Source organism: Lemur catta, chromosome 14, assembly GCF_020740605.2.
Source record: "Lemur catta isolate mLemCat1 chromosome 14, mLemCat1.pri, whole genome shotgun sequence".
Classification (NCBI taxonomy): domain Eukaryota; kingdom Metazoa; phylum Chordata; class Mammalia; order Primates; family Lemuridae; genus Lemur; species Lemur catta.
In genome coordinates this window covers 57,251,940-57,393,318 of record NC_059141.1, presented here as the reverse complement: position 1 = coordinate 57,393,318, position 141,379 = coordinate 57,251,940, and the positions used below count along the sequence as shown (strand labels likewise).

General features: G+C 51.0%; 2 protein-coding genes across 7 annotated transcripts; both read left to right on the top strand.

The window, feature by feature from the left end:
* The first annotated feature begins 63,894 nt into the window (after nucleotides 1–63,894).
* OPN4 (opsin 4) lies at nucleotides 63,895–74,511 on the top strand. 2 transcript variants are annotated; one of them, XM_045569045.1, is made up of 11 exons: nucleotides 63,951–64,094; nucleotides 65,295–65,443; nucleotides 66,012–66,041; nucleotides 66,821–66,954; nucleotides 67,275–67,478; nucleotides 68,151–68,322; nucleotides 68,730–68,894; nucleotides 69,812–69,919; nucleotides 70,732–70,912; nucleotides 72,144–72,275; nucleotides 74,069–74,107. In XM_045569045.1, the coding sequence occupies exons 1-11, from the start codon at nucleotides 63,951–63,953 to the stop codon at nucleotides 74,105–74,107; spliced, it is 1,458 nt and encodes a 485-aa protein (XP_045425001.1). The 2 variants fall into 2 exon arrangements, with proteins under 2 accessions (XP_045425002.1, XP_045425001.1); XM_045569046.1 differs by lacking the exon at nucleotides 66,012–66,041 and having other exon boundaries at nucleotides 63,895–64,094; nucleotides 65,295–65,440; nucleotides 74,069–74,511.
* Nucleotides 74,512–76,879: 2,368 nt separating this feature from the next.
* Nucleotides 76,880–138,099, top strand: LDB3 (LIM domain binding 3). Of its 5 annotated transcripts, XM_045569044.1 has the most exons (15): nucleotides 76,880–77,026; nucleotides 77,126–77,241; nucleotides 85,989–86,140; nucleotides 86,560–86,635; nucleotides 91,885–91,907; nucleotides 92,932–93,135; nucleotides 98,072–98,238; nucleotides 98,656–98,692; nucleotides 110,604–110,768; nucleotides 113,867–114,012; nucleotides 120,305–120,707; nucleotides 121,902–122,082; nucleotides 122,694–122,814; nucleotides 129,630–129,745; nucleotides 135,240–138,099. In XM_045569044.1, exons 2-15 carry the CDS (start codon nucleotides 77,149–77,151, stop codon nucleotides 135,327–135,329), a joined length of 1,974 nt encoding a protein of 657 aa, XP_045425000.1. In that variant the 5' UTR covers nucleotides 76,880–77,026; nucleotides 77,126–77,148; the 3' UTR covers nucleotides 135,330–138,099. The 5 variants fall into 5 exon arrangements, with proteins under 5 accessions (XP_045425000.1, XP_045424997.1, XP_045424996.1 ...); XM_045569041.1 differs by lacking the exon at nucleotides 110,604–110,768; XM_045569040.1 differs by lacking the exons at nucleotides 91,885–91,907; nucleotides 92,932–93,135; nucleotides 110,604–110,768 and adding an exon at nucleotides 87,734–88,083.
* The last annotated feature ends 3,280 nt before the right edge of the window (nucleotides 138,100–141,379 follow it).

The window sequence follows — 141,379 nt, the reverse complement described above, 5'->3', positions numbered from 1 at the left end:
AAAGGTTTCTCAAAATTGATAACATTGCCTTGCTGACTCAGCAGTGCTCCACAACACCTTTTGGTGACTTCATTACCAAAGTAATCCCCCAAAGGTTCTTTGGGGTTTTTGTTTGTTTATTTGTGTTTTGAGACAAAGTCTTGCACTGTTAGCCGGGCTAGAGTGCAGTGGTGTCATCATAGCTCACTGCAACTTGTCAAACTCCTGGGCTCAAGGAGTCCTCCTGCCTCAGCCTCCCAAGTCACTGGGAATACAGGCATGCCACTATGTCCTGCTAAGTTTTTTTTCCTATTTTTTGTAGACATGGGGGTCTTGCTCTTGCTCAAACTGGTCTTGAACTCCTGACCTCAAGAGATCCTCCTGCCTCAGCTTCCCAAAGTGCTAGGATTACAGTCTTGAGTCACCATGCCTGGCTCCGAATGTTCTGTTGAATGGTGATGCCATCAAGGATGATTCAGAAATCTCCAGGCCCTGGAAGGCACAAGTAATAAGTCCTAGGACTCAAAAAACTCACAGGATTCTTCCACATAAGACAAGCAGTAGGGCCAGAGAATTATTCTGGAGCTTCCAAATTGAGGGCTCTGCTAATATTCTGTGGGCTGCCCAGTGCAGTGGAGTGAGACTGTCGGCAGTGCTAATGGAGGCCTTCCATGTGTCAGGCAGCAAGCTGAGGGCTGGGGCTCCCCAGAGCAAGTTAGGGGTAGGGGTCTAAAACAAAGGTGACAGCCATAGTGTCTGCTTTCCAGGAGTACTTCCTGTTCTTCCTGAGCTGCTCCCAAGGCTGGAGCTCTCTTCCAGGTCCTCCCCACAGCATTAGTTTCTCCTTCTTTTGTGCATATGCACTTTCCTCTCTTTGAGCACTTGTCTCCTTAGTGCCTGGCTGAGCCAGCGCAGCAAGTGGCCACCTGAAAGAAGGCCACCAGCCAGGTGATAGTAAGATAGTCGCCAACCCTAACTACCAAAGCAAAGGCAGGAAAAGGATTTCGAGGTTGGGCATATGCCAATGTGGGGTGTCTGGCCCTGGTGCCTCTAACAATTTTTACATTTGGGTGATGTTTTATTTATTCATTTATTTATTTTAGTGTAGCAAAATATAAAAACTACCCCTGGCTCTCAGATCTTGGTTCTAATACCATTCTCCAATAAAAGGAACTACAGCCCCTAGGAAAAATACCTGATTCTAAGACTGGGACAGAAAATATACGAAATGAGCTTAGAGCATCTTGCAGTGCCAGAAAGTAAGGACATGCTAAAAAAAAAAAAAACCCAAAACCAAAAAAAGCCAACACTGGGAATATGCCAAAAGAAGACAAAAACCAACTGAAAAGCTGGGACAATTTGAGCAACAGAATAAATAAAATGGTATCGGATTATAACCCAAAGTATAAAATAAATATCTGTTAGTCAATACTGATATAAATAAATGATTGAATACATAGGGAATTGCAGACAAATCTCTCATACTGAAGAACTGCAAATAATTCATGTAGATACTCTGCCCTCAAGGAGGGAAACATAACTCCACACTAAGTGGCGTGACTTAGTGACTTCCTTCTAAAGACTGTAGATGGAAAGGGGGGGAAAGACTACAGTGGAGAAGCCTGACAAACTCTATCTCAGCCAAGCGATCAAGCAGTAAGTCATGTTGATAGTATGTACCCTTGATATGAGGTGATGGAAATGGGATTTTACACAGCTACTCAGGAGGCTGAGGTGGGAGGATCCCTTGAGGCCAGGAATTCCAGGCTGCAGTGAGCTAGGATTGTGCCACTGCACTTCAGCCTGGATGACAGAGCAAGACCCTGTCTCTTAAAAAAATAAATAAATAAAAACAACTAAGCTGAGCATGGTGGCTCATGCCTGTAATCCTAACACTTGGGAGGCTGAGGTGGAAGGATCACTTGAGACCAGGAGTTCAAGACCAGCATGAGCAACATAGGGAGACCCCATCTCTACAAAATATGTGTGTGTGTATATATATGTATATATATATATATATACATATATATATATAAATTAAAAACAAAGAAAAGAAAATGAGATTTTTACCTCTGTGATCCTACTCCTAAAAATCCATACCCCCAGTTAACCATGAGAAAAACACCAAAGAAATTCTCGTAGCAGGACATCCTCCTACAAAACACCTGACCTTAAAGTACTCATTAAAATTGTCATGATCATCAAAACAAGGAAAGTCAGAGAAACTGTGACAACCGAAAGAAGCCTAAGGAGACATGACAATTAAGTGTAATATGGTATCTTGAAGGGGCTCCTATAACAGGAAAACAATATTAGGTAAAAGTTAAGAAACCTGCACAAAATATGGACTTTAATTAATGACAATATATCAGTGTTGGTTCATTAATTGTAACAGATATACCGTACTAATCTATTAATAATAGGGAGAATTGGATGCAGGGTATATGAGAACTTTCTGTACTATCTTGTCAATTTTTCTATAAATCTAAAAATGTTCTAAAAAATAAAGCCTATTATTTTAAAAACTACATTTTTTTTTTTTTTTTTTTTTTTTGAGACAGAGTCTTACTCTGTTGCCCGGGCTAGAGTGAGTGCCATGGCGTCAGCCTAGCTCACAACAACCTCAAACTCCTGGGCTTAAGCGATCCTTCTGCCTCAGCCTCCCGAGTAGCTGGGACTACAGGCATGTGCCACCATGCCCGGCTAATTTTTTCTATATATATATTTTTAGTTGTCCATACAATTTCTTTCTATTTTAAGTAGAGACGGGGGTCTCGCTCAGGCTGGTCTCGAACTCCTGACCTCAAGCGATCCACCCACCTTGGCCTCCCAGAGGGCTAGGATTACAGGCGTGAGCCACCGTGCCCGGCCAAAAACTACATGTTTTAATATGGACTACCTAGCAAATGGCAAGAAGAAGGTGGGCTGAGGGGAGGTCCTGGTGGGCTGAAGGCCCAGAGAGCATCCATCTGCACTGGTGTAGCCAATATTCCTGCCATAGAGAGTTCATTTTGGAAAAGAGGGATACTATGTCTCCTTAAATGACTGGCAGTTAGGCTTGTTTCTTTTGTTTTCAGCAGCCATAAAAGGGCAAGGTCATGTGGCTTGGAAGGGCAAGAACTGGTCATGTGCTAACCTGTGCCTTCTCCCTCAGCGGTCGGGGGGTGGCTGGGCCTGCAGGGAGTTGGGTGAGCTCAGGCCCTGCTGAAAGATGCTCCCAGCTGGCTGCAGCCACCGGAGAGAGAGAACCCAAGACTGCTAGATCTTTCCATATTTCAAAAGAAACAATTAATCTAGATCTTAATGTGAACTCTGCTGATTTTTAGAATTAGTTGCCAACTAATTCCAATTTTGTTTAACTACTGCTCACTATACAAATACCATACCTCCAGCTCACTATACAAAACACGTGTAGGCCACATCCAGTCAAGATCAGTGCTAGTTTGAGTTACTCAAGAGCAAGACAATCTGGTTTAATTCTTTCTGTGCCTCCCATGCCCTAGCACAGCACCTGATATGTAATTGGTGCTCCAAAATATATATTGACTAAATGAACAAAATAATAGAATTAGGGAAATGAGATGTTCACATTTTGACAATTAATGGCCAAACAGAAGAATAGAAGGGGTTGTGATGGAAATCACCACCATGCATCTTTGTGATTCTTGAAATAATGTAGTACTGATTTTTTTTTTTTTTGAGACAGGGTCTTGCTCTATTGCCCAGGCTAGAGTACAGTGGCATCATCACAGCTCACTGCAGCCTCAAATTTCTGGGCTTAAGCCATCCTTCTGCTTCAGCCTTCTGAGTAGCTAGGACTACAGGCACATCCCATCACACTCAGCTAAGTTTTTTAAAAATTTTTTGTAGAGATAGAGTCTTGCTATTGCCCAAGCTGGTCTTGAACTCCTGGGCTTAAGTGACCCTTCTGACTTGGCCTCCCAAAGGGCTAGGATTATAGGCGTGAGCCACCACACCTGGCCCTATAGTATTAATTTGTATTTACCATTTTTTTGTTTTCTTTTTTGAGACAGAGTCTCCCTCTGTTGCCTGGGCTAGAGTGCCATGGCGTCAGCCTAGCTCACAGCAACCTCAAACTCCTGGGCTCAAGCAATCTTCCTGCCTCAGCCTCCCAAGGAGCTGGGACTACAGGCACAGGCCACCACACCTGGCTAATTTTTGTATTTTTGGTAGAGACAGGGTCTCACTCTCACTCAGGCTGGTCTCAAACTCCTAACCTCAAGCCGTCCTCCCGCCTTGGCCTCCCAGAGTGCTAAGATTATGGGCACAAGCCACTGGGCCTGGCCTGATTTACAATTTTGGAATGGAGGATTAATTCTAGTGGTTTCCACTTGGATGTCTTTACTCTGTGGATCAGGGAGCTATTGGGGGGATTCTTCCAATGGTTAAATATGGTTATTCAGGAGCAGAGGAATAACTAGGATAGGTTTGGAGAACGTATCAGTCAGCTTAGATGAAGTTATACTGAAGTAACAAATGACCCCAAATATCAGAGGCTTACAACAGTAAAGGTTTGGTTTTCTTCCTTTCTTCCTTCCTTTCTTCCTTCCTTCCTTTATTCCTTTCTTTTCTGTTTTTTCTTTTCTTTTCTTTCTTTTCTTTTCTTTTCTCATAGTGTATATCCACTTTAGGCTAGCTTCAGCTCTGCTCCGGGCCATCTTTGCTTCGGTATCCAGGCAGACAGAGCAGTTCCCAACTCAATGTTGCCAGAGGAAAGAGAGACATGCAAACCACACACTGGCTTAAAGCTTCTGCTCAGAAGTGACATGTGTCACTCATGTTCACATTGCATTGGCCCAAGTGTGTTCTCTGCAGAGGAGGGATGTGTGCTTTTTCCACAGGAAAGTGACACAATATATCACAGTTGGCCTTTCTGGCCTGTGATATTTGGCCTATCTTCAGGCCTGATGCCACTGGGATGAGGAAGGCCTGCAGTGGGGTCAGAATCGGGCTGAAACACCACTTACCGCCTGACCACTATAAGCTCAACTCCTACCAGTGACTCAAAGAGGTGTTCTGAGTTCCCAGAGAATAAAGTTGGAGCTCATTATGATGTTTAGTAATCTCAGAGAAAATTATTTCCTTTCTCCACTGCACAGTTAATCTGGAAAAGGCCTGGGGACCTGTGATAGCTAATTGTATGTGCTGACTTGACTGAGCTATGAGGTGCCTAGATATCTGATCAAACATTATTCTGGGTATGTCTGTAAAGGTGTTTTTGGATGAGATCAGCATTTGAATCAGTAGACTTAGTACATCAGATGGCCTTCCCCAACGTGGGTGGGCCTCTTCCATAAATAGAGAACTTCTTATCTCTGCTTGGCTGTCTTTGAGCTGGGACATCAGTCTTTCCTGCCTTTGGACTCAGATTTGGACTGGAATTTATGCCACCAGCCTCCTGGGTCTCTAGCTTGCCAGCTGAAAATCTTGGGACTTCTCCTCTATAACATGTGAGCAAATTCCTTATAATAAATCTCTTTATATATATGCATATATAACTATATATATTATATTTATATACAAACAACTATATATATAATTGTTTCTGTTTCTTTGGAAAACCCAAACTAACAGAGATTTTGTTACTGAGAAGTGGGGGTGCTTTGCTGCTGTAAAACATACCTAAGTATATGGAACTGGGTAATGGGTAAAGGCTGGAAGAGCTTTGAGTTACGTGCTAGAATGTATACTAAAAGCAATTCTGGTGAGATCTCAGATGGAATAAGGAACATGCTATTAGAAACTGGATGGAAGATGATCCTTGTTATAAAATGGCAAGGGGCTTAGCTGTTTATGTGCCAGTGTTTTCTGGAAGGTAGAACTTGTGAGCCATGAAGTGGGGTGTTTAGCTGAGGAGATTTCTAAGCAAAGTGTTGAAGGAGTGGCTTGGCTCCTCCTCACTGCTTATAATAAAATGTGAGGAGAGAGAGATGGATTGAAGAAGGAATTGTTAAGTGAAAAGGAACCAGAACTTGAAGATTTGGAAAATCCTCAGCCTGTCCATATTACACAAAATGAGAAAGTTTGTCCTGAGGGGAACACTAAGGCTATGGCTGGACTACCACTTTTTTTTTTTTTTTTTTTGAGACAGACTCTCACTCTGTTGCCTGGGCTAGAGTGCCATGTTGTCAGCCTAGCTCACAGCAATCTCAAACTCCTGGGCTCAAGCGATCCTCCTGCCTCAGCCTCCCGAGTAGCTGGGACTACAAGCATGTGCCACCATGCCAGGCTAATTTTTTCTATATATTTTTAGTTGTCCGGTTAATTTCTTTCTATTTTTTAGTAGAGACAGGGTCTCGCTCTTGCTCAGTCTGGTCTCAAACTCCTGACCTCGAGCAATCTTCCCGCCTTGGCCTCCCAGAGTGCCAGGATTACAGGCGTGAGCCACCACGCCCGGCCTGGACTACCGCTTTTTAAAGAACTTATGGTATTATATGAGCAGAAACACTGCCAGTTTGAACCAAAGTGTACAGAAAAGGGATGAAGTGAAGAAAGATTGTTGGACTTCTTAGATCCTACAAGACAGGAAATACAGCTATTTGGCTTAGAATGTTTGCCATTCTTCAAGAACAAAAAATGACTCCAATGACCCCAGTGGCAATTGAGAGATCTGCCTTAGTTTTTCAGCAGGCCAGATGGCCTCCACTCAAAGCCTTTGGGGTAGAACCTCCATGGAGAGCCTTCAGCCGGGCTGCTGAGAGGCTTGGAGGTAGTTCCCTGGCTGGCAGAGCTGCAGAGGCAGGACCACCGTCCCAGTGAGTCCCGAAGGTGCACCACCATGAGTTTACACTGATACCTCCAGCTTCCAATCCCACGCCACAGAATTTATGTTAGGTTTATCCCTTCCCATATTCTAACTCACACTTCTGAGAAGGAGAAACCTGGCTTTAGTTCTTCTTAATACATTTACTTATATGATCAATCCCCTGTATGTAACCTATCTCCTGTATGTAACTGCTACCATCCCCCATAGATGCAGATGCCTTCCGAAGACACACTTTGGCTTCAGCTCCTCAAGCCAGTCTGTCTCTCTCACGTGGATATCTTCTTTATCCTGCTTGGGCTCTGCACACCCACGCCAGGTTGCCCATCTGTGTATGTCCTCCTCACACTGCTCAGGCTCTGAGACCCCACCCCAGGCTGCCCTCCACATGAATGCCCTTTACATTGGTCTTAAAATATGCCTGCAAATTGTCTGGTACATCTCCCTACAAAAGCTACAGCTATCTCCCCTTCCCTTCACTGTGAGGTGGACTTAGCAACTCATATGAATAACATATGGTGGACATGGTGCTATATGATGACCTTCTAGGCTAGATTGTAAAAAGGATTGCTTCTTTCTGGCTTACTCTCTGGGATTTCTCACTCTGGGAGAAACCAGTTGCCATATTATGAGGACACTCAACAGTCCCATGGAGGGGCCATGTGTGGGCAGGCCTGCATGGAAGAAAGAAACCAACGTGCTAGTATTTGGAGTACTTAGAGTACTCATACTCCAGGTATGAGTGAGATGCGCCACCTTGGAAACAGCTCCTCCAGCCTCAGTCAAAACTTAAGATAATTTCAGCCCCCAGCCACCAAGGCTGCCAGCCAAGGCCCCAGACAGTGCTGAACAGAGACAAACCATTTCTGCTGTGCCCTGTCTGAATTTTTAACCCACGGGAACTGCAAGATAATAAAAGATTATTGTTGCTTTGACCTACTAAGTTTTGGGGTAATTTCTTATAAAGCAAGAGATAACTAATATACTTCCACTACCCTGCTCTGGCTCTACTATGGTCTGAATGTTTCCCCCAGGATTCATGTGTTAGAACTTAATCCCCAGTACAACAGTGTTGGGAGGTGGGGCTTTCTGGGAAGTGTTCAGGTCAGGGAAGCTCCGTACTCATGAATGGATTAAGGCCTCATAAAAAGGGATTGGGGATTGGGTTCCTTATTTCTTGCCCCTCCACCTTCCACCATGTGAGGATGCAGCAAGAAGGTCCTCACAAGATGCCAGCGCCTTGATCTTGGGCTTCTCAGCCTCCAGAACTGTAAGAAATCAATCTGTTTTTACAAATTACCCAGTCTCACATATTCTGTATAGCAGCACAAAACAGACTAAGACAGGCTCTCATATCCTCACTGAGCCCTTCTCATCCTTCTTAGGCCCACTAAACCTATGCTAGGTCACCCTCCTATGGAGATACCCTCCTCACCCAGCTGAGGTTCTGACCTGCCAGCCAGGCAGCCCTCCTACCCTAACGCCCTCCTCACCCCATTTGGCTCCAGTATTCCACTCTGTGGCTCCGTAGTCCCTCCCCTCCAGGCACAAATACCTTCCATGCTCCATCCCACCTAATGCCTTCGGGACTGAATTTTTCAGGAAGGGAAGGGAAGAAAAGGGAAGCGTAAAGTAAAAGGAAGTAGAAGAGAAACAAGAAGTTGTGACCCTGTGCTCATCAATCTCTTTCCTTAAATTATATCACAGAGTTCAAAGCAATGGTGACACCCACAGTCCTTGAATTGCTCATTTCCTATATGCTGTTTTTGGTGTCAGCCACTGGGTCCCCCAGAGCCTTGCCTCAGTGGACACTTCATTAAAGGCAATTCTAAGCAATAGTTAGATCACTTATTTTGTTACCACATGCTATAACTTGTAAGTTCCTACCCCTAAATGATCATTATATTAGTTATCTATTGGTGTACAACAAATTACCCTACAACTTAGGAACTTAAAACAACACACACTTGCTATCTCACAGGGTTGGTGGGTCAGGAGTCTGGGCACAGTTTATGTGTGTTTTCTATGCCAACATCTCTCACAAGATAGCAATCAAGGTATCGGTCAAGGCTGTGATCTCATCTGAAGTCTTGACTGTGGAAGGATCCATGTTCAAGCTCACTCACATGGTTGTTGACGATTCAGTTCTTTATGAACTATTGCTCAGAAATCACCTCAGTTGCTTGCCATTTGAAACTCTAAACCCTCCAACATGTCAGCTTGCTTCAAAGTGTGCAGATATAGAAGGCAATAGAGCAAGACTATAGTCACAGTTTTTTGTAACCTAATCATGGAAATGATATCCCATCAATTCCGCCATGTTCTATTCCTTATACACAAGTCACTGGGTCTGGATTACACGGTGGACTCTGCAGAGCCCAGAGCAGGGTACTACCAGGAGGCAGGGATCTTTGGGAGCTACCGTAAAAACAACCTCCCACGATTATCTTCAACCCTATCTGGGGAGGATGGCCAGTCTCAGATTTTCTCCATTTCTCTGAAAGTCTATTGCTTATATTTCATACCTCATAAAAATTGCTATTCTATGCAGAATTCTTAGTTGCAAAATTAAAAAAACTAACTCTGGTTAACTTAAGCAAAAATGGTCTCTACAAAATTAGGTTTGAGGCCAGGCGCGGTGGCTCACACCTGTAATCCTAGCACTCTGGGAGGCCAAGGTGGGAGGATGGCTCGAGGTCAGGAGTTCGAGACCAGCCTGAGCAAGAGTGAGACCCCGTCTCTACTAAAAATAGAAAGAACTTATTTGGCCAACTAAAAATATATATAGAAAAAATTAGCCAGGCATGGTGGCACATGGCTGTAGTCCCAGCTATTCGGGAGGCTGAGGCAGAAGGATTGCTTAAGCTCAGGAGTTTGAGGTTGCTGTGAGCTAGGCTGATGCCACAGCACTCTAGCCGGGGCAACACAGTAAGACTCTGTCTCAGAAAAAAATAAAAAATAAATAAAATTAGGCTTGAAATTCTACAAAATTCTTAATATTTTCAAGAATGACCACTAGGCATATAGTGAACAGTTCATGGTCTTTTGAATGAGTAAGTGAGAGAACGAATGTACAAATGAATGGATTAACAAATTCTCCAGGAGTAAGGCATGTTATTTGGTGACATATTCAGCTTGGGAAATCCCTTAAAAACTGGAGATCAATACTATGAAGCTGTTTTAAAAAACAGGGTGTCTATATTCACTCACTTGGAAAGTTGTCAACGATATATTACTAAGTGAAAAAATAAGTTCTAGAACATTTCTTAAAATTCACATACCTTTAATGCCAAGACGTTACCAACATTTCAAGTGTCTAAGAACAAAATCCAAGACAAGCTCATGATGAGGCTATCAGTTGGAGACTTGGAGATTTTTTAAAGAGAATTAGAGGAGAGTAGACTTCCAGGAGGCATTGAACACTCCAAAGAGAACCAACACTGGTAGTTCCACCAGTCGCATGAAGAGGAGTTTTTTAAATTTTTTCTTGCTGTACATATACTATCCCAAAACTTAGTGACTTAAAGCAACAGCAATCATTTTATTATCTCTGTCTGTTCCTGGAGTTGACTGGGCGCAGCTGGGCAGGTCTCACCAGGATTTCTCATGCAGCTGTAGCCAACCATGGCTGGACCTGAGGGCTTCCTCACGGCTGGGGCTCCAGCTGGATCACCTGTGCAAGCCGCGACATGCGGCCTAGGTTTCCTCACAGCACCGCGGCTGCATTCCATGAATAGTGTCCCAAAAAGAGAGAGCCCAGGTGGAAGCTGATCTGTTTTTATGACCCAGCCTCAAAAGTCATCGTACCTCATCACTTCCTCTGCATTTTATTTGTTAGAAGCAAATTACTAGAGGCAGCTCATATTCAAGAACGGGAAATTAGATTCCAGTGCTGATGTGAAGAATCTCCAGGAATGTGTGGATATGTTTTAAAGGCCACGACACAAGTCAGTAAGTTGGCTGCTCTGGGCTCTGCAAGCAGAGGCCTCCTGGGCAAGTGTACTGACAGCTGAATGAGGCAGAGGGTGCACACCAACTGTAGGAAAGGCAGCCGTGGGGATGGGCCCTGGGCATGCCGTGGTCTAGGGTGTGCAGCAGAAGAAGGGTTCAGTTCCTGAGCCCGGTGCTGGATCTCACCCCACGTGCCCCACTTACTTGCTCCTCAAGCAGACTCCTTGGCCAGAGCAATCTGATCTGGCAGAGGCAGCACAGTCGCGAATGCAGACAGACCTGTTTCCAAGCCTGCTTATTGCTACCTACTAACACTCAAACTTGGGTGAGCTGCTCCCTATCTCTTCAGGGATTGTGTCAGTCAGGGTCCTGGCAGAAAACAGATGACACACTCGATTGGGTAATTTGAGGAGAGTTTCATAAAGGGACTATTTACAAAGGCGAGGGTAAGGTGTAGAGTAACCACGAGGGACAGTATTCGGGACTGGGAACAATAAGGCTGTCACCTCCTGTGGGCCTGAAGGAGCCATGGAGGGGAGAGGTTTCCAGACCTGGAGACAGAGAGACTGCGTGCAGGGCCCACCCCTGCAGAAATGGGACCTTTGGCAGCGACCACAGCCAGTCAGTGGAGGCTCTGCCGAGGGAACTGGGGAACTACCACACACTCAACTCTGGCCTGTCACCTCCTGCTGGTGCCAGGAAAGCCAGAGGAGGAGAGAGACCACTGGGGCTGTCTCAGCTGCTCAGCCTCTGGGGTAGGCTGGAGAGCCAATCTGGAGGGGCCAACAGAAGACTCCCGGCACAGAGATTAAATGAAAAAAATGTATAAAAACTGCCCGGCCCAGAGAAGACACTCACAGACCTTAGTACCAACTCCCTGCTCAAATCTTTACTTAACAGAGAGAGCAAGGGAAGGGGAGAGGAGGCACTGGGCTTTACTTTGCATAAAAATGCATGCAAGTGTGTCTTAACACCAAATAGTTCAACTAACATTTGTCATTTGCCCACGCGGAGGAAAGGCAAACATAGCCTGTTTAGCAGGCACAACACAGCCTAGAGCAGCATCTAGTGGTTGTCTAATAGGAAAATGTGAGGATTTGGGTTTGATATTCCCATCAAACCAACTGTTACAAACCTAAGTAATGGTTTCCACGCATGTTTGACAGGTTTGTCTAGGCCTCCCAGAATTTGGATGCCATGTTTTTAATCACACCTTTCTTGGAACCCGTCTGAGGATGTAACCAGGCAAAAAGATTCAGAAGATTCAGGATAAATTTAAGAATCACAGTAAGACCCGTTGCCTGACAAAAACGAGAACTGATATCTGGTTTTCCCATCAGCCGACCTCAATGATGTGTTTGCTTCACTCTTTCTTTATTTTTTTTTATTTTTTATTTTTTTGAGACAGACTCTCACTCTGAGTGAGTGCCGTGGCGTCAGCCTAGCTCACAGCAACCGCAAACTCCTGGGCTCAAGGAATCCTTCCGCCTCAGCCTCCCAAGTAGCTGGGACTACAGGCATGCACCACCATATCCGGCTAATTTTTTCTATATATTTTTAGTTGCCCAGCTAATTTCTATTTTTAGTAGAGACGAGGTCTCGCTCTTGCTCAGGCTGGTCTCGAACTCCTAAGCTCAAACGATCCTCCCCCCTCGGCCTCCCAGAGTGCTAGGATTACAGGCGTGAGCCACCACGCCCGGCCTGTTTGCTTTACTTTTGTCCTTCCCTTTTCTTATTGGAAATACAATACAAGGACATGAATGGTGTTTTTAAAAAAGAAAACCACTTTATAATCCCACACCATAACACGCCACTTTTTTTGGGTGGGGGGATGTGTTTTCTGGTCTTTGTTTGTGTAACTTCATGTTATAAAGCTGCAGGCCGCTTTACATGCAGTTTTCAGTGGTTCAACAAAGACTTCATAATTATGAATCTTTAAACATTGCATAATATCCATTGAGAAGACAGTCATAATTTATCAAACATTAGCCTCTTATACAGTGATTCTATTTCAAAAACACTTTTTTTTGCTTTTATTTAAAAAATGTTCTCATGAACATTTTTATACCTCAAAGTTGGTCCTTCTTGAGGCTTATTTTCCCAAAGTGCCTGCGGTAGGGGTTGGGCCCCTGCTCTGGGGTTGGCCTCGCCCCCCCCATTCCCTGTCACAGGGAGAGCCCTCTATTCACACAGCCGCCCTGTCCAGCAGCTGCTGGGACGGCACCGGAGGGGAAAGCAGAGTGCCAAATTAGAACAAACGGCCTTAATCTGGGGACTCGAAACAAACACATTATTGGACTCTACAGAATCCTGAGCCTAAAACCTAAAAGTTTTAAAGCACAAGACCCTCCCTCCCCAAATCCCACGATTAATTGAAAAGCAAAATTGGAGCTTCGGGCCCCTCTCCGCAGCAGCCCAGCCCTGAACTGGAGTTTCCCTGGGTTCTGGTTTCTGATCTTTAGACTTGTTGCACACAGGTGACATTTCCCAGTGAGAAAGAATCCAGGCCTGGGGAGCCCTGAGTATTTTGTTTTCAACCTCATGGAAGAAAGCTGGACTGCATTTCTCTCCATCATAGGGTTCCTGCCACTGCCTGTGGTTAGTGCCCCAGAGAGGCTGGAATCCAGGGTCTGGGTGTGAGCCTCGGGCACCTCTGAGCCCCATACAGCGGCAGGGCTCCCTCCTGATCCAGACGAGAGTGGAAGTCTGCAGCATCTTCAGGGAGGCCTACGAGCAGGAAAATGGTGTCAGAAATCAGCCAGGCCCCCCTCAGGGCTGGGCTCCAGACACCCCTGAGAAGGGCTGAGGTGCTTGTCTGGTCATGAATACACCTAGTTGGTGCAGAAGTCAGCAGGCGCTCTCTGAGAGCTGCACTGGGGAACTGTGCCTGTGCCTGAACCTGCCCGGCCTTGGCTCAACTGTCCTGTGCTCAGAGCTGACTCCCGAGAAGACCCTGCACCCGGTGCAGTGTTTGGGTGCAGCTGGCCCAGGAGAGGCCCTTAGTCCTGAGGTTCTCCACATGGCTCTACAGAGGAATCCTCCAGAAGCCTCTAAGAAGATGGATGCTGGGGCCAGGATTGAAGTAAAGGCAGCTAGCGTGTTGCCTCTGGGGAATCCTGGCCCTGATCAGCCTGCTCTGCTCTGGATTTGTCTTGTTGACTGTGCATGTCCCACTTAAGGAGCTTTGGGTTGCCTCAGACAGAAAGAGGGGTTCTGTCTGCCCTACCACTTCCATGGCCCAGGGACCATTGATGCCAGGTTTGGGGAAACGCTGCTGGGTCAGGTCACACAGCCTCCTTCTAGCCAGGGGCTCCGTTCACACTACTGTCTGGGCGAAAGATGATTCAGGGGTGTTTTGCATTTCTGGAAGGAGAACATGCAATTAGGCCAATCCTGAAAACCAGTTACGTGGCATTCAACACTAAAGACTGAATATTTAAGCTAAATCCTACAATGCTGGATAAACATTCTGCTTTGTTAAAGCAGATGTGCTTGGGCCTCAGAAGGACCAGGATATGGAGAAAAGCTCAGTCAGACAGATGTGGGTGTGCATGCCTTGCTTTGTGAGGTTGTACATTGAGCGGTATTACACCACAATGAGATAGCTCTTCATACCCAGTAGGATAGCTATTATACAATTTAAAAATGTTGGCCAAGATGTGAAGGAATTGGAACACTCATAGTTTGCTGGTAGAAATATAAAAATATCAGCTGCTGTGGAAAACAGTATGGTGGTTTCTCTAAAACTTAAACATAGAATTACTGTATAATCCAGCAATCCCACTTCCAGGTATATGCCCAAAACAATTGGAAACAATGACTCAAAATAGATATCTGCACCCCAATGCTCATGGCAGCATTATTCACACCAGCCAAAAGATGGAAACAACCCACGTGTCCATTAACAGACGAATGGATAAACAAAATGTGATATATACCTATAATAAAATATTATTCAGCCTTAAAAAGGAATGAGATGTGTTTTGTTTGTTTTTTTTGAGATAGAGTCTTACTCTGTCACCCCAGACTAGAGTGCACTGGCATTATCATAGCTCACTGCAACCTCAAACTCCTGGGCTCAAGCGATCCTCCTGCCTCAGCCTCCTGATGAGCTGAGTCTAGAGGCGCACATGGTGTCCAGCTAAACTTTTTTTACTTTTGTAGAGATGGGGTCTCACTCTCGCTCAGGCTGGTCTTGAACTCCCGAGCTCAAGCGATCCTCCCACCCTGGCCTCCCAGAGTGCTAGGATTACAGACGTGAGCCACTGTACCCGGCCTGGAATGAGATGTTGACGAGTGCTGCAACATAGATGAACCTTGGAAACATTATGCTAGGTGAAATAAGTCAGCCACAGAAGGACAAATATATGATTTCACTTATATGAGGTACCTAGAATAGGCAAATTCATACAAACAAAAAGAGTATAGAAGTTACCATGGGTTGGAGGGAGGGAGGAATGTGGAGTTATTGTTTACTAGGTGTGGGGGTTTTGTTTGGAATGATGAAAAAGTTCTGCAAATCGATAGTAGTGAACATTGTGAATGTACTTAATGTCACTGAACTACACACTTAAAAATGGTTAAAATGATAAAAATGCATATTATGTATATTTTATCACAATGAAAAGATACATATCCAAAATTTTATTTTATTTTACTTTTTTTTTTTTTGGAGACAGAGTGTCGCTTTGTTGCCCTGGCTAGAGTGAGTGCCGTGGCGTCAGCCTAGCTCACAACAACCTCAAACTCCTGGGCTTAAGCGATCCTACTGCCTCAGCCTCCCGGGTAGCTGGGACTACAGGCATGCACCACCATGACCGGCTAATTTTTCTATATATATTTTAGTTGGCCAGATAATTTCTTTCTAATTTTAGTAGAGATGGGGTCTCGCTCTTGCTCAGGCTGGTCTCCAACTCCTGACCTCGAGCGATCCACCCGTCTCGGCCTCCCAGAGTGCTAGGGTTACAGGCGTGAGCCACCGCACCCGGCCCTATTTTACTTTATTTTTGAGACAGAGTCTTGCTCTGTTGCCTGGGCTAGAGTGCCGTGGCATCAGCCTAGCTCACAACAACCTCAAACTCCTGGGCTCAAGCGATTCTCCTGCCTCCGCCTCCCAAGTAGCTGGGATTACAGGTGTGCACCACCACACCTGGCTAATTTTTTCTATTTTTAGCTGCCCAGCTAATTTCTTTCTATTTTTAGTAGAGATGGGGTCTCGCTCTTGCTGAGGCTTGTCTTGAACTCCTGACCTCAAGCGATCCTCCTGCCTTGGCCTCCCAGAGTGCTAGGATCACAGGTGTGAGCCACTGTGCCAGGCCCATATCCAAAATTTTAAAAGTGATTATAAATCCTTTTATTGGCCCGGCGCGGTGGCTCACGCCTGTAATCCTAGCACTCTGGGAGCCTGAGGCGGGTGGATCGCTTGAGGTCAGGAGTTCGAGACCAACCTGAGCAAGAGCGAGACCCCGTCTCTACTAAAAATAGAAAGAAATTATCTGGCCAACTAAAATATATATAGAAAAAAATTAGCTGGGCATGGTGGCGCATGCCTGTAGTCCCAGCTACCTGGGAGGCTGAGGCAGTAGGATCGCTTAAGCCCAGGAGTTTGAGGTTGCTGTGAGCTAGGCTGATACCACGGCACTCACTCTAGCCAGGGCAACAAAGCGACACTCTGTCTCAAAAAAATAAATAAATAAATAAATAAATAAATAAAATAAATCCTTTTACTTTAGTTTTATTGAAGATTCTGGAGGGGTGAAGTTAGCTTCACATGTTAATTCACTTTTTTATCTGCTCAGTGGATATGTGGCAAGTGAATGAATCAGACCTAATAGAAGTCTTTTCGGATATATACACAGGGAGCAATCACACACATGTTCACCTCTGAAGTTTTTCTCCCTGTCTTTTGAATCTCTTTTAAATTTCAAAAGAAATACATAAATTCATGGTTGTCATTTAAAAAAAAGACTTCAAATTGTAACTATTTGAAAGAAAGTTCACATCAGCCACACATTCTGAATCCTACAACCACCCTTAAGTTTGACCTCCAATCACTAATTGGCTGAAACCATCACTTGCCTGTACCTGTCAAAGCTTCCCAGCTAACTTGGTTCTCAGCCTAAGTTAGGACCCAGGTCTAGCAGCCTCTTCTCAGGAAAGTCTCTTGTGTTCTCATGGCTGACTCCCTCACCCGGTGCTGCCCTGTCTCTCTCTCTCTCTCTCTCCCCCCCTCCCCCTCACACACACACACACACACACACACACACACACACAGAGAACACTCTAAGATTGGTGGTACTTCTGTACCCTTTTCTTCTCTCTTTCTTTTCCATCAAAGGTATATATACGTTTGGAGATCTCGGCTAGGTTGTGGATTCTTTCATGTGCTTGGATTTCCATGTAGAGAACCCCTAACAAAATCCAGACGCATGGACCAGAGTTAGTTGCACTCAAACAGAAGCAACACTGACAGGTTTAAGGAAATGGAATGTATGGAATGAATACAGAAAGGACTGGATACCCAGGCCTGGGAAATAGGCAAGTCCAAGGGAAGCTATGCAGCCAGAGCACAGCAAAAAGTATGCTGTAAAATGAGACCACTGATATAAAAATACGGCCACTGCTACTGTTCCTTGGTGTCAACATAGGACCTGGAACACTGCCACTAGACCCATTGTCAATGCTGGACTCCCTACTAACACTGGTTCCAAGACATCCCCACTGCTCCAGAGCATGGACAGTGCACTTTGCTGCTGTTGATGACACTGGAAAGGATTTGTTCAGATACTGGGGAGGAGGCAGCCAACTGGCCAAGCCTGTTTCATAGATGTCCATGTCCTATTTGCAAAGGCAGCGGGAACAGCAAGTGCCTCGTCTTCACGGCTTCTATGGTAGAAGATTATGGTCTCTGTCTCCCGCCATAAGTTATATTAGATTAGGTACACGTGGAAAAGTCAAAGCTCCATTCCACTCATTTTCACCTAGATTTTCCCCAGTTTCCTGAGTTTCTGTGCTAGTCACTGCCCAGATGACATCGCATTTCCTTATAGTACATACAGAGTTCCTGAAGATTTAAAGGAAAAATCAACTGAAGAATGATCTCTAATGCTGGCAATGAAAGATGCTTGCTAGGGTATGTATGTATATATGTATGTATGTATGTGTGTATGTGTGTATGTAATAATTTTATTGCATCTTCACTATTGATGATATTGTTGTTGGATTATTTTCTTTTTTTTGAGACAGAGTCTCACTCTGTTACCCAGACTAGAGTGCCATGGTGTCACCCTGGCTCACAGCAACCTCATACTCCTGGGCTCAAGTGATCCTCCTGCCTCAGCCTCCAGAGTACCTGGGGCTACAGGTGCTCGCCACCATGCTAAGCTCATTTTTTCTGTTGTTAGTAGAGCTGGCGTCACTTGCTCTTGCTCAGGCTGGTCTTGAACTCCTGAGTTCAAGCCACCCTCCCACCCCGGCTTCCCAGAGTGCTAGGATCACAGGTGTGAGCCACCACACCCGGCCCTATTGTTGGATTTTTTAAATTTATATTTTCCTATAGGTTATACCTGTATCTGGCTCAAATATCAAAACAGTATAAACAGATTCATGCTTAGAAGTTTCATTTAAACTCATGTCACCCTCCAGCCCAATCCTTCCCTACTTGCCTTCTGCAGAGAACCACTTTATTCATTTACTGTGAATCCTTCCAGTGTTTATTTATCCAAATAAAATAAAATATAAATACATATATAAGGCCAGGCAAGGTGGCTCACACCTATAATCCTAGCACTCTGGGAGGCTGAGGTGGGAGGATAGCTTGAGGTCAGGAGTTTGAGACCAGCCTGAACAAGAGTGAGACCCCATCTCTACTAAAAATAGAAAAAGTTAGCTGGCATGGTGGCATGCTCTTGTAGTCCCAGCTCCTCAGGAGGCTGAGGCAGGAGGATGGCTTAAGCCCAGGAATTTGAGGCTGCAGCGAGCTGGGGTGATGCCATGGCACTCTAGCCCGGGCAACAGAGTGAGACTCTGTCTCAAAAAAAACAAAAACAAAAAACAACCAAAAAACCCATAAATATTCTTATTTCCCTCTCTTAGAAAAAACAGGTAGCATGTTATCTTTACTGTTCTGTGTCATGTTATCTTTACCATTGTGTGTCCTGCCTTTTCATTTAACAGTATTTTCTAGAGAAATTTTCATATCAACATATAAAGAGCTTTCTTATTCTTTTTTTTTTTAATTTTTTTTTTTTTTTTGGTAGAAACAGAGTCTCACTATTGCCCAGGCTGGTCTCAAACTCCTGGTTTCAAGTGATCCTTCCACCTCAGCCTCCCAAAGTGGTAGGATTACAGGTGTGAGTCACTGAGAGCAGCTGTTTTATTCTTTTTAATACCTGCATCTACTGTATAGATGAACCATGGCTTATTCAACCAACAGATGGGTATGTGGGGAATTTCTAGTATTTTGCTGTTTAAAACAATCTCATAATAAATAAACTTTATCTTATAGTAAACAAACTATAGTGAATATAGTAATGCAGTAGATACTCTTATTGGTAAATGAAATTTTTAAGACCAAATCTTATAGTAAATACACATGATTTTGTCCATATGCAAGAATGTCTGTCAGATACATTCTCAGAAATTACATGTGCATTTGTAATTTTGGTGGATATTGCCAAATTCCCTTTTATGGGGGAGGTGCCACTTTGTTCCCAGACCAGCTGTGTAGGAGCATGCCTGTTTTCCCACAGTCTCAGAGAGTATGTTGTCAGCCTTTTGAATTTTTGCCAATCTGATAAGTGAGAAATGTGATTTCAGTGTTGTTTAGATTTGCATTTCTCCTATGAGTAAAGATGAACATTTTTTCATATGTTTAGGGATAAATTGTGTTACTTTTTCTGAAAACTATGTGCATGCCCTTTTTGTATTTTTCTATTAAATTATTGGTATTTGACATCTTGATTTCTAGAGGTTTTTTGTTATTAGAGAGATTGGCCTATGTATTGATAATAAGAGTTGCAAATATTTTCTAAACAAATTTGAAAATTCAAAAATCAGCTTAATTGAGGTAAAATTTACAAACAATGAAACATACCTATTTTAAGCTTAGAGAAATGTGTACACCTGTAACCAGCACCACAATTAAGATGTAGAACATTTTCATCGCCCCTAAATGTTCCTGTGTGCTTCTTCCCAGGCAATCTCCGTCTACTACTCTCAGATCCAGGAAATCACATAACTTCTTTCTCTGACTGTAGATTAGGTTTGTTTTTTTCTACATTTTTGTATAAATGGAATATACTGTATGAACTCTGTCCGTCTGCCTGCTTTCACTCAGCAGGATTCTGAAATTCAGCCATGCAGTTGTGTGCATCAATAGTTCATATTTTTTAAATTGCTGCATAATATACCATTGTATGGATATACAATCATTTGTTTATGCATTTACCTGTTGATGGATATTTACATTTTTGTTTCCAAATTTGGGCTGTTATGCATAAAGCAATTATGAAAATTCATGTTGTTGTTTAGCAATATATATTCTTTCTCTTAAGAGTGCAATTGCTGAATCTTATGACAAGAATGTTTCATTTTACATATATATGTATTTAAAAATATGCCAAACTGTTTTTCTCATTGGCTTTAGAATTTTACATTCTTACCAGAAATATATGAGAGTTCTGGTTTGTCTCCGTAATTACAAACGTTTGCCAGTCTTTTTCATTTTAGCTGATCTGGTGAGTGTGTAGTGGTATCTGATCATAGTTTTAATTTCCAACTCCTTGTGAGTAAAGATGGTGAGCGTCTTTTCCTGTGTTTGCTTACCATTAGTACGTCTTCTTTGGCGAGGTCCTTGGGCATATTTTATTAGGTTGTTCTCTTCCTGCTGAACCGTCAGAGTGCCATGTGTGCTGCGTCCAAGTCCTTTCTCAGCCTTGTGCATTGCAGGTACTTTCAGTCTGTGGCTGGCTCTTTTGTTTTCTTAACAGTGTCCATTAAACAGCAGCTTTAAATTTTTCTAAAATCCATTTTATCATATTTTTCTTTTATAATTTGTGCTTTTTGTGTCCTATGTGAAAAGTATTTTTCTACCCAAAGGTTTCAGGTTTCCTTCTATGTTTTATAATTGTAGCTTTTACATTTAGTTTATGTTCCATTTTTAAATAATGGATCAGCTTTATTGAGATATAATTCACATACCATGGATGTCACCAATTTAAAATGTACGATTCATTGGTTTAGTATGTTCACAGAGTACACTATCTAATAGCAAAACATTTTTATCATTCTAAAAATAAACCCGTACCTATTAGCAGGCACCCCGATCCCCTCCCCCAGCTCCTGCAATCACTGGTTTACTTTCTTTCTTGGTGGATTTGCCTGTTCCAGACAATTCATATAAATGGCATCATACAATGTGTAGCTGACTTTTTCTCTTACCATACTGCTTTTTGATGTTTTCCATGTTGTGGAATGCATCAATACTCCATCCTGGCCGGGAGCAGTGGCTCAAGCCTGTAATCCTAGCCCTCTGGGAGGCCAAGACGGAAGGATCACTTGAGACCAGGAGTTCGAGACCAGCCTGAGCAAGAGGGAGACCCCATCTCTACTAAAAATAGAAAAAAATAGCTGGGTGTGGTGGTGTGCACCTGTAATCCGAGCTACTTGGGAGGCTGAGGCAGGAGGATCACTTGAGCCCAGGAGTTGAGGTTGCTGTGAGCCAGGCTGATACCATGGCTCTCTAGCCTGGGTGACAGAGTGAGACTCTATCTCAAAAAAAAAAAAAAACAAACACTTCATTCCTTCATTCCCTTTTATTGCTGCATAGTATTCCATGTATGGATGTACCACATCTTGTTTATCTTTTCATCAGTTGATGGACATTTGAGTTGTTTCTACTTTTTGGCTGTTAGGAATAACGCTATGATCATTCATGTACAAATTTTCGTGTGACCATGTTTTCAATTCTCCTCATATATACTTAAGAGCAGAATTGCTGGGTCAAATGGTAACTCTATGTTTAGCTTTTTGACCAACCACCAAACTGTTTTTCACAGTGACTGTACCATTTTACATTCCCATGAGTAATATTGAGGGTTCAATTTCTTCACATCCTCACCAATACTTATTATTTACCATTTTTAAAAAATTTCAGCTATTGTAGCGAGTGTGAAGTGCTATCACACTGTGGGTTTGATTTGCATTCCCCTGATAACTAATGACGCTGAGCATCTTTTCATGTGTTTAGTGGCCATTTGTACATCTTTGGAGAAATGTCTATTCAAGTCTTTTGCCCATTTTTTTTTTTTTTTTTTTTTTTTTTTTTTTGAGACAGAGTCTCACTTTGTTGCCCGGGCTAGAGTGAGTGCCGTGGCATCAGCCTAGCTCACAGCAACCTCAGACTCCTGGGCTTAAGCGATCCTACTGCCTCAGCCTCCCGAGTAGCTGGGACTACAGGCATGAGCCACCATGCCCGGCTAATTTTTTTGTATATATATTTTTAGTTGGCCAGATAATTTCTTTCTATTTTTAGTAGAGACGGGGTCTCACTCTTGCTCAGGCTGGTCTCGAACTCCTGACCTCGAGCGATCCACCCACCTCGGCCTCCCAGAGCTAGGATTACAGGCGTGAGCCACCGCGTTTTGCCCATTTTTAAATTACATTTTTTTATTATTAGGTTGTAAGAATTCATATATATTCTGGAAATAATCAGTCTCTGTAAGACATATGATTTGCAATTATCTTCTCCCATTCTATGAATTGACTTTACACATTCTTTTTTTTTTTTTTTTGAGACAGAGTCTCGCTAGAGTGCCATGGCGTCAGCCTAGCTCACAGCAACCTCAAACTCCTGGGCTTAAGCAATCCTTCTGCCTCAGCCTCCCGAATAGCTGGTACTACAGGCATGTGTCATCATGCTCGGCTAATTTTTTTCTATATATATTTTTAGCTGTCCAGATCAATTCTTTCTATTTTTAGTAGAGACAGCGTCTCGCTCTTGCTCAGGCTGGTCTCAAACTCCTGACCTCGAGCCATCCTCCCGCCTCGGCCTCCCAGAGTGTTAGGATTACAAGCATGAGCCACTGCACCCAGCCAATTTTACACATTCTTGATGGTGTCTTTCGAATCCCAGAAGTTTTCGATTTTGATGATGTCCAATTTGTCCTTTTTTCTTCGTTTTCTTGTGCTTTTGGTGTTACTTTCTAAGTAACCATTTTCTAGCCCAAAGCCACAAATGTTTCATTCTATGTTTTTTTCTAAGAGTTTTATAGTTTTAGCTCTTATAGTTAAGACTATGACCCATTTTGGGTTGATGTTTCTATGTAGTATGAGATAGAGATTCAACTTCGTTCTTCTGCATGTGGATATCCAGTTGTCTCAGCAACCATTTGTTAAAAACACTATTCTTTTCCATTGAATTGTCTTGGCATCTGGCCAAAATCAACTGGACATAAATGTAAAAGTTCATTCTTGAACTCTCAATTCTACATTTGATTTCTGTGTCTAAACTTATGTCACATTCTCTTGATTCCTGTAGCGTCATAGTGAGTTTTGAATTTGGGAAGAGTAAGTCCTCTAACTTTGTTCATCCTTTTCAAGATTATCTTGGCTCTTCTGAGTCTCTCATTTTAGGATTAGCTTTTAAATTTAGGGAGAAAAGGGCACTTGGGACTTTGATAGGGGTTGTGTTGAATCTCTTGATAAATATGGAGAGTATCCTCACGATATGAAGTCTGCTAACCCATGAAAGTAGAATGTCTATTTAATAACTCAGATTCCTTGGCTCTCTGTGCCCATCTGAAGTCATTTCCTTCACCTGAGGCAGGATTAGGGGCAAGCCCTGGCTGACTCCGCTAGGGAGAGCCACAAGATACTAAGACATGAAAAGGGAAAAATGCGGCCGGGCTCGGTGGCTCACGCCTGTAATCCTAGCACTCTGGGAGGCCCAGGCGGGAGGATCGCTGCAGGTCATGAGTTCGAGACCAGCCTGAGCAAGAGCGAGACCTCATCTCTACTAAAAATAGGAAGAAATGATCTGGCAGCTAAAAATATATATATAGAAAAAATTAGCTGGGCATGGTGGCACATGCCTATAGTCCCAGCTGCTCGGGAGGCTGAGGCAGAAAGATTGCTTAAGCCCAGGAGTTTGAGGTTGCTGTGAGCTTGACGCCACGGCACTCTAGCCCGGACAACAAAGCGAGACTCTGTCTCAAAAAAAAAAAAAAAAGAAAAGAAAAGAAAAATGCATAGATTAATATTTCAAAATATGCTTCTGCCACTCCCTCTGTCTTTGCATCCCCTGACCTACCAGCTCAGTAGCAGCATTAAAGGAGAGAATCATATGAGTTTGATACTGCCTGCTCTTCATTTTGGGGCTCATTGCCTTCTTAGGTGAGCTCAACAACCCACCTCTCTGAAAAGTGGGCTTGGAACATGGCCTAGACTCTGCATGGAGCTCAGTATGGAGAATTCTTTTTGGAAATTGGAAAGAGTGACTCACTGCAGTTTTGTTAGCTTATTTGCAAGTTTTTGAGAATGTAATTAACCAGGTCAAGAGACCTGTGCCGTTTAGAAGAGTTGTCTCACTGAAGTCTCTACCTATCTTTGGATCAACTCCCTCTTGGTGAGCTTGGTCCTGTACTTTCCAATACCATAAGAAAAAGCTTTGTCGCAGTCATCTATCAATACTGTGCCTTCAAAGTACCACATGTACTCACCATCAAATTGGTATTAACTGATCAACACTTACGTGCACATATAGTAATAACATTCATTGGGGGTTGGGCAGATGGGAGGGGTGGAGGGGATGGGTATATACATACGTAATGGGTGTGGTGTGCACCATCTGGGAGATGGACATGCTTGAAGCTCTGACTCAGGTGGGGCAAGGGCAATATACGTGACCTAAACATTTGTACCCCCATAATATGCTGAAATAAAAAAAAATTAAAAAAATACTGTGCCTTCAGTTTTCAACAGAAGACTCCATTTATTGCTCCATAAATTATTTGTAATCAAGTTTTGTATCCTTTATCTTATTTGAAATCCTAGTTGAATTCACCATTTTATGTCTTTTAAAACATTAACTTGCTTTTCCTTCTGGGGGGCTTACATTTTTTTTCTTGTCAGGCAGTACTCTCCCCATTAAAATAAAGTGACCTATTAGCCTAATAAGTGAAATGGAAACCTTGTCATGAGCTTGGAAGCTGGGACATTCACTGAGTGCTCCACTGTCAACAGAGATGTAGGGAGTATTTCCTCACTTTGCTGCATAGCCACGGGACTCTCAGGTAGAGAGCGCTGCTCCTGCGCTAGAGGGTCTAAGGCAGCAACTGGCGCTGCCTCCCACCCAGCACCCCAGGCTAGGCAGATGCTGGCCCAGCCTCTCTTTATTATCCTGGAGCGGGGGTCAGTCAATGACAGCCTGTGGGCCAAATCCAGCCTGCTGCCTTTTGCAAATGAAGTATTATTGGAAGACAGCCACATCCATTCTTTTTTTTTTTTTTTTTTTGAGACAGAGTCTTACTCTGTTGCCTGGGCTAGAGTGCTGAGGTGTCAGCCTAGCTCACAGCAACCTCAAACTCCTGGGCTTAAGCAATCCTACTGCCTCAGCCTCCCAAGTAGCTGGGACTACAGGCATGCGCCACCATGCCCAGGTAATTTTTTATATATATATTTAGTTGTCCAGCTAATTTCTTTCTATTTTTAGTAGAGACAGGGTCTCAAACTCCTGAGGTCAAATGATCCTCCAACCTCAGCCTCCCAGAGTGCTAGGGTTGCAGGTGTGAGCCACCACACCCGGCCCACATCCATTGTTTTACATGTCATCTATGACTGCTCTTATGCCACACTGGCAGAGCTGGGCAAGTGCAACAGAGACCAAAAGGCCCACAAAGCCTAAAATATTTACTACCTGGCCCTTTACAGAAAAAGTTTGCTAAATCCTGTCCTAGAGAACTGGAACTGGGAAGGAAGCTTTGTATTCTCTTTCCAGGCCGATTCAGAGCCCTAATCTGGCATCGAGGAGCCACCTGGGGTGTAATTATTGCCCTTAGACCTTTTGGCTTCTCCATCCTGGCTGATCCTCATGCCCTACTTGCTAACAAAGCACAGTGCCTTGGTTTGAGTAACCCCAGAAGCAGACTCTGAGACAAGGATCTAGGTGAAATTAATTTTGGGGAAGAAGTCCCTGGGTCCCTTGGTAAGGGAGTGGGAAAGTGAGAGAGACAAGGAAGTCAATGCAGAGTTTCTTATCACTGAGTTATCATGTGGGCAACTGCAGCTCAGTTCCACTGTGGACCTCTGGAAGCCAGTGTAAAACACCTGCCTCGCTGTTACCCACCCGAGGAGTGAGGGAGCCGGGGTATTTACACACCAGCTCCTGTCAGTGATTAATAAAGGGCTCCTGCCAAGAGGCATTAACTCTCTGTCACTTGCCTGTTTTGGAAAACAGAGAATGCTCTCAGTCATTACACCCAAATGCTGGCATTCAGAAGTCAAGCCAACAAGGAAGGAAATGATGATGGTTAAGAGGGTACAATCGGGGTATAACAGTATCTGCTACAGGAAATTACAGAATACCAAGGTGGCTGTGCCCAAAGATCCTTAGGGCAGACAGGATGATTCCCAGAAAAAGCAAAACGAAATGGAATAAAAATTCCTTTGAAAACATTTAGTTGAAGAGGTGTGAGCATGAACTTCTCTCTGTGTGATCCTGGCCGTGCTCCCTGTACTCTTGGGGGTTCTTGGTGCCCATCTGAGAATGAAATGACACCTGGGCAAGGACCAATGACTCCTAAGACATTCAGAGATACAAGGATTAACAGTGTTGGAATGTTTATTTTCTCCCCATATGGGAATGATATCAATATTTTATTGATCATTATAATAAGGTATATTGTAAATTTTTTAAAATCCAGACTATAGAAAATATAAAATACTAAATTCATCCCAAAGCTAGACACTCTTAAAAGTTTAATATAACTTTCCAGATGTTCAATGTATATACAGATTTATATTTTTACATAGAAAAACTCAAAGATATTCTGCTTTTTATCCTGCCTTTTTTTTTTTTTACCTAACAATATACTAAAGACATACTGAAATACATCAAAGGGTATAGATGTACCTTATCCTTTTAAATAACTACATAGTATTCCACTGTATGGTTGGTTACACCATGGTTTACCCAGTCTACTGTTGCTGGACTTCCGTGTTTGCCTTGCACTTTTATGTACAAGGAATATCCCAGTACATCTGTATTTGCTTGGTTGTGTAGATGTTTCCACAGGATAAATTTCAAGATTTGGAATTGCTTGATCAAAGTGCATGCATGTTAGAAACTTTTGAAACTACTGTCAATTGAAAGATTGTATAAAATTACATGCCCCATCACAGAAGGTGAGGGCCAGTTTTATCTCACTAACACTGGGCATACTCGACCCTTATGAATTATATTTTTCATGCCTTTTGTTCATTTTCAAACCAGGATACTCATTTTAAAATTTTATTTATACAAGCTCTATTTAGTGTACTAAGGATAATATGCCACCATATATTGGCAAAGCCAATAGTAAGCTCTGATGGAAAGACAGCAAACAACATCCCTTGCTTGAATTTATGTATATAAAATATGTAAAAGGAACTCAGTGGTTCAAAGAGATTAGAAGGATTCTGCAGAACACATGGGAGATAGACAATTCCCAGGTCCCCAAAAAGTCTTTCCTGGGACATGGCTGCAGGTAATAAATCTGTGAGTGAGGGGCACATCACACCTTGTGCAAACTCCATTGCCTCCCTCCAAGCCCAGCTTTTGGTGCATAAAGTTGAAGTGTTTCTGCACGTAGTCTGGTCTGAGCCAACAGCTCCTTATCAATTTAGGGACTAAATTAGACACAATCTGACTCTAGAGTGTGGAAGCCAAAAGTTCGGGCCAGGTGCATTTCTTGATCTTATTTCTGTATGACTCTTTATTTCACACTTTTTAAAAATAATTATTTAGGAGCAAACAGAGGCAAAGAGGGGTGGGGCAGGGCCAGAAAGGACTTCATCTCCCTTAATCCCCATCAGCTCCCCTCCAGCCATTTTCCTTTCCTCATCATTATTCAAATAGATAATTGCTTAAGTTTTCTGTTGTTTTGCAGTAAAATGTGTAAATAAAAGAGTTTTTGGAAAACTGCAATTTGTATTGATCTGTAGTAGACTATGTACACGGAAAGGTTGTGCTTGCTATGTAAACACAGCTTGGAGCAAAGCCACTGATGCGTCTGCTGGAGCCGCCACTGGGTGGAGGGGAGCAACCCCTTTAACAGGTGACCTGGGCTCCCCAGCTGGGGTGGGCAAGCCTGGCTCTGGGGCTGGACATCGGTGGAGGGGAGTATGAGGGGAGTCCCCTTTTTGCCTAACCCTCCGATCCATGAGACCCTGGGTACCTCCAAGTGCTCCATCACCTCTGGCCAGTATCACTTGTAAGTGACAAAAGGAAATGTGGAGTATCTGCTTGAAATGCCATCCCCAGCCTTGGCCTGCAGCCTCACTGGTGAAGACTCATGGGAAAAAACAGGCACCCCTTCCAGTGATGGGTGCATGCGGGTGAGTGTCCAACCAACCCCTCACCAACTACCTGGGCGAGCTCAAAGCCTCTAGTTGCAAACTTCAGCCAGTCCATATCTAATCCTGTTTTGTTTTCTGGAAGATGACTATAGTTAGTTTGGGTGTGTGTTTCAACACCTTAATGGGCTAACTTCTGAAAAGAAAATTTGAAAACATAGAGGCTTTGTTCCATCTTCAAAAGTTTAATGAAAATGTATCTATTAGGCATTAAGCTACTTTCCCTGCTGCAAAGCTCAGTCCATCAGATTTTGCAGAAGTTGTAGAGAGGATGAATTGTTCTCCAAGGACAAAGATATCTTTTGGCTGTTCAATGGCCCCACCCCAGAATAGAAGGGAGCAGAGGAGAGTCTGCCTCCCCCAGCTGTCCCCACGCCCTGCAAGGAGACCAGGGTGTGCCTTCAGATCAGCGAGAAACTAGAGAATTTTCTTATTTGTTCTCGACCTGTGACTTTTGACTAAACTTTTTCATTTTTCAATACATTTTTGTATACAGAAGACCACTTTTCACATGCAATCACTCAGCTCTGAGAGCTGCAGTGTCCTGGCCAAGGTCATACAGCAAGCTGGGACCAGGGGTGGGACTCTTGCTGCACCTTCCTGGGAGGTCAAGTCCCAGAAAGGTACAGCAAGAGGACAAGATGCCAGTTGTCTTCCTTACCTGCTATTCCCAGAATTTTCTAGTTGTCCTAATACTCAAGGTCTCTCTTCCATGTCCCTTAGCAAAGTGCTTTAATGGAGACAAAGAGCACCTGGGATGGCCATGCTGAAGGGCCTGGGCACAGAGGCCCACCCTTCTGCCACTTGGGACACAGTCCCTGCAGGCAGCCCTCCTAGGGACTCTGCAAAACCTCCCTGGGCTCACCCCAACCCCCACCTCCCACCCCACCCCAGCAGCGCAGTGCCCTGGGAGCCCGCACCATCTGAGCCATCCTGAACTTCTACGTTAGGACTCAAATGCCGCCTTTCCCCTGGGCCCCTCGGTTAGAACCAGTTGTTCCTTGCACTTGGAGCAACTAATTACCTCTATTATCGGAGCAATTAATTTGTTATCCATGTGACTGTTCCACTGTGGGCTCCTGGAAGGCAGGAACTATTTCATGTACCTCTTTGTAACCCTAGCTCGAAAGCAACTTGCTCAGCACAGGGGCCCGTGACGCCCCCCACGCCATCCCTGCGAGTGGCATTTTCAGACGGGGTCCCCTTCCCGAGGCGCCGCAGCGCCACCCAGTGGCAGGATGGCTGTACTAAGGCTGCCCGCGGAGGGCCCTTCGCCCCGCGCTCCGCGGGTGGGGACCCCTTATTGCAGAGGTCGAAGGTGACTAATGCGACCCCTCCTGGAGGGGCCCTCCAGTACTCCACAGCTAAGACCAAAATGGGGGTGAAATGCGGCAGAAGCACGCCCCGTGCCTTTGGGAGTTTGGGACACAGGGAGTTGGCCCAGTGTTTTGTGACATCTGCCTGGTGCTCATGAAGTTTCCCTCCCTCTCTTCTGACCTCTCTCCCTTCCCAGTCTATCCAAACCCGCTTCCCAGGCTCAGCTCGGACACCACCTTCTCCCCTTGCACACCCACGAACATCTAGCTTTTGCAGCCCGGAGTCAAAACCCAGCGGTGCCCATTATGTGGAGTGAGACCCTGGGCATGTTACTTAACTTCACTGTGCTCATCTATGACATAAGGGATAACAGTAGTAAGTGTCCCAGTGGGTTTCCAGGAATAAACGAGTCCCCACAGGTCACGCATGTGGAGGAGAGGTGCCACTTTAGCTTGTATACTGTTCCTTAGTCAGTTACACCGCCTGGCGCAGGGCCACGTTCCACTGTACCCTCGCAGCGCCGGCATAAGGCAGAACTCAAAAGGCACCGCACCCGCCAAATGCCTGAGGACAGGCAGCCCTTGACTTGGGTCTCAGTGGGCCGTGGGGGGCAGGGCAGAGCACAAAGCATCTGGCATGAGAAGACCCTCATCCGAGTCCTGGCTGTGACACTTTCTCAGTGTATGGCCTTGGACATGTCCCAGCCTCTTCTGGCCTCAAACGAAGTCGAGGGAGTTGGGCTAGACTGTTACAAGGCTGTTCTGGTCCTCCTGGGGCCCCTTGGCGCCTGACCTCAGAAGATGACCTAGTTTTTCCTCCCTGAACCGTCCCTATCCTCAAGCCATTTCCTCAGCGTGGCGAGACTTTTAGTTACAGGATCAAGCTTCCCTGTTCAGGGAGACAGACAAGAGCTGTGTACCGGTGTTCCAGGGGCCGGAGGAGCCACCGTGGGATGAGGGGCGGAGAGAGGAGAACGTGCGGTGTGTATCTACCACAGAGTGAAGCCAGGGAGCAGGGACATCTCAGGCCTGGCTCAGATGGAGAGCAGAAAGGGGACCCCAGCTGTGCAAAGAGGAAGTAGGGCCACCACCGCACACCAGAGGAGACTGATGGCTGGAGGAGGGGTGGGGGGCGGCAGCGACACAAAGTCAGATTCCTGCTTTTGCCTCCTGAGTCCAGGCAACAAAACATGTAGCGTTGTTCCCAACAGTGAGGGATGTGACTTTAACGACAAGCAATCCAAAAAATCAAGTGATTCTTCACCTGGGGAGAAGGGTGGTCCTCTCTCTGGGAAGAAATGCCAGAGTGTCAAATGGGCATGGAGAGGCTTTCAAAGTCAATAAATCTAGAATTTTAATAAAATTAACAACCAAATACAAAGCTCAGCCAGTTCCCTCAGAGATGCACAAAAGCTGGAGTGAGGCCGGGTGGGCGCTGTGGCTCACGCCTGTAATCCTAGCCCTCTGGGAGGCCGAGGCGTGTGGATTGTTTGAGCTCGGGAGTTCGAGACCACCCTGAGCAAGAGTGAGACCCTGTCTCTACTAAAAAATAGAAAGAAATTAAGCGGACAACTAAAAATACATAGAAAAAATTAGCCGGACACGGTGGCACATGCCTGTAGTCCCAGCTACTCGGGAGGCTGAGGCAGTAGGATCGCTTAAGCCCCGGAGTTTGAGGTTGCTGTGAGCTTGGCTGACACCACGGCTCTCACTCTAGCCCGGGCAACAGAGCTGAGACTCTGTCTCAAAAAAAAAAAAAAAAGAAGAGCTTGGGTACATCTGAGACCAGGAGGACACCAAGAAAGTGTAAGCATATTCCCCATAGAGGGCAGTTTCCAAGGCGTCCTGGGCAGGTTTGCTCCGGTGCACTAGATGTGGCACCAATAGCTGTCCATCCAGGTGTGTTGTTTTTGCACATTTGAACGTCAAGAAAGTATTTATTTTCCTAGCTCAAACGCAACATGATCTGTCACTGTCTGTCCTCTTTTCTGCCTGTTCCTTCTTCCATCACAGGCTACATTTATGTATCCAAACGGGAGGTCCGCTTGATGCTAAAGAATATAAATGTTAAAAACTTCTTTTGATATGTTGGAAAGTTACAGGTGGAGGGAGAGGCTTGACTTGGATAAGGTAGAAGGAGACAGATGACTCTACAGCTAACAATGGAATGACTAACCCTTGGGAACCATCTTAAACTTCATTCCCTAGACAGTCTTTAGACTTCAATAAAGCTAAGTAAGTGAGAGAAGACATCAAGAATATTGGCTTGAGTGAGAGGCAGAGAGCAGAGAGCCCTGCAAAATGAAAACTGGTGGGACTCCTTCCTGGCAAATTCCCAGGAACTGCAAGGGTTGAGGAGAGGACAGCTGAGTTTCTCCTGGAAACCGGAGTTCACGGAAATAGTGCAAAGAACCATTTCTGATGCCTCATTTAAATTTTAAAATACATTTTAAATTTACCCAAATAATATAATCACATTGTCAAAAAGTTGGAAAATAGAGAAGAGAAAACTCACACACACGATCCAACGCCTGAAGCAACCACTGTTTACAGTTTAGTGTCTTGCCACCTAAATATACCCATCCATGTTTCCCTGTCATTGTACCTGGCTTTGAATCCAGGCTCTGCCACTTATGCGCTATGTGACCTTGGACAAGTCACCTCATGTCTCAGTTCTGGCAACTGTCTACTGAAACTGTGTATCCTTTCCTGGCTGGGAGGTTGTAGGATAGAAAACCACTCAGGAATGCCTGGGGGAGGCAGCCAGCGGGTGGGGGCTGGAAGGAGACCTGCATTCGAATTGCGGAGCTGCTGTGTGTCGGCAGGTGGTATAGCTTAGGGTGCTCATTCTCAGCACTATTGACATGTGGGGCTGGATAATTCTTTGTCGTGGGGGGCTGTCCTGTGCCTTGTGGAGCTTAGCAGTATCCCTGGCCTCTACTCATTAGATGCCCATAGCACATCCCTTCCCCCGTCGGGACAACAAATGTATCTCCAGTAATAACCAAATGTCTCATGGCTGAGAACCACTGGTTTAGTGACAACATTGCAAGGTCCCTTTTTAAGTGGCCATGCAAGGGTGGAAAGAGCACAGTGACGCTGACCATTTTCAAGAGAAGCAGCCTGAGGCATGCTTTCACTCAGGGCGTTAAAGACAGAACTGGCACCCTTACCAGCCCTTCCCAAGAGGGCTCTTCTGGTGGCCCAGGGATGACAGGTCCAGACAGGATGAACTTAATAAGCACATGCTCCTTCTCACGGAGTGGGAGCAGGGCAGGGACCCAGTGAGAATGGCCTCTGAATTGAGACCTCTGGAGTGGATCTGTAAGTCTGAGTCACACCCCCTGTTCCCTGGATCCTCTTTTATTCCTTCTCCCTCCCATGAGCCCCTCCCCAGGCCCCATGCTGAGCAGGAAGGAAGGGGCTCACCTGCAGCCAGCCAACACCCACTCTGAGTGGGTGGGGGCTGCCCCCTGCACTCCTGCCTGCACCTCCAGGTATCTGCAGCTCCCAGTGCCAGCCCTCCTGACTGAAGCACAAATCCCCCGCTACCTTCACCTCCACAGGGGCAAATGCCCACTTTCCTGCTGTCAGTCATGCAGCAATGGGCACTTCCAAGTGGATCTTTCTCGAGACGGGGAGCAGGGAGTGACCACTCTCTAAGTGACTCCTTGTTGGACTCTGGGTGGGAGCCTGCTGTGCCGACAAGTCCTGACAGCTTCCTGGTGGGAGGTCTCTGTCTGGCGTGCGGGTGCCAGGTTGTCAGCATGTGCAGGAGCGGAACCCTCAAGGCCGGGCAGGCCTGCCCCAAGGGTCCGATATCAACCCCCACGATCAGGTCCCACCCCCCTCATCCGAGCACAGCCTCGGTCCTGCATCCCCGGCCCTACTTCATGTGCCTTCGTTATCCAAGTCCTCCTCCCGACCCCCCAGCCTCACCCTTTGTCTTCTCAACAGTCTCATCCTTTCCCCGGTTTTGTGGCAGCCTCACAGCAGTGGGACAGCAGTGCTGGCCGAGTCCTCCTTTGAGGAGCACTCTTCCATGAATGAGCCCGGGCTCCCCTGCCCGCCGCGTCTCCCTCAGAGAACCACAGTACACATGTGTAGACAAAAGGCTCTTAGAAGTCTCGCAGTGTACAGACCTGTTTAGCTTTGGTGGCTGACAGAGTTTCTTAAATGTATGTAGCCAGGGAACTCTTCTTCTTAAAAATAACTCATTCCTCCTATTGCAGGAGGTGGGGTGGGGTGGGACGGGGCTGCCATCCAGGGGGTCTTATTGAGTGGCCTCCTCCCTGCCAAGCCCCATGCTGGGCAGGGGGTCACGGCAATGACTGAAGCGTGACCCTACCGTGGAGGGCCCCAGTGGGTACTGGCGGGGGCAGAGGCATAGACACTGAATACAACATTATGAGATGAGATTGGTGAAGAAAGCAGTTATTGGGTGTACTTGACACAAATAGAGGAGGGCATGCCAGAGCCCCCTGGGAACGGAACGAATGGGGTGTTGGGAAGGCCTCCCCAAAGAGGGAGCATGGGACCTGGTTTTGAAGGGTGAGCAGGTGGATGAGGGCAAATCCCTGTCAAAGGCTCCCAGTGGATGACAGCCCGGCCTGCACTTGGACCAGAGCTCCAGCCAGGGTGCTCAACATGCCCGGAGGGGCCCCGTGGAGCCTGCAGGGCAGAGGGGCAGACCTAATGTTTGCTCACTTGCTGCCTTTGTCACCTGCAGTCCTCCCCTCGATGGGAGCTGGAAGATCCAAAAGAAAGGACATTTGTGGCTCTTTAGCCAGGCTCACTGTCCCCTGGAGCCTGGCCTGGTCCCTTGGTTCTATAAGCCATTCAAGGAGGAATTCCGTGGGTGTGGCCTGGGCCTCTCAGGTGGTTGGGGAGGAAAGCCACCCCAGGGCCCCAGACTGGGCCTGACAGCCTGAAGACCCTGGGCTGTGTGGAGGAGGTGCAGGGAGACACAGCGGTCAGTGCAGCCCCGACCCTGCACCAAATGTCCCCTTGGACAGTTGGCCTCCTCGCCCTCGCCCTGGCTTTCCCCACCTGCCTGTGACCTGAAACTCCTGCAGACTTCATCCCCGTTATTTAACCTTGTGAGCGTCTGCTCTTGGCCCTTCACATGAACATTGTCCATGACTTGGCCCCCCTACGTCACATGCAAACTCAAGTCCACACCTCGCTCAAGTTGGACGGATGATACTAACACCGCAAAGCCACCGCCGAAGCCTGGCAGGCAGGGTGCTGAGAGGGCCGGCAGGGGAAGAGGAAGTGGGTGGGGCTGGACCATGGCTCCCACAGGACCCCAAGTCCCTTTTTCAGTGATTTGTTGGAGTGAAGAAAGTCAACTACAGGGGACATTTCAAATGCAGCAAATGCAGCCACATTTGGCTCAAACCCATGCAGGGCAGCAGTCAGGCGGAAACACCAGGAGAGGTGGGGTGGGGGGGGGGGAATGAGGATACTGGGGGTTCAGAAAAGGCCGTGGCTGGAGGTGTGGGGTGGGGCTGGGCCGTTCTCTCTGAGACAGGGCTGGGGGCGACCCGACCGGGGCTGGTCAGCACCCAGGGCCGAGATCACAGGGCAAAGGAGGGCAGGAGGGCTGGGGGAAGACTCATCTCAGGGCAGGGCAGAGCCGAGTGTCCAGCCAGGGAGGTGTGGGAGCCCGTCAGGATCCTGTCTGGAAACATCGATTCTCGTGCTAATGGGACGGCATTTTGTTAGTCCGAAGAGGCTCCAAGGATAGCTCAATCTTATCATGAAGTGGAGAGGGTTTAGGAAACTTAACAAGGAATGGTGAAGCAGTGTGTATCATTTTGGGGACTACCGTAACCACAGAAATTTATTTTCTCACAAAATAAGTCCAAGATCAAGGTGCCACCTTCCCGTTGTGTCCTCACATGGTCACACCTTGGTTTGTGTCCTGATCACCTCTTCTCATAAGGACACCAGTCCTATGGAGTGAGGGCCCACCCACGTGACCTCATTTTACCTAAATTACCTTTCAAAAGGTCCAATATCTAAATACAGTCACATTCTGGGGATGTGGGGGGACACAGTTCAGCCCATAACACACCAAGAGCCAAGAAGTCATGAGCTTAGGCCTCAAAGGGCAAGAGGGAAGGTAGTGGTCCCCGAAGCCCCGATAGAAAGCTCCAGAGGAAGGGCCACTCAACAGAGCCAGGGCATTTGGGGAAGGGATAGAGCAATCTATGGAGATGCAGTTGCTAGGGGATGGGGGAGGGGGAAACAGAAAGATATAGAGTCTGGGGGAGTATTATGTAAATGTCCTGGAATTAGATAGCAGTAACAGTTGCACAATATTGTTACACTAAAAATCACTGGATTGTGGCCGCACGCGGTGGCTCATGCCTGTAATCCTAGCTCTCTGGGAGGCTGAGGCAGGTGGATCATTTGAGCTCAGGAGTTCGAGACCAGCCTGAGCAAGAGTGAGATCCCCGTCTCTACTAAAAAAAATAGATAGAAATTAGCTGGACAACTAAAAATATATGTATATATATAAATTAGCCAGGCATGGTGGCACATGCCTGTAGTCCCAGCTACTCAGGAGGCTGAGACAGCAGGATGGCTTGAGCCCAGGAGTTTGAGGTTGCTGTGAGCTAGGCTGACGCCACAGGACTCTAGCCTGGGCAACAGAGCCAGACTCTGTCTCAAAAAAAAAGAAAAAAAACCCCACTGAATTGTACACTGTTAAAATGATAAATTCTATGTCTTGTGAATTTTTTATCTCAATTTAAAAAAAAGTTGAGAACAGGAAAACAAGCACCTGACAGCCTCACTCCGGTTCCACTTCTGGCCTCCTACCGGTGCCTCCTGCTGGCAGAACCCACCTGGGCCAGGTGCCCATATGCAATGCATCTGGATCTGCTTCTCCAGGAACACAGCAGGGTGGAGAGGTGGCAAGGGTCCATCTGGGGAGGCAAATGGAAGGACATTCAGCAAAGCTCCCTTGGGTAGCATTTTAGAAGTTTCTAGCAACACTGAAGCTGTGCGTGTAACACTCAGCAATCGTTGATACAAGCAGGGGCCCCCCGGGAAAGGAAGGGATGAGGGGTCAGTGAAACCAGAGCAACTTGGAGACCTCACAGAGTCCAGGTGTTGGCATGCATTAACTCTCCCTGTTGATTCCGTCCTTGAGTCACTGGGCTCATGATTCAAAGTCCTGAAAAGAATGAGTTCTTCCATCGGACAGCCAAGCCCTGGCTGGTGAAGAAAGGATACCCTTACTCACACGGCAAACACAATACCATGTGCTCCCCAGGCTGGGGAGCATGCACCTTTCTCCTGGGCGCATAGGAAAGCTTCGCTTCCCGGGCCCATAGATAGCATCATGATGTCTAATTCTGGCCAATGGAATGTGGGGAGAAGTGAGATGTACCTTTTCCAGGGCTGGCCCTTAAAACATTTCATGTAACCTTCCATGTTCTCCCATTTCTTTCAGCAGTCGGATGCAGGAGAAGAGTCCAAGAGCCTGGGGACAGTAGAGTCACTGGGTGGAGAGAGCCTGAGTCCCTGACTTACTGTTTGTAGGAAAGCTGCCCAACTGGGCACATCTGGGTTGGACTGGGCAAGAAGCAATGGTGACAAACGATGTTTCAGGCCAACAGCCAATGGGGGGAATTGAGGGCCTGCCAACAACCACCTGAATGATCATGGAAGTGGGTCTTCCTCCAGTTGAATCTTCAAATGACTGCAGTCCACTGGGTATGGTGGTGCATGCCTGAAGTTCCAGCTAAGGCAGGAGAATTGCTGGAGCCCAGGAATTTGAGACTGCAGAGCGCAATGATTGCACCTGTGAATAACGACTGCACTCCAGCCTGGACAACACAGCAAGACCTCATCTCTAAAAGAAAAAAATTTACCATAGCCTAGGCTGACATCTTGACTGCAACCTCACAAGAGAGACTGAGCCAGAACCACCCAACCAAGCGGCTCCCAGTTCCTAACCCTCAGAATCTGAGATAGTAAATGTCTGGTGTTTAAAGCTGCTAAATTTGGGGTTAATTTGTTGTGCAGAAATAGATGACTAATACAGTTCATTTGTCACTTGTCTGTTTCTTAGTATGGGTAAATCTTGGGTCCACTCAGGAACCTATTTTCATTCATGGTATAAGGTGTAGACCAAACTTTTTTTCCTAATGGTCTCAAAATTGTTTATTGAATATTCTATCCTTTCTACTCAGTTGAAATTCTACATTTTTATTCATTACCTTGTAGTATTAAGTGAGGCTCTTGATGTTTTTGTGTCTAGACTCTTTTTCAGGATGGTACACCAGCCCCCTTGCTTCCGGGGCCCTTGGCTGCTAACAGCTCACACTTGTTTTCAAGAGGGTTCACCTTGACTGATGGGAGCTGCTTTGCCCAGAGATGTCCAGGAGGTCACGCCCTCCCCCATGCACATCACTGAACGAGTGATGCAGGGTGTACCAACCCCCAGTACTGAAGGGGGGAGCCCCCCTCTGGTGCCAGTGATGTTCCAGAGCCTCTGGGGATCAGGAGAGGGCTAGGCTTCTCTTGAAGCCACAGCTTTGCCCAGCTGCCTCCCCATCCTATCCCAATTCCCTCACTCCCCAAGAGCTCTCCCTCAACAAATCACTGCACAAGAATCTCAGAGGCAAGCTCCGCTACTAGGGAACCCCCCTGAAGTTGTGTGTACACGGGGCTTTGTTTCTGGACTGTTTGCTCTGGTCCATTGATAGTATTTCCCACTCCATACCAGGATCACACTGTTTCGATTATGTTAGCTTTTTGGGTCTGATCCCATAAGTTGCCTCTCAATATTTTTTTTTAATTTTTTAAATTTTATTTTAATAGGTTTAGGAGGTACAAGTTGAATTGCATTACATGTGTATATATATATATATATATAGAGAGAGAGAGAGAGAGAGAGAGAGAGAGAGAGAGAGAGAGAGAGAATATAGTGGTGAAGTCTGGGCTTTTAGTGTACCCATCACCTGAATAATGTACATTGTACTCCATAGATAATTTTTCATCCCTCACTTTCCTCTCCCCTTTTGAGTCTCCAATGTCCTTTATATCACTCTGTGTGCCCTTGTGTAGCCATAGTTTATTTCCCACTTATAAGTAAGAATGTGTGGCACTTATTTTTCTGTTCCTGGGTTACTTCACTTAGGATAATGGCCTCCAGTTCCACCCAAATTGTTGCAAAAGGCCTTAATTCATCGCTTTTCAGCGCTGTGTCATATTCCATGGTGTATATATATATATATATATATATATATACCACATTTGGTTAATCTACTCATGAGTTGATGGGCACTTGGGTTGATTCCACATCTTTGTGATTACGAATTGTGCTGCAATAAACATTCACGTGCAGGTGTCTTTTTGATAAAATGATTTCTTTTCCTTTGAGTAAATACCCAGGAGTGGGATTGCTGGATCAAATGCTAGGGCTACTTTTAGTTCTTTGAGAAATTTCCATACTGATCTCCATAGTGGTTGTATTAATACTAATTTACATTCCCACCAACAGCGTATTAGCGTTCCCCTTTCTCCGCATCTGTGCCAACATCTAGTGTTTTTGACTTTTTAATAATACAATAAGATGATATCTAATTGGCATAAGATGGTATCTCATTGTGGGTTTTAAATTGCATTTCCCTGATGATTAGTGATGTTGAGCATTTTTCCGAATGTTTGTTGGCTCTTTGTATTTCTTTTGAAAAATGCCTATTCATATCATTTGCTCACTTTTTCAGGGTTTTTTTTCTTGCTGAGTTGTTTGGGTTGGTTCCTTGTAGATTCTGGATATTACCCCTTTGTCAGACACATAGTGAGTTTTTTCTTCCATTCTGAAGGTTGTCTATTTACTCTTTTGATTTTTTCTTTTGCCGTGCAGAAGTGTTTTTAGTTTAATTAAGTCCCATTTGTCTATTTTTGTTTTTATTGCATTTGCTTTTGGGATCTTAGTTATAAATTCTTTGCGTAGGCCAATGACCAGATGAGTTTTTCCTAGGTTTTCTTCTAGGATTTTTATTGTTTCAGGTCTTACATTTAAGTCTTTAATCCATCTTGAGTTAATTTTTTGTACATGGCAAGAGATAGGGATCCAATTTTAGTCTTCTGCATATGGCTACCCAATTTTCCCAGCACCATTTATTGAAAATGTGTCCTTTCTCCACTGTATATTCTTTTTGAGGTTGTCAAAGATCAGTTGGCTGTAAGTATGTGGCTTTATTTCTGGTTTCTCTATTCTGTTCCATTGATCTATGTGTCTATTTTTATACCAGCACCATGCTGTTTTGGTTACTACAGCCTTGTAGTATAGTTTGAAGTCAGGCAATGTGATGCCTCCAGCTTTGCTCTTTTTGCTTAAGGTTGCTTTGGCTATTCATTATTTTTTTTAATTATCTTTTTTAAAAACTGTGATAAAATATACACAACTTAATATTCACCATTTTAACCATTTGTAAGTGTATAATTCGATGACATTAAATCCATTCACAATGGTATGTAACCATCACCACTACCTATACTCAAAACTTTTTATCACTCCCAACATAAACTCTCTACCCATTAAATGATAATGCTCCTAGCAACCCCTACCCTGCTTTCTGTCTCTATGAATGTGCCTACTCTAGGTACCTCATATAAGTGGAATCTTACAATATTTCTTCTGTGTCGATTATTTCACTAAGCATGATGTTTTCAAAGTCCACCATGTTATAGCATATACAAAAATTTCTTTCATTTTTAGGGCTAAACAGTATTCCATTGTGTGTATATATACGCCACATTTTGTTATCCATTCATCTGTTGATGGACACTTGTATTTGTTTCCACCTTTTGGCTATGGTGACTAATGCTGCTATGGATATTGGTATACAGATATCTGTTCAGGTTCCTGCTTTCAGTTCTTTCTTTCTTTCTTTTTCCTTTCCTTTTCTCTTCTCTTCTCTTCTCTTCTCTTCTCTTTCTTTCTCTTTCTTTTCTTTTCTTTTTTTTTTTTTTGACAGAGTTTCACTCTCTTGCCCAGCCTAGAGTGCCATGGTGTCAGCCTGGCTCATAGTAACCTTAAACTCCTGGGCTCAAGCAATCCTCCTGCCTCAGCCTCCCAAGTAGCTGGGATTACAGGCATGCACCACCATGCCCAGCTAATTTTTTTCTATTTTTAGTAGAGACAGGGTCTCGCTCTTGCTCAGGCTGGTCCTTGAGCAATCCTCCCACCTCTGCCTCCCAGAGTGCTAGGATTACAGGCATGCCCCACTGCACCTGGTGGATATGTATTAATACCTAGGAGTAGAATTGTTGAGTGATATGGTAACTCCATGTTTAAATTTTTTGAATTGTGGTAAAAAAAATAGAACAAAATTTGCCATCTTAATCATTTCTAAGTATATACATCAGTAGTATTATGTTCACAGTATTGTGCAATTAATCTCTAGAAATTTTTCATCATGCAAAACTGAAACTCCGTACCAATTAAATAACTCATTTCCCTTCTCTCAGCCCCATGAAAACCACCATTCTACTTTCTGTTTCTATGAATTTGATCACTCTAGTTACCTCATTTGAATGAAATCATACAGTATTAGTCTTTTTGTAGCTGACTTATTTCATTTGGCCTCATGTTTCTAGGTTCATCCATGTTGTAGCATGTGTCAGAACTTTCTTTCTTTTAAAGACCGAAAAATGTTGCTATGCTTAACTTTTTGAGGACTGCCATACTATTTTCCACAGTGGCTACACCATTTTATGTTCCCACCAGCAATGCACAAGGTTCCAATTCCTCCACATCCTCACCATACTTTGTATTTTCCTTTTATTTAAAAAAAATATTATAGCCCTCCTAATCGGTGTGAAGTGATATCTCATTGTGGTTTTGATTTGAATTTCCCTAATGACTAATGATACTGCCATTCATTATTTACACCTTTTTTTCCCTGTAGTCTCATTAGGAGTTGACTCTGTAAGTGCTCCCAAAATTCAATGCCGCTTTTGCTGGAAGTGCGTAACATCTACGGAATAATTTTAGGGGACTTGGTATATTTACAGATCTGTCAGGAAGGCAGCCGGGTTGGGAATGGGGTAGGAGGTCGTTGTAGCTTTTCCCTGTGTAGTTCAGGCGGTACAGCCTCTCTGACGGGATTCGGCCACTGCTCCAAGGCAGTGCTTCGGAAACTTTGATGACTGCCAGAATCACCAGGGACCTAGTAACGAACACAGAGGGCGCCCCGCCTCGTTTTAGTAGGTAGACCCCTGGGTCTGCATTTTTACCAAGTTTCCAGGTGATTTTGATATCCACCAAAGCCTGAGAACCGCTGAAGAATCAAAATGCTTTGTTTCCAAGTGAAGGGGAAAGGGCACACTCAGTGACGCATCCGTGCAATGGGTGCTTTCTGTTCCCCAGTCCGCTGGAGAGCCCGGGAGGGTCCCGTCTACACGGGCGACGGTACCGAGTACGGACTCCCAATGTGCCGGGTGCCAATTTGCCACCGCTCTGAAAAGCGCTGCTTGGTTGGGATGCATGGTTAGACCGGGCAGAGGGTCTAACTCTCCTCCTCGCCCGCAGACCGCAGGATCCGGGACCCCGATTCTCCTCCGCTGCACCTTTGTAAATCTCTCTTCTCAGGGCGAGGCTGGAGTGGGGAACAGGCGCTTCTGCGTGCCTGTGCAGGGCGCCCCTGCGCACTCTGTGGGACAGGTGCCCGGTCGGGTTGCTGTCGCCCCTGTCCCCTCCGCTCCCCACCGTCCTCGCCTCCGCCATGGGCGTGCAGGTGGAGACCATCTCCCCAGGGACCGGCGCGTCTTGCTGCGGCCAGGGCAGTACTGCGAGACCGGGGGGAGACTGGACGTTCACCTCCGCCGACGCCCGCAAGCGCTCGCCTTCCGGCTGGAGCACGTGAGTTTGGGGGAGCGGGGCTGGCCGAACGCCCTTCCCAGCCCGGCCGCGGGCACCGCTGCGCTCCGCCTCCGCCGTGAGCCGGAAGGCCGCGCCCGTCGCGGACGCACAGCTGCTGAGGCCAGAAGGAAGCGGGCGCGAGCCGGGAGCCGAGCCTCCAGCCGCGCCTCCAGCCGCGCCTCCAGCCGCGACTCCAGCCGCGCACGCGCAGCCCGGCCCGGCGCCCTCTCCGAGACCCGGTGGTTGCCGTGTCCCCCGGACCGAGCGCGTGCGCCCGCGCCTGTCCCTCTTTTCGGTCGTGTTCCTCACGTGGACTCCCTCCAAGGCACTGTGCCGCTGGTTCCTCTTTTGTCTTGTTCATGAGAAAGATTCAGGTTCACAGCACGGTGATCACAGAGTAAAAACGTGAGGGACGAAGTCTTTTTTGATAAGAAGGTGTCTCTTTGAGTGAACATTTTGCTGCAGCAACGCTATAGCAATGTGAGGAGCTGGCGAGGGACGTGTGGAAGGGTGGGTATTTGTCCGGAAAGAAGGATGCCTTTGGGCGTAGGAATTGCCCTGCCCAAATGTTCTCATTGCAGTGTGACCGCATCACCAGCTGCTGTCTCCTGTGTTGCTCTCACTTACAGAAATTCGGAAGTGCCTGCATATTCAACACATTCCCAACTGTAAGATTTTTTTTTGGCTGACGTAAATACATTAACTTTTAGGCGTGGTGTTAGTCAGAGTCCTGGCAGGAAAAAGATGGTGCAGTCAAACTGGGTAACTTCAGGAGACTGTGATAAGAGACTGTTTACAAAGTTGTGGGCATGGGCTAAGGAAACCAGCAACTGCTGCAGTGCCTCAGGGCTGGTAACGGCTTGGCAAGGAGGGGCAAGAGATGGAGGAGATTATGGCAGTAGAGAGGGTAGTGTACGGAGAGAGACACCAGACAAGAGGTGGAGCACTGGGGAGGGGACACAACCAGTCCACCGCAGAGGGCACAGCCTGCCAGGAGGAGAGCTGGAAATATTCCCTTGTCCTCACTCTCTGTCTTCCATTCATCTCCTATGGTCCTTCCCGTTGGCCAAGCCCAACTGGAAGCCCATTGATGCAATCCACAGAGGGGGTTTGGAGGGTGAATGAAACTTATCTAGCACAGACAGGTGACTGAAAGAAGCAGACAGCTATTAATACTTGTGTACTATTTAATGTATTATTTAATGACCCCTAAAGAATTATAATCACATATGTTGGACATATTGCTTTTCCGCAAAATGATTTTATTTGCTCACAAATCATTGGGATGATTTCAAGAGCATTGAACCTTAAAAAGAATTTATAAGTAGATATCCCCATGGAAGATCCATTTGGGACAAGGTCTCACACATGTTTGTGGTTGTCCTGGGAGGAGAGGCCTCGGGTTCCCTTCGCTGTGTTCTGACCCCAGTGCCAGGCCACCACAGACCCTCCCTGGCTCTCTTTCACAGAGGTGGCAGGCCCTGATGCTCACTGCCAGGCTCCCCGGAGAAATCCAAGCACTGGCCTTTCTCCCACTTCTCTTTGGTCAGGGCTTTGTCAGGTGGCAGAGACAGGGTCCTCCACAAAGGGCAGACACCAGGCCTTGAAGTCTGGCTGCTCTGAGACCCTGAGCTCCCTCTCCAAACTTCTGGGCACTCTGTTCCATCCAGAAAACCCTTGTTGAGTCAGAAGAAGCCACTGCTACCCTCCTTGCCTGCATCTTGGACATTGGGACCCAACAGCCCAGCTTTGGTCACATCACTTTATGTGACCTGTGCACTCATCCTAGCTCAAAGGTCAGCTCTAATGCATCTTCCTTCCCCTAATGGGAATGAGTCACTTCTTGTATCTGAATTAAAGGTGTGAATTCACTGTTCTGAGTCATTAGGTGTCTGTCTTGCAGCATGAGCTGTGGGAGCACAGACACCATGTCATGTCCATTAGTTTGCCTTCTTTCTTAGACTTGGGAGAGCCTTGGATTACCACATGAAGCTCATGGGATAAGAGCTGTATTCCACAGTGGAAGGAGTATGGTTGCCTTTGAGTGGAGAGAGTGAGGGGGTCAGGCCTGGGAATGGGGGGGAGCTCCTATATTGAAGCAAGAGCACATCTCCTGCCAGTTAGGTCGGATTTCATAGACATCTTAGACTTGGCTTCAGGTGGAGGAACAGAGGGGACCACCACGGTGTGCCTAGGAGAGAATGGACAGGGGTGGGCTACCCTGGAGTCTGCAGCTTTTGAGCTGGTATGGCTTCCCTGACTTGTTAGGAACTGATATGAAACACTGTAACAAATGTGGTAGATGCTGTCTTGGTCCATTTTCTGTTACTTAGAATATGTGAAATTGGGTAATTTGGGTTTTTTTTTTTTGTTTTTTTTTTTTTTTTTTGAGACAGAGTCTCACTTTGTTGCCTGGGCTAGAGTGAGTGCCGTGGCATCAGCCTAGCTCACAGCAACCTCAGACTCCTGGGCTTAAGCGATCCTACTGCCTCAGCCTCCCGAGTAGCTGGGAGGGACTACAGGCATGAGCCACCATGCCCGGCTAATTTTTTTGTTTATATATTTTTAGTTGGCCAGATAATTTCTTTCTATTTTTAGTAGAGACGGGGTCTCACTCTTGCTCAGGCTAGTCTCGAACTCCTGACCTCAAGTGATCCATCCGCCTCGGCCTCCCAGAGCTAGGACTACAGGCATGAGCCACCACGCCCAGCCGAAATTGGGTAATTTGTAAAGAAAAGAAATTTATTTCTTACAACTTGAAGGATGAGAAGTCCAAAGTCAAGGGGATGCATCTTGTGAGGGCCTTGTTTCTGGTGGGGACTCTCTGTAGGGTCCCAAGGTGGCAAAAGGTATCACGTGGCAAGGGGGCTGAGTGTGCTAATGTGCTAGTTCAGGTCTCTCTTCCTCTTCTTATAAAGCCACCTGTTCCACCCCCATGATAACCCATCAATCTATTAACACATTAACCCATGAATGGATTAATCCATTTATGAGGGCAGAGCCCTCATGATCCAATCACCTGTTAGAGGATCCTCCCTGTCAATACTGCCACATTGGGGATGAAGTTTCAACATGAGTTTTGGAGGAGACATTCAAACCACAGCACTAACTTAGCAGCCAAACAGGAGAGCCATCTCTGATGGAAGGTGTGAAGATCTTGGAGGGAATGGAGGCCATGAATAACTGGAAAATCATATTAAATAAACCTAGGATTTTTATAACCTAACCTAGAAAGTAAAGCTCAAAAGAATCTAACAAGCTGGTGGAGTTATGCAGAAGCTAGTGTGACAAACCCTGGGAGAACAGGGGGGTTGGATCAGTCAGGGTGTGGCAGGAAATAGTGACACACTGAAATGGGATAATTGAGGAGAGCTTGCCAAATGAGACCATTTACAATGGCATGGGCAGGTTCAAGGGGAACCAACAAGGATGGTGCAGTATCCTGGGGCTAGCAACAGCGGGGAGCTGTTAGCACCCCTGGGCCTGAAAAGGAAGGGTTAGAGGAACCTGGATAGAGCAGCTGTAGAAGAGAGCCTCCTCAGGAGGGGATGCAGCAACCATGGCACTCTGGCACAGAGGGAATTAGGAGGATAAATACTCCAGCCTCACTCTCTTCCCACCCTCTGCTCATTTGCCTGTGCCTCCAACTGGAAGCAAAGGAATCTGTTGCTGTAGCCCAAGGGTCAGCAAAACTACAGCCTGGGATCCAAATCCAGCTTGCAATTTTCGTGACATAAAAATTTTCATGACATAAAAATTACAGGAAATTTAAATTGCTATGTCCATAAATAAAGTTTTATTGGAACACAACCACTTTCATATGTAGTATTGTCCATGGCTACTTTCAAGTGACAACAGCAGAGTTGAGTAGTTGCAATGTAAACCACATGCCCACAGAGCCTAAAATATTTATTAGCTGGCTTCTTCCAGAACAAGTGTGCCCTAGTCCATCCACTTTCCAGGGCACAGAGTGGATTGGATCTGAAAGGGCAGATAGAACATTTCCATCTGGAGCGTTGGTCACAAAGGCCAAGGAACTGTATCATGTAGCTATGTGATGTTCTTTGTTGATTTTCTGCCTCAATGATCTATCTTTTTTTTTTTTTTTGATAGAGACATGGTCCCAATGTGTTGCCCAGGCTGGCAGGCTAGTCTTGAACTCCTGGCTTCAAGCAATCCTCCCACCTTAGCCTCCCAAATTGCTGGGATTACAAGCATGAGCCACAATTCATCTAGTTCTGTCAGTGAAGTGTTGAAGTGTTGAAGTTATTATATTGCTGTTTATTTCTTTTCTTAGGTCTAGCAATATTTGTTTTATGAATCTGAGAGCTCCAGTGTTAGATGCACACCTCATCCATTAGATGTGGATTTACCTATCCCCTGCTCCCCCTCTCACCTGCCTGACACCCTGTGAATGTTACTTCACATATTTGCCTATTAGTGTTGATCAATTAGAACCAATTTAATGGTGAGTACATGTGGCATTTGTTTTTCCATTCTTGTGATACCATCCAGGATAATACAATAGGTAGTTCACCATTTTTTATGGCTGAGTAAAACTCCATGGTATACATATACCATGTTTTGTTAATCCACTCATGTATTGATGGGCACTTGGGTCATTTCTACATCTTTGCTATTGTGAATTTTGCTGCTATAAACATTCAAGTGCAGATGTCTTTTTTATAGAATGTCTTTTGTTCCTTTGGGTAGATACTCAGTAGTGGGATCGCTGGATCAAATGGTAGTTCTGCTTTCAGTTCTTTGAGGTACCTCCATATTACTTTCCATAGAAGTTGTACTAGTCTGCAGTCCCACCAGCAGTGTATGAGTGTTCCTATCTCTCCGCATTCACAATTGCTGAGATTTGTAAGTTCAGCTTTTATCCCTACTACTAGTAAGATGATTTTTTTTCCATCTATGACTAGTAGTTCTGCTATTTGGGTATCTGTGGGTCTCTTTCTATTGTTTATGCTGTTTTCTATTGTTTATGCTGATTCTTGTTCTTATTTTATCTCCTTTTATGCCTGGCTATCTTTGATTATGTGTTGAAAATTGTATTAATATTTGAAAAATTTATTGGAGTAATTTTAAGACCAGGATAGTGTCATCTTTTTCCAGAAAGGCTTTTCTTTTGCAAATGTATAGGGGTATTAGCAATCCAGGACCACTGTGATCCATTTCAGTATTTGAGATTTTTCTGAATCACCCAGATTCCTTAAAACTGAACTACAGTAAAGGGTAAGCCCAGTTTACTTTTAGTTTACTTTTGCTGGCAAGGGACAGTCACTTAGGATTCCACTCTTAATTATGGGGTGGTTTTTCAGAGTTACCCCTGCCTTGGAAATCCTTAAATTCCAATTTATATGCCTCTACCATCCTCAGTCTTTTAACCACCTCTTCTGATTGACAAAAGTGGCCCAAGTGCTGATCTCTCCTCTCTACTTTTCTATATTTTCTGGGATATTGGCCTTTGACAATATTTGGAAAGGTAACTCCCTGCCACTTATTAGCTTTTTGATGTTTTTAGGAAGAAGCTTTTTATATTCCATATGGATTATTTTAGCTGTCTTTGGTGGGAGGGTAGTTTCAAATTGTCTAGTTCATTATGTCTGAATGTGAAAATTTTCTACTTGCTTTAAAATTAAACCATACCTTGGTACCTTTCTAGAGGATTGATGAATGCAGGAAGACCAATAGTACAGATGATCTGGAATCATAGATTACAAAATAGACTGATTTTGTGTATTTTTCTTGTAATTTAATACTGTGGCCCTTAAAATTGTACATAATCATTTGTTCCAGAATTTCTGATCCCAGAAAGCTGGTCTATGGGAATAATTAATTATGGATGTTTGAAATTATTCATTTTTAAGGAAATTTATAATACAATTGATAATTAATGGCAGACCAGTTAAAATAAATTAGGCTTTTCCCACAGGACATTGTCCAGGCATTAATAATATAGAATAATACCTAATGGCATAGAGAAATAGTCTTACTATATTGAAAAGTGAAACTAGTCAATGGTAGTATGACTTTTAATGTATTTACATATGCTAGAAGTATCACTAGAAATATATTCAGTAAAATGCTAAAAGTGGTTATCTCAGGGTGGCAGGGTAAAACTAGTGATTTTTATCTACTTTTTGCTTTTCTATATTTTCTATATTTTATCTGCTTTTTGCTTTTCTATATTTTTGTGATTTTCAAAAAATAAACATTTATTACTTTTGTAATAGAAAGTGAATTACAAAATAAAATGCAATAAGCGAAACCAAATGTTTATGTTATGTTGTATTGTAAAACGTATCAATACAAATAGCACATGACTTAGATTGAAGTCATCTCCATGAATATCTTAGTACATGTCAGCCATTTTCACACATATATTTTCATTAATGCTTATAAGTGCTCAAAGTTCAGTCACAAATGCAATCAGGGTGAACTAAAGCAATCTAGACTCTTCAAAAAGAAGTCAAGTGAACAGACTGATTGATTCAGGGTGAATGATAGAACTTTCATAGTCAGCAAATCTCTCCAACACACTAAAGGCCAGACAATAGACAAAGTGAGCTCTTCCAAACACTATAATTCACCCTAATGGAATAAATTTTGAGCTATAAAAGTGACATAAATGCTGCAAAAAATGGGAAATAAGAGAATGGAAAAATAACAGCAATATTCAGACATTCTACTTCAGCAATAGTCAACTTCTTTGACTATGCAGGCAACTGGATTATTGATCCCAACCATCTGCCTTCTTCCCTGTAAGGGGATTGTGCATGTGATCTGCAGTGTCTTCCCAAAGGTAGAGCATCATTCCTTGACCTTCTCTGGCCAATGGGATGTGGACAGGAGTACATACACCACAGCTGAGCCAAAATATTGAGAACTATTGGATGGTGTGTCTCTTCTCTTGCTTCTTTTCCTTTGCCATAAGAGTGGCATGTCCTAAAAAGAGGCTGCTCCTTCAGGCTAGTCCTGGAATGAAATGAGACTTGAAGTAGAACTACCACCACTGATTCACAGACACTGACATCCAATGTGAATGAGAAAGAAATGTATATTAATGTAAGCCACTGAGTTGGGAGGGATGTTAGTTACCATAGCAGAGCTGACATTGTTTCCTCAAAAATAGAATAGCAACTCTTTTAACTAAGCTCTGTTTAATTGACTCTCCAGTTGAGACATGTTCTCCTATTTTTCCTTAAAATAATAAGTATTGACAGTGCTCATGGCACAGTGAATATTCAAGATTGGTGGGCCAGTCTCCAGCACGAGTGCTCACTGCTGTCTGATTAACTAACCAAATACAAGTCCTGCTCCAGATGAAGACAGATGAGAGGCCTGGAGTATAAGCTGGTTGGAGGTTCTGAAGTGGTTGGCTGTGACTCAGTATCACATACTTGTCAAGGGAAGGAGCTTGGGAGTGAAGCTGCCAAAGACCAAATCCCAAATCTACTATTTTGTAGACATGTGACTTTGGCAAAATTACTAACACAGACATCAATATTGAGAATGCAACATTGAGACATCACTTACTAGTTTTCAAAGAATCTTTTGGAGAAGAGGGAATCATTATCTAGTCCTTACAATGCCTCTCATATTATAGATGTTCTCTAAATTACCTCAGTTTAAAAAGCAAATTTTGGGAACATTTAATTTTATTTGTTTTATTTTTTATTATGGAAGATGTCATACTAAAAAGTAGAGACAGTGGTGTAATCCTCCACCCAGCTTGACTAATATCAACTGTGGCCAATCTTGTTTCCTCTTTAACGTCCCCACACTCCCATCACACATCCACTTTGTCCCTGTCCTCTCTTCAACCCTTGCACTGGATTATTTTAAAGAAAATTCTAGACATTAGATACATGTCTAGAAGAAAAGGACTCTTTTAACATAGCCACCATATGATTATCTCATTTAAAAAATAAACAATGATTCCTTAAAAATATCTAATAACCAGTCAGGGATCAAATTTCCCAAATGTTGGTTTGAGTCACACATTCTATTGATATGACTCTTCAATGTCTTTTAATCTATCAGAGTTCTCCTTTTTCTTTTTCTTCTTTTTTTTAACATAAGCAACTCTTTAGATCCTTTGTCTATAACCTAATCTGTTGTGACCATGTCATGAATGCCAGGGTCATGAGCTTTTCTCACCCTTTAGTAAAGGGCACTTTGAGTGTCCCCCGGTGCCACACCAGCCTCACACCCCACTGAGTGGTCGAGTGGGTCCCCATTTCCAACTACGATAAGTGCATCATCTGAAAGCTTACTTCCTTGAGACCTTTGTGATTTTAAGTAGGGAATTGGATTACTCAAAGCTTTTTGATCTTGTTGTTCTCAAGAAAATGCGGTTTTCAAGAAACCTGTTGGGTGAGTCAACAGGAGGCTTTAGGGGTGACGAAGACACTGGGGTCCATGATCCATGTAGAAGTTTTAGGGATAAAATTGTTTCAGAGAATATGGAATGGATAAAAACAACACATATAAATGGAAATATCACTTTTAGGATATGTGGTTTAAAGTGTAACTAAATTCATAAATGAAGTATACATAGACATTACTTCTTCTGCATCTCAGAAGTTTTGCATATTTATGATGAACAAATTGGACAAATGGAGACGTTTGAATAAGGAGCTGTCTTGAGTTGGGTTCTGTAAGATGCTTTTCCAGTTACAGGACAGACTCATTTCCTGAGAAGACCCTGCCTCCCCTTGTCCTGCTGTTTTGTCTTTGGCTTTGTGAACTCTCTCCTCCTCCCGCTGCCCTCGATCAGGTCTCTCACCTGTTCCGCACAAGAACTCTGAATATGCTCTGGATTTGGTCCTTCATTACTGGCAATCCCTAGGTACCCCCAGCTCTACCCACTTTTATCTGAGTCTCTGCTGGCTTCTCACGGAATCACTTCCCTGGATGCACACACCCGTCATGCTGTGGGAGCAATTGCTGACATGAAAATTCAAGTGCAGGAGAGAAGGCAGATACCACTCCCATGACCTCAAACCTCCCTTGGCCAGGAGGGGTGCTCCAGTGGCTTCTGCTTGGCTTTTCCTTTTACAATAGACTTAATCTTTAAGTCAGGGAGCAATTCCGTGGCAATGAGGCCACCTGCTCCATCTACACATCCAGAAACTGAGAAGATGACCCTGAATGATTGCTGCCCAGTGGGGCCTGTTGTTGACTCTGGCCAAAGCTTCCATTATCAGACCACTGGCAGTGGCTCACACCTCTAATCCTAGAACTCTGGGAGGCCAACGTGGGAGGATTGCTTGAGGTCAGGATTTCGAGACCAGCCTCAGCAAGAGTGAGACACTGTCTCAACAACAAATAGAAGAATTAACCAGGGGTGGTGATGTGTGTCTGTAGTCCCAGCTACTTGGGAGGCTGAGGCAGGAGGATCACTTGAGCCCAAGAGTTAGAGGCTGCAGTGAGCTATGATGATGCCACTGCACTCTAGCCAGACCAACAGAGTGAGGCCCTGTCTCAAAAAAAAAAAAAAAAAAAAACAAAAAAAAGGCCAGGCGCAGTGGCTCACGCCTGTAATCCTAGCCTTCTGGGAGGCCGAGGCGGGTAGATCGCTGGAGGTCAGGAGTTCAAGACCAGCCTGAGCGAGACCTTGTCTCTACTAGAAATAGAAAGAAATTATATGGATAGCTAAAAATATCTATAGAAAAAATTAGCCGGGCATGGTGGTGCATGCCTGTAGTCCCAGCTACTCGGGAGGCTGAGGCAGTAGGATTGCTTAAGCCCAGGAGTTTGAGGTTGCTGTGAGCTAGGCTGACGCCATGGCATTCACTCTAGCCCGGGCAACAGAGCGAGACTGTGTCTCAAAAAAAAAAAAAAAAAGAGAGAGAGAGAGAGAGACCCCAAATAGATCCCTCACTCCTCCAACCATATGAGGTAACAGTGAGAAGATAGCTATCTCTTAGGAAGCAGGACCTCACCAGACACCAAATCTGCTGGTGCCTTCGTCTTGGGATTCCCAGCCTCTAGAACTGTGAGAAATAAGTTTTTGTTGTTTATAAGTGACTTAGTTTATGACATTGTGTTATAGCAGCCCAAATAGACTAAGAAAAACACTCTTAACCAATTGGACCTAACAGACACATACAACATACATAAGAATGCAACATTTTTCTCAAGAGGACGTGGAACGATCTCCGAGCAAGATCATATTACAGGTCACAAAACAAGTCTTAATAAATTGTTTTTTATTTTTAATTTTTTTTCTTGAGATGGAGTCTCAATCTGTCACCTGGGCTAGAGTGCTGTGGTGTGGGCCTAGCTCACAGCAATCTCAAAGTCCTGGGCTCAAGCGATCCTCCTGCCTCAGCTTCCTGTAGCTGGGACTACAGGCACAAGCCACCACGCCCAGCTAATTTTTCTATATTTTGTAGAGATGAGGACTTGCTCTTGCTCAGACTGGTCTCGAATACCTGGCCTCAAGCAGTCCTCCCACCTCAGCCTCCCAGAGTGCTAGGATTATAGGCATGAGCCACGGTGCCTAGCCCAGAATTTATAATTGTAATCAGTGGGACAGCTAGTCTGATATAAACCACGATTCTAGAAACTGAAACTCCTGAAGAGTTTTAAGCATGTTTGTTGCTTTTTAAATGTGCATTTATTTGTTTATCAGTGAGATTTAGTGCTTCTTTGTATCCTTATTGGCTGTTGTATTTCTTCTTTTGTGAACTGGCTGTTTCATATATTTAGCCCAGATATCTGTTGGGACATTCATTTGTTTTCATTAGGACTTAAATATTAGTAATAGTAGCTTCTTTTCTGTCATACATATCACAAATGTTTTTTCCTGGCTTGTCATTTGCATTTTGACTTTGTTTATTGTATTTTTTTGATAGGCAAGATTTACAGTTTTGTGTAGACAAATCTGTTGATATTTTTCTATGTAGCTTTGCTTTTGCTGAAATGCTTGGGAAAGATCTATAAGATTATAAAAATATACTCCCATAATTTCTTGTTTGGTTTGGTTCCTATTGTTTTTGTTATGGCTGATTTTTTTTTAACTTTAAAATTTTTGCTCTAAGTTAATATCTGAAATTTTTTGTGAATGTGGCCTCTGTTTTTAAAATAGATCAAAATCAGCTATTTAAATGTTTAACATCATTTGTTAAATAATCTTTCCTTTATCCGCAGTTAAAAGTGTAGCTCTGTCTCACTCATCTGACTAGATGTGTTGGTCTGTTTCTGGTCTCTATTCTTTCTCTTCCCTTAATCTATTTGTTTATCCTTCTGCTAGTTTCACGGTGTTTTATTACAGCAATTTTATGATACATATTTTATTTGTATCTGGCAAGATGTGGGTCTTGCCTTGTTCTTTTTATGTTTGTTTGTTTTCCAAAAATTTCTCCATGGTTTGCATGCCTTTAATCCTGCAAATGACATTTACAATCAATCTCTCAGGCTATAAAAACTGTTTGCACTGTGTTCACGCTGCATTACATGTAGGGTTATCTGGAGGAGAACAGACGCTATGACATGTTTATATTTTATGGCTGGGCTACAGTCGGGCGCTTTGGCCTTGCAGGAGAGTAGAGGGGACGGGTTGGGTGCAAAGTGGGTGAAGGGGGATTCCCCTCCTTGGTTCGGGCAGCAAAGCCTCTCTAATGGGATCCGCACTGCTCTAGGGCACCTCCCCACCTTGTTCACCTGTGGTGGCAGACTCTGGGGGCCCTGGGGTCGTTGAGATCGGAGAAAGGCAGGATTCTGGCCAGATCGGGGCCTCCGCAGAGCCCTTCGGTTCCCCCGAGACCCAGGTGGCGGGCCGTGGCCTCCCCCTAGGGCTGCTCTGACGGAGCAGAGGGCGCTGGAGGATACAGGGTGCATATTGCCTGGGTCCGGTGGGTCCCAAGCTCTGCCTCGGGGCAAGGGGTGGAGGAGGATGAACTAGGTCAGCCGGCCCCAGGCTGTGCACTGAGGCCTTCTCACCCGGGCGCGGTTTAGGGAGCCTGAGCCCATCCAGGTCCCACTGCACCCAGTGCTCGGGTCGCAGAGAGGCTCGCAGGCCAGCAGCGGTCAGTCCCCAGGGCCTGTGGCTCCAGGATGCTTTTGACCTCATCTAGACCCCAGGGCCTGCCTTAGGAACATGTGCTCCCTGCCACCCATTCCCCTATACACACTTACACACACACACACACACACACACATGCACACACACACGCACACACACCCCTCACTACCTTAAGGCGTAGACGGTGTTCAAACTATGCGCTGCAAATGTCAATTTCCCCCCACACTCCTTCTTAAAACTGTGTGCTCTTTGAAGGAAATAAGACTTCAGTTGAAATATTTTGAAAATTGGTTTCAGACTGTGTAATGAGAACCTTAGAACAAGGATTTTGATGTGCTAAAATAAACAGCAAATATTTCCATAAACTGTGAGGAAAAAAAGAACCACCTCAATTAAAACCAGGGCCTATACGCAGATACCAACTGTCACCCATTGGGAGGGTGAATTAGGAGGTCTCTGCGCTGGGGGGCATCAGAGAAAGGACAGCAGGGGGCGCTGAACCGAGACGGGGTACGTGGATGCTGAGACACTTCTCTCCCTGCCAGCACTCCGCCCCACTCAGGTTCTCTCTGGAAAACAGACATCAGGGGTCCCCCAGCATAGCCCTGTGAAGAAGCGGGGGCAGGAGACTCCCCCGACACCCAGTCCCAGGGGACGAAAAACACCAGCACACTCCCCGTGAGTGGGTCCAAGGGCAAGTCTGGGCTCCTCGGAGGTGGCCCGGGAGGGCTTGGAGCAGCTCTGGGCGTTCTTTCCAGACTGCCGGCCCCTAAGCCTCTTGGCATCTGCTTTGGGGCTTTAGCTGGCAACAGAAGTCCCTTTCCACATCTTCTAAACAAGATTCGGCAGCATAAGCCTTTTATTTATAATTATGAAGATAAATAGCAGAAGAAATACTAACGGGTAGGAAGAGGTTGCTTCCAAGAAGTCGAACTAGACAGCGGAGGAGGGTACCGGGACCTGGATTTCACAGAATCCTCTCGGTGCTGTTTCGTTTTTAAAGGATGCGCTTGGATCAGTTAGATCACAAATAAAAACTACAAAACAAACCCAGAATTCCCTTCCGCTGAGCGGAGCTCCTGCTCCTCGAGCCAGTCACGTGGTGACTCGTCCCTGCCCCCTGCTGGGACGCGGAGTCCCAAGCAGGGACGCCTGGGCTGGGGCTGCAAAGCGGTGGCTCTTCACACTGGCATGAAATCGTAGGCTTCTGGTCCTTGGGGAGAAGCTGTGAAATTTTTGCTACCAGAACGAGGATTCCAAGAAGCTTTTAGACGATCAGCAAAAGGCCGAGGCCCCTGGTGGGGACCCCAGGCTCTCGGCCTGACGACAGCAGAGGGCAGGGCCGAGCCAGAGGGTTCGCACTCTGCGGCCAGGCCCAACTGTGGGCCTCTGTTCCTTTTGTGTCACATGGGGAGGAGCAGTTCCAGGCATTGGAAGTCACCCTGCACCCTGGTTGCTGCCTCTCAGTCTCTGTCCCCACCAAGGTGCCCTGCCCAGCCTCCCGGGAAGGCCCCGCAGCTTCCTGGGCCCGGCCTGCAGTGAAGGCTGCTCCTGTCCCTCCAGGGGGGGTCTGGGGTCCCTGATCTCCAGACTGCCCAGGCCTCCTGGAGAGTCCCCACCCCCACAGGGTGTGGGTCAGCTCTGCTGGCTGCAAGGAATTGCAGTTTATCTGAGGAAACAGGAAGGCAGCAGTTACAGCCAGGCCCCAGGGCTCAGGGGTCTGGATGGAAGGTGGGCCCTTGGGGACCAGGCAGTTCTTGTGGGACTCAGGCTCTTGGGGGATCCAGACAAAGCTAAGCCATTGGGCCTACAGGGGGACCAGGCACTTGGCGCAGGCAGGAGTCTAGGCATGGAGGGGGCAGGTCTTAAGACCCCTAGGCAGCCCCTGGGGGACCCAGAGGATGCTGCCTCCAGCCCCCACCCCAGTCATGGCTCTGAACATCCCCTATCTCATTCTTCTGTGAACTAGAAGTTTCATAACCTTTTCTGTGCCAGGGACCTCTTTGGAGTCCTGTGCAGCCTACAGAGCCCTTTTCAGGAGTACTTTTAATGCATAAGATAAAATACATAGGATTACAAAGGAAAACAATGACACTGAAATATTGATACCAAAATATTAAACAATAAGTTTGTGATCATGTAAACTATATGCTTCCTGATTAATAAATCAACCATAGAATCTGGTGGCAGGTCAGAACAGGACTGTGATTTTGAAGTGGTAATAAACAAAACCAATATTGCAAATAATCTGCAACAACTCTACTGTCATATAGAAGTAACAGTGATTCCCACTGGTCACAAAGTCACAGGTGATACTTCTGTAGGGGTTTTGTTCACATTCATAATGGAGAGAAAAGCTAGATTTCAGCTAGAGGTTAGTGGGAACAGCAATATCATTTTTTTTTCTCACCTGAGTTCGTGGATGCCCTGAATTCTGCCCAGAGACCCGAGGCTTCCCCTGCCCTCTGCCTGCAGCACCAGGTGCCTGGATTCCCTATCACCACCCCTTTCCCCTACTTTTCAGGGGCTCAGACAGGCCTTCGAGGGGTCTGAATCCAGACCGTGGCCCCAAGCAGCTGCAGGTTGTGGAAGGTGAGAGAGTTTGCTCCCAGACCCAGCTGCAAAGCAGCAACAACCAGTGCACAGATGGAGCCAGGAGCCAGAGGACCAGGAGCAAATGCGGGTGGGAGGTGCGGAAGCACTTGTGGGTCTGTACAGGAATGTGGGCGGCCGGCACTGGCATAAAGATACGGGCTGGGTACTTATGCCTTTGTGTTAGGCAGCTTTTTATAAAAATCCCAGTGCCTGGGCCACACCTCGGGACAACTAAATCAGAGTCTGGGGGTGCTCCAGATGCCATAATTTTTTAAACTCCCAAGTAATGCCCTGGGGACCGTGCTGTACAAACATCAAAGCCCCAAGGGAAACTAGGACGTTGCCTCCCCCTGCAAGCCTAGAGCCCAGACTGGGTGAGGCATGGGCAGGGTACTTTGCATACTTTCTTTTATTTATTTATTTATTTATTTATTTTTATTATAGCATATTATGGGGGTACAAAAGTTTCGGTTATGTATATTGCCTTTGCCCCTCCAGTCAGAGCTACAAGTGTGTCCATCCCCTAGACGGTGTGCATCGCACTCATTATGTATGTATACACCCATCCCCTCCCACCCCACATCTGCCCGACACCCAATTAATGTTATTCCTAAATGTGCTCTTAGGTGATAATCAGTGAAACCAATTTCTCGGAGCCACTCGGAGCCCTGTGAGGCAGGTTTTATTATAGTATCTCCATTCTGTGGGTGAGGAAACTGAGGCTCAGAGATGTGCAGTTCCTTACCACTTCCCAGCTCCCTGTGGCCAATAGTGGCAAGGCTAGAATGCCAGGCAAGGTGGACCTGGCCATGCTGGACCTGATGGGAGGTGGGACACACACTGTTTACGGCTTTGGGATTTCACCTGCAAAGCTGACACATCTACCGTTGCAAATCCAAATGCAGGGTTTCCATTCAGATCTCTTCCAGTGCCACAGCAATGCGGACGTAAATGAGGACTTGTGGGGTGGTCACAGAGCAGACCCTGAGACACATTTCTGCGCCAGATGGTTCTTCACTAGGAATGACTCTGGTGTTTCTTGTAGATTTCCATCCTGTTTCACTTGTCTTTTATACCTCTCCTCTCTGCAAGGTCAGAAACGGCTCAGGGCTGTCATAAGTCAAAGTGGGTAACTTCCTCCGCTCCTCTCTCCCTCAGACAAATGTCCCACTTTGTAGGGAATGGCGTGGACACTTGGTTATGATCAGCTAAAATGTTTCAAGGAAGAAAATTGCTGTTCTAGCGTGTTACAAAAAGGTCAAGAAAGTATATAATCCCTGGGCCTGTATACCTCTCTCTGAGTACCCCTATTACAGTGCTCCGTGCACAAACAAAGAAATGTCAAAGGCTCTAAGGAATGAACTTCATTTTTAAAATCCAGCAGCAAGCTACTGCTTTCTGCTGGGTGTGCCCAAGGTATGTGAAATACAGGCCCACCCACTTGCTGGTTTTTTTTCATACCCACATGCCTCTCTTGGGTGTGTAGTCAATTTTCAAGTTAAAAGTTTGTTCTTTTGGCCTTACTCCAGTATGCCCTGGCCTTTCTCTTTCCTCTCTCTCATCTGATGCCCTCAAAGAATCCTCCAGCTCAGGGAGGAACAGGCTGCTTTCTGGGGCATGACTGTGTCACCCCTCTCGATTGTACATCAAGCTCCCCCAGGGCAGTGGCTGTGTCTGAGGCCAGCCTGGGCTGCGGCACACTGCTGCAGGAGCTTAACAAGTGCATGGCACTCAGAGGGGTATGACGCTGGAGCCCCTCAGACTGGACTCACTGAGACCACACGGGAGCCAGGCAGGACCAGCACTGGGGATGGCCCTGGGTACCCAGGGTCAGCATCCCAGGCCAGGAATTCAGGCACCAGCAGTGAGAAACTAGGAGATGACACAGGTGCTCCTGTAGGGACAGGAAACAGCCTCACATGCTGTGTAGACTCTCTGTCCCAGTAAATCCTCCCCCTTGGGCCATGGCTGTCCTCCTTCCTGCTCCCTCTGGCTAGTGCAGGCTGCAAAGGAAGGGACTCCGTGAGGGTGAGGAGGAGCCACAGAGAGGAGGGCTGGGCCACAGAGACCAAAAGGAGTTCAGAGCATTAGCAGGACCACTGGTCACGTGGCTGGCTCCCGGTAGGCATGGGGGCAGGAGGGATGACATCTCCAGGCCCAGGGCAGGAAAAAGGGCAGAGCTGCAGGTACTATTCTGTGGAGTAAGGCTGCAGAAAAGTAGGGTTTTTCTGACTTTCTGCGTTTCTAATCCCTCCCCTCAGGCCACAGGCAGAGGGTCCCATCAAGCCAGGGTTTGCCAGGTGAGGGAGCCCCCAGGTGAGCTGCTGGCCTGGTGCCTGCAGGACTATGCTCGTCAAGACATTTAATATTCCCCTGGTACCAGCTCCTAGGAGTCTCCCAGGAGTCTCTGGGTAAGCAGATAGCCTCTGCCGCCCCAGGATGAGGAAACTGATCCCCAGAACTGGACGAGGTGGGCGTGGCAGGGGACTGGCATTGCAGTGCTGCTTGCTGGGCTGAGCTGGGCCAGAGGGTGGGGGTGGGGGACACCTGCCTCCCTAGATGCTGGGTGCTGTGCCAGAAATACAGAAACACAGGGGCCAGGGGCCTCCTGCCCTCCTGGCTTTTCTATCAGCTTTTTTTGCAAGAGCTTTCAGGACTTTTCTACAAAGAATGGGAATTCTGGGGCCCCGTAAGGCCTTTAAGTAAATCAACATCAGTGGTGTGGGGGGGTGGCCAGGGGCAGTGTCCACGACTGGTTGATTCCAGTCTCCCAAAAGGCAGCTATGTGTCTGCTGCGGGCCCTCCCCTGAGCCGCTGGTAACAGCGAGCTCCCTGCCCCCGCCAGCCCCGCCTGCCTGGCCCTGCTGCTCCCCTGAGGGTGAGGGGCAGGAAAGCTTTTCCCACCTCTAGCCTTGCCAGAGAGGTGTGAAGAGCAGGCAGAGTCAGGGCAGCCTCTGGGCAAGGACTGCCGGTACCACTGTGCACCCTTGGCCCCATGGGTCTCCCTGGTGCGGAGGGAGGGGGATGAGTATAATCGCTTGGGCCGATCCAGGAGCACCATAGCGGCTGGCCAGGCAGAGAGCCACCACTGCTGCCCACACAAGAGCGCCCATAGGCGACCTGGGAGGGCTGGCCTGCAGGCTACGGGGCAGGGGGCGCCCACACGCTCTACTGGCTACGGCAGCAGGTGGGGGTGGGGGTTGATGGAGGGAAAGGCACGCGTGTGGGGTCGGCTGCTGTGTGCTCCGTCCTCCTTCCCCTGCTCTGCTCTCTGCTGCAGGGAACCGCCTCTCTCCAGCCCCCTTAGCAGGCTTCCAGGTGGGCTTGACCACGGTGGCCACCTGCACAAGGCAGAAGGCCAGAGGGGCCGTGTGCGCCCACACCCCTGCTCTGCTCAGCACACCCCTTTCCAGCAACCACAGCCCCTCGGGAGTGCCCCGCCTGTGTGGCACCCGCTGGACAGCCCCAGCCCCCGGAATCGCAGCAACACCTTCGTCCTGTGGCCCTTCTACCCTCGGGTGTGGCAGTGGGTCCTACTGTCACTAATCTCTGTGTTGCCTCAGTGTTCCCCTCAAACTGGCTCTTCCACCACCTGTTACCAACCTGGAAATTTCTCCCAAGAGTCTGGGCCAGCTCCTGTCCCCTCTATCATGAGGATGGACCCCCTGAGTCAGTAGGGCTGGGGAGTCTGCACTTCTAACAAGCTCCAGGGAACACTGATGTGGCCAGTCCTTGGCCACACTTTGAGAAGCAAGGATCGGGGAGATTTTGGTTTCCCTGATACAGCGGCTGCAAAGGTGAACAAAACAGACCTGTTTGCGTTCCAGGGAGGCAGACAGACATAGTGAGATGACAGTCACTATAAAGGACACCACTGGTGAGTGTTCCAGAAGTTGGACAGGACAGCCTTGATGAGGTGGTGTTTGAGCTGAGACCCACAGCAGGGGACAGGGGAAGGTTTCAGGAGCAGTGTGTAAGCGGAGGCTGGGTGACCAGAGGGACTGTGTGCTTTTGGTGGTCCGAGAGGAAGCCAGCCTGGTTGCTAGGCACGGAGCTAGGCAGGGTCAGTGGCTCTTCCTCCCCAGCAGGAGAGGCTGCACCTGAACATGACTTCCCGAGCCATCGGGTCTCCTCTTCCCCTACGGCCTTAATCCAGCTTCCAGCGAGGTCTCCAGGTGCTGGCCGCTGGCGCTCTCAAACACATCCTCAGCGGCTGGAGGCCACGCCCAGACTGCCTGGTGCTCAGCATGGCTGCTCATTTCGCCAACAAGGTTGTCGTGGAGCGAGGACAGGTCCCTGGGAGGCCCTCAGCCCCCCGGAGTGACAGCAGCCTGGCCTGTGCTCACGGACACTAAGAGGGGACAGCATGCCTCTTCCTGCTGACCCCTGGTGTTTTGGTTTCCCCATAAAACCTTCTTTCTATCCTCTCATTCCAGGTGACATTGTAATATCCCGTCACCCACTCACCACACTAGGGCTCTGGCTCTGTCTTAAGAGACAGAGGGTTAAGCACGGGGCCCTCTGACGGGACTTTGTGTTTCCTTCAGGGCTGCAGCAGGCAGGGGCTGTAAGGGAGGGGCCGGAGGAAAGGGGGAACCAGGGAGGGAGAAGATGGATGTGGGTGCCCCAGCCCTGCTGTCAGCACGAGTGTCCCCTGGGGCCATAGGACACACTGGCACAGAGTGCTGAGGTCAGGCTGCCCTCAGGATGGGCACTGGGAGAGGAGGAGATGCCTGGGCCCATCTCTGAGAGTGTGGGCATTAGCCAGGGTGGGGGCTGTGAGGACCCTTCCCACCTGTGCCTATGCTGAGATTCGTGGATGGCACAGCCCATGGGACAACCATGGGGTGGCCAGGAGGGGCATTGGGAGGCTGGGCCCCACCTTGGGCCAAGTCTGGTGGGGAGTAGGAGTGCTCAGGGGAGGGACACAGCCAAGTACCTGGGAGGACAGGAGCCACCTGGTCCAAGCAGAGAGATGGAAGGCCACGGGTTCCCCTACCTGGGCCATGGCTTGTAGCCAGGACAGCTTGGGCAGCAGTGGTCAGAGGGGACAGTTGGAGGCTGAGGATGCCCACCCAGCCCTCCTGGCTCAGCTGGACGGCAGGCTCTGGGCAGGGGAGCTGCCAGGTGGCTGTGGGTACAGAGGTGGGGAGCACAGGGTCTTGGGGAGCCCTCCCCAGAAGGGTAGGAGCACAGAAGAGGGGATCCTGAGGAGATCTCAGCGTCACCCGTCACTCACAAGGGCTGCTGTGCAGTGTCAGCCATGGAGAAAGGACGCTGTCAAGGGAGCATGGGGGATCCAATTCCTTGGACCTTTCTTTGAGATGCTGCTTTGAGGCCCGTGGTGCCCTGGGTGTGTGACTCCCTGGCCTGTGTAACTGACAAACACTTCCCTGGGACCCCCCACCCCCCTGCCAGCTACGTCAGCTCGGAAAGCGGAGTCGGATGTTGAATGGGACTTTGTGTCCACTCAGAATTGCTCCCAGCTGAGAGGAATTGGAAAACCCTCATATTCAAAAGCAAGCAGCTGGCACGTCCACCTGGCACGTCCACACTCACCTTAAGGACAGAAAGCAAAGCCGGTCCCTCAGCCTCACCCACCCCTCAGTGAGTCCCTGGAGCCAAAGGCCTGAAGTGGAGGGGCTTCAGGAGGAAATCTGCCTGCGGGCGGGCATCTGCTGGCACTGTGCCCCCCAGCCCACCTGGGGCTCTAGGACAACTGTTTGTAAAGACTGGGGGGACCCCGGGGAGAGGAGCTGCTTGTCTTTCCGCTCCAGGGCTCCACACATTTCAGCAGTGTCTCAGGACACAGCCCCCAAGTAGGACGTCCCTGGAAGCCCTACAGACCCTGCCTGGTCAGCCCCCCAGAACGCGGCCCGTGGCTGGCCCAGCGGAGCAGCCCTTCTGGAAAGAGCGCCCAGCCTCCTTCCTCCCCAGCCCAGGCTCCCCACCGCCAGCTCCTGCTGCCTCCCGTAAGAGGGGGTGCGGTACAGGCCTGGCGTCCCCTCCACCTCCGACATTCGGTCATCTGGGGCCAGGCTTACAGGCCTGGGTGAGTTCCCAGGTCCCTTCCAGTGGGTATTTTTTTTTTTTATCTTTATACTTCCATTAAAAAGTTTATTATAAAAAAACAGCAAACAAAAAATGCCTTGTGATCCCATCTCACCCTGCCACATCCCGGCTCATCCCCTTCACCTGCGAATGGGTGAGCAGCCTTGGCTCTGTGCAGGGTGGTTGTGAGGATGCCATGGACTCATGGGGGCCAGACGGGGGGGGGGGGCAGGGCCCACCGTGGAAAGGGGAGGCCACGCTGCACAGGCTCGCCTGCCCACGGACGGCTCTGGGGGGTCGGGGGTGGCACAGGCTGTGACTGCTGAGTTCAGGGAAGAAACAGCAGAGACTGGTCAGAGCGGAGGATAAAGCCTCCTGCCCAATGTCTAGGAGCCCGAGCCCAGCACTCCCCCCCGAAACACACACACTTTCATGCTACTGTCATCAGACCTTTGCGGACGGACACCCAGGGACCTTGGACTGAGCATGTGCAGCTCCCCGCACCGCTACTTAAGGGGGGGGGATGGCCCCTGTGGCTGTGAATTACCATAACTGTGACACTCAGTGCTTTGCGCTTCACCGGACACAGAGCAGCTCCGGGCTGGGAGCAGGCAGCGAGCTGAGCAGGGGTGCTGCGGAGGGAGGGACGTTGGGAGGCTGGGCCCAGCTAGAGTCCTGAGCTCCCCATGCCCTTGACTTCTCTGTGGGCTCAACCAAGGAGCACCTGAACTCAGAATGAACCCTCCTTCAGGGCCAAGAGTGCTGCCGAGCCCAGCCCAGGAGCCCAGCTGTGTGGCCACCCCAGCCCTGCCCAGCAGGGGGGACAGCTCCCAGAGCAGCGTCTCCAGCCTGGGCCAGCTGCTGCCTGCCAGCCCCACGGTAAGCCTGGGCGAGCGTATGCATGCACAGAGGCTTCCCTGCCCGCTTCCGGTCCCCCTCCTGGGCATGCACAGGGGCTTTGACAGGCAGATGGGAAAAGGCTGAATTCTGCATGGGGCCCCAGGCACGTTGTTGGACCTTTCTGAGCCTGCCCGACACAAAGGGGACGGGAGAGGAGAGTGCAAGCAGTGTCCTCCCCCTTGGAGAGCAACCGAGGACTACAGTGGCCAGCCCTGAGCACAGGGGCTGGAATGGCCAGACCTGTCCTTGGCTGCATCCAATCCCTTCAGAAGTTGGTTGGATGCCCACGGAGCCTTCCAGAGAGGTGGGCATAACTTAGGCCTCTGGATTTGTCCAGCCCACAGTGAGGTGTTGGGTGCCTTCTGCTGCCTCCGTCGCCCTAGCCAGGGCCCAGGACCATACTCCACCAACTCCACTGTTACCTGAGGAGGGCTGGGGGCACCCTCAGGATGCTGGGGTGCTGGTCCAGGTCCTGGACTCTGGCTGCTCTAGGGGCCTCCAGGGCAGGACCAGGCTACCCCCCTCATCCCCAGAAAGGGATTAGGGTAGGAGGGGCATTTAAATGCCTTTGTACTCACCTCTTAGGGTCATGACCTCCCATCAGTGACCCTGGGAGGCCCAAGCTTTCTTTCTAAAGGCATTCTTTCCCTCTCTCAAGGCCAGCCCCTCTCAGTCATGCTGCAGAGAATGCAACCTCTCCTTTAAGGCTTGGTGGGGCGGGGGACTCCTGAGAAGACGGCTCCACCCAACTCTCCCGCCAGCATCTGGAGAGGCCTAGGGCACTGCTGCCTGTCTTGGGCACTTGGAGTGGGGAGGATGCACCCAGGAGTTGGCTCTGGCTTCTCCTCAAGGAAAGATAGGGTTACCCAAGCCATGTCCCTGCTTGCCAGGCACAGATCTGTCTGTCCCACCGGCCTCCAGCAGGTGATCTGGGCCCACTCCTAGAAGGCTTGTGCCTCTGTGCCGTGGTGTAGGTGCTTGGGCTCCACTTTAGAAAGACACTTTTAAGTTGGACTTCCACTCTGCTTGGCCACTTGCCAGCTGTGTGGGCAAGTAGCTTTGCCACTCTGAGCCTCATTTTCCCCATCTGCCCTATTAGGAATCCTAACTCTGCCTTCTCAGAGCTATTTGAAGGTGACAGGGGATAATGTGATTCCTCATTTCTCTGTTTCTCCACAGGCCGCTGGGGCTTGGGCTGCTGCCCGGGTCCCCTTCCCCACGGTTGACGTTCCAGACCACGCCCACTATACCCTGGGCACGGTGATCTTGCTGGTGGGGCTCACGGGGATGCTGGGCAATCTGACTGTCATCTACACCTTCTGCAGGTGGCTGGTTGGTGGCTCTGGGCCCAGGGCACTGAGGGTGGCAGCCATGCCAAGACAGGGCAGAACATGAGGGCAAGAACATTGGTACCAGCTCCGGCCAGGGCACTGTTGAGGCTAGGCGGGGAGGGCAGGGCCACACCCTCAATGGTCTCAGCCCCAGGCTTTCCTCAAAGCCAGAGAAGGGGCCAAAACATGGTCCAGGGAAGCTTGAATGGCACATGCCATTTGGGGCCCAGGCACACCCTCTATGGAGGGCAGCTGTCCCCAGGACTCTTGGGTCCCTGCCCATTCTGCCCTGCTCTCACCTGCCCCAAGGGCATCCTCCCTCTGCCTTGAAGACAGTCCTGGGTACCAGGATCCTTAAGCCCCTCAAACATCCCTGGAAACCACCCCCAGCTTCTCTCCCCTCTGTCCCCCTGGTGGGCTGAATGGCTGAGACAGACAGGCGGACAAGTGAGTGCAGACCTCGGGGTCACACAGCCCCTGGCTGTACCACCTGCTGGCTGCAGGACTGGGGACCTCATTTCTGCTCTTGGAGCTCACTTTTCTTATCTGCAAAACGGAACTGTGATTTACTTCATGGAGTGACTATGGTGACTCAGTAAGTTCACACATGTGCATTGCCCCGTAAATGAGTATTCCCATCCTTGCTGTGCCACTTTACTGGGTTTTGTAATCTGGAGCAAGTCACTTTACAAGTGGGTCCCTCAGGAGGGTTCTTATCTGGAAAATGGGGATAATAGTGCCTCCTTCAGGGAAGATGCAAAAATGGATGATGACAGTGCCTGACCCATGGTACACCGTCGTCAGCTCCTCTGCCCCTTGCCACCTGCAAGGACGAGGACTGCAGAGACAGCTGCGGCCGGCAGGCCCAGGCCTGACATGGCCCTGGAAGATGGAGATGGGAGGGGTGCCAGAGGAGGAGGGAGGCATGAGAAACCTCGGGAAGGCACAATAAGGGCACTCAGGAGGAGGAGCGGGGGTGACGCCACTAGGGAGACCTTGGCCTGGAGGGATTCCCGAAAGGAGGTTTGTCCAAGGAGAGCAGGTGAGGGACCCAGAGGGCAAGACTCGGAAACGGCCCAGACTCAAGAGCCAGCTCTGGAGAGGCATGGCTGTCCCGCTTCCTTCTGAGGGGATGCCTTGGGGGCTGCCACTCAGTCCCTGGCTCTGGGTTCAACAGCTGCTCAGCTGGTACCTGCTGGACAGTGGGACAGGTCTGTGCCCCGGCAGCTTGTGTGTGTCTGCATGCACACGTGTGCATGCGGGTGCAGCACCTGCATGTGTGCACATGTGTGTGGCATGTATGTGCACATGCATGGTGGGGGTGAGCCCCAGAGGTGCTGGGAAGCACCTCCTAACAGCTTCTGACTCTCACAGGAGCAGAAGCCTCCGGACGCCTGCCAACATGTTCGTTATCAACCTCGCAGTCAGCGACTTCCTCATGTCCGTCACCCAGGCCCCTGTCTTCTTCGCCAGCAGCCTCTATAAACAGTGGCTCTTTGGGGAGGCAGGTAGACACTTGGAGCTCCCTGTAGCTGGAGGGGGAGGAGGCCGTGGATGCGGAACGCCCACAGTGGAGGGTGGCCCAGATGAGGGGATAGGCTCTTCTCAGGCAGAGAGTGGGTGGCTGCCCTCAGTCCCATGAGGGAGTAAGAAGGGAAAACTTGGGTTCTGGTCCTGAGGCCTCCACCAGCCTCAGCCAGATGTGGCAGGTGGACAGGGTGGCGAGTGCTTGGGCCTGCTCTTCCTGCGAGATGAGGGCCGGAGTCCAGGACACTCCATCCTCAGACCCTCCCTCCAGAGGACTCAGGGCCAGGGGCTGTGCCCACAGGCTGCGAGTTCTATGCCTTCTGTGGAGCTCTCTTTGGCATCTCCTCCATGATCACCCTGACGGCCATCGCCCTGGACCGCTACCTGGTGATCACGCGCCCGTTGGCCACTGTCGGCGCGGCATCCAAGAGACGGGCGGGGCTTGTCCTGCTGGGCGTCTGGCTCTATGCCCTGGCCTGGAGTCTGCCACCCTTCTTTGGCTGGAGTGAGTGGGCAGGTGGCACTGGGAGAGGGGCGGGTAGGCTGGGAGGGGCACGTTCAAGGGGAAGTAGGTGAACGTGGGTCAGCCGGCTAGAAGAGGGGCCCAGGGACCACCTGAGCCTCAAGTCAGACAGACATTCAGTGGACATGACTAGCAGAAGGGGAAACTGAGGCTGTCCCATCAGGGCCAAACGATCACTTTGGGCAGACTGTCCCCAAATACAGAAGGTTCCTGTGTGGGGTGAAGTGACAAGCGCAGCTGATGCTGGGTTTGCAGTGTGTCAGACGAGGCAGAGGCTGGGACGTGAGGTCTCAGCAGGCAGAGGAGTGAGCGGCAAGGCGCCAGCCCTCGGGGGCAAGCCCGGCTGCTGGCTGAAGGCTTGGTGAGCCTGACCCTGGGAATGATGAGGTCTCTGCTTCAATCTGGCAAAAATGGGCGGCAGTGGGCTTTGCTTACTATCTCCTGAGCTGGTGCCCCTGCCAGAACCAGCTTGGAAAGGTCTCTTCCAGGTCCCCCAACTGCCCCAGGCTTCCTTGCTGCGCAAGGCAGGGCTGGGGCTGGGGCTGGGGCCAGGGCTGTGTTTGGGCCCCCCAAACCCCACATGCAAAGCCCCTGTCCTATAAGGAGCCCTAGTCAGTGCCACCCTGAATCCTGAGCGCCTCCCCTGGCTCCCAGGCGCCTACGTGCCAGAGGGGCTGCTGACATCCTGTTCCTGGGACTACATGACCTTCACGCCGTCCGTACGCGCCTACACCATGCTTCTCTGTTGCTTCGTGTTCTTCCTGCCCCTGCTTGTCATCATCTACTGCTACATCTTCATCTTCAGGGCCATCCGAGAGACGGGACAGTAAGTAAGGGTGGGTGTGGAGGAGGGGCTCGGCCGCCCCTGCCCCACCACTCACGTCTACGCCCGCCCACCACAGCGCCCCCGCTCCAGGCAGCAAAGACAAGCTGAGCACGTGCTTATGGGTAGGAGTGCCTGGGGAAGGCTCAGGAAACAAGGCCTTCTGAAGCAGTGCTTTTAGGCAGGGGCTGAGGGGACAGAGATGGTGCCACAGGTAGAACCACAGGGAGGCAGCTGAGGCCTGACGTCATGGGGAACTTTCTAGAAATCAGGGCTACCTGTGCTGGAAGGAATGACCCCCTCTCAAGTGCCCCCAAGGGTGGTCCAGGGAGGCTCCCGGGCAGTAGTTGTGACCCTGGCACTCGCTGCAACCCGAGTGGGGTCAGACCCACACTATGTGCCCTTCCTAGGGCTCTCCAGACCTTCGGGGCCTCCAAGGGCACCAGTGAGTCCCCACGGCAGCGGCAGCGGCTGCAGAACGAGTGGAAGATGGCCAAGATCATGCTGCTGGTCATCCTCCTCTTCGTGCTCTCCTGGGCCCCCTACAGTGCTGTGGCTCTGGTGGCCTTTGCTGGGTGAGCAGAGGCCAAGGGGCCTAGGGCAGAGGCTGTAGGGGTGGGGAGGGGGCGGGAACCCTGGGCAGCCGCTCCCACCCAGCCCAACCTGCGCCAGCCGCCCTCATACCCTAAGTCCAGCCTCACAGCTTTGTTCTCCCTTCGGAGAGAGGGTGGGAGGCTGCCCAGGGTGGGAGGCTGCCCAGTTCCTGGAGGCACCATGCCACATGCAGGGGGAGCGCTGGGCCACGCCGGATTTGGCCTGAGGGCCTGCCAGCCCCCTTGGGAACATGCAGTTCTCCCAAGGTTTCGGTTCCCTCTTTGCCCAGCTGTGGGGCACATAGCCAGGGGTGCTGCCTACCTCCAGAAATGGATCCTGAGAGCTGCCTTCTAGTCCCTTGTGGCTCGAGTCTGGGGACTTTGACATCTGTGGCAGCAGGGATGGCAACTAGACTTCGGCAGCACTTTGGGGACAGTGAGGGCTATTAAACCTTTAAAATGTTTGGGTATGGGACCTTCTTGTGTAGGAATGGCCCAGTCCCCTTTGGGCCCTACCGTGGGGTTTCTGTACAAGATCCGGGGGAGCAGTGGGCATCAGGGCTGGGGCAGAGTGTGGGAAGAGCTGGGCAGAGGGTCTGAGGCCAGGGTCAACAGGGGAAAGGGGAGGTATTGCCAGCAGCACAGGCTCCAGGGGATAGTGGACCTGGCGAACCTCCCCCCAGGCCTGGCGCATCTTCCTCGGAGCAGCACCCTTAACTGCCCCCAGCTCCCTCCCGCTCCCCGCAGATCAGAACTCTCCCAGTTCCTCCCTGTGGGGTGGACTTAGCTGGGCTGGTTTGGGCTGGGCCAAGGTTTGGGCCTTGGCAGGACCTGGCCCAGAGGAAGGAGGTTCATCGGGAGAACCAGCTGGCATGGGGACCGCACCTTCTCTGCCCTAGGTACTCGCACGTCCTGACGCCCTACATGCACTCCGTGCCAGCTGTCATCGCCAAGGCCTCTGCCATCCACAACCCCATCATTTACGCCATCACCCACCCCAAGTACAGGTGCGGCACTCTCCCACACCCCAGGGCCACACCCCTGGGCCCAGAGGGCCTGGGCCTGCAGATGGGGACGGAGGTTGCCATCTTTCCTGACTCTTGTGTGTGCGTTGGGTGGTGGCCACTAGCAGCGGGGAGCAGCCAGCCACACTGGGTGGGGTCTGGAGTTCCCAGAGGCTCAGCCTTGAGGGACGTCAAGGCTCCCTGGGCAATGACCATACTAACTGTGGGCTCTTTGGAGCCAGGGTGTCGGGCAGCCAGGACGGCTGATCAGTGGCACTGACCCTGTAAAGTCAAGTCCCCCGGATGGTGACATCCTGGACAGACCACAGCAGGGAGCTCTCAGCTCTGTCTCAAGGGCCCTGGTGGCCGTGGGTGGTTCTGGCTGGGCACTCTCCTGACAGTCGGCCAGCCAGGCCGCCTCTGCCTTAGTTCTCTCTCTTGCCTGGTGGTGTCAGTCACTCACTGCCCTCCCGAAGCCAGCTGCCAGCCTAAGCCCGTCGGGCACAGAGGCTGCTCAGGAGAGTCCCTGGTCCCCATTCCCAGAGATGTGGCTTGGGCCAGCCACTTGAGGGCTGGAGCGGACATCCACCCGCTGAACCTGTTACCCAGGCTGTCCCCCCAAGCCTACTGCCCAGCATCTATCTGTCCATCCTCATTACTTCCTGAGGCTCCCAATGTCTCTCTGTGTCCTCATAACCCCAGTGTCTGAACCTCCCCTCTTCCGCCGCAGCTCTCTGTCCCCCACATCAGCCCTGTCTGTCCATCTGTCCCACTCTTCGTGGCTGTCACCCTAATCCGATGTGTGGACCCTGCAGGGTGGCCATTGCCCAGCACCTGCCCTGCCTGGGGGTGCTGCTGGGCGTGTCACGCCAGCACAGTCACCCCTACCCCAGCTACCGCTCCACCCACCGCTCCACGCTGAGCAGCCAGGCGTCCGACCTCAGCTGGATCTCTGGACGGAGGCGCCAGGAGTCTCTGGGCTCTGAGAATGACATGGTAAGGACATGGGCCATCACTGGCTCACACCTGACCATGCCTTCCTCAACCAGCCCTCGGGCTTGGGGATGGGAGACACGGGCCCTGGCAGGTTGCCTCTGGAACTCAGGGACCCTCAGGACGCTGGGACGCTAGCAGGAAGAGTCCCTCCCCACCCGTCATGGAGGTTGCTGTGCATCCTTCTCCCCAACAGGTGGGGGCACTGGGGCCAGAGAGGGCATGGGTTGGCCTGGGGGCTTCTAGCTCCAGACCTGCTCATTTCCTTGCAGACACCATCTTTAGAGCCACAGCCTGAAAAGATTAGTGTTTCTGGCCCTGGATGGGCTTCAACAGAGACAGAGCAAGAGCTAGCTCGGGGCCCTTGTTCTCAGCGCTCAGCCCCTCCTCCTGGGAGCCTTGAAGGGCCCACCGGAGGCAGCGTAAGGAGGGCTGGCCCTGGAGTTGGGAGACCTGGCTTTGACCTCAGCCTAGCACATCTGCACCGTGTGAGCTCAGGCAGGTCCCTCACCCCTCTGAGCCTTCATGTCCTTCTCTGGAAGGGAAAGTTGTCTGTCTCTACATCCAACACTGGCCAGGGGGCAGTGGGTGTGCCCAGGGATGGGTACTGACCCCACAGCTGTGTTGGCCCTGGGAGCCTCCAGCCTGGCAGCCCTCCCTGGGCCTGCAGCTGCCCCTGGATATCCCCAAGAAAGCTCCCTGCACCATGGGCACCTGACCCTGGCCACACTTAGGCTCCTCCATCATTCTGTCCACAAGGCCCTCTTTGGACCTCACTGACAGCTGCCACTGACGGACGGGCCAGCAATCTCCTCCCTCTTCCCTGGCCCCAGGGGTCTTGGTTCAGGGGCTGAGGGAGGAACTGTCAGGGGCGACAATTCCTCCCTTACCTGAACCACTGCAGTGAACAATAAATGAGGAGTAAATCTAATCTGCTAACAGAGGCCTCGACCCTCGTGAAGACCACCCGTCTACCCAGAAACATAAACACCCACGTGCTTAGGAGGGTGTGCATGTGGACATGTGGGCACACACACGGGCACACACACACACACCCTGGCACAGACACGCACAATTTGCAGGGCTTTGGTGACCGGTAACTGTGCAAACGGTGTCCTGGGCCTCCTGGGATGAATTATCTGTGGGGAGGATGGAGGAGGGCCTGGTGGGGGAGGGGCAGGAGCAAAGCTACGGGCTGTCCCCTCGCCTCACAAGCACTCTCCACCTTCCCTAGGGCTGGATGGACATGGAGGCAGCAGCCACATGGGGGGCCGCCCCGCGAGTGAGTGGGCGGTGCCCCTATGGTCAGGGCCTGGAGGACATGGAAATCAAGGCCCAGGGACGGGAAGCTGAGACTCCAGGGAAGGTGACTGGGCCCAGTGCCTGCCGATCTATAAAGGGGTGGGGGCTAATGCCAGTAGCCCAGGGAGTGGCCAGGAGAGGCGGGGCCTGTTCTCTGTCAGACCCAGTGCCTCGGGAATCGCCCCCTCCCCACACCTCACAGCTTTCCCTTGCCCACCTGGGGCTCTGTGACTCCAAGATGCTCTGAGCAGGAGCTGTGTGTGGTCTGTGACTGCTCTTGGGTGTGTCTGTGTGTGACTGTGCGACTCTAACTGTGCACGCATGTAGCAGTGGTGCTGCTGGCTGTGTTGTACCATGAGAAACGGACAGCGTGTGTGAAAGTGTGTGTCCATGGGGGTGTGTGGTCTGCAGCCAGAGGAGCGTAACTCCTGTATGTGTGTGACCATGTGCCTCAAATACCTCTCTGTCACTATGATACCCCAGGACATGTGACCGAGTGTGCCCCAGTGTGTCTGCTCTAAGGTGTGGGTGGTGTGCACCTCTCTGTGTGATTGGGAAGTTAGACGTACCTGGGGAGAAGGGGGCTGCAAGCTCTGTATGTGCTCACCATGAATGCCCTGAAAGCAGGATGTCACCCAGAATACTTGTGGCTATTAAAAGAAGGCCAGCTGTCAGCCCAAGTGCCTATGGAACGGAATGTCGATGGCGATTAGAGAAGGCCATATTCTGGAACACTGGAAATACCGTGTGCACAGGCCCCCAGGCAGCCCTTCCCCCTCAGCTGACAGCTCCCCACCCCTCCCCTCCTCTCACACCCACACAACACCCCAGGTGGGCTCCTGGGCTCTCTCAGGCTTCCCCAGCCTGCCAGAGACCAAAGGCACATTCCTGCCTCCTTCCCCAGTGCTGTGCCCCTGCATGTCCATGAGAGGGGGGCTCAGGGCTGCCCTCTGCCTCTCCCAGCATTCTCTCCAACGGGGCACTGCTCCCTGTCCCAGAGCCTGGGCACTGTGCGTGGCCACAAAGGCCAGGACACAGGCCTGGCTGTGACTTCTAGGCTGGCCAGGCAATGATAAAAGGCACAGTGTCCGTCCTGGAGGGGTGCTGGGCTGGGGTGGGGTGTGGACAGGGAGGGCCAGCCATCACCAGTCACCAAACACGTGTGATAAGCGCTGCCATGGGGGGAGGGTGAGCACACAGGGTCCTGAAAGCAGAGGCAAGTCCCCCCGGTGGGAGGCGGAGGTGCAGCGGATCTCCAGGCAGTGGAGGTTGGGGGGTGGAGCACTGAGCCGTCCAGGAACAGCCTGTGCAAGTGCAGGGATTGCAGGGGAGGGAGCTCAGCATGTCCCAGAATGGGATGGCAATGGGGGACATAGGGGAAGGGAAGAGGGCAGGACGTGGTAGGAGCGGTCCCAATCAGGGACTGGCCTGGGGGTCTCCAGACCTGACCCTGGGACAGGAAGCCCTGGAAGGGGTTGGGTCAGCTTTGCCCGGTGAAGATCAAAGGAAGCTGGTGCCCCAAGCGCAGGCAAGGAATGACTTGTTTAAGGGCAGCAGGGGTGAGAGGAGACACCAGAGGGAACTGTATGGTGGAGTAAGGGTGAACTTGGTCCAGACCCCGGGAGTCCAAGGGCCTGGGCACCATCCCCAGAGACACTTTGCAGGCAGCCTTGGACATTGCTGGCTCCTACTCCAAGATGTGGTCTCCAGGAAGGCCCATCCTGACCCGGGATGCAAGCTGGCCCTTCTACACCACCTCCCTTCACCTTTTGGTGACCCAGGTGTGGCTGGTCATCGGGAGACTGCTCCCAGTGGGGTGCTCCTCAGGCTAAACAGATGTGTGCTGTTTGTTTGCAGACCAAGGGGCTGCTCCCCTGCATGGACCCCAGGATGTAGGATGCCCATTGGTTCCCTCTTTCTTCTGGGACATGTCCAGCCCCCTCATACACATAGACCCAGGATTACTCTGTGAGCCTGCAGACTTTGGAAGTGGCCCTGTCACCTGCGCTGTGCCAGACTCACAGCCTCAGCCTCACGTCCTGTCCTCACACCACTCCTGCCTGGCTACGTGCTCTGCAACCACTTCCCAGCTCAGTAGCCAGACCCTGGGCTCAGCCCGAAGAGCGTGTGCCCAGGCCCTCCTGCTTCCTGGAGTCGTCTGCCCCTCCTCAAATGCTGTGTGCTGCAATTGTTCAGGGAAGACAATGGTGATGGCTCCGGAGGACACCAGCTATTTATGAGCGAGGCATCTCGGCCAGCCTCCGTGCCCAGGCTGGGCATGTCACTGGCCCGGGAAGGCCTGCCCTGCGTCTCCCACTGCCAGCAGTCAAAGCATGGACCTCACTTTGCGCACTGGAAACAGTTACTCACCTCGAGCTTTTTCCCCCAGCTTAGGCTCCCGCTCACTTTGCGCACTGGAAACAGTTACTCACCTCGGATGCTTCCCTGGCGGACATTCCCACCGAAGCCCACACTCTCGGTCACACGGCATTTGCAGACACATGCTCCCATAGGTACCTATTTGTACACACACCACGCACATGCGTGCACACTCTGCACCTGAGATTTGTTTCAAATCAGTGGTCTAAGTTCATCCCACGGCTGCGTGGCTCTGACAGGGTAGAGGAAAATAAAAAGCAGAGAAGGTCTCCTCCGACAAACATGGTCTCTTCCTGTTGGTGCTGTGATGGGAGAGAGAAGCAGGGACTGGCCTCTGATGCCTCCGGCAGCTTCGCTTCCTCCCTTCCCTCTGTCCCCCACCTTGGGACTCTCACTCGGAAAGCCCACTTCAAACTGCAGAGGGCATAGAAGAGGAGGGACAAAGGCCAGGCTGGCCCCCACCCCCACTCCCCAAGAAGCTGCTGAGCCCCGCCCAGCCACGGGTACCAGCTGCTCTCCGACTGGCCTTGGGTCTCCCAGGGGAGGCAGATGCAGGGAGGCCAGCCTTCCCCTTTAAGAGCATCCTGCTGCCACCGCTCCCTTCCCCAGAGGCGAGCATCAGGCAGGGCCAGAGTCCAGAGAAAGAGCCTGCAGCTCCAGGTACAGCCTCCCCTGGGCTCCCACTCCTCATGCAGGGTCGGTGCCTTCCTCCCAACACCGTCACGTCCTGCTGCTGGGGGCTCCCAGCCCCGCAGGACAGACACCCCTAGGAAGGGGGATAAGGCTGCTGCTAGGAATGGATGGCAGGGGCCTTGCAGGGAGGGGCAGGGAATGGTTTGGGGAAGGGACTTGGATGCTGGCTGTGAGCTGCTGGTCTCCTGGGCCAGGACAGGCTGGGAGGACAGGCTGCGATGCATGGCACAGGGCGGAGGAGGTGGTGAAGTGAGAGGAGAACACAGGTCCCTCCCTGGCTTCTTCCATTTGATATTTTTGTGACCTTGGGCAAGTTACCAAATGACCCTGTAATGTGGGCTCTCCTGCCATGTACCTTGCCTGCACCAGGCCCCAGGTGTGAGGCTGGAGGGCCGGCAGCAGGGCAATTACTCAGCCCAGGCCTGCACTGACTCTTCGGGGCCCAGCTCAGAGCCCTCCTAGAGGGCCAGCAAGCAGCCAACCCACTTGCCTTCCCTGAGCCTCAGTTTCCCTAGCCAGGGAGCCAGGGTGGGCCTTGATCTATTTCTAGACCACACAAGTCCTGAGGTCTTTCTTGGGAAATGGCTTGGTCCAAAGACCACACTGGCAGGAGTCCTGAGGGGCTGAGGCTCCCACCCAGAACACACTGTCTCTGGGTATGGGCTGAACACGCCACACACTCTTCCCCCTCTCTGCCCCTTCTGGCCCTGTGTCCTAGCAGCTGAGCAAGTGGTATCTCCTCCTCCCTTCCCTGCCCCCTGCCATTCCTGTGCAAAGGGCACAGGGGCCTGGCGTGCAGCACTGGCAGCTGGAGCTTTCCATGCTGCTGTCAAGTTTTCCAGAGCACAAATGAGACAGGAAAGCCAGGAACAACTGACTGGGTCCCCAGGGGGCTGGCGGGGGGGTGGTGCGCAGTGGGCCTGCTCCAGACCTGCCTTCAGACCCTGTGCCAAGGGGTGTAGGCAGGGGCCCAGTCCCCCAGGGCCAAGGCTTTGGGAGGCATCTGCAGCCCCCTGGGAGCCTATTATCTGGCATGAGTCCCATAGGAAAGAGCCTGGGTCCGCCCCATGTGACCTTGGAAAAGTCATCTAACCTCCCTGAGCCTTGTTTCCTGCAGGCCAGGGTGGCAGCCCCTCAGGGTCCACGGGGATAACGGCATGAAGGCTCTGTGCTGAGCTTGGCTGTGCCCAGGGCTGCTGTTATTATATGATCACTTTTATGGCTGGACAAGCCTGGGCCAATCACAGGTCTAAGCTGAAGCTTCTTCCAGACCAGCTGGAGGCTCAGCTCAGTCCTAGGCATCTTCAGGACCCCATGTTGAATAAGGCACAGCCTCAGAGTCCTGAGCAGGGAGCACAGGGCAGCAAAGCCCCGGCCCGAGGGGGCTCAGCCCACGGTCTCTTGGGCAAGGGGGTGGGTACCACTGAGCAGAGAGAGGGAGTGTCTGGGCTCTCCAGAGGGCAGAGGGGACCAGAGCACTGTCACTAACTTACACAGTTCCTCCTTCCTTCCCCCTGGGGGGTGCTGGGTGCTGGACACCCCTCCCCAGGGGCTATATTAGCCGCGTGAGTCACGGTGGACCCGCTGGGAGGCTGCGGGCGGGCGGGCACAGTGTAGGGTTACAGTCCATTTATGGGCGCAGCCGAGGGCAGATATCAGTGTCGATGGCATTCGCTCCCAGCTATTCTTAGGAGCCTCCCAGGAGCTCCGCACAGCCTGGCCGGGCAGCAAGGGACGGAGCAGGCAAGGCTGGGGGTCGGGGGGCAGGGGCAGAGGTGTGGTCTGGGGTGCCGGGGTGCGTGAGTGCCCTCACACTCAACTCTTTCTGCCCTTTGTCCACAGAGGCGGCCGCTGTCAGCACCAGCATGTCTTACAGTGTGACTCTGACCGGGCCCGGGCCCTGGGGCTTCCGTCTGCAGGGCGGCAAGGACTTCAACATGCCCCTCACTATCTCCCGGGTGAGTGCACACTGCCCACAGCCTGGCACCTGAAGGGGCAGGGCACACTCGAAGGAGGGAGTGTGTGTCCATCTGTCTGTCTGTCCTCTCTTAGGCTCTCAGAAAGCAGAACATGCCCCATCCACAGTCTGGGGGCTGGGGCTGGACTGGTCCCCTGGTCTCAGCTGCAGCTGTTTGCCCACCTGAGCTGGCTGGCCTGTTGTAAGTGCCAGACACCATGGGCAGGTGGCAGGTGTTTTGAACAGTGAAGGAAATGATGAGTGTTCAGGGTGGGCAGACAGGCAGCTGGACAGAGAGCACAGCACCTTCCTAATCCCTTCCCTGAAAGGGTGGGCTCAGGGTGCCTCCAAGCCTGGAGCATCTCCCCAGAGGTGGGCAGCTGCTTTGGAAAGAGAACGTTCCTAGCACGGACAGGGCAGGTGACGGGCGGGTGAATGCATGGACAGACAGACGGCTGACGCTGGCTGCCCTGCTGCGTGTGGGGCTGGGCTGGACTGGTTACTGGGCTCCAGCGCTCGCTCCAGCCCAGACCTCCCCCTACTGCTGAGGGACCCCGCACAGTCTGCCTCTGGGGCTGGGCCTTCCTCCCTCACCTGCCCAAGCTCCTCCCCGTCCGCTGTGGCTGCTTTGCCTGCCTGTCTGCCTCACATCTTGTTCCCCTGACGCGTGTCTGGGGATATGGCCCCTGTGTCCTACGGTGTCTGTGACTGGGGAACACCACTACCTGGCAGGGATGGCACAGAATATGGGCTTGTCTGGGTGACTCTACTGCTCAGCTGGAGACAGTGATGGCAGAGAGGTGGGAGGCGAGACATGCTAGAGAGGGAGCTGTCTAGGAGCAGGCACTGTTTTAAACATCTCTGTGGCCCCAGCACCTAGACAGTAGTAGGCACTCAGAGTTTGTCAAAGAGACTCCCTTGCAGTCACTGGAGCTGGGGCTGAGGGCCCCGAGGTTCAGAGTGGACTGCGGGGCACACAAGGGGCAAGGACGACCCCCACCTGGCGGCTGAGTCCTGGCAGTGCTAATCTGGGCCTTAGGGGGAGGGGGAGGCCCCTGCGCTGTCACTGGAGGGTGGTGGGTGGACAGGGGTGCCCAGCTTACTGCCCACTGGGGGAACAAGGAGACAGTTTCTTCCCCAGGGCAGCAGAGACTTGTCATAGGCCTGTGGATGGGAGGGCGGTGGGTGGGGGAGGCAGCGAGGTGGACGGCCAGGCACGGCCTGGAAGGTGCTCGGCAGAGGGGCCAGGGGCCAGTGCTCCCATTGGAGGAGCAGTCTTGGTCTTGGAACTTGAGGTTCCATTTGTACTTGGGGGGCCCCAAGAAGTAAAAGCTGCACCGAGGGATGCCCTGGGAGCCTTGTAACAGCGTAGAGGCCGCATTCCTGCAGGCTGGGTGCTGGGCTGGCTCTCCGTCCTTCAGCTGGAGACATGGCTTATTCTGACCTGGAGTCTCTACCCCTCCAGGCTGACTGCCCTGGACAGCACAGGGTCCCATACTAAACGGACACCCAGAGCCTTGTACACCTTGCTTGGTGGTATAGTGTCATGTGGGCATTTGAGCCCCAGTGGGTGCGCCCGCCCTGCCCAGTCCCCACCTCACGGCTGCAGGGATCCTCCCTGTACAAGGTAGGGCCTCCACCCTCCTCTCACGGGCCCTTGGCTTCCTGTGCCTGGGACTGAGCCCACCTCTCCCCCAGCCCCACTGTCCTCAAGGCCCCCTGCCCCATCTTTGAGGGTGCAAATTAGCCACTGGCTCAGTGGCACTCAGGATAGCCAATGACCTCACCCAGGGTCTATGCGCCATCTGGCCCCAGCCAGCCAGGGGCTTAAATGGCAGCACAGAGGCCTTAAGCTAGATAACAGGAGGAATGTCCTTACTGCAGGAGGGGGTGTATTGGGAGGTACTGGATCCAATGACTGGGGGGACTTTTAAAAATAGAACCTGAAGCTCAGGCAAGGTATCGGGGGATGGGTGTGATGGCCTCTCGGTTTCCTTCAGGGACACACCCCAAATCACCTAAGCAGGCTGGGCTGGGTGCTGGAGCCCTCCCCAGGACTTGGAGCCCTTTGACAAATTCCTCTGGTGGAGCCGCTGATACCCTGTGCTGGGGCGTCCCTGGCTCGGTGCTGCTGGCCAGGCAGCACTAACAGGCACTTGCGTGGCTGTGGTATTTCCTGCAGGGGCTCACAAGGACCCTCCACACCAGGAACATCCCCCTCGGGGGATTCCGGGCCAGAGTGCTCTGGAGGAGCCCCACTCCCACCCCAGCCCCATCCAGCTTCCCACCGTGGGCCAAGTGCCCGGCCTGAGCCTCTGCTCCAGGGCGCCAGAGGCGCTGGCACTGTGATGGATGGATCGGCAGAGGCAGAGCCGGCCCTTCTCAGCAGGGTCCTGCCGCCCTGGGCACATTTGCTGCCAGCCTGAGAAGGTGGTCAGGCAGGCAGGCTGGGACCATCGCCTACTTCGGGCCCAGGAGACTGAGACTCGTGGGGCAGAGGTGGCCGTGGGTGGAACTCCTGTGTCCCTGTGACACAGGACTAGCAGAAAGGCACGCAGTAGGGCCTGTCCCCTCTCAGCTGTCGGCCACCTGCAGGCTGGGTGGCTCCCATACCCACCCCCCATGGCCCACAGCATCAACCCTGGGGCAGGGGCAGCCCAGCAAGGCCCCCCCTCAGTGGGTCTCAGCTTGAGGCACACAGACAAGGGGGCTCAGGAGGAAGACTGGAAGCAAAGGGTGGAGGGAAGCGCCTTTATTTATCCCGGACAGGTGTGGCTGGGCCTGCAACATGAGCTGCCCTCTCAGCCACCCTCCCCGACCCTGCCGCTTCTCCAACGGCCCAGCCCCTACCCCTGCCCCAGCAACTGGCCAGAGGCTGGGACTGTGGGCTGGGGCTTTGGCCCTCAGTGCCTGTTACGCCCCGGCTTTATGCAAGAGGCATGTGCTTTTGTTCGGCTCTGCTACTCTCAGCTGTGTCACCTTAGAAAAGTCAGTTTACCTGCTCGGCCTTAGTTCTCTCACCTTTAAAATGGGGATAGTTGCACATGAGTGAGAGCGCTGGCAGGCACTGGTGAAAATGGTTTCCACCTGCTGTCCCCGGGCTGGTTGTGAGGCTGGGGGAGTGGTGTGGCCCGGCCCGGCCCTGCCCAGAGGGGCCCGTCCTCTGCTGGAGGGCCTCCAGCCCTAGGCCTCCCCCAGCACACCTCTGCTCCTCTGCTGGTGTTGGTTCCGGTATTTACCAGACTCTGCCAGCTACAGTGGGGACAGAGGGTCTCTGTGTGGTGGAGGGGGGATGGGCTGAGACTATTCTGGGGTATCTGTGCCGGCAATTCCTGGAATTTCAAGGCTGCCAGAGCACAAAGTGCTGGGTTTTGGGCAGCGCTTAGCAGTGCTGACAGGCTGCGCTGTTTATAGCCCCACTGAAGGTCAGGCAGGCCGCCCAGGGCTGCCCCCAGCATCCATCTGTCAACAGGGGAAGATAGTGGCAGACTCACAGCTGGGAAACGCACTGTTAGAGGTCCCCCAGGCCAGGCCTCCCTCTGCCCAGAGCTGTCTCTGACCCTGTGGGCTCTGAAGGGAGCAGTCTTGAGGCCAGCTGGGTCCTGGGAGCGACCTCGGCCCTCAGAGGCCCCTGGGCAGGACACAAGGCAAGGACAGCTGCATGGCAGCCCCAGTTTCCTGCGCTGAAGGCACTGTGGGGCAGCCCAGTTCCCTGGGTCTCCTTCCCCCTCTGTATGGTCCCCCCATCTAGGGGCTGCCCCTGACCACGAGGGGCCCCCACCCCCCACACCGAGCCCTCCCACTCCCAAACACAGCTCCTCCGCCCCTGTGGGGCCAGGCTCCGCCTCCACCCAGGACCATCCTAGGAGGCGTGAAGTGGGCCTTGCTGGGGCCCCCTGAGAGCCAGTGCCCACGAGGACATTTACTGGCCACTCTTGGGACACAGCTGGAGTGGTGGCCTGCACAGGAGGAGGGGAGGCAGTGGGGACTCAGCAGGCCAGGGGGCTGTGGCCCCTCGCTGTAGACACAGGGAGGTGGTTGGCATGTGTGAAGTGGTGGGGGCCAAAGGCAGACAGCTGAGCGTGAGGGGCGGGGAGATAGCAGGGGCAGGACCCACGGTCACTTCTCGGAGAAGTTTGGAGGCGGAGAAGGGACAGGAGGACAGCAGTAGCCAGTCGGAGCCTCGAAGGCGGGAGCAGCCATTTCTGGAGCTCGGAAGGGACTCTGGCTCATTTATCAGCCAGGAGGAAGCAGAAGGTTCCAGTGAGAGGGTGAGGGATGGGGCAAGGCCCCAGGGGAGACCAGAGGGGAAAGTAATTTAATCATATGATGTTACAATCCACTTAGGGCTCCCGGGGGTGGTCGGCCTCAGAGGGCAGGAGGAGGAGCTGCTGGAAGCTGCCCCACCCTGAGCATCGGCTACCTGCCCTCAGCACCCACCTGCCACACCTACACTGGCAGATCTAGAAGGGGCCTGTCTGGTTTGGAGCACCAGGAGTGATGGCTGGAAACTTCTGCAGGCCCAGCTGCCCTCCCTGCTGCCAGCGACCTGGGGAAATAGGAGCCGAGGGCATGGGTGCGCCCGGAGCCCTGGCTGGCACCTTATTTCCCTGGGACCCTGGACAGAACTTTTCTCCCCTCCCCCCGACATCCAGGCCCCTCTAGGGACAGCAGGCTGGCTCCGAACTGGTCAGTCAGGGCTGGCCCCTCACCCTCCACCCTCTGCCAGCTCCGGATCTTGTTTCCTATGGAGCCCGGGGACGTGGCCTGCCAGTCTCAGCCCCGCTGGCACCGTCTGAGGATAGCACTTGTGCTTCCTTGGTTTGGAGCTCCCCTGAAACTTTCTCAGCTCCACACCCTTCTTATATAATACCCCATTTAATAATGTAATCCCCACGACAATCCCAAGAGAAAGGCATTGTGGCTCTTTTGACACTCGAGAGCTTGGAGGCTGGCACTGCAGCCTGGAGTCCGGCTCATACCAAAGCTGCTTCTCCTGTGCTCCCCCTTAGGCACACGCAGGTGGCTCTGGCACCAGCTCTCCCTGGGCCACCCTCTGGGGTGCCCTAAGACTCATTCAGCCCAGCAAGGCAGAAGGGCTCCTGGAGCCCAGGTGGCTGATCCTGGCTTCCAAACACCTGGAGCCTGTCTCTGCACATTAGAGACAGGAGCTCGGTGCCCCCACCCTGAGGCTGCTCTAGGCTCTGCCCAGGGTTGGGTTCCCAGTTTTGAGGGGGCCATTAGCTGGAAAAGACTGAAAAGTGAAGCAGGAATGAAACACTCATTCAAAAGAGGCATTTAAATGCTCAAAACGAAATAGAAAGATCTAAAAAATCCAACCCTCCAAGGATTTGGGTACTTTGGGTCCTTTCTGGGACACAGCAAACAGAGGAGGGTGGAGTCTGTCTGACTCTGTCAGAGACATGGAAAGGTCATGCCTGGACTACACTCTTCGTGAGCCCTGGGCTCTGGGCAAGGGACCGAGGGTGCCCACTCTCACCCCTGCCCTGGCCGGGGCAGGCTGCTCCTGCAGTGGAAGGAGGGTATCTGATGGCCCTTAGTCGTCCTTAGGGTCCCTGCCTCCATCCCACCTAGAGCGCCTCCCTCTAAGAGGCTGTCAGCACCCCCAGCCCCCACCCTGAGGGGTGTTGGGCCCTGCTCAGGGCAGCCAAAGGCCAGGCCGGCCGAGCTCTGATGAGCAGCACAGCTGCAGGGAAGGGCGCCAGGGGCAGGCAGCAGTCAGCTCAGCAGCTCCCCTCTGGAGGTCTGGCCACTGACCGGGTGCCGGGAGCCTGGCTCTCCCCCAGGAGCAAGGATCACCCCAGCCCACACCTGAGGATGAGGGGGACCAGGCAGGACTGGACAAGGGGAAGTGCCAGACACCCAGCAGGAAGGATTGGCGTGAGCTGGCCCATGACTGAGGGAGAAAGATGTCCCCAAGGCAGCTCCAAAGAAGGCGGATCATTCAGACGGCCCTGTGGCAAGCCTGACCTGGCCCCAGCCTCTCTTGGCTGTCATTCTGGTGCCCTTGCTCACGCTGTCATCATGATCCTCTGGGCACAACTCCCGTCCTTCCTGGCAGCATCCCCCCTGTGGCCACAGGCCCCGACCTTCTGCAGCAGCCCACCCAGCTCCCTGCTGTAGGGTGATGACCCCTGTAGATGAGTAGAAGCGTCTAGGGTGTCCTGCTGCGGGGAGCCTTGCTGTGAGGGTGTCCTGCCATGGGGGTGACCTGCCATCGGGATGTCCTGCTGTAGGGGAGCCCCATGGGCCGTTCACTAGGACGGTATAGGCATTCACTGCAAAACTCACCCCGAACATAAGCGTGCCGGGCTGTGCAGCTTTCTTTGAAACACCTGGGCGATGAGATGGGTGGATGGGAGCACAGGGCGGGCGTGGGATGGAGCAAGTTGAGTGAAATGTTATTGTACAGCTGTGGTGCTGGGTATTTGGGTGTTCACTTTAGAATTCTTTCAACTTTTACTGTTTGAAAATGTCTGTAATAAAACGTCGGAGCTAGCATAGCCCTGCACGGGAAGCCAGAGAGGTGGGGACAGTGGATTTTCTGCAGAAAGTCCTGGCTGGGCAGCTCAGCTTGCCCTCAGGAGGCCTTCGGTCTAGAACAGTGTTGTTTTCCTTCAATGTTGGTGTTTTTTACCCTTTGTCCAACCTCTACACTCAAAGACAGCAGCACACTCCTGTCATCAGTAGAGGCTCCTTGTGGCCGTGAATTTGGGGATAGGGGCTGTGTGTATTTTGAGAAATCTAAGTAACTCGAAGATGCCCCTGTGGAGCCTGGCATGCAGGCTGCACTTCGCAAGCCAGTCGCTGTGGTTTCCCAACAGTCCAGTCATTTGTTTCTCTTGCCTCATCTCAGCAAATTCGGGGGCTGGGGGAGGGATGCTCTGGGCACAAGGTGGCCAATATTTAAGAGGGCACCGCAGCCCCTAGGGCTGAAACATCAGGTTAATGGCAATGAGAGAGGGCTGCCCTGGTCTTGCTATTATCACCCACATTTGTGGGGCAGTGTTGCTGTGACTGGTGATACAGTCACTTGGAAACAATTTAGTTCCTGCCACCCGCCCCCCATAGAGCCCATCTGGGCTGGAGACTAGTGGTTGTAGGGTACCCTGGTTTGAAAGGGGGTTCCTTGTGAGGGGCCTGGCAGAAGGCTTCTGTCCATGTCTGTAAACCCAGGGCCTGGCCAGAGGCCCACCCAGGCTTGGCACCTGGGGCCAGGGACTGTCCCTAGGTCCTTTCTAGGCTCCTTCTAGGATGGTTCTCAGGCCCTGGCCAAAATCTGGCTTTTGCCAGCATTAGGAGCTGGCCTTGTCCCTGGGTTATAGCCAGAAAGGTGACTGCAATGTGCCCAGAGAAGCCAGAAGAACTGGCTGGTGGGCGTGTTGGGGCAGCAAAGCCAAGGGACACCCTCCAGCCACGGCTTGGAGGGGCTCCAGAGCCTCCTCTTTCCTGTGATGTCCCTGGGGGTGGGGCCTGCATGGCATTCCTCATGATGTCACGGTGATGGGGGGGCTCCAACATGATGTGGTGGGGTCAGGTCACAAGACCGTTCTGCGTGCTATCGGCTGCACCAGCATTCCATACGATGTCAGGGAGGGTAGGGCAGGAGTCTCCCTGACACTCCATGAGGCATCTTTAGGGGTGAGGCTGCTAATGTCACTAGGGACAGACCATCAAGCCATTTTAGATGATGTCACTAGGCCCTCTGGAATTTTGCATCTCATATGATATCACTGTGGGTGGGGCTATTACTGGAGGCCAGGCATGCAGAATTTGCCATTGTGCATGATGTCACTGGGAGCGGCTTCCCAAATAATGTCTCAAGGGTGTGACCCTCCTGAGATCTCATGGGAAGTTCCCAGGGTGGCATCTCAATGGCATTCTATGGGATCACACTGGAAATGGGGGCTCCAGACTCTAACATTCTGTGATGTCATCAGGGTGTAGGATTTGGAAACTGGCCCCCATACTGTCACTTTCCCTTTTAGTGGTATGAAGCTGGCTACGGAGCCCTAGGCCCTACCCCATTTCCCAGCTGACCTTGCTCATCTGGCAGGGTTGTCAGCTCCCTCTGCCCTCTGCACACCTGCCACGTAGCACAAAGCACCTGGAACTAGGGCACTTTTGTGCGGGTGCATTTATCCTGCCCACTGGCCTGGCAGTGTCTCTGGGGTGATGCTGAGTCTGAGCTCTCATGTCTCCATGGGTTTGCAGAGTGCAGGGATTACAGTAGGCTAACCAGTGTTACAAACAGCCCCCAAATCCTAATGACTTAGCACAGTGAAAATGTCTTACTCATGCAATGTCCAATATGGGGCTCCTTAATTATCTCTCCTCCAGGCAGTGACTCCAGGATCCAGGCCCCTTCCAGTTAGCAGCTTAGCTGCCATCCTCTCCATCTTCTGCGTCCTGTCGGCCAACAAACAGAGAGTGCGGGTCGCAATGACAGTTGCTAGGGGCAGAACTGGAAGTGGTGTGTGTTGCTCCCACCCTCATTCTGCTGGCCAGGGCTAGTCCCATGGCTGCAGTTAGATACGAAGTGCTAGGAAATGTGGTGGCCATGTGCCAGGAAGAGGAACCAGGTTTAGTGAGAGCTGCTACTGGCCACAGTGAATGAAAGACAAAATGACGATCTCTACGGGATGTCTGCATGTGACTCTTCCCTAAGGACTGGCCCATCCTCAGGACCGCCTCTTTATACTCACCCCCCTTCTGCTGTCCAATCAGATCACTCCAGGCAGCAAGGCAGCCGAGTCCCAGATCAGCCAGGGTGACCTCGTGGTGGCCATTGACGGCGTCAACACAGACACCATGACCCACCTGGAGGCTCAGAACAAGATCAAGTCTGCCAGCTACAACCTGAGCCTCACCCTGCAGAAGTAGGTGGGGGCTCTCCAGAGCCCGGGGCATGGGCGCTGGGGGGGGCCAAAGGAGGGGCTGTCCCACAGCAATTGCACGGCAGCCCTGTGCTGCAGAGCCATGTGGGAAGGTAAGGACAGTCCTGGCCCAGGTCATTGTCAAGCACCCAGAGGCAGACGTTACGGTCTCACTTTACGGATGAGGCTCCGTGAGGGTGGTCCCAGTGCTGCCAGCACGTTAGTCCTGGGAGCCAGGGTCCTCCTGCTTCCTCTCTGCCCAGGCAGCCTCCCAAGGACATAGCAGAGGCCCGTGACCAAGGCCTTCTTGCGGTGACCCACACCCGGCTCCCTCTTGCTCTCCTCTCGCCAGCCCTGCCCAGGCAGGAGCTCCTGGCCTCAGGGGACACGTCCTCACTTGGTCCCATTTTTGGTTTCTCCAGGTCAAAGCGTCCCATTTCCATCTCCACAACAGCACCCCCGGTCCACTCCCCTCTGCCGGTGATCCCCCACCAGAAGGTAGGTGCTGACTGTCGGTGACGGGTCTGCTCTGAGCCGCGGTTCCTGGACTGCAGCCCCTGGCCTGCCTGACCTTTGACCTGCTCCATGCCTGCTCCTGCGTGGCTGACCGTGGGGAAGTGGGCAGGCCCCCGGGAGAGGCGTTCAAGCCCCCCATGAAACACTGAGTGTGGTGGGAAACAAGCTTGGGCAGTAGTCGTCTCAGGAGAGGGGTCAGCCCCCTGGCCAGGCAGGGGACAAGCTTCCAGAAGGCTCTCACCTTCATCTGCCCGAGGGGGATGGGCTGGGGCTGACTGGCCGAGGCCCCAGCTTGAGCCAACCAACCCAGGAGGAGCTCCCAGGCCGGAGGGGCCTCAGTTTCTCCTCCACACAGGATTGCTCCCTCTGATTTCCACTTCCCCACCTGCCCTCCCCACTGCACAGCCCCATAGCCCGGCACACACGTGCTGGCGGTGGGTGGCCTTAGACTCAGACATGGGGGAAGCCAGCCCGGGCCCCAGACCTCACTCTGTGCCTGGGCCCTTCCCAAGCTCCCTCTGAGCAGCTAGCTCAATCGGAGGCCCAGCCTTCACTCCCCCAGCTGTTCCCCCTGTGTGACCTCAGGCTGACCCCTGCTGTCCAGTGGGGCAGATGGGGTAGGGTGGGGACAGGGAAGAAGAGGCTGACAGGGGCGGGTGGGTCACAGACCAGGGAAGTGGCGGAGGGCCGCTTGGGAGATGCTTGCAGAGCTGGGCAGAGAGGCTCAGTGCCAGCCACCTACTTCCTTGGCTTCCCCTCCTGCACCCCCACCCCTCCTGCCACAGCCAGCCCAGCAACAGACTCAGGATGGAGGGGACCCCTGGGGCCAGCAGGCTTGCCTTGGCTTCTGTGCAGGGCTTTGCATTCTGCCCAGCTGCCAGCCTCCGGGCCAGGAGCCGTGAGCCTCCCCTACTCCTCCAACACCCTTCCCCTCCAGGTGCCCCGTCCCGGTGCTCTGGGCAGAGCGGGCTAGGTGCTCACACTAACGCATCTGTTTCAGGTCCATGCGGAAGCATTGGGACATGTGTGGCCTCTAACTACTCTCTTCTCTCTCCCCTGCATGGCGCTGCTCTGTGCCAGGACCCTGCTCTGGACATGAACGGCAGCCTGGCGGCACCCAGCCCCAGCCCTGAGGCGAGGGCCGGCCCGGGCACCCCAGGCACCCCGGAGCTCAGGCCCACCTTTAGCCCTGCCTTCTCCCAGCCCTGCGCCTTCTCCTCACTTACGGAGGCTTCTGACCCCGGCCCTCCACGGGCCAGCCCGGAGAGGGCCCGGGACCCACCGGGCCCAAAAGTCCTACGGGGCTCGAGCCAGCCGAGGCAGTATAACAACCCCATTGGCCTGTACTCGGCAGAGACCCTGAGGGAGATGGCTCAGATGTACCAGATGAGCCTCCGAGGGAAGGCCTTGGGTGCCGGACTCCCAGGAGGGTAGGTAACGGGCATGCAGCTCACCAGTGGTGGTCTGGGGCCACCTGGGTCCTCAGTGCTTGGCAGAGTCCTGGTCAGGTGGTCAGAGCAAGGAGCTGGCCCCAATCCAGCCAGGCCCAGGCCCAGGAGGCAGTGCAAACTCAGAGCAATGCAAGCAATGATCCTACCGACGTTTGTCTTGAGCTGAGCAGGTCATTGCTTCACATGACCACCCTGGGTGACATGTCAGATTTTGCAGAGGAGGAAACTGAGGCTCAGAGAAGGTTAAGTCATAGTCCAGTTGTCCAGCTGCTAAGTGGCCAAGCCAGGCCTGAGTGCAGGAGACTCTGACTTCCAAAACTTTCACACCAGGCCACCCTCTTCAAGAGCTATGGGGCAAGGAGACAGGCTGTTCCCTGTCCCTCTGGGAGCACTGAGGCAGGAGCAGAGAAGAGTTAGAGAGGGGGAAGGGCAAGTTCTCTGGGACTGGGAGTAGTCTGGGAAGACTGCCTAGAGGAGGCAGTGCCTGAGCTGTGTACGGAGAAACTCAGCAATGGTGGGAGGGGAGTGGGCTTGCAGGACTGAACCTGGCCAGGGCAGGGCAGCAGGGAAGCAGGCCCCCAAGGAGAAAAGGGCTGGGAGAAGAACAGCAGCCATGTCCCCCACAGTCTAGCTGCTGGGACTCTACAAGCACAGAAGTTAGGACAAGGAACCAGGGCATCGTGGAGGGGGCTGAGGAAAGGGAGCCCCCACACTGAGCATGTATTAGCTTCCAAGCACTTCGCACTTGCTATCTGATTTTAACTTCTACTACTGCCCCGCGCAGTCGGCACAATTATCTCTGGGTGCTAAAGGCAGAGCAGGCTGATTTAGGCACTAGAGCCTAGTGGTTCAGGCTGCTCATTTGTGCGGTGGGAGGAATCACACTGTCCTGTCTCGGCATTTGGGGGAGGATAAAGAAGACAGCACGTGTAAAGCACTGGGTTCTGTTCTGTGATAACTCACTGCATGGCACCTGGGACCGTCACTGCCTGCAGTCGCCAGCTAGTGTGCAGAAGAGTCAAAGGCGGGACCTGGCCAGTCGGACCCAAGCCCACACCTTCCCTTTGCCCTTACTGCAGAGGGCACCTGTGCCCCACCATCACTGCTCCCTAGAGATCTCCAGCCTCCCCAGCTCCTCTGCTCTTTCTGGGGTCCCGAGTGGAGCTGGGCCTCCCTGACCAAGGTGGCAGAGCCATATGTACCCGCCAGGGTTTCCCAGCAAAGGGCTTTTGTCAGAAAACTCAGGGAATGGTAGAACAGAGATGGCCTCCTTGCCCTGCCTCTGTTGGGCTGTAGGTCTTCCCGGTACTTTCTGGGACTGGCCCCAGGTGGGGAGGTTGGCCTCTGGTGGCCTGGGACACCCAGGAGGACCACCTGCAGTGATGACCAGTGGCTCCCTTTACTGAGCCTTTACTCTGGGCTGGGGGCCAGCTAACAGTCCGTATGCTTTAACTCTCAGGAACTCTATCTAACAACTCTCTTGACAATTCCAGAAGTGGGCATTATTTCCGCCATCATACAGCTGGAAAATAGAAGCTCAGAGAGGGTGAGTAATTTGCCCAAGGTCACACAGCTAGTAAGTGGCAGACAGGGCTGGTACCCAGGTCAGCCTGACTCCACCCTGCATTCCCTATCTACCTGCTCAGGGAAGTCAGGGGCCAGCCCCATCCCCACTTCCCATGTCTCCTGAGGTGCCCTCCCGTTGGCTGGCACAGGGGCAGGACCTGACAAATATGTAAATTATTACCTGACACTCAGAGCAGCAGAGTCCAACAGTTTCCTCCAAGGGAGGACAGGCTGGGGGAGGGAGTGTCCTGGGTGCTTCATCCAAAGTAAAAGCTGATGCTGCTGTCGCAGGGCAGTGTCGGCAGGAGGGGCTGGGGCTTCTAACCTGGGCTAGCCCAGGGCAGCCTCTGCTGGGCCCAGGCCACCACCTTTGCTAAGTGTCTAACTGCTCGCAGGCAGCAGTGTCAGCAAGTGCTAATCCTGGTGTCTGTCCGTTATCCCATGCTGAGGGCTTAGTCTGCACAGTCCCCCTGTGCGGTGAGCACCGCCATCTCAATTTAATGAATGCGGCCGAGACAGGTGGGTAAGTTGCCCAGAGTCACAGTTCTAGGAAGACGCAAGGTCAGGATTTGAACTCTGTCCTGTCTGGCTCCAAAAGGAAGCCCCTTCCCCTACTCTCTCCCCTGGGCAGCTTGCAGTGCAATTCTTTGGCAGCTTGTATCCTCTTGGGAGGGGTGGACAGGAACAGATGGGGTACAAGGGCCTGGGCATCTCTGCAGCTCCCTTCTCATCCTCTCTGGGGCTGGCATTGAAAGACAGCATCCCTCAGGCCACTTGGTGTGAGGGCCCCTGGGCAGGTCTCACATCTTAGGCTCATCTTCCCCAAAACCTGGGCACCGGCTCCTCTCAGATATGTGTCTGCTGCAGTCATCCCAGCCCTGGGCCTCAAGGGGGAGAGGGAGGCTGAGCTGGGAGCAGGAATCAAGGCCAAAGAAGGAGCTGGCAGCCCCATCCCACCAGGCCAACACTGCCCTCTGCAGGGGCACTGGGCTGGTCAGGGGCAAGCGCTGACCCTGCAGCTGTCAGCACTGGCCAAAAATGGAGAAGGAATGATGCCCCATGCTGGCCCTTTCCTAATATAGCACCACTTGCAGCTATTTTGAGCCTGGGAGGACAGAGGGAATTTTATCAGCTCTAAGAGAGTAGCGGGTCCGGGGCCAAGCAAGGCTACCATGTGGCTCCCTGGGGCGAGGGATCCCTGACTTTAGCTCAGCTCCCCAGGGTTCTGGCCATGGGACAACCAGGGCCAGGCCAGCTGAGGCCCAGGCTCCCTGACCCTGAGCCCATGGTGAGCAGATCCAGGAAGGTGGCAGGGTTTGGGGACAGAGCCCACGACGTTCCACACTGTCTCCGTCTCCGGCTTCACACAGGGCCACTGGCCACAGGGTCTGCTGCTGCAGGGAATATGCATTTAAAGAAATGTGATATAGACAGTGCTTCCCCTAAGGAGACCATGCTCCAGGAAGCTGGCTCTTAGATGAGAGTGAGGAGTGGGGTCCCTCCATGGTGTCCAAGCTAGGCTGCCTCGGCTGGGGGCTTTGCTGCAGCAAACCTTGGACTCACATTTCTCCCTGAGCCTCCTTAGTCCTCCTTCCTGCCTCATGGCTAGTCCACGGGCCTTTAGGACTGGTCCCTGGGTACTGCACCACTCCCTACCTCTGTACCCCAGGAAGAGAAGCCAGGGCTGCCTGGCCCTCTTCTGGGAGACAGAGCAGCCGAGGGCTGTGGGTAACCCTGCCGCATACCCCAACCCCCAGCATCACTGCAATGCAGCTGCGGGGGCAGAACTCCAGAGCTGCCCCCGTGGAACAGGGGCAGAGCTGCTGTTGGCAGGGAGGCACCTGGGCTGTGGCCCTCTCCGTAGCAGCCATAGCTGGGCCTGTCCCCATTCCCAGCTTCCTCTCGAGGGCCTAAAGCTGGGCTGAATGTGGGGGATTCATATACATGGTGCATAAAGATGTACATGAAGATGGACAAGAAAACCTTTTTCCCTGGCAGAGCTGAGGGCACTGGGGGCCACCGAAAGGGAAACACTGCTGTGTCAGGGGGGGTCCCGACTCTGAGCTCTCTCCCCTCCTCGCTGCTGACTCTCCCCACCCAGTGCTGTTCTGCCTCCATAATGACCAGTCTGAGGATGGTCCCCGCGCTCACACTGCCCCTGGCAGGAGCCTCGCTCTGATCACCCTGTCTTCTTTGCCCTTCTCTCCTCCCCAGGTGGTAGCCAACTCTCCAGCCAAGTTAGTATCGAAGGACAGCATGTGTGTGCGCTTGTGTGCCGACCCCAGCATGCGTCTGCGAGTCTGGCGTGGACAGCGTGTGCTGCCGGCATGTGTGTGCGTGTGTGCATGTGTGAGTGGGGGTGCATTTGTGCTCCTGGGGGAGCCTGCATGTGTGTGAAGCTGGAGTGTGGAGCGGAGGCGTTCTGGGGGTAGGAGTGGGGACTCCAATGGATGATTCCAATTTCGATCCTGATTTCCTGCTGCAGCTGCTTAAGATGCGCAGGCTGGCTGGGGGGTGGGGGTGCGCTGCCACCGGGCCTGTGCGAGCCTGAAGACCATTCTGTCCCGGCGGGACCCCTCAGAAGGGCTGCTCCTGATCTTGTCTTTGCCTGGGGGGCACACCTATCGGTTGGAGGGAAGAGCCTCCCATGCGTAGAGGCTGGCGGGACACACAGCAAGCTGGACTGAAGAGCCCTGGGCCACCCCTGCTCTGAAGAAGAAACTCCTGCACTGAAGCATCCGGAAGAGCAGAGCCCCAGGCCGCTGAGGGGGGGGCCTGCAGGACAGGCCTGTCTTGGAGGAACGTCGTTGCTCAGAACTCCTGTGGGTGCCCAGTGGGGCTGCTTCTCACCTTCAGGGCATTTTGGACTCAGCTTGGGCTGCCGCTGCCTCTCACACGTGGCCCAGCGCCTGTCCCTGACCTCCAACCCCTGCCTCCGCTGCTGTGTGTGGAGGAGATCTCTCCATGCCTGGCCCCACCCTGCGCACCCTGGGAGGCAGCTGGCTGAGCCAGGCCCTGCAGGGGACCTGGGAAAGCCTCCTGCACCCGGCTCTGCGGAGGGTGCTGAGGATTTTCCTGACCAGACCCGGCGCACCCACAGCCGGGGGCCTTGTGTAGCCTGTGTGGGATCAGGGCCGCGGCTTTGGGAGATCTCTCTGGACACCCACCACCAGCAGCCCGTGCCTTGACCACCCATGTAACCACCTCCTGTTGCCCTTTTCTCCTCCCCCTCCCTGCCCGTCCTCACGCGCCCCTCCCCAGCGCCGACTACCAGGAACGCTTCAACCCCAGCGCCCTGAAGGACTCGGCCCTGTCCACCCACAAGCCCATTGAGGTGAAGGGGCTGGGCGGCAAGGCCACCATCATCCACGCGCAGTACAACACGCCCATCAGCATGTACTCTCAGGACGCCATCATGGACGCCATCGCCGGGCAGGCGCAGGCCCAGGGCAGCGACTTCAGCGGGTAAGCGCCTCCCCTCCTCCACCGTCCTCAGCGCCTCTGCCACACACCGGGGCTCATCGTCCGCAGAGCCCAGGGGACCAGGCCATCGGGACCAGCTTTCCTCCCTCACCCTGGACCTCCCGGGGGCACAGGCCCTTGGAGGGGAGCCAGTCTTCGCCAGGGCCTTCTGGAACGTGGCTGTCCTCTCTTCAGAACCTGTCTCATGGTCAGCCTTAGGAGAAGGGTGGCAAAACGCAGAATATGGTGGCTCCTCAGTGCCTTTCACAGCCTCTGCACTTTCCCAGGCCCCGTGAGGAGCTGGCTTAGGAAGAGACTTCTGCAGTCGTCTTAACAAGGGGCACCTTCTGGAGGCCCCAGGCCTCTCACAGCTAAGCCCTTCTTTGCAGGGGGGTGGTGCCGTGTTCTTCCTGCGATGACAGTCAATTCAAATACGTGGCTGGGTTTCTGGTTTGGGAAGGGGCCTGGGTCTAACCATCGGAGATGTTGTTGGCAGTCAGTCAACACCGATGGGCACCTCCCTCCTCCTCTTGGTCTCAGGGCAGTGGGATTTCAGACATCTTCGTTCCTGGAATTTGCCCTTTAGTTATGATTGGGGAATTGGAGGGTTGAGTAGGGAAAGAGTTGGCTGAAAATCGTTTGTGGATGAAAAATGCTAATAGTGCGAACATTAATGGGACCTCTCTCTGCCTCTGTCTTTCTATCTCTCTCTCTCTCTCTGTCTTCCTCCTTGTCTCTCTCTCTCTCTCTCTCTCTCTTGTGTGTTGTCTCTCTTTCTTACACACATGCACCCGCACACACACACTGTGCCTTACTGTTTTCTACTTGGGAGTACCCTAGTGTTGACTTACGGAACTGGCTAATTATCTCTTTGGGCAACATCTTATCGCTGGGTCAGGATCCCCAACAAGTCAAGGCAAAAAGTCTTTTTTTTTTTTTTTTTTTTTTTTTTGAGACAGAGTCTCACTCTGTTGCCCGGGCTAGAGTGAGTGCCGTGGCATCAGCCCAACTCACAGCAACCTCAAACTCCTGGGCTCAAGCGATCCTACTGCCTCAGCCTCCCAAGTAGCTGGGACTATAGGCATGTGCCCCATGCCTGGCTCACTTTTTCTATATATATGTTTTTAGTTGTCCGTATAATTTCTTTTCTATTTTTAGTAGAGACGGGGTCTTGCTCTTGCTCAGGCTGGTCTAGAACTCCTGAGCTCAAACAATCCGCCCACCTCGGCCTCCCAGAGTGCTAGGATTACAGGCGTGAGCCACCGCGCCCGGCCAAGGCAAAAAGTCTTAAAATGACAGCTGTACTTTTTTTCTGAAGCTAGGAAGACAGATGTTATAAGAGGGCTAGAGGGGCTGAAAAGTCACAGATAACCCCTACACTGCTTGGCCTTTCCAGAGCCCAGCCCCTGTGGCCATGGTGTGCATACAGTTATGAAGGGCAGGCTCCAGAGGCCAAAGGATGAGGGCTGGTGTGGCCTTCCTGGGCTCTCTGGGCCTGAGGAGCCTGGTGCCCTCTTGGGGCCGCAGTACTGCTTTTGGGCCACCAGGGGGCAGAGGTCACCTGTCCCAGAGCTGCAGGTCTCAGACCCCTCAGGCTTGGGGCTGCTGGCTTTGCGTAACTCTGGGCAATGTTGATTTATTTAATTCCATCATTCAAAGCAGAAAATATGACCATGCAAGTTTAAAAACACAGCCATTAGCTCATGTGTGCCCAGAAAAACAAGGCTGCCTGACTAAGCTCAAGAGCTAACAGGGATTTCCTGTTAACATTTCTTTGCCGCGTGTGTCCTTGGTGTGCTCTTAAAAGGGGTAGCAGACGCCAAAGGGAAGTTCAGTGGACAATAATGGAAGAGCTGCTCTTCACTAACTCTTTCCTGCACCTGAGAATACGGCAATTGTTTGGTTTTACCACTAGGGTATCCATAGTTTTCGGAACATGGCGCACTATTGATTAATCTAGGCTTCTCAAAGGACCTTTCCCATCTCCCTCCTGTTCCCGTCCCTCCCTTTCCCTTCCCTTGCTGCCTGGAAAGGACCATCCTTTCCCCTTCCTTTTAACGCCGCCATGCTGGGCTGACGCTGCCGTGGTGCCAGTGGGCAGCCCTCTCGGCCATAACGTGCTCCCGTTTCTGCTGTTAATTTCCGCCGTTCCTTCCTCACTGACCGTTTTCTTTTTCTCTTCCTCTTCCTCCTTCACTCCCCCACTCCCATAACTCATTTCTGATCCTAACCCCGCTCTCTTGTGTGCGCTGCCCTCTGCCATCCCATGATGGACGCATACTCACGGCTGGGTTTCCCTCTGCTTGGCAGGGTGTTGCCGCTGGCGTAAGTAGACCACGCAGTGTCCCGTCGTCCGTCTGTCTGGTTGCAGGATGGTGTGTGGGTTTGGTGGGATGTGTCTGAGGACCTGTGGTCAGCCCACGTGCTCAGTCCACGTTCTTCCTCACACCCACCTCATAGCCAAACGACATCCCCTGCAGCCAGCTCAGGAAAGTACTTGTCTTTGGGGGTTTGCCCCAAATAATGTCACTGTGGCTGCAGAGTAACGACACTCACACTGCACTGCCCCCAGGCTGGGGTGCACCCCTGTGTTCTTGCCTTGCCCCTACCCTTTCCAATTTGCACTGGGACAGCATAGACCTGAATGTCCGAATCCACACTTGGCCGTGACTCAGGGCTAGAGGGTGGCAAGGTAAACTCTTCGAGGCCACTCCCCAGAATCCTCACAGGAGATGGACCTGCAGGAGCCAGTCCCTGCCACGGCCATCTATGAGAGGTGAAAGATGAATCATATTTTGGGACAGGGCATAGTGGGGTAAATGCCAGAGGTAACCTTGATGTCACAGTGACCATGGCATGTTTTCTGTGTCAAGAAGAATAAGCCAGAAGTGGTCCAGAGAGTGGCCTTGCGCCCAGGCCCCCAGGACTGCAGGGCCTGTTTCATCCTCTCCTCGCATGTTCTGCCTAAGTCTTGGTGTCTTGAAAGGCGCAAAAGTCCCTCATCTGACTCCAGCCTCTGTTGCACCAGCAACATGAGTCCCTGGTCTTTCAGTTTGTGGAAACGATGCCAGCAATGTTGAGTCCCAAGCACTCATGCCTGGCAGCTTTCTTGAGCCCTTGGAGCTGAGAAAGGCACAGGGGAGCTCCTCATGGGCACGTCCCCGGGAAAAAGCAGCAGTCACCTCCGGTCTGCTCTCTGGATCGCAAAGCTCCACGTAGGCAGGCTCAAGGGCAGGGCCTGGGCTTGGGGCCACACGTTCCGTCTCGCAGGGCACACTCTATGCTCCTTCTTCCCTCTCCTCCTGGCAGGCCAGGAGCCAGGACCAGGGACACCACGTTGTGCCTTCCTTTGTCCATCTCACCCAAAGACCTCAGGAGCCCTTGGGACTCCTCCCTATGCCGGAAATGGCCTCTCCTAGCAAGAGCGAGTTTCTTCCCTCTCCTTGGCTCCTCCCTGACTGGACCCCAGAGGGAGCTGCTGGTCTTCCCCGCCTGATCCCAACCACAGGCTGCCTATACCTGTAGCTCTCCAGGCCAGGGCAGAGCCTTCAGGGAAATAGGGGCACCTACACCTAACCTCAATCACCTTTCTCTACCTCTGTGCTTGTAGCCCACCCTGAGCCAGACATGGGAGACCAGGCCAGTTCTCTGTCCAGCTCCTTGCAGAGAGGGTAGAAGACATGGGCACTGGAAAGATCCCTCTCCCAGCCAGCCAGCCCTCTGAGGGGAAGGGGGAGACAGGCAGGAGGATGCTGGCCAGGACGGGTCTGGGCTGGGTCATGTCTCCAGGCACAAAGCATCTCATCTCTGTAAGGCTCCAGTGGTCAGAAGTGGCCTTCCTGAGCCCTTGTGACTGCAGAGAGCCAGATGGGAAGGACACTAGGCTAGAAGCTGGGAAGCGTGGGCTGCAGCTCAATGGGGCCCTACCTGCTGTAACTTGGAGCTAGCTGGCTGGCCTCTCTGGACCTCAGTTTCAGCATCTATAAGAGGACAAGGCTGGACCAACAGTCTGTCATTGCTACGAGCTTCACCTGAGTGCCTCCCTAACCTTTGAGAGGGTGGGCTGGGCAGCCTGGATCCTCTGGCCCCCTGGCCGGGGTTAGTGGGCACCTGTAAGGCTTTTGATCATTGCTGCCCTACAGTCTGATCCGGGCCAGGAGGCACTGGACATAGGGGGTTCTGGGGTCTCTTCTGGCTCTAGTCCAGGATTCGTTCATTCAGCTAAGAGTTTTGAGCACCTATCATGAGCCAGACCCTGGGAGTCTAAGAGAAGGTCACCAGCTCCCCCCCCCCACCACCACCAAAAGGCTGTGCTGCCCTGGGGCACAAGACCAGTGGCCATCTCTGTGGCTCCACTCCCACCTCCCCCAGGCCAGAAACCCCACTGCACCTGCGGGCCATGCTGGGGCCACAGGGCCTTGCTGCCTTGTTTCTCACACCACCTCCCAGCGGAGTCTGCCTGCTCGCAGCTGAGCCCAGAACCCTCAGCCCTCTTCCAGGGAAGTCATGGCATTGGCGGCTCCCTGTTTGCATCCACAGGTGCGAGGAGGGCCCTGAGGAAGCCTCTGGGTCCCCCCAGATGGCCTGTTCTCACCCAGGCCCACACTCAGGTGTGCTCAGAAAGGTCAAAATCACTTCAAGAAGATCTCTTCTGTTTCCTCCTTCCTTAAAGGGGATGGGTGGGGGGAGGGGGGCACCTTCAGGCCTGGGCCTGGAGTTCGCTCTGGGAGGGGCAGACTGGAGGGATCTGAGCCCCCAACCCTCACCGGGACCACCCTGAGCACCGAGGACCCAGGCCGCGCCCGTGTCTTGGGTTCTCAGAGGACAGCGGGTGAAGGCCAGGTGGGCACCGAACGACACGTGGGTGGGGGGTGCTCAGGGGCACAGCGGGCGGGCGGGTTCCAGCCTCGCCCCCGCCCACGCCCCTTCTGCACTGCAGGAGCCTCCCTGTCAAAGACCTCACCGTAGACAGCGCCTCTCCCGTGTACCAGGCTGTGATTAAGAACCAGAACAAGCCGGAAGACGAGGCTGAGTGGGCCCGCCGCTCCTCCAACCTGCAGTCGCGCTCCTTCCGCATCCTGGCCCAGATGACGGGGACGGAATTCAGTGAGTGAGGGCCACCGGGTGGGCGCAGGGAAGGGAGGTGCTGAGGGCCACGAGGGGTCTGGACTCAGCCGCTCAGTCTTGGGGCCCACGGAAGCCAGGGAGTCCGGAAGCCTTTATGGTTCGTTAGTGGCTGGCAGTGCTCCTGTGGGCCCTTGGGCTGGTGGCCAGTGAAGCAGCTTCTGCTCCAAGCCCAACTGTGACAGCAGGCAGCAGGCTCATGGGGCAGCTCCTGGGAGAAATGACTGCTTGGGGCTGGGATGAGAGGACCGCACAGGCAGCGCCTCTGACCCCTCCCAGAACACTGCCCTTCCTGTCCACAATGACAAGCCGGGGGCAGGAGCTACCGGGGCCTGGCTGCTCGGCAGCTCTTCCCTGCGCTCCCTGTCAGTGCCCTGACCAGCTCCTTTCTACCCACAGTGCAAGACCCGGATGAAGAAGCTCTGCGAAGATCAAGGTGAGTGCCTGGACCCAGCTCTGCGGCCTTGCCCTCTAGCCCCATCCCACCCGAGCAGCCCCCAGGCCACAGGACTCACGGAAGGAACCTCTCAAATTCATGCATTTGGAAAGCCTGGCCCAAAAAGGGCTCCAGCACACGCTGGCTTGAGGCAGCCGGCCTGGGTCAGGGGTCTCTGTGCCCCAGCCCCAGGCTGCAGGAGGGAAGACTCTGGGCTCTCTTGGCTCCTTCCCCAGGCAGGGGGCAGGGCTGCTTTGGCCTTTGCTGGGCTATTGAGAATGAGGGCGTCTCTCCCTGTGAGGGCTCCGGGCCGGCCACCTCGCCTGCCCACTCGCCACAGGGCCTGTCCCCCTGTGAGTCTAAAGGCTGGGCACTGGGCAGCAGGCAGACGGGAGGCCATGCTGGGCGTGGACACCTGACCCCTGGACTCACCTGTCCAGGCCTGCATTGAGGTACCAGGTCTGTAAATTGCTCAAAGCACAACAGCAGCTGAAAGGAAGACAAGCCCTCGACAGGAGGGGCTTGTGCAGAACTGCGGGTCTCAGGGCATGGTTTCCTGTCAGTGGCAGTTCTGAGGCCATAGCCACTAACCTACCATCATGGCCTGTCAGATGCTCATAGCCCTGGGCATGAGGAAGGCATGCTGCCCTGTAACCCCCTGGAACCGACTAGGGCCTTCCATGGTGAGGTGTGGGGCTCAGTGTGATTGTACGTACACTCCTGGTAGCAAATATGCCATCCGCATGCTCTTCCCAGCAGTCTGCCTTGGGCCAGCGCTTCCCGTGGCGGCCTCTGTGTGAGGGTCTGGGGTCAGAGGTGCTCTCCCACCCTGGGCCAAGCTTTCTGGACTTGCTAACCAGTGCGTAGTGGTCACAGGACCCGCAGAGTAAGACTCGGGCCAGCTCGGACTTGATGTAGATTTTCTTTTTGAACCTGTGTTTTTGCCAACCCAAGTTGCTCTACTCTTTGGCTGGGCATCCAGGCCTAAAGTGTGGTCCCCCGGGCCTGCATGGAATGGCATGCGGTTCCAACAGTCTTTAACCCTTCATGCCTGCAATGCGTCTACAGTCTGAGATGAAATGTTTGATTTAGCTCAAAAGTTAAGATCCAGCTATGTTAAGTGTGTCTGAGCTCTCGGCTGTCCCCTCCTCCAATGCTGCGCTACCCCTATGTGCTGTCCCCATATTTGTCCCACCCTCCTCTTTGAAGCCACCCATGTAGATGCTTCCGTGAGCAATGTAGACATTCCCAAAGATTTGATAGAGCAATCTTTACACACCCCAGAGTCAAATGGCCTAAAAATCCCCGGTTCCTTCCACCAAGAGGTCAGGAAGGGACCTTTTTCCTCCCTCCCACGAGACACAGACCGTTGCTTCTCTAGACCCTGCCACCCTCTTCTGGTTACTTCATGTTCCTCTTCCCTTCTGTATGCAGGATGGTCCCACCAAGCTTGTGCCTCAATATCCAGATGTCATTAGTAGGGGAAATGTACCATGGAGGTAGATTACAGCGAACTTTTGACTTTTGCATTTTCCCTGGAATCTCTGCAGGCTCTGCAAAGTTATTGAGTGAGGAGAACACACGGGCAGTATAAAGGGTGGTCCCCAGGCCTCATTCTTAGCCTTCCTCTTCCCTCCTTCCAGAAGCATCTCTTGAGGCTTGTTGTACCTGATCTTGCAGATATGCAAGGAGTGGGTGGGGGTTGTCCTTCCTCCAGGGGCCTAACCCCACAGGAGCTTCGTTTGGCCCCCAGCAAGAGGCAGCAGGTCTTGAGAACTCTGGTGCAGCTTTCAGAGCCTCTGCCCCAGCTACTGTAGGGTTTCATCATGGGAAATCCGGAAAGAGGGCCCAAGAAGAGGCTCCAGCCTGCTTCCTCCCTCAGGCCCAGGCAGCCTCCCTTGGCAGGCGCTGCACCCCCCCCCCCCGCCATCCCCCTCCCTCTGGGTTCTCGGGCCCTGCAGTGGAGGCTCTGGGGCACCCGCAAGACTTCTGCCCAGGATGGAGGGGCTGCTTTCCCTTTTCGTGACTTTATGTCACTGAATCCCAAGCAGCCAGGTCATAGACCTGGATCCTCCATCCCAGGTGGGTGTGGCAGTTCTGTTTGTGTTTAAAGCCTGAAGTTGTGACTGTGGCCCTGGTCACAGCTGGGGCCATCTGAGCAGAAGGAAGCATCCTTGTCCCCACTCTGGTTCAGGCTGGTCAGGGCTCTTGCTCCTCAGGGGCCTGAGCCACACTTCCATCCGTCCCCAATCCCGAGTCGGAAGCTGCACCCCAGATCCTGCTGACCCATCTGTGGCTGAGGGCAACCACTGCCTCCTCCTCCTTCTCCTCCCAAATTAGCATCAGTCCCTGTGAGGATTCCAAGGGTCTCTTCCGAAGGCTGAGCTTCCACAGGGAGGCTTCACTGCAAACCCTGCCAAGTATCTCACCCCGGCAGAGCCTGAGCTTGCCAAGCCTGCGCATGGGGACCGCCTAAGCAGCCTATGCCCGTGCGAAGGTGCTTTCCCCTTCCTGCTGCTGTGCGGTGAAAAAGTTGCCAGGAATGTCAAGTGAGTAGTGTCAGGCGTTCTGCACCACGCAGGGGCACTGGTGACCTTGAGGACAGGTGCGAATCCACGTGTCAGGCAGACCTTGCCAACTCTCCCCTCACTTCTGTCACTGCCATGCCTCCAAGGCCGCCCCCGCAGAGCAGCTCACAGCCCTCCTCTCCTCTCAGGTCCTGGCTCCCGATGGTGTCCCTGGTATCTGGTAGCATGTAGCTTTCCTCTGAGGCTCCAGTGCCTACCTGCTGGGCAGCCCAAGGCAGAGTCTAATCTCCAGGGACCCTGTCTTTACATGGAAGGGTGGTGCCTGAACAGCCCAGGCATTCACCGTGGACTTAGCTGCCCTCTCTAGAAACACCCTGGCACCTTAGGAACTGTCCAAGCTGCCTTGAACATCAGCTCCCGTCTGCTTCCACGTGGGAGCTTCTCTGGTAGGTGTAGGTGATGCTGTGGCTCCCCAGTTCCCACCTGAGGTAGCTGAAATAGTGCCTCCATCCCACAAGCAGAGCCGTAATCTCAGGGAGGTCACCAGAGCTTCCCTCTGACTCCAGGACCCTGATGGCTTGGAAGTTCGGGTCCGCATTGCACTGCCATGATGGGGGGGGGAGGCAAGCCCAGCTCCATCCTAGGCAAGGCTCGAATCCACGAGGCCTCTGGATCCCACTGCTCAGGTGTAACCATCCTGGAGGCCCCTAGTGCGTAACCCAGAGTGCCCTGGCCCCACCTTGTGGCACAACTGCCTAATGCAGTCCCTGACGCTCACCTGGCTAAAGAACTCTGCATGTCTCCTTCATCCCAAGTGTTAGGAGCAATGCTGATTTCTAGAGTAGATAGAGTTCCTGGAGGAGTTAAAGGCGAGGGCTGCATCATACCCCGTCCTCAAACAGTGTGGAAATCCCCCCACGTCCCTTCTCTACTCAGCAGCAGTGGACGCTGAGGCTCACTGGCCTGCCTCCCCTCCTGCTCCCCGCCGTCATAGCCCCCCTGTGTGTCCACACCTTCTTCCCTGCCTTGTGCATCCTTCAGCGCAGCCCCCCCCCACCCCCGCCCCGCTGTCCAGCCGCTGTACTCATTCGCTGGCACAGCACAGGGCCCTCCTGTAGACGGGACCCTGGTAAAAAGGCAGAGACAAAAGTTACCTATGTTTCGTGGATTTTCAGTCCCTGGTGTTCAGCCCCACTAGCAAATTTGAAAACCAAAACTAGAGAGCCCAGGACACCCCCATGTCACCATCTAAGCAGCCCTCATGGGGGTCGAGGGTTTCTTCCTCTCTCTTACTCTCCTCTCTCTCTCCCTGTCTCCTGTGCCTTCCTCCCCCTGCTCCTTTCTTTGCCTAGCTGAGGATCTCTAAACAACTGCAAGCAGAGCAGTCTCGCTAGACTTGCCAGCTCTTCCAGGACTGTCCCCAACCCTGTCTCTAAGCACTGACAACAAAACTGTCACCCAGCCACCGCAGGCCTTGCTAGGACTGATGATTTACAGGCAAACTGGCTGCATCTGATTTGTGCCTCTGTGTCCTGAGTAGTCTCTATGGGATGGTCATGACTGTAATGCTGTCAGCAGGGTTGTGAGGGCCCTGCCACAGGGCCTTTGCTCATGCTGTCTTCACCCCTTCACCCTGACCTCAGAAAGGCAAGTGTGTGGCAAGGGAAGAAGATGTCTAGCACTTAGATTGTGGTCCTGTCACTGAGTTTCTGTGTAGCTTTAGGCCATTCATGTGACATTTCTGGTTCTCTGTTTCCTCTTGGTATAAGGAAAGTTAGGATTAGACCAGTGGTTTTGAAATATGATAGCAGTGGGCCCTTTTGTCAAACAGTCTTTCACAAAGAGCCAATATGCAGGACTCAAGGGGTAGAGTGAGGGTCTGGCAGGTAACGCAGACGTGGGAAAGTGGACCTATGTGAGTGTGGGGACATGGGGACTGGTCCCTGATGACCGTTACTATGCAGAAATGTAAGACCAGCACAGCAACATCTTCTGATCTTCAAAGACCTAAAGTTCATCTTCCTGATTTTCATATGCTGGTGACTCGTTTTTTAAATTAAACTTTTTATTTTGAGATCACTGCAAATTCAAGTGCAGTTGTAAGAAACACAGAGAGATCCCATGTGCCCTTTAGCCAGTCCTCCAAGTGGTAACATCTTGCAAAACTGAAGCACAGTGTCAGAACGAGGATGTTGACACTGACACAGTCCAGACACAGAATATTCCATCACCCCAGCATCCCCGGTTGCTGTTTTACAGCCACCCCCACCCCCACCAGTGTCCACTCCCTTCTTAACCTCTGGCAACCACTAATCTGTCATCTGTTCTCCATTTCTATAATTTCATCCCTTTCAATACTGTTGCACTGATGGAATCATGCAGCACATGAGCATTTTAGGATTGGCTTTTTTCAATCAGCATAATTCCCTGGGGATTCATCCAAGTTGCTGAGTGTCCCAGTGGTTCATCTGTTCCTTTTAATTGCTAAGTAGCATCCCATAGTATGGATATACCAATTAATTTTGAAATCGAGTTTTAAACGCTGTACAGGTTAAACACACTGTGTGTGTGGCCAGCTGTGGCCCTTTGGCCACCAGTTGACACCTCTGAGACAGGCTGTTGGCAGCCCTTCCAGCCTGGAGGGACTGGGATTGCGGCGGCAGCGGCACGGGCCTTCCCCGGGCGCACTCTCCTTCATTTCCACGTTCTGCTGCTGCTTGCCTGCTCTGCACTGTGCCCTCGGCTGAGCAGGTGTGGGTTGAGCCCCCAGAGGTCTCGCTGGTGGGAAGTGGCGGGAAGTTCTGGCCCTCTGTATCTGTGACAGTGGCCCTGTGAGTATGTGTGTTTGCACGCGTGTGTCTGGGCTGTGCTCAGGCCTGGGTGGGCAGGGGCAAGCGGTGGTGTGAGAAGGCTTCTCTCTCAGGACAGTGAAGGCTTGGCGAGGCCAGGGCAGCACAGGGAGGTGGCAGTTCTGCCCACCAAGCCTCATCACGGGGCATAGGCGTTCCTCCTTCTCGATGCCCAGCGAGGGAACAGAGATCATGCTAGGCGCACCTGCCTATTTCGTTCAGTCCTCAGAGCCCACAGCCAAAGCAGCCCTGCCCAGCCCCAACCACATAGGCCAGGGAGCCCCCTCTTTGCCCAGCCTTCCCCCAGCCCCACTAGTCAGGCCCCTTCTCCGTGGCCCCTCCACTCGCTCAAGGAAGGAGCTTCAGTCCCTCCATCCTGGTCCCAGGGACTCTGGTCTTGCCCCAACCCAGCCCTGACCACCTAGAAAGTACCCCATGGATGGCAAAGTTTCTCCAAGCCAACTTCCTCCCTCCCACGCCCTCCATCCTAGCTATCAGCCAGGGGAATAATGAACACATCCCCTAACCCCTTTCATTCTTTCTCTCTTCTCTCTCTCTTTCTGTCTCTTTCTGTCTCTGTCTCTGTCTCTTTCTCTCTCTGTGCCACAGGGAAAGGTTTGAAACGGAACGTAACAGCCCACGTTTTGCCAAATTGCGCAACTGGCACCATGGCCTTTCAGCCCAAATCCTTAATGTTAAAAGCTAAAAGGCTGCCTGGAATCCCCTCACCCCAACAGGCTGGACTCCCTCTCTCCTTCCCCCACACAGATCTGGCATGTGAGCCCCACGGTGATGCTTGACAATATATAGCTGTGCTGGGGACACCTCTATAGCCAACTGCAGCACTTCTGCCCTCTGCCCACCCCAGAGCTGACGCCAGGGCCCAGTGCCACGCAGCGCTGCACCCCCACCCAGTGCAACCCTCACCACCCCCCAAATAGCCTGAGCCCATGCCCCCTGCACAGGGCTTAGCCATAGACCAGAGAGGGCATGATGGGGTTTGCTGGTGTAACACCCCAGAGCCAAGGGAAATGGGATGTGCCACTGCCCAGTTTCCCACCCTCACTCAGCTCCTGGCCTTGTGCCATCCTGGAATGAGTCGCCCATAGATCAAGGTCCTGGGAAGACGCCAATCCATGGCCCCCTGGCCCCCTGGCTGCCCTCTGGAGCCCAAGCCAGCCTGGAACAGGGCTCTCTGCAGAGGAAGTGGAAGCCCTAGGGTAGATGAGGCAGAGACCCCTCCTGGCTGTGGTGAGATCGGGGGGTGTGCCCTCCTCTCCGTACCATGTGCTGGCTCCATAGTTCTCTCTCCTGTACATATATGCATGCTTGTTCTGAAATAAAGAGGATTTGAAGTGAACCAAACCAAGCCCCAGTCATGCTGTGCCTGTGTGTGTCCCGCCCGAGAGGGGCTGTGAGGCAGTGTCTGGGACAGAGAGGGGACAGGCGCCACCAGTGAGGGGCAGGAGCAGTGCGCATCAGGCCCCAGACCCAGCGCAGCTCTGCTTGCCTCTGCTTCCCTACCCCGCAGGGAGGGATGGCAGGTGCACATCCATGCTGCAGCCTGTAGGCAACCTTAGTCTCCCACGAGCAGTGAGTATGGGGGATCCCCGAATGCCCCCTCTCCTCCCACACCCCACTGCGACCAGCAGGCTGAGCCATCATCCTTCAGAAAGCACTGCAAGCCCCTCTCCCAGGAAGGCGCTACTAATGCTCAGTCCTGGCGCAGGAGGTGAGAGGAGGGCTCCGGTGGGCACACCTGGGCTGAGGAGGGGGAACGCCTCACAGGGGAACCCAGTAGGCTGGGCCGGGGCTGGGGCTCAGGGAAGAGGTGATGGAAGGCAGACGGGCAGAATCTTTCTCAAGCAGCAGGAGGACAGGGACTGCCTCCCACTGTGCCTTGCTTCCCCGGCCCACCTGAGCTTATCCTAGTCCTGAGCATTTGGTAAGGGATAGTCAGGGTGGCAGCAGCCAAAAAGATTCCAGCCAGTCTCGCTGAGCTGTGAGCCACTAGCTAAAGCCCATCCACCTGTCTACGCACCAACTTGTCACTGGAATCACAGTCTGAGAATATGAGAACGCTGGCACTTGGCAACTAAAGGCAGATGTTGAGGCCCAGCCTCCCGGACTGCCCTGCTTTGCCTGTGGCTGGGCTGGGCCAGGGCCCTGCTCCCGCTCCTGCTGCCGAGGCACAGGCTTTCTCTCTGCCTCAGGGGGCCTTAGCACTGCCACCGGGAAGGGCTGGCCAAGAAGGCTTCATCCTAGCCGGAGGATCCACAAGGTTCCCCCTGAGAGGGGGATACCGGCCTTCATCTAGCATCCTGGAGCACACCCATATTTGGCTGACCTCTTACTGAGGACTTGCAAGGCCCAAGAATGGTGTGGGGCAGGGGCCTGCCAGACAGAGCAAGGTCCCGGGCAGTGGGTATCCTGAGGTTGGCAGAGGACCTGAGCCAATCCCTAAGAGTTGGTGGGATCTTGGACCTCTGTCCCCAGCCCCTAGCCTGTTGGAGCCTTCTTGGGGTTACCTGCTTGAAGCCCCAGAAGACTCTTGTTTGCTTCCTAGCCTGCCTGGTGCCTTCCTGGCTACCCCAGGCCCCTGCATGCAGCACCCTGGGAGGCCCCAGGCCAGGGGTCCCTGGAGAGATGTCCTCACTCAGCGTCCCGTGTCTGCGGGCATTTGTCAAAGCACCTGGCTGCTGTGGGTGCTGAAGGAATAGGAAAGGGTTGATGTGGCTGTGACCACAATGAAGGTTGATCACGTGGGGTCCAGAGACAGGTAGTGATCCTCCAGCTGGAGGATCAGAGGCTTCCTGGAAGAAAAGGTCACACTGGTGTTTGACCTTCAGGCATGGTTAGAATTGGGGTGTATAGAGATAGGGGAGGCTGGGCGGACAGAGAAGATGCAGAGATGCCAACAAGAAGAAGGGGTGTCCTGGACCCTGAGTTAATCACTGTGGTTGGAATGGACGGAATGCAGAGGATGCCATGGCAGTAGTGGTCCAGATCTAGAATCACAGGCTGTAGGATTTTGAAAGTATTCTGCAGGCAAAGTAGAACTAGCAAAGGTTGCAGGGCACACCCACACTACAGCTGATGAGGCATCCTTCACATAGACCACAATGTCAACGTGGGCCCTGGAGTTGCGGTGTAGCTCTGGGGCAAAGTGACACGGCCAGGGCTCCCCTGAGCAATAGTCACCAGGCTGCAAGGGGGAACGTAGACTAGGTTGGTGGCAGCGTGAACAATTTCAAGACTAACCACCTGACTGGTATTCTGCCACCATCCAATCAACAGAGATCTTCATACTCCACCACTGTAATTAACACAAGAAGCATCATCACCCCACTAATGACAACCACCCCCTGCACCATCAGTGCCAGTCACAACGCCCCCACCATCACCAACAGTTCCAACCTGAGCCCAGTGACCACAACCCCAAGACCCAGCACCACCACCAATACCATCTCTATCCTTTCCAGACATACCGTTGTCAATAACAGCATCAACCAAACCCCACCATTCCCACCACCCAGGGAACAGAGCTGGGGCACAGGGTCTGCATGTTCCGCCTTATGCTGACCAGGTTGAGGGAAGAGATGAGAGGAAGAGAGGACCATAACCAGGCTGTTTCTCCTTCTGGCCACACCCTCCCCCCATGTAGCCGTGAGGATTTGAGTCTGATTTGATTTGGTTTGGTTTTCACTTAGATGTTTAAACTGCACTATGACCACGGCAGAAAGCAGCTGTAGAATCTGAAGCCAGAGTGGGGTGATCTCATAGACACTGTCTTTAGGATTGAAGCCACGGCCAAGTAAGCTCTCGGCCGTGCTCCCTCTCTGATGCTCCCTTTTTGGGGATCCTGAAGACTGGTGGAACTTCAGGCAGGAACTGACCTGGAAACACCCAGGATCCTTCAGGATGCCCTTCGATGCCTCCTCTGCCTTCCTAGGAAGCCCTTGCAGCTTGGTGCCTGCAGACAGTGGCCCTAGAGAGGGTGCCACTCCACAAGAACCCCAAGCAGCAGGCTCACATGCATGCCCATGTATACCTGGTGGTGATCTTTGTCCTGGCCCTGTGGTCACTGAGGAATTTCCCTAGGGCCACATCCAGCTCCAACTTCATCCCCTGGAGTCCAGGGTTCATTTGGAGCCTTGGCTGGGAGAGTAGCAGGTAAGCTGGCCTGACAGCGAATTGGAGCAAAGGAGACAGGCAAAGCCAACTTCCCACTCATCCTGCAAAATACCATCCCCAGCCTGGAAATTTCCATCTCTTGTCCCGTGCAGTGTCCTCACTTCTCAGCAGCCCACTGGAAGTGTGGGATAGGCCAGGGAGAAGCAGACGAAGGAGGCCAGTGTCAGCCTGGGCCTTCCCAGGCCATACCTGCCCGTGCTGAGAGGAGGGTCTGAGCAGCCGGCTCAGCAGTATGGCTTCAGGGCCTGCAGCTGCTTCTCTGACATGGCCACACCACAGGCATGTTGTCTAGAAGTGAGGTTCTTTCACAGGATGGGAAAGTGCCCTCATGGCAGGCCCGAGAGCTGAGCTGCCCAAGGCCTCCTCTCAGAGCACCAAGCAGGGGAAGGCCTGGGCAGGACACAGCCACTGCCCTTGCCCATCCTGGATGCATCTCACCCAGGCATGGAGAAGAATGGTGCTCCGTCCCATGGGGCGGTCAACCCTCAACCATGCCACCTCTCCAGCTCTCTTCTTCCCTGGCCCTCTCGTAATATTTCATGCCTTTTTCTACCACACACCTCATTGGATGGAGGAGAGAATTTGGCAATGCTTTGCTAAACAGCATTCCTACCTAGGGCAGACCTCTGTAGCACCTGCTACTCCAAGCACAGTCCCGGCAGCAGCAGCAGCACCCAGGAGCTTGTTAGACATGTAGATTCTCAGCCCTGCCCCAGACCCATTCAACTAACTAGAAGCTGTAGTTTAACAAGATCCCCAGGTGATTCGTGTGCACATCAAAGTTTGGGAAGTGTGGTGGTGATGAGGGCACAGCCCTTCTCTGCCACTTGGCAGCTGTGTGACGTCTCAGCAGAGACTCTCTCTCTGGACCTCAGATTCCTCATCTGTACAATGAGGTTCATGAGCCCAATCACCCAGAGAGGCTGAAAGGCTAAAATGGAATAATGGGGCCATGCTTATACTATGGGAAGCATTCAGTGGAGCGAAGTATTGTTAGTCTAATTATTTCCAATAAGAATAGTGCCTATTATTGGAGAAAGATTCTACTTGGCTGATCACAAAAAGAGGTTTCTTTCTTCCTCCACGAGGTACTGGTTAAGCCTTCAAATTGAAATGACCCTAAATCAGATTCTGCTGTTCCTAGTGATAAGCTCTAGGACCTTGAGCAATTGAAATCTCTGTTTCCATTTTCTTGTCTATTAAATAGAGTCCATAATTTCCACATCAGAGGGCTGTTGTGAGGCATTAAAGACATAATGCCTGACGCACCGTATGGGAGGGGGAGTTATTCCTACTTCCAGGATGCGCATTTAGCCTTTAGCTATTGTTGCAAATACAAATATAAATCGAAGAGCAAAAAACGAGCAAAGAATGTGCATTTCTTTGCTTTCCTGTAATTTAATTTTTATTCTCTGCCCCATTTCACAGGTAGCCAAAATCTAATCCATCAACCCAGGCTCTGACTGTTCTTGTCTTCCTGGAGTGGTCCTGGGACAAGGCACTTACAAAATGCCAAGGCGTTTGGGTGGGGGCATGTGGGCACCTGGTCCTCGGTCATGGTCTATCTGTCCTGGCATCTGCTGGGATCTGCCTATCCCATCTGGTCACGCGGGTTCACGCTAGCAGAGTAGTCACCTCTCTTGTTCTCAGTAACAAGGCCTTTCAGATCTGCAGTGCTCAGCCATGGTCCATGCCACTCTTGAGTGTGTGTGAAACCCTCTGTGGCACCTGGGCCACACAGAGCCATGGGGGTCTTTGGACTGTCTTGAGTCTGCCTGGCACCTTGCCATGGGCATGGGGAATCCTGGGGTGCTGCTGCTTCCCCAATGTTTACCCCAAAAAGGGGCACGGGGGTCTCTATTCTGAATTCCCACACCACATTGGCCAACTTTGATCTGCCTGGCACGGTAGCGTTCATCCACCGGTACTGTCAGTGCCCTGAGTTCTGTGGAGCCCAAAGCCCAGGTTCTCGACGACACTGGCTGAGGAAGGACGAAAGGGAAACAGGTTGGGGGAGGAACCTGGGTTGATAATTCAATCCACTTTTCCACCACACTGTTTTGCTGAGAAAGAAAAATTCGGAAGCACAGAAAAATTGGGAGGGGGGAATCCTGGAAAATTTCTCCAGGATTGAGAGTGTTTTTGATGTTACCGTCGTTTCCTCCCTGGATCCCGAAGGAGCTCCTTCCGGAGCCTGGCGACGCGCTGGCCCGAGGCTCCCGCACTGTTTGCAGCATGGGCTGTGGCTTCTGCCCAGCCCGCCTCTGCTGCGGCCTCAGCCCCTGCACAGAGAACCACAGAGACCCCCTGACCTGTTGTCTCTTTCGGTCGCTTCATCAGCACCCCTATTGAGCATGCTCCAGTGTGCACCAGCCAGGCCGCCACCCCGCTGCCACCCGCTTCTGCCCAGCTGCCCGCTGCTGCCTCTCCCAGCTCGGCCTCGCCACCCCATGCTGCCACCGCCTCTGCCGCAGCCCCTGCCTCGAGCCCTGCGGACGGTCCAAGGTAACTGGCCCCCAGGTGCCCGCCCTAACCTTAGGGAAGGGAGGCAGGAAAGGCGCCACCTTGGGTCCATCTGTGTCTAGGTGGGACCTGGGGCCAGCACTGCTTGGTGCAGAGTATAAAGAGGAAGCTGGGGTGCATTTCAGAGGAGTGCACCACCCTTGGCTGGACACACTCTAGTGAGAGACGTAAAAGTCTCTCTTTCTCTCTCTCTCTCTCTCTCACACACACACACACACACACACACACACACACACACACACACAAAGAGAGAGAGAGAGAGAGAGAGAGAAAGAGAGATAACAAAGGAAGACTGTGTGGAAAGTCCTTGCTCCTGGAACTAGGATCAGGGAGAATGAAAGTCATGCATGTGGGCTGGGGAAATCAAGGAAGGCTCCACGGAGGAGGCAGCTTTGAGCTGAGCACCAAGGCAGGTCACATTCGGCCAGCTGGAGTTCTGCCACTAACTTGCACACACCCCTCCCTACCCTCTCTTCTCTTGACAGAGAAGCAGGTTAACTCCAGATGCACCTGGTGTAGTGGGAGTTAAGTCTCTGCTTCACAGTTTTCTGTCTGTAACCTTGAGACGGTGGCTTAACCTTTCCAAAGCTCGGTTTCCTCATCTGATAAGATGTTTAACAAACACCTATTTCATGGGGTCATGATAGAAAAAAGACACCTAGCACATACAAAGGACACAGTATTGGGACTTCCTACATCCCAACGTGCCCCTCTGGGTACGAGAAAGGCAGAGACTGAAGGCCAGGGAGGCCTGGGAAGGCAGAGCAGGCAGGCCGGATGGGTAGGTCTGGAGCAGCCAGGCAGCTGGGCGGGCTTCCTGGAACTGTCCAGTTGGTGTGTGGGGACAGAGCCTGGCTTTCCCAGCTTCCATGCCGCTTCCTAAGGTTCTACTGGGCAGGCCATGCCTCTCTGGGTCAGGGTGCATAGGTCTGTGGTGCAGCCTGAGGAGGGACTGACGCAGGCAAAGTGGCCCGCAGGCCTGTGAGCTGCCCCCAGCCCAGCCTTCACATGGCCCACACGGTGCCTTTCCCCAGCCCAGCCTCAAGGCGAGCCTGGCCCTGGGCCTCCAGGGGTGGTTTTATCCCAGTGTCCTGGGGGGATTTAGCAAGCTACTTGCCCTCTGCCTGCCAGAATCTCTTCACATAAGGGCCTTGCTACCTGCACCAAGAAGAAACTCTGAGGAGGGCAAGAAATATCCCTGTTGTTGCGCAGGAAGGAGCCTCCTAATTTGAGTGGGGGAGCTCTAGGTGCTGGAGCCCCTTGGGCAGTCTAGCCTCACCCCCGAGGCCTCACCCCCGAGGCCTCACCCCTGCAGAGCTCTTGGAGCCCTCAGGACGCCCTCAAGCAGGGTGAGTCCTTCCTTCTCTGCCTTGCCCGGGAGCTAGGGCCCGGGTGGAACTTGGAGAGGGGCCCAAAGAGCTGCTCAGCAGGGACTGAGGCTGGAGCAGAGGGGTCTGAGGGTCACATTCTGAGCCAGGCTGCCTCCCCTCCTGACACACAGGCCAGGGGAGCTGGGCTAGAGGGAGCCTATGAGAATGGACCCCCCAGCCTTTCTTGCGAGCGTGGCTTAGAATTCTCCCTGGATATCCTAAGTCTCCGCCTCCTCTGCCAACATCATTCCCTGACACAGGACTCGTGGCTCCTGGGATGCTGGCAAAGCATCCTCCACTGATGGGGGGTCCAGCTGAGACCCACTGACCCTTGGCCCTCTCCTACCACAGTGGAAGCCAGGCACCCGTGGACACTCTCTTCCTCCTCCATGGAGGCTCCCACTCCGCTGCCCCTAGCACAGGGATCTATCCAGAGAAGGGCAGGTGGGCCCAGGGAGGGGAGACAATGTCCTTACTCAGCCAGAAACTTCGCAGCTTGACAGGGCAAGCCTGCACAGCCCCCAGGTGTGGGACACGGGCTCCCCAAGGCTTGTTTTATCTCTGCCTTGTCTGGGGCAGCTCTGCAGGCCCCTCTAGATCCACTCAGGAGCCTGCTGGCAAGTTCTATCCCAGGGCCACTTCCCTCTCAGGGGCCCTGAGAGGAAGGCGCTCCCACACCCTACTACTGTGCCCAGCAGAGATGAGCGGGCCCAGGGTCCAGGGAGGACAGGTAGAAGGAAGGCAGGAAGCCACGGGGTGGGTGGGGGTGGCAGGCTGTGGACCTACAGGAGCTCACTCCTTCAGCAGCCCTGCCGGTGACCCACTTGCCCTGTGTGTGGCCACGCGGTCCCCTTTTGGATCCGAAAGATGCAAGGCCACACAGGGAGGGAACAGGGATGTGTTCTATAAGGGGTTCATTAGTCTTAAATGAAGAAAAGAGTTTCACAAACTGGGAAATACGGGATCAGACAAGGTTACACAGGCTGCTGAGCTCCAGGGGTTCTCAGAGCCTTTAACTCTCTAAAAGTCCAGCATCTTCGGAGGGCAATGAACTCAGACACTTTTCCATCTCTTTGGTCCCGTGGTCCCTGGGCCACATGGGGCAAAGGTGACTCTGGTCAAAGGCAACTCTAACCCAGTCAAAGGAGGGGGACAATAGGAACTCTGTGCAGACGAGAGGGGCTGCTGAGGGGAGCTCTTTGAGGCCTTCTGGCGTCTCATGAGCCCTCCCGGGAGCATTCTTGCCCAAACCCAGAGTCTTTGCTGCTACCCTCCAGCAAGAATAGAAAGGGGTAGGCGGAGGAGGCCAGGTGGTCTGAGGCTGCGAGGTGCTGTGCAAGGTCAAGGGGATGAGGTAGCTCCGACCACCTCCATCTCTCTGCTCTGTCCTGCCTCTGCTGCCTTCCATGGGCCCACCCCAGCAGTCTCCCATGGAGTGAAGGCTTTGCCCTGAATCCTCTTGTCCGGCTGGTGGCTTTCCTCCCTCTCTCTAAAAGCAGTGGCATTAGCCACCCAAGGAATAGCTTCCTCCCCTCCAAGACCCCCATAGTCTTTCCTTCACAGCCTCTGGCAGCTCCCCAGGGACATCTCTGGCAGGTGTCCTCCTCACGAAGGCTCCTGAAGGTCAGGGAGCCAGCCTGCTGTGGCTGCAGGCCCCAGGATCCAGCTGGGGCTGCCCTTCTTGCTATAACTCTTCCCCCTTGGTTCCAGGCCCCAGGCCTCTTCCTACAGCCCCGCAGCAGCCAGCTCTCCAGCACCCGCCGCCCATACCAGCTCCAGCGAGGGCCCAGCTGCCCCTGCAGCCAAGCCCCGGGTTGTCACCACTGCCAGCATCCGGCCTTCTGTCTACCAGCCAGGTGAGAGGCAGAGAGGGAGGTGAGGCTGTCTAAGCTGTGCATGGGCTCCAGGAGTCGGAAGAGCAAAGGGTCGGCTGGAGATTTCTAGCTCAATGAGATGGAAGAGAAGGTTTAGAGGGGGGAGCTGTTCCTCCATGAGTCTGGGTCTGGCTCAAGCTGCAATGACAGGCAGCTATAACAGAAATGCTGTGGGCTTTGGACAGACTCGCTGCATCATGGTGTGACCCAGTGCAAGCTGTTCAACCTGTCTGGTCTTTTGTTTCCTCAGCCAAGACAGGATAACAGGAGGTATAGGGAATACGTGAAGGGGGATGGGGGGCAGCTCAGGGGCAGCCAGAAACAGCACTCGCTGGTTGTCTGTTCCATCCATCTGGGCCCCATTCTCATCAGTGCCTGGGGTCCCCTTGCAGGGATGAGGGCTCAGCCCCATGGCCCCTGCTTTCTTAGGCAAAGTTAGGCCTACGCCCCAGAGCCTGAAGGTAATTCTTCCCCTGCCAGCCATTGCTCAAAGTACCGAGGGTTCCTGAGCAGGTGTTTTCCCAGGCTGGGGGAAGGTCCCATGTGCCCTGGCATATAGGATGTGCCCACAGGAGGGCTCCCAGCATCCAGGCCCTGAGTCTGGTCACCATTGCCTCCTTCCCACTGGATTCTGACTCTGAATTCCAGGAGGTCAGGGCTGTGGTGGATTTTCTCCACTGTATGCACCTGACCCATGCCTGGCACAAACAAGATGGTCAGCAAAGGCATAGGGAATGAAGGAAAAAATGAATGCACGGATGCTGGGGAGGAAGGCACAGGCAGGTGGGGGACAAGGGCACAGGAGAGGCTGTGAGCAGTGCATTCTGTCCTCTGGCAGCCGCATACACAGGAGCAATGAGTCAGGAGTTCCCAGAGGGATCTTCTGGTGCCCATTACACAAATGGGTGAGATAGGGTTTTTGGTGGGCACATACTTTACATTCAAAGCATTATGCTTCAACACATTTAACAGCCGTCTTGGATTTATGGAAAGCAATAACGATTTTCCATTTACAGTACTGATACAAACATTTCTTCCCCTCAAGATTATTATACATGTACAATTTTTAATAGCCTTTTTAAAAAGAGCAGTTGTAGGGCTGGGCGTGGTGGCTCACGCCTGTAATCCTAGCACTCTGGGAGGCTGAGGCGGGATGATCATTTGAGCTCAGGAGTTCGAGAGCAAGAGCAAGACCCCATCTCTACTAAAAATAGAAAGAAATTAGCTGGACAACTAAAAATATATAGAAAAAATTAGCCAGGCATGGTGGGGCATGCCTGTAGTCCCAGTTACTCGGGAGGCTGAGGCAGGAGGATTGCTTGAGCCCAGGAGTTTGAGGTTGCTGTGAGCTAGGCTGATGCCATGGCATTCTAGCCCGGGCAACAGAGTGAGACTGTTTCTCAAAAAAAAAAAAAAAAAAATCAGTTGTAGGCCCCCAGCAACATCAAGCAGAAGTACACGTACCCCTTGCTCCAAGCAGGCACAGCCCCCCCGCATCAACATCTGCACCAGACACCCACACGTTTTTACCATGCTAAGTGTGAGGACATTAACAGCTATTTTGGGAAAGAATGAGATAAATAATTCGAAGGGAGAGGGAGGGGGAGAGAGAAGACATTTTGTGTCTTGCAGAAGTGTGAGAGTACAGAACAGCACATACAAAGGCCTGGAGCATGTCCTGTTAGGGCACAAGGAGAGACCGGCTAAATTTTTCTCCGTGGCCAGAGCAGAGGGGAGATAAAACAGGAAGGGGCTTGCGCAGGACAGCTCAGCTCCATGTGCAGGGGAGGCATGTGATCAGCCCCGGGTTTGCACGTGATCAGCTCCAAAGGCAGCGTGGAGTGTGGGCGGCCCGAGCGGCCTTCCATCTGACCGACCCCAAGCGGGCCCGCCGTGCCGTCTGTGCGACCTGCGCCATAGACGGCCAGTGCCAGGTCTCTCCTGGCCAGGTTTTCCCATTTGAAAACGAGGATTGTGCGATGTATACCTCGTGCTTTGTGGATGAAGTGAAGACCTAGTACCGTGTCTGGCACACAGGAGGTGTCCTTCTCCGTCCCTACAGGGTGAGAGACAGAAAGTTCTGAGGTTAAAACCACACAGGATGAGGTGGCATTTGGGAGGGGGCTGCAACGGTGAAAAATCTCGAATGCGGCAGGAGGAAGCGGCTCAACCTGTGAAAACGGGGACCCAGGAGGGAGGCTGGAGAGGAGTTTGGATGCGAAGCTGCGGGTGGTGGCAAGGCCCCGACGGCGCAGGGACTGCATTTCCGTCCCGTCCCATCCGGAGCAGCCCCTGCTGGCACCTTCCGGGCCGGCCCCGCGCTTCGGTGCCCGCACCCGGCCGCCACTGTCCTCGCAGGCCCGCCAGGGGGCGCCACGGACCGGGCCCTGCCGGGCTGCTCGGCGGCTCCTCCCCTCCTTCCCGGCTGGGGCCCGGCGGGCGTGACGTGCCGCCCGAGCCGCCGGCCTCCGCCGTTCCCAGGCCGCGCAGACGTTAACTCATTCCTGCCTGGGGCGAAGGAGGCGGCCGGGCGGGCGCGCGCTGGAGCCGGCCTGCCTCCACCTCCCTCTCCCGAGGAGGCCCGGCCGCCGAGGGGGTCCGGGGGCGGCTGGCGGACGGCCCGGGGCGAAGCGGGGGTGCGGGCTGGAGCCCCCTGCCCTCCCCTCCCCTGCCCTCCGGGACTGCCCGGGCTCGGGCGTCGGCGAGGGCGCGGAGCGTCCCGGCCGCAGCTCCCCGAGGGCCTCGCACGGGCCGCTGGCGGCGTCCGAGCCCGGATCCGACCGCTGGCGCCCAGGACACCTGAGGCCTGGGACGGGGCGCGCGGCCGGGCGGCGGTCGCGGAGAGCCAGGCCCGGCCTGGAGTGAGTCAGAAATCACCTTGTTTAATTACACATTCCCGAGGCCGCCGAGTGCGATAGGGGCCTTTTGAACTTGCCAATTAGAGATGAAATATCACCTTCTAATTTGGATTAGCTTAATTTCGTCACGCAGAAATAGCAACAGCCCCGGGGCTCCGAGACGGGATGTCAGGTCTCTCTCCTGGCATGTGGGGTGGCGGCAGGCCAGGCTGAAGGACAGAGGGGGAACGTGAAGCTGCTGCTGCTTGACCCCCTCGCCCCACCCCCGCCAGGAGTCGGGGATGCGAAGCGGGAGGGGAGTTGCCAGGAAGGTCCCTTCTCCTTGCAGCCCCCCGGCAAGGAAGCTGGCAAACCCGGGTCCAGATTCCGGCCTGCCTCTGAGACCTTCGTGTTGTGGGAGTTTAGAAAAGGAGGTGGACCGGGGAGTTTAGGAGGCCTTACAGTGGAGGGGAGCGACTGCCAGGCAGAGAAAATAGGGTTGGTATTGCTGGAGGCAGGCAGGAGAGGTGGGCAGAGGCTTATTTGGAAGAGGCTTGCTAAAGCCTGCCTGGCCGCCTGGGGAGGATCTAAGCAGGGATCTGGAGTTGAGTCGGCCCTGAGATCTGACTTTGAGATGGCCCCTCTCCAAGTCTCAATTGCTCAGCTGTAAAGTGAACTTGCAAATCTGATCTGTCCCCCCTCGTTGGGTTGCAGCAGTATTACCGGAAATAATGCACATAGAGGGCCTGGCATGTGCAAGCCTCATTCTGGTGTGGGCAGCACCATTCAATAGAAAAAAAATTTCTAGTAGTCACATTTTAAAAAGTGAAAGAAAAGAAGTGAAATTCAATTTAATGTATTTTATTGACCCAGTATATTCAAAATATCACTTCAATATATAATCAATATAAAATAATTATTAATGAGTCTTCAAACTCGAGCGTGTGCTCTGCACTGAACAGTGCTTCTCCGTTCAGACTAGCTGCCTTTCAAGTGCTCAGCAGTCACATAGGACTATGTATTGGACAGCGCAGGATTAGGGCTTTTGTTCTTCATGTTTTTTAGCAGAGGACTGTGCTTTACAAAAAAAGGAAACAAAATCTTGCAGAGAACCCCATCCTACATAACAGAAAGGGATGAAGCTTCTGAAGTTCTGCCAGGGCACCTCTCCCCACGCCCCTCCCTCATGGCACTCCTCAAATCACCTATGCCCCCAGCATTTTGAGACCCTCTGCTCTAGGAACCAGGGAGCTATGCAGGGTCGTTAGGGAGGGCGACGACACCTTGAATCTGCGCTTTACAAATTTATAAAATGCCCACACTGTGTCACTCCCTGCCTGCCACAGCTGTGAGGCAGGCAGGGGTGTCATACATTCCGCCACTGAGTAGACTCACTCCCAGGCTATCTGACTTTGGGCTGTCTCATCTCCCTTCCCCCTCCCTCCAGCCCACAGTCTACTGGGACTGGGCTTCCCCAGGTGACCACCAGGCCATGAGAGGAGCTGACAGGACATCTGACCCTGAGATCCAGGTGCCACCATCCTTGCTATCCTCACTCACATTTAGTGACACACTGTGCCAGGTACTTGGCTAAGCTCTTTATATTTCTTATCTTCTCTTAATCCTCATAATAACCTTGTGAAGTACTAAGAATTATTATTGCCATTTTTAGATGTGGCAGCTGAGGCCCGGAGAGGTTAAGGAACTTGCCCAAGGTCACACAGCCAGGCTGTAGCAGAGCTGGGACCTGGAGCCAGGGCTCTTGATGGCTGAGCTACATGCCAGAGTATAGGGTCTCTGCAATGTTTAAAATGACTCCTCAATGACATGGTGCATTGAGACGTCCTGGAAATTGGACTCATGTTCTTTACAGAGGCAGCTTGGGGTGATAGAGTGGTTTTGGAGACACACTCTGCCACTTGCTGGCTCTGTCTGAACCTCAGTGACCTCAAGTGCAAAGGGGGATAATGTAGGACTGACTCAGATGATCTGTTATGTGCCTAGTCTACCCCTATGGAAGTGGGAGGAAGATTCCTTATGGAGAAGATTGTACCTTTGGAAGCTAGCAGCACTCCCAGGATGGCTCCAGGGTAGGGCTGTGGAGGGTTTTATCCCTTGATCCTTCAATAACACAGGCCTGGTCCCCACCCACCCCCAGCACAGGGGTTTCCATGTCAGCCAGCTTTGAAGGGCCAGTCACCTGGGAGTAGAAGGTGCAGAGTGGGAGCCACAGGTCACCCAAGGTGGTCCAGGGGAAAGAGAGACCAGAGGTGGGACCAGGGTCTTGAACCCCGAGGAATACCCTCCTCTCCAGGCTGGGGCCCCAGAGCGCTGCCTCAGTGCAGTCCATCCTGCCCAGGCTGAGCTCAGGAATGAGGAGGGAGGCTGCCTGGACAGGCTTCTTGGGGTGGGGTGAATGAGGCCTCTTTCCAGAGGGGCAGACTGTGAACTGAGGTGAGGCTTCTGGAACCTTCTTCACTGAGAAGGGAAGCCAGCTGGACCTTGTGTGCAGGGCACAGCTGGGTCTCCCCGGCTGGGCGTTGAGGGCCAAGGCGTGACGGTGCTGTGGGTAAGCAGCTGCAGTGCTCTTTCTGTGTCGTGAGCCCCAAAAGGTTTTCTGCTTTCAGGGAGCTGGGGGAGGGGGTAGCAGAAGTGGGGCAGTGTGTTCTCCTCCCTGCACTCTAACTCTTTGGTAACCTCTAGACAGTCACTCAAACACACTCTCAGCTTCCACCAAAGTGATGTGGGGAAACAGGGGTCCCCTGCGGCAGCCACAGGCCAAGTGAGCAGCTGCACTGGGTTGTGTCCCCCAGCATCTCTGCCTAGGCTCACTCTGATGACTCCTTCAAGATCCCCCACCCCAATCAAACCAAGATGACATTTCCCCCCAATACAAATCAAGCCAAGCTGTTTTTCAAGAAAGCAATTATAGTCAAACCTGAAACCTGAACCCGAAAACCCAGCTGCCAGGTCATCTGCTTTGTGCCGAAGGCTGAACTAGGTCCAGGTTCAGCAACCGCATGCCAATCGAGGCATTTCCGTGCAACTGAAAGCATCCTCCAGTCAAGCTGAGCTGACCCACTCCCACCCTCTTCCCCGGCCCAGGCACCCGCCCCCACTCCCAGTCTTATGCAGGCCTCCTGCAGCCAAGGCCTGGCCGGGCCCCACCCTGTACAGCTGTAGATATTTATAGCTACATCCCTCTTCCAGCCCCGTCCAGTTCCCAGAGCTCTGCTGCACTTGCTCTTTCTCTGCCTGGGCTCCCTGCTGAGAATTCAAATCTGGGGCGTCAAGAAATTCAGGAACAAGTCTCCTGTAAAAATTGGGATTGTACTGCTCTTGTTAAAGTCACCTTTTGCAGATCTTTGGCTGGAGGTGGGAGAGTTTGGGAGAATGAATTCCTGACACATTTTCCTTTCGGTATTTTTGTCTTGCAGTGCCTGCATCTACCTACAGCCCATCCCCAGGGGCCAATTACAGTCCAACTCCCTACACCCCCTCACCTGCCCCTGTCTACACTCCTTCACCTGCCCCCACCTACTCTCCATCCCCAGCACCAGCCTATACCCCCTCGCCTGCCCCCAACTATAATCCTGCACCCTCAGCGACCTACAGCGGGGGACCTGCAGAGTCTGCTGGCCGTGCCCCCTGGGTGACAGATGATAGCTTCGCCCAGAAGTTTGCCCCTGGCAAGAGCACCACCTCCATCAGCAAGCAGGTCATGCCCCGGGGGGGCCCAGCCCAGGCGCCCCCCCTTGCCAGGGGCACTGTCCAGAGGGCTGAGCGTTTCCCAGCCAGCAGCCGGACTCCGCTCTGTGGCCACTGCAACAGTGTCATCCGGTATGATCCCACTGTGCCCCTGTGCTGGGGCGCTGAAAGGGTGGGCGTGCATGGTGCTTCCCCACAGTCTGAGCCCTGCGGTGGTGGGGTGGGGGGCGGCAGCTAGGGAGAAAGCCGCATGCATGGCGGCCTTGGGTCCCTCTGGCTTGCCGTCTGGTCTGATCCTCTCTGAGCTTTAGCGGCCATAACTGTGTGACACCCACTTCCCTAGGGAGGAGGGAGGATTGCATGAGGTAAGTGGGGGGAGCTCCCAGCAGGCTGTCTAGTGCCAGGAGCTCTCCCTTGGGCTGAGGCTGGGTTCTGGGAATCACCAGTCTTGTTGTCAGTAGGTTTATTTGGCATGTTGCAAGCTGGCTGGCTGTTGGTTTGACCCAGCTTTCCTTTAGGGTCACTTCTGGGTCTTTCCACAAACAGGCCTGTTGCTGCACCAGGCTTTGGTGGGCATCTGCCACACTCAAATGAAAAGCTGTCATTTCACACCTAGAAGACAGGGACCATGGGTGGTGGTGTTTGAATACAGTGTGTGTATGTGTGGTGCGAGCTTATATATATGAAAACCACACTTTTATTTATAAATACAGTAATTCATGCTCAGAAAAATTAGAAAACACAGAAAAGTAAAAATTAGAATGTAAACAATTACCTGAGAGTCCCAATGTTCTGACCACTACCTAGAACTAGACGATCCAGGTTTGTATCGTGGTTCTACCACTTACCAGCCCTATGACCTTGAACAAATTGCTCAGACTCTTTGGGCCTCATTTTCCTTATCTGAAAATAGGTATCGTAATAGTACCTACTTCATAGGATTGTTGCGAGACTTGAACAAGTTAATAAATGCAAAAATCTTCTGGCATAGTGCCTGCAGAGTAGTCACTTAATAAATGCCAGCCACCTGCAGCATCATCATTGTTCTTATTGTAATTATCAGTAGTCAGCTGAATTCTGTAATGTGCTTACCCAGACCCCTACTGGTGCACATCTGAGTTGCTTCCCAGTTTCTTTTACTGTAAGTGACGCAACAATGAACACCTTTCTGCATGGAGCTTTTCCTGAATTTCACATTATTTCATTAGAACAGTCAACAAAAGTCAGAGTTGTTGGGTAAAAGTTTGAACATTCTTGGGGTTCTTGAAATATCTGGTTCCAAGATTTGGGGGCTGCCTTATTAGGTGCTGTTCTCTGCTTCCCCAGGGGCCCTTTTCTGGTAGCCATGGGCCGCTCCTGGCACCCCGAAGAGTTCAACTGTGCCTACTGCAAGACCTCCCTGGCAGATGTGTGCTTTGTGGAGGAGCAGAACAACGTCTACTGTGAGCGGTGTTACGAGCAGTTCTTTGCCCCCATCTGTGCCAAGTGCAACACCAAAATCATGGGGGTAAGTGGGCAGCATCCCTCTGCTCTGACCTTGTCTTTTTCCTTAGCCCTGACCAACCTCTCCCTTCCCTCTGAGATTCTGGGGTCCCATCAGGAAGCCAAGAAGTTGCTGGTGAAAGAGAGAAAGGAACTCCATTTTTATCCTAGAAGGGAGTCATTTTGTCACCAACGAATTAGGGAGCAAATGACCTTGAAGCAAGAGATGATTCTATGCCTGTGCTGCACAGCCTGAAGTGGTGGTGGAACTTCTGCAAAGCAAACTATTGCTTCGTAGCCTGATCTCACTGCTCGCCTGCATGTGGCCTTGGCCCTCCATGCCTCTTTGGTAAAATGGCAGTAGTAAGCAACACATCCCTCCCAGGCTGAATGGGAGGATTAAGCATCACAGCTTACATAAGAACACATAGAACCTGGCACCCACCTGGATAGAGGGAACCCCTCCTCTGCCACCCCCAGGTTTTTCTTCAGCATGTCCAAGGCTTGCTTCCTGGGCTGTGCTGCCCTGTTCCCTGATGGGCTGCTCAGGCAGTGGCTGGGGCCTTGGGGGACGTCAAGCCCGGCTCCCTCTCTCCCTTGGACCTTTCTGTCCTGAGCTCAAGCTCTTTCCCTTAGGAAGTGATGCATGCCCTGAGACAGACGTGGCATACCACCTGCTTTGTCTGTGCAGCCTGCAAGAAGCCTTTCGGGAACAGCCTCTTCCACATGGAAGATGGGGAGCCCTACTGTGAGAAAGGTAGGAGCACTGCAACGACACGCAGGAAGCCCCCCAGTCTGGGAGAAAGTGACAGGCACAGGACACTAACTCTTGCCTGTGTCTATTCACATCTGACCATCGGGAGGCCTTTGTTTCTGGGAGAAGGGTTTGTTTTTATTTTTGTTTTTAATGGCAGAGTCATGCTAATATTACACAAAGGAGGTTAATTGAGCTATCTCCTCTGCCTGTTTGGTTGCTGTTTTCCTGGGGTAAGGGTGGGGACAGAGTCTGTAGCTTATTTTACACATCCAGTCTCTTCTCCCTTCCCTGCGTCAACTATGTGGAGTACAAGTTGGCATTTGATAACCGGTTGAGAAACTTGCAGGTCATTTTGACTTGAAGACCACAAGGTCTAGTTTGAAAAGGCTTTGGGGCCGGGCGCGGTGGCTATAATCCTAGCACTCTGGGAGGCCGAGGCGGGTGGATCGCTCGAGGTCAGGAGTTCGAGACCAGCCTGAGCAAGAGGGAGACCCCCGTCTCTACTAAAAATAGAAAGAAATTATCTGGCCAACCAAAATATATATATATAGAAAAAAAATTAGCCGGGCATGGTGGCGCATGCCTGTAGTCCCAGCTACTCGGGAGGCTGAGGCAGTAGGATCGCTTAAGCCCAGGAGTTTGAGGTTGCTGTGAGCTAGGCTGATGCCACAGCACTCACTCTAGCCCGGGCAACAAAGCAAGACTCTGTCTCAAAAAAAAAAAAAAAGAAAGAAAGAAAGAAAAGGCTTTGGCTCTGTGCTTCATCCTGCGTTGTATTCCTGGCTCCACTTCAGGCTGGCTTTGTAGCCCTGAGTGAGTTACTAAACTTCTCTGAGCTTCACTTTTCTCATCTGTAAATACCTGTCTTCTGGAGTTGTGGTGTCAATTAAACCAGAGAGGGTGTGTAAAGCATTGGGTATGCAAGAGTCCCCTCCCCTGCTCCTGTGACATTTATCAGACCTTGATGTTCCTTTAGAGTCCTGTAATCTCACTCTCTGAATTCAGACTTTCTCTATACCCCAAGAATGCTATATGCTATCTTAAAAAGCAGAGTAAATCATTGTTAGTTCAGGAGGCACAGCAATTTATTAGACAGTCGGGAGTTCTGGCTAACTGAGCACTCACTCACTTGTTTATTCATAGCCTGCCCCTTTCGGAAAGGATTTAAGGCAGCTTCCAACAAAGGTAACATAGATACAGAAGGCTAAGAGTATACAACTAGAAAATCAGAAGAGGGAAACGCAAACATGCTGATTGTGAAGAATAACAGAGCTGCAGTGACTGACTGGGTAGCAAATTTGAGGGCAAAAACAGAAACACAGCAAGTTAGTTTACTTTAAAATCAGAAAGGAGAAAACATTCAGTTCCTCAAGGTAAAAAGCAAAACAAAGTAAAACTTCTTTTCCCCGATGATAAATTATAAAAGAAACTTCTTGGATTCTTATAGTGAGAGATTCGCTTTCCAGCTCTGAAGTTAATTGCATGACTTTAAACAAGTCACCTCGCTACTCGGGGCCTTAGTTTCCTTGTCCATAAAGGGAGAAGATAACATCTGTCTTTTCCCTTCTTATGAGCATATGATATTGATTGGTAATTAATGAAAGTGCTGTTGTTCTTTGACTAAAAGCATTACCACTTCCATAGTTTGTGATAAGCCACAATTTGTATCAGAGATTTATGAAAGAATAATAGAGTTCCACTATCAGCTGCCCCTCTTCAGAGTAACTCCCCCCAAAAGATTCTTAAAAGTGATGTTTCAAGGAAGAAGAGCCAGGATGAGGATAGTCCATTGTTCAGAGAAGACAGTGAGAAAGCAGATTTGCCTTCAGACCAAGGTACCTGGAGAGACCCAGATTGAATCCCTCGTGGGCCACTATGTGACGATGGATAAGGCTCTTCCCTCTTCCCAGTGTCTGTTTTCTCATCTAAACCACCTCGTTCAGAGGCTGTTGTGAGGATGAAGTCAGATAATGCGTGCAAAGCTCTCAGCAAAGCACCTGCCCGTGGTAAGTGGGCGATGTGAGTGGCCCCTGAAGTGGCTCCAGGAGGCTCATGGCTCTCCAGGAAGCCCAATTTGCAGTCCACTTCCTTAGGCAACGGAAATCATTGAAATGTTTAAGGCTAGGAATTAACACAATCTAATTTTTATTTTAGAAGGAATACTAGAAGTTTAGTATGTTGTTGAATGCAATAAAGAATGATATTCCTAGGAACAAGGTAAAGAGAGGAGAGCTAGATGATCCAACAGTCAGGTGAAGTCAAGCCTGGCTCATTAACCTGCCCTAGAACTGGTAAAATATACTGGAGTCAGCCAGGAGGGAGGTCCCCAGTGTCATACTGTGGGACATTGTGCTTGCTTCTGACCTTGTCATCATTTTTTTTAATTGCGGTAAAAAACTCATAATATAAAATTTGCCATCTTATCCATTTTTAAGTGTATAGTTCAGTATTGTTAGTATATGCACATTGTTGTAAAACAAAGCTCCAGAACTTTTTCATCTTGCAGATCTGGAGCTCTTTGCCTATGAAACAACTCCCTCCTTCTCCCTCTCCCCAGCTCCTGGGAAAATAGGCAAAATAGAATAACTACCATTCTATTTTCTGTTTCTGTGAATTTGACTACTATAGAAACCTCATAAAATATAAGCAGAATCGTACAGTATTTGTTTTTTTGTGACTGGCTTATTTCACTTAGCATAATGTCCCCAGGTTTCATCCATGACGTAGCATGTGTCAGAATTTCCTGTATTTTTATGGCTGAATAATATTTCATTGTGTGGATAGATCACATTTTGTTTATCCATTCATTCAATGGACCCTTGGGTTGCTTCTGCCTCTTGGATGTTGTGAATAATACTGCTATGAAAATGGGTATGCAAATAGCTCCTCAAGATCCTGCTTTCAGTCCTTTTGGGTGTATATCCAGAAGCGGGATCTCTGGATCATATGGTAGTGTTATTTTTGTTTTTTAAGGGAGCCTCCATGCTGTTTTCCAGGTAGCTGCACCATTTTACAGTCCTGCCAACAGGACACAAGCATTCCAAGTTCTCTACATCTCCATGAACGCTTGTGATTTTCTGTTTTTGTTTTTACATAGTAGCCCTCCTAATGGGTGTGAGGTGATATCTTGTTTTGATGTCTTGCCTTCATTTTTATTAACAACTTGGAAGAAGATACGGAAGGGAGTCCTGTGGAATCTGCAGCATGAGCCAGAATGATAGGGTCTGGGCTGAAAATACTTCAGCCGGCTGCTCAATGACCTGACACTTTCATCTAAGCTCTGCATACAAGTAGGAGAGGTAGGAGGGTCAGCCCCTTGCAGGTGACCCTGCACCTGAGCAGTCCCCAAGGCTGGCGGGGCATCACAATCCCCTGGGGAACTTTAAAAACTGGAGAGAAGATAAATTTCCAGACCTACCTCAGACCTGCAGAAGGAGAATTTCACAGGTCACCCCATCGTACCCAGGTGATTCTGATACTCAGTTAGGTTTGGGACTCAGAAGTGTTTCTCCCAGCACCAGCAGCATCAACCTCACCTGAGAACTTGTTAGAAATCATAGATCTTCAGGCTCCACCCCAGATCTGGTGAATCAGAAACTCTGGGAGTGGAGCCTGGCAAATTGTGTTTTAAAAACCCTCCACATGATACTAATGTTTGAGAACCATTACTCTAGAAAAGCACTAAGCCCTTTTTCAACACAGAGCATCTGTGATTTGATGGATGGCAATTCTTTTACAATAGCAATAAAATCCATTAAACACAAGGGTATTAATTCAACTTGGGACAAAAAGGAGTCAAAGAAAATTAGGAAGACTTAAAGGGAGAAATAAAGGAAGGAAGGAATAAATAAATAAATAAGCAGCTAGCTTATGTTCCTTGTAGGAAAGGCCCATGCACAGACTTAATTCCATACCCATGATGTTCTCCTTTTGTAGAATAAATAAGGAAAAATACCAACTTTTTTAATGTATTAATATTAGGGTCAGACCCATGCTACCAAATTTTTTTTTTTTTTGAGACAAAGTCTCATTCTGTCACCCCACATGGAGTGCAGTGGCATCATCATAGCTCACTACAACCTCAAGCTCCTGGGCTCAAGCAATCCTCCTGCCTCAGCCTCCTGAGCAGCTGGGACTATGGGTGGGCACCACCACAGATGGCTAATTTTTCTATTTTTAGTAGAGGCAGGGTCTCGCTCTTGCTCAGGCTGGTCTCCAACTTCTGAGCTCAGGCAATCCTACAGCCTTGGCCTCCCAGAGTGCTAGGATTACATGCCCACCTGTGCCTGGCGGAGCTACCAAATTTTAAAACAAAGTGGCAATTCTCCAGATCAAGTTTAAAACAGAAAAATTAATCAGTAGGAAAGACTAGACATTTAAGAAATAGATTCAAGCCATTGTAAGAGCTTAATATGTGAAAAAACAACAAGAGAAGGAGTCACTATTTAATGAGGTTGTTTGAACCATGTCTTTGTCCATTCATCATTCCTCCATCAAGCATGTGTCAAGCATGTACTCTGTGCCAGTCCCCATACAGGGAGCTGAGAATAGATGTGAGCATGGCAGGGTCTCTGCTTTCAAAAACCTCAAGCAAATACAGCATCATGTGATATGCTGGCATGTACATGGATGTTCAAGAAATGATAGATGAATGGATGGATGGATGGATGGATGGATGGAAGAGGGAAGTCCAGCGGAAGCACTCAGGAAGGCCATCTCATCTCTGTTGGTTGGGGAAGGGGATGAAGACTTCCTAGCAAGAAGGCATGGCCCAAAAGATAGCAGAGATTCCAGAAGAGAAAGTGGGGAGGGTTTTCCAAGGCCAGGATGTGGTTTATGCAGAGGCATGAGGGTGGAAGAGAGAGCCCAGGGCAGCTGGAGACTGCCTGGGAGCGACAAGAGAGGAGTCAGAAGTGGGGTGCAGGGCTCATCCTCAGGTGGATATGGGTCAGGCTATACCCCACACCAGTAAGTTCCTACAGAGCACAGAGTGAATTGTAAATCTGCTGTAACTTTCTAAAGGAAGCAGGACAATGTTTTCTTTAGCTCTAGAGAGGCTATACATTTCTGCCTACTAAAGAAGTTGAGTATTCTAAGATTGCTGGACTGGAATATATAAGAGTATTTGCACGACAAACTATAATTAAGTATGAAAGGCAAAGCCATATGTTGGAAAAAACATGCAAGTGATAGGTATAACTTATCAACACTCAACGGCAGGTAGATAAGGAGCTGGAGACAGCATAAAGTCATGGAAGGGGGATGAACTTTGGAGTCCATCAAGCCTGGTGCTGCTCCTAATGACCTGTGTGATGGAACCGCTCCAGTCAGTTTGCTTGTCTTTAAGATGGGAATATTATCTCTTCACTGAGCTGGCACGAGGATTAAGCAAGAAACATAATAGACACTCAAATCATGGTTCTCTTCCCTCCTTTCATCATTTATGAAGACTTTCAAAATAACAGCCAACATTTTTGAGTGTTTGTGCCAAGTACTTCACTTGCATTATCTTATTTAATCCATTCAGTGACCCCATGAGTTTGGTACTATAAATATAGTATATAGATGAGAAAGTTGAGGCCCTGTGGAGCTAGGCAATTTGTCCCAGGTTTGAACAATTCCTTAATAGAGCTAGGATTTAACCCAGCTCGCTCTTTCTTCAGAGTCCAAGTGTGTAACCCCATGGCACACTGCCTCTGAGCACATGGTCTAAGACAGCAAACAGACGTACCGTCCACAAGGAGATGAAAAGAAAATCACTGTAAGAAAAAGCCAATTGTGGCAGAGCTATCGAGAGAAAAGTATATTTCTGGGGGGATGAGGGCTTCATAAAGGGAATTGAGCTTTTCTAGAACAATTTAGAGAAGTTCTACAGTGAGTGTGGTTCTACAGAAGTGCAGCCCCTTTGGGCCAGAGAGGACAGCTGCCATGGTGGAGCACAGGACCCGACCCATTGTGTCTCAGCCAGGGGATCTGCTAGACCCTTTACCTCTTTGGGTCTCAATTTCTTCATCTATAAAACAAAACAAAATAATACTTCAATCTCTGAGGGGTTTTACGAAGATTAGGTTCATTGATTGATTGATTCGTTCATTTCCTACATATATATCGAGTATTGGATGTGTGCCGGGCATTGTGCTGGAAGTACAAAGAAAGCATGTCATCCTTGACATTGAGATACTTGCAAATAATACTATTTATGTGAAAATGCTTGTTAAACTGCAAAGCATTAGTATACAAGTAATATTTAGTAATAGTAACTTCTTGCTTGGGGGTGGGGGAGGAGGAGGAGGACCTGCTCCAATAAAGTAGTTCAAATATTGTTTATAATAGTGAAAATTTGTCAACACAAATGCCCGATGACAGAAAAATGGCCAAGCAAAGAACATTCTATAACTCTTAAAATTGTCGAATCCTCATTCTTCTAAAATAAGCATAGCTGTTTGGAAATGTGGATTTTTTTTTATCTGTTTGGGGATCGATCTGTTTGGGATATCAGAGGTGACAGAAGCAGAGGAGATGATCACATTACAGAAAGTTGGTGACAATTCCAGAAAGTGTTTGCAAATCTGACCAGCACAAGGTGGTGACTAAGCCTGAGTCTGCACAACATCAGTACAAATTATTGGAAAAGGAAAAAAAAAACCTAGTCATGTAACTATGTATTTTGTCTGTGCCATGATAAACAGTCATTTAGGTTTCACCCACTGCCCCCTGCCCACTGATTTGGGGGTATCCTGGCCTTGGGTCGATGTGGCCAGGACGCTCCTCACTACCCTCCGGGGTGCCTGTCCTCACTCTGTCTTTCGTTTCAGACTACGTCAATCTGTTCAGCACCAAGTGTCACGGCTGCGATTTCCCTGTGGAGGCCGGTGACAAGTTTATCGAAGCCCTGGGGCATACTTGGCATGACACCTGCTTCATTTGCGCAGTATGTTTTTAGCATGGGATTCTGACTTTCTGAGCGTGGGCAGGAGGGAATGGAGGGGGCGCAGATGACCAACCCTCTATATCCCTTGCAACTCTAGCATTCTGATTTCCTGATCACTTTTAAAAGCTGGCAAACACCATGATGCCTTGATATGTCATGGTTGAACAAAGTTTTATTACTAATAATTATTTATAAGCCAGCATGGCTTTGTGACTTTCCATTTCGTAAGGACAACAGAATGTCCCAGGATTTGGCCAACCAGCAGTTTGTCTCAGCAGCAATGCTCTCAGGAGGCAAAGCAGCAAATAGTGCTTGGATTAAAAGAGGGGCAGTTGGGTTCCTTTGGTTACTCATTGCTTCAGATACGATGAAGTGATTTGAGGGGTTTCCCCCAAATTTTCACCTTGAGCACTGGATTGGAGCTTATTGACTAATCCTGTGAAAAACCTATGACAAGGTTTCTCTTGATAGAACCTTTAAAAAGCAGGACTGAGTACCATTGTATTTTCCTAAGTGGTCCTGTTCTTGATATATAGCTGCCAGGAGATAAATCCTAGATTAACTATTAACTATGTGCAATTTATTTCTGCTGACTGGCGGGTCATTTTTAGTATGAGACTGGCATTTTCCTTCTGAGCGCTTTGGGTTGGGGTGGGGACATCATGGCGAGACATTTAGACTCTGAGTTAGAGGTAAAAATCAGTCATCCCTGATAAAGCCCTGTAATGTCAATCTGTAATTGACTAAACTTCCTTTGGGAAAATCAATGTCCTACACTATTTTTTTTTAAAATCAGAGTTGCTCAAGGTAAATTTTGGGAATGTATGGAATATCTGCACAGTTTAAAATTGAATCCTTTTTTATAGACTTATGATAGGACAAACCCTGTTCGTAAAGTTTACTGCCACATGCTTCTGGTTCTACACTTCACTTCTACGCCCCACCATTTGTGGGACGCATTGTATTCACTGTGTGTATTAGTTTGCTAGGGCTGCCGCACAAAGCACTGCGAACTGGCAGCTCAAACAACAGAAATTTATGCTCTCGTAATTCAAGAGGCCAGAATTCCCAAATCACAGTGCCAACAGGGGGCCATGCTCTTTCTCCTAGCTGCTGGTGGTTGCCAGTAATCCTTGGCACTTCTTGGCTTGCAGCTATGCAACTCCAGTCTCTTCCTCCTTTGTCACAAGGCTGCTTTCCCTGTGTGTGTGTGCCTTCGCATGGTGTTCTCCTCTTCTTATGAGGACATTGGTCATATTGGATATTGGATTAAAAGCCCACTTTACTCCAGTATGATGTCATCTTAATTTACATCTTGATTGCATCTGCAAAGAGCCTATTTCCATATAAGGTCACTGCTGTGTCCCTGGGCTGGGTAGGCGGGAGGTACCGGGGGTTAGGACTTCAATATATGAATTTTCGGGGATACAATTCAACCCCTCAATACTCAGATCTTTGAATAGATTCTCTAGTTGCCTTTTAGGGTCCTTTAAATACATCAAGGCCTCCCCTCCAAAAGGGACAATGGTATAAATATACTGACTTTGGGGTTGTCCCCTGAAGAGCCATGGCTCAGGAAGGTACAACATAGGGCTCTTTGACCCTTACATTCAAGCCCTGGCCTGTCTGGGCCTGAGACACTGCCTGCAAGTCTGGTTACCCAACTTCTAGAAGGATCCAAGAGACTTGGAGAAAGTCCAGGAAGACAGTGGCACAGAAGGCCTGTTCTCCAAGGGCAGGCTGACGAGGTCGGTGCTGGGTGCAGAGGGAGCTGTGGCAAAGGCGAGCGTGGGTCGGCTCCCGCGTGCCTGCCGTGTTTGGCTGAAAGCCACCAGACACAAGTCCTGGAGAGAGACCAGAGGAAGCAGTAAAGCTTAGGGTGGTTCAGGCTGATATTACAAATAAGTTCCAGAGAACTAAGTCCAGTCCGGTGTGACAGACCTGTGCCACTGCCCAGAGGACCTACCCAAAGAAAATGGGCAGATTCTGCCCTTTGGAGAATCAGCATGGAGGTCGTGAGGTCTTCCTCCAGCCCAGCCGGTGCCCACTCACTGCCCCACTGAGACACAGCAAAGTGCAACATAGTTCTACTCCTTGGGAAGGAATCTTTTTTTTTTTTTTTTTGAGACAGAGTCTGGCTCTGTTGCCCTGGCTAGAGTGAGTGCCGTGGTGTCAGCCTAGCTCACAGCAACCTCAAACTCCTTGGCTCAAGCGATCCTCCTGCCTCAGCCTCCCAAGTCGCTAGGACTACAGGCATGTGCCATCATGCCTGGCTAATTTTTTCTGTATGTATATTTTTAGTTGTCCAGCTAATTTCTTTCTATTTTTAGTAGAGACAAGGTCTCGCTTTTGCTCAGGCTGGTCTCAAAGTCCTGACCTTGAGCGATCCTCCTGCCTTGCCCTCCCAGAATGCTAGGATTACAGGCATAAGCCACCACGCCGGGCTGGGAAGGAATCTTTTAATTGGAAAACTCTAAGGGTTTTATTTTTTTTGTTGTTGTTACTCTTTCTATCACTTTACATTTCCAAATCACTTTTAATGAGCATGTGTTTTTCTGTAACTTAAAAAAAAAACAGAAAACCCAGTAAGAAAGGAAGATCTGCACTAGCTCTCCCAGCTGATGTGCTGTTTTCCCACTGATTAGATATCATTAGATATTAGACTGATTCAGTTTACCAAATATTCCCAGAGTTTGGGAAGTGAGAGAGTACCCCAGAACAAGTCTCTAACTTCAAGGAATCTAGAATCTTGAAAACAAAGCTAACAGATATGAACAATTAAAGGGAAGAAGAAGACAGTATCTCTCAAGTCCAAAGCCATAAAGGAAGGCTGGTAGGCTGAGAAGGGCAGGCTGGGTCAGGGTGAAGGTTGGGCTCCTGTCTGGCTTTGGCACTTGAATTCCAACAGAAGGGATTTGAGTCCTACCTTAGTAGGGGAAAAATGTCTTACTGATTCCCTCTTTTCTTCTAATTCTATTTGGTTTCTCACCCTTCCCCACTGGCATGGTATCAGGAGGGGATAGGCAGTGGCAAACTTTTGCAGGCAGTCACAGGGGCTGCTGCAGGTGGCCTCGTTTATTGCCTTAGCTCTGCTGGGACTGCAGTCAACACTGTCCATGGCCACCACTCTTCCACAGCCAGGCCCTGATGCCACCTGGCTGTGGGGTTTGGACCATCCCTGCTGTCCCCCCATGGTGGGTGGGCTGGAGGCCTCCTCCACCATGAAGCCACCCTGCACCAAAAAGACACTGAGCACGACTCTCTCTGAGGGTTCCTGCTGCCACCCCCATCTCACCCACTTCTGAGGTTCCGTCCCTTCCTCATTCCTTGGTCTTCAGTCCCCTGACAACTTCCCTCCCCAGCATGACTCATCTTGAAGCTCTCACAAGCAACCAGAACTGTCCCGGACCAGGTGGGGTCTCCCAGCCAGCACTGCAGGTGTTGACAGGCAGCTCTTTGCCAACTCCCTCCAGAGCTGCCTATCTCCCCCAAAACCCATGCTCACCAGTTATGTCTTGGGTGTCTGCCTTTTTGGATAAATCTCCAAGTTGTCACTAGCAGCTTGAGGCTTCCACAAGAGCCTCCCTATACTCAGCATCACAGCATCACCTGAGATGTTTTCAAAATACTATTTAAGCTCATTGGTTTGCAGAGCCCATTGGCAGCCCTGTGTGACCCCAAGTATAACCTTCCCATCTGGGCCATCAGGGCCTTGCACATGGGGCCATTGTGATGTCCTTTCATTTCTAGCTCTCTTGCGGTGGACACATGCTCACTGACCCAAGCTCAGCTCAGGAGGGTGATTTCTCTGTCCTCACGGCCACCCATATATGGAGACTCCACCTGCACTTCTCCTTCTGATGTTGGTATCCTGGATGTGGCTCCCAATTCTGCTCCCCTGTAGGGATCTTCAAGGTCCTCTCTGAGGCGGGGGCCCATCCCAGTCAATATGACTTCCTGGCTGACTCTGACATACGGACATTGCCAACCCAGGGCCCCGCCTACACAGTAGTCGTCCAACAAAGTCAGAGGGCTGCCTCTGTACAGATCCGCAAACCCAGAACGGTTTCAAGTAAACACGACAACTCTCTGCTGTGGGGTGTGGGGAAAATTAGCATAGAACTAGAGTCTGACATACCTGGACACGGATGCCCAGCTCTACAGCTTACTAGGTCTGCGACTTAAGCAAGACATTTGGGCTCTCTGAGCCCCAGTTTGTTCGATGGTGAAACAGGAGAAAATCATACCTAGCCCCGTAAGGTTTTTGTGAGAATTAAAGGAGCTCATGTATATAGAGTATCTAGCATCCTGTTTGACCCATGGTAGCCTCAACAAATCAGTTTCCACCCTTCTGCGATATCTCCAGCCTCAAGCTATACTCATATGTTGTTATCATGGGGATATATAATTTTGTCTCCTTTTTTTCCCTGTATACACTGTTCCATATTTGATTTAGCTTTTTTCACGGTGGCATTCCATTGGAAAAATGCACCATAAAAATGTAATCGTCTCCCTATTGAGAGCAATTTTAGTAGTTTTCAGTTTCTAGTTGAGCACATGTTGCTTTCTTACTCTGTGGAGTTGTTTCTGCAGGATAAAATTCTGCAGAGTGGCATGACTGGGTTACAGGGGAGGCACATCTTTATGGCTCTTGTTCAGCATTGCCACATCGCCTGCAGAACACTGGGTGATTCATGTGTCCCCAGCACTGCACAAGGAGTCTTCATTCCCTTCTGGCATTGCTGATTTTAGATTGAATACTTTTTTTTCTTTTGTCGGCTAGAGTCATGTAAGGTTAAAGGTAACAAGCCATTGAATTTTTTTGTTTTATTTATTTTGCTAAATGAGTAGGTATCTAGTGGTATCTCAGGGCAGTTTTGATTTATTGTTTTTTAATTATTAGTGAAGATAATCTTTTATTATCATGTTTGTTAGTTTACTAATATTTCTTTAGATGTCAATCCTCTCTGTGAGTATCGACTGTGAACTTGTGTTGGTTCTTTATACATTTTGGATAGCATGAATTGGTCGTATTCATGGTGTATATTTTCTCTACTCCATTACATTTAATTTGAGTTTTATTTTGTCTCTTCTTTGGAAGTCTTAATTTGTATATAGTCTAACCCATCTACCCTGCTTCTGTTGTGGGGAGTACAGGCTTTTCTCTGGGCTGCATGTGACAGGGCTTTTTCTTAAAGGGGTGACTGAAGGCCAGGTATGGTGGCTCACACTTGTAATCCGAGCACTTTGGGAGGCTAAGGCAGAGGATTGTAAGGCCAGGAGTTCTAAGTTGCAGTGAGCTGCGATAGCACCACTGCACTCCAGCCTGGGTGACAGAGCAAAACCCCGTCTCCAAAAAAAAAAAAAAAAAGAAGAAAAGAAAAAGAAAAAAAATAGAATGGGAGTTAAAGCAGTGATTGAAATTTTTTGCTTGTGTCACCCTGCCACATGGGCTGCAAGGTCCCGCCTCACGCAGTTCTGTTCTCTGTCCCAGGTCTGCCACGTGAATCTGGAGGGGCAGCCATTCTACTCCAAGAAGGACAGACCCCTGTGCAAGAAGCACGCACACGCCATCAACGTGTAGGGGTGGAGGCGTCTGGTGCTGACGGGCAGAGCTGCTCTTGCTGCTGGCAACAAAGGATTCAAGGAGGCTGATGTTTCTTTTGGGGGGAAGAGGGGAAGAGAGGAAGTGATTGAGCCCTTTTGAAGTATAATTTTAGTTTTTTCTTCGGTGCACAGATCATGTATTTGCATAGTTCCGACTAGAAGCCAAATGAAGATTCAAACCAAGCTAGTAATTAATCCAAGACTGGAATTGTACTTCAAACGTTTAGAACAGAATTCCAAGAACTCAAAAGTGAAAAACAAAAAGCAACTTTCCCAAAGTGATACACTTCCCTGTGGTCGTGGTCACCAGAGTAGGGACAGAGCTCAGAGCAGTTATGGAGAATCCAAAGCATTCTGCAGAGTTCTTTAGAGCTCCCCTGGCAAACAAAATGAAGTGCCAAACAGTCCTTGCTGCAGGGTATTTTTAGAGCCATAGCTGAGAGCTTGTTAGCTAAGACCTATCGGCCTTTCCTCACCAAAAAAGGAAGTGTTATTCCATTACTAGCGTCATGGAGCTACCTCTGTGCATCAGACTTCGGACCTTGAATGAACTTGAAACGTTCTAAAGGGAGCCCCCATGTCCAAAGAGATGTCTTCTGGGAGCCACTGGGCACTTGCCAGGGCTCCAGGAAGGGCTCTGGCTCACTCTGCAGACAGCTGAGAAAGATGGGCCTTTCAGCCACCCTCTTTCAGTTTGAAACAGCCAATGTCCCCAGAAGGCTTAGCTCCTTTTTGATTTGTGATGGGAAAGTGGAATTGGGTTTTTCCAGTTTTGCTTTGCAGTGTGTGAGAGGAGATTTTAAAGACTCTGGGTTGTGTTTGGCCCTTGTTTTACTTTAAGAGGTTTGTTAGCATGAGTGTCCAGTCCTGTGCATGTATTTCACCCCCAACCTGTGACTGCTCACTCATGACATCTTCCTCAGTACCCTCTATCTCAAACAGGCTTGGTGGCCTATGGAAAAGAGAGCGAGAGAGACAGAGACAGAGACAGTGTCTAAAACAGGATGGCAGAATAGGTTGACATGCCCACACTCTGGGTGGGGAAGAGGAACCTTACTTTCTGCCAACCTCAGTAAGAGTGCATGAGGGGGCAGGACCTCCCACCCTCAGGTCTGCACCAACCATCCTTTTAATATATTCCTTTCAATGCAGCACAGTGATTATGTACAATTGTGCTGACTGCTGGAAGGAAAAGATGGACTGATATATATGCATTTGCCATTTTGGCCAATACTTTTAAAAGCTATGAGCTGAGTTGATCTAGCAATTATTTAAGTATTTATTGAAGTAGACTTGGGCCTTCAAACTTCTTTGCAGTATTAGTGATAGTTTGAGTTAAGTAAGCATTTTAAAGCTGTTTGGTGATAACGAGAGAAGCTTAATTTCTGAGGTTGGAAATGGGATAGTCACTTTCCTTTTTAGGAAGCACTGTTATTATGCTCATTGAAAACGGCATTGAAGCAGGCAGTTTGCGTGGCTGTTTCTCACTTGAGCACGGTGTTTAGGCACTCCTCCAACACAATGCTACTCTGTCCTCACTCCTGTTTTGAATTTTTCTCTTTGCATGTTTGAAATGTTTTATGGGAATGCATTAGAACTCTTTTTCTTCTGAGAACTGAGGCTTCCAGGGGACTGCCATCCTACCAGTATGTCTCTCTTCCCCTGCGGGAGAAGGAAGCAGCTAGCTGTGTCCCTAGCAGGAAGCCCGAACTTTTTCCAAGCATGAAGCCACCAACTTCCCCCAGGGAACATCAGGGAGGGACATAAATGTGCTCCTACCACAGGGCCTTTCTTACCTTTGGTGCCGTGAGAAAGTGAGACAAGGTACCAGGCAGAGTAAAATCTGCTGGGACTGACTGGAGACTTGTCAGGAGTTGCAAACAAGTACCTTGCAGCATTCTGTTATTTTTGGAAAGTTCAAATATGCAGGGACAAGGCGGTTGCTGACTTTACAGAACAGCTCTGAGTAGGTTTTCTCCAAAAACAATCTATTAAATTATCTGGGACTGGTCTCAAGGAAAGAAAAAAGTTCCCCAGAGCTCAGTTTCCAAAATCTCTTTTTAAAGGTGTTACACACACACACACACACAGACACACACACACACACACACGTGTGATCCTTAAAAAGTGTATGATCATTAAGAAGAAAAGTGAAATATCTCAAAGGACAGATTCACCATAGTCCTTTATTGAATCAGTTTTTCAACAACTCAGAACTAGTGTAGATTCTGAGGTACTCTTTTATTTACCCAAAAAACAGAACAAACAAACAAAAAATTTTGAAGGTAGCAGGAAAAGGAGGGAGGTTTGAGTGTGGTTTATTCAGTGTCTGTAACTCTGATACAGTGTCAGAATTAAGATTGTATCTAGTTCAGATTAACATCATGGATGTCCTTTAACACCAAAGCAAATGCAATTTTTAATAGTCCATGATGGGGTGTAGACTTTGGAGGTATCATTCTTGTCTCCTCATTGTTGACATTAATTTAACATTTATAAACATAACTTTTTGAAACTTAGTGACTTGTATCTGCACTGTTTGTGTTAGGAATCTAGCTTTTATAATGTTAACTTTTCAACCCAGGTACTCTTGCTTTGGGAATTTTTTTTTTTTTTTTTGGTTAATATTTCAGAAGTGGAATATAGCATATTAGAGGTGTGCACAAAAAAATATTTTGCATGGTTTTTTTGGCCTGTGTGAATTCCTCTTTTTAGCAAAATAAAACTCCAAAAAGGATATGCAAATACAGATTTTTCTGTGTAAAGTTTTTTCATGTGATATCAAAAGTAGCTTACTTCCATATGACCACAAGTAGAAGTCTGAGACAAAACAAAACATCTTATGGAGAATAAACACAACTCACTTGCTGTGTTGCTCAATAGCAGTTTAATCAGCTTGTTTAAACAGACAAGGATATGTGAATAATATAAATGTTTTGCATGCAAAGGAAGTTTACCAGGTAAGTAATAAACTGAAGACTACACCTTGCCTAGTATTTTCAGAAAGGTTTCTTTATTTAGCTACTTGGTGGTCAACTATTCCTTTTCTTTTTGTTTTTGTTTTTTGAGACAGAGTCTCGCTCTGTTGCCTGGGCTAGAGTGAGTGCCGTGGCATCAGCCTAGCTCACAGCAACCTCAAACTGCTGGGCTCAAACAATTCTTCTACCTCAGGCTCCCGAGTAGCTGGGACTACAGGCATGTACCACCATGCCTGGCTAATTTTTTCTATATATTTTTAGTTGTCCAGCTAATTTCTTTCTATTTTTAGTAGAGATGGGGTCTCCCTCTTGTTCAGGCTGGTCTTGAACTCCTGAACTCAAACGATCCTCCCACCTTGGCCTCCCAGAGTGCTAGGATTACAGGCGTGAGTTACCACGCCCGGCCCGGTAGTCAACTATTTCTGATTTTTTTTTTTTTTTTTTGAGGCAGAGTCTTTCTCTGTCACCCAGGCTAGATTGCAGTGGTGTCATCATAGCTCACTGCAACCTCAAACTCCTGCACTCAAGTGATCCTCTTGCCTCAACCTCCAGAGTAGCTGGGACTACAGGTGCATGCCACCAGCCTGGCTGAATTTTTCTATTTTTTAGAGACAGGGGTTCTCACTCTTGCTCAGGCTGGTCTTGAACTCCTGACCTCAAATGATTCTCCTGGCTTGGCCTCCCAGAGTGCTAGGATATAGGCGTAAGCCAGTGCACACGGCCTAATTTATTTTTATTTTGATATAAGTGGCTTTATTTCTAGAAAAGTTACTATATTTCCTTTCTTATCATTTGTTTTCAAATAAGTCCAGTGTAAAACCTTCTCATGGCATTTTTTTTTTTTAAATAATGAAGGCCCTCTGAGGGTACTATGCTTAACAAAACCAATTCATTCTTTTTCAAGGTAGTCTTTTTCTAGGCATTACTTAAAAGTAAAGGGAAATTTTTCATAATATATTTGATTTTAAGCACCTGGATCAGATTTTGAAAAAGCTATGCAATTACACATAGAAATAAAATCTCATTATTTTAGTACTTTTTAAAGCTGTAGCAATTTTGAAAATAGACGATGGAGAAAAAGTCTCATAAAATCATAAAATTTAAAGTTGGGAGGAATCTAACAGATTATCTAGGCATTTTCCAGATGCAGGAACTGAGGCCAGAAAGGTGAAGTGGCTTCCTCAGTGCACACAGCCAGCTGGGGAGGCAGCCAGGTGCCAAGGGAATGAACCTGGACTTTGGCACGGAAAGACCAGGCTTTAGATGGAGGGTGATTTATACCATTTGAATGATATTGGGAGAGTCTCTCTAAGCCTGTTTATCTACCTGACAATGAAGGTTATACCACCTGCCTCACAGGGATATTTTGAGAACCAAAGGCAATAACTTTTGGAAGAAAATGGCAATACAAATGTTAGTTGTTACTATCACCAGCACAGCTTGGGTCAGAACCCAAGTTCCTCACTCCTGCTTCACTTTCTTAACTCCTCCACTTTGCCTATCTGGAAAAAATCCATTGGGAAAATCAGCAGCAAGAATAAATAATAGAGAGCCCAGAAATATAAACCACAAGAACCAGAATTTGGTATAATTAACTTGTACTAAAATTCCTGCCCTCTTCACTAAGTACTTGTGGGCAGAATAAATATTGTTTGTTCATTTGCTCATTCATACATTCTTTCAGCAGATATTTACTGAGCACCTACCAGGTGCCAGGCACTGCTCTGGATACTGACAACACGACAGTGCACACAACAGACCATAACCTCTGTTCTCACGGAACTTACCATCTAGTGGGTTGGAATCAGCCAAACAAAATAATAACTAAAATATATCAGATTACTTCTATGGAGAAATATTTTGACTATTTAAAGCTACTCTACATGGCCGGGTGCAATGGCTCATGCCTGTAATCCTAGCACTCTGGGAGGTCGAGGCAGGAGGATAGCTTGAGCTCAGGCGTTCATGACCACCTGAGCAAGAGTGAGACCCCATCTCTACTAAAAATAGAAAAATTAGCCAGGCGTAGTGGTGCATGCCTATAGTCCCAGCTACTCAGGAGGCTGAGGAAGGAGGATCACTTGAGCCCAGGAGTTTGAGGTTGCTGTGAGCTATGGTGACACCATGGCACTCTAGCTGGGGCAATGCAGGAAGACTCTGTCTCAAAAAAAAAAAAAGCTGCCCTACAGGGTAACAGTGGCATCAAGCTGAACTTAGACTGATGAATGACAGACACGGCATAAAGAATGGGTTCTGGATCGAATAAGTTTGAGAAATAGCTGCATATGCTGATCACCCTAGAGACCCCCAATACACAGGAGTGAGCTGGGTGGGTACTCGGTCCCTCAGTAAAGAAACCTGTTTAACTTATGTGAGCACAGAGTACAGAGCTCCAACTGGGAAACACTGTCTAATGAATTGGTTTAGGCTTTCCTGAGCTCTGGCTTTCCCAGGGCCATCGCAATGTCAAATCATCCTTGTCAAGGTTCCATTCACATACTTAAACCATTTGGACAAATTGGGCTGTGTACTTTTTCACGGCACAAACATTCCCTGAATGGCTAGGCTCTGCTGTGGGTATGGACGATGACACCACAGACAAGGTGCCTGCTTTTGTACAGCTGACGCTTTGAAGGAAGGGACAGGCAAGAAACAAGTAATACATAATAATCAATAGAATTTGAGATCATGAGCGCTCTGGGAAAATGAAACAGAGTGACATGCTGGTGTGGTCAGAGAACCCTCTGTCTTTCTGAGGAGGTGACATTTGAGCTGAGTCTGACTGATAAGAAGGAAAAACACTATGTCCTAGCGTGAGGCAGAGTGTTCCAGACAGAGGGAAAAATAAACGTAACGGCTTTAAGGGAACGATCTTGGCCCAGTGAAGGCACGGGGCAGGCGAGCAGAGGGGAGGGGAGGAGGGAGGTGGCGGAGAGGCGGTGCTAAGATGCCGCAGAAGGCTTTCAAATGCCTGCCAATGGCAAAGAGAGGAAATAAATCGTTGACTACAAGTAGAGATAAAAAAACCTGGCTTTCTTTAGAATAAATT

What these genes read in the sequence shown, in the direction of transcription:
- LDB3 (XM_045569044.1), top strand. Translation starts at nt 77,149, where the DNA reads ATGTCTTACAGTGTGACTCTGACCGGGCCCGGGCCCTGGGGCTTCCGT. An exon ending in TGCCCCTCACTATCTCCCGG is followed by an intron (nt 77,242 to 85,988) that starts GTGAGTGCACAC and finishes CTGTCCAATCAG; the next exon opens with ATCACTCCAGGCAGCAAGGC. An exon ending in ACACCTGCTTCATTTGCGCA is followed by an intron (nt 129,746 to 135,239) that starts GTATGTTTTTAG and finishes TCTCTGTCCCAG; the next exon opens with GTCTGCCACGTGAATCTGGA.
- OPN4 (XM_045569045.1), top strand. Translation starts at nt 63,951, where the DNA reads ATGAACCCTCCTTCAGGGCCAAGAGTGCTGCCGAGCCCAGCCCAGGAG. An exon ending in TGCTGCCTGCCAGCCCCACG is followed by an intron (nt 64,095 to 65,294) that starts GTAAGCCTGGGC and finishes GTTTCTCCACAG; the next exon opens with GCCGCTGGGGCTTGGGCTGC. An exon ending in AAGCTGAGACTCCAGGGAAG is followed by an intron (nt 72,276 to 74,068) that starts GTGACTGGGCCC and finishes GTTTGTTTGCAG; the next exon opens with ACCAAGGGGCTGCTCCCCTG.